This window comes from Meriones unguiculatus, chromosome 10 (assembly GCF_030254825.1).
Source record: "Meriones unguiculatus strain TT.TT164.6M chromosome 10, Bangor_MerUng_6.1, whole genome shotgun sequence".
NCBI classification, from domain to species: domain Eukaryota; kingdom Metazoa; phylum Chordata; class Mammalia; order Rodentia; family Muridae; genus Meriones; species Meriones unguiculatus.
The window spans coordinates 68,984,235-69,128,413 of NC_083358.1; the positions used below are offsets into that span (position 1 = coordinate 68,984,235).

At 39.4% G+C, this 144,179-nt stretch overlaps 1 protein-coding gene across 1 annotated transcript; it reads right to left on the reverse strand.

The window, feature by feature from the left end:
• Nucleotides 1-8,946: 8,946 nt before the first annotated feature.
• Emcn (endomucin) lies at nt 8,947-100,093 on the reverse strand. Its single transcript, XM_060392656.1, has 12 exons — nt 99,872-100,093; nt 64,675-64,800; nt 59,095-59,166; nt 49,033-49,143; nt 32,463-32,501; nt 25,691-25,780; nt 25,402-25,455; nt 23,900-23,995; nt 20,710-20,734; nt 19,506-19,567; nt 14,684-14,757; nt 8,947-9,467 (listed from the first exon to the last, which is right to left on the reverse strand). The coding sequence occupies exons 1-11, from the start codon at nt 99,942-99,944 to the stop codon at nt 14,723-14,725; spliced, it is 783 nt and encodes a 260-aa protein (XP_060248639.1). The 5' UTR covers nt 99,945-100,093; the 3' UTR covers nt 8,947-9,467; nt 14,684-14,722.
• Between the last annotated feature and the right edge of the window lie 44,086 nt (nt 100,094-144,179).

Genomic DNA, 144,179 nt, shown 5'->3' on the forward strand with positions numbered 1-144,179 from the left:
CTGTTGATACATTCCTGCATTGTTCTCTACTGGAGAGTTTGGTTAGCTTATCTGAAGGATGTCAACATTTTAGAAAGTTCATTTATATTAATCAGTGGTACTAGGAACAAGTTGTTTTCAGATCTAGATGGATTGGTTTTAGTAGTATAATAGAGGGGTTTGGTATATTGCCTTATTGGAAATATCAGGCTTGGAAAACAGACTTTTTTTTCTTGAATATAAACTTTTCTAGTCAATAAAAAAAAACTAGGAAAGAAAAATGTTGGAATTTAATTGTCTCTAGTGTTTACAATTTTATTTAATTATTTAAATAATAATTGAAATGTATATGAGATTTCTAGGTTTGACATTAGTAAAGAATAGGCCATTCAACAGATTAAATAATAGAAATCTATTCTTCCAAAAATCCAAAACAGTGGTATTAATAGGGATGGATTATTTAGATCCATGACTTCATATGGTTTTGGGTGCGTGTGTGTGTGTGTGTGTGTGTGTGTGTGTATTCCCGCCTGTTAGTTTCCTATCCATATGAAAACACCAGTACTATTGGATAGGTCTCATTCTAGAGACTTTATTTATTTTTAACTATCTTTTAAAAAAATCCTGTCTCCAAAGGCAGTCATCTTCTCAGGTACTGGGAGTTAAGACTTTTGTTTCTGAATTTTGAGAGATACAGCTTAGTCCATAGGGAAAGCTACTGACCTAACATCCTCTTTCAGTATTTACCATATTTTAAAGTCATCGGTATCTCCTTGAAGAAACCTCCTTGACCTTTATAGTGAGCAGCAGCATGGACCACAGCATCTGCATGGATTCAGGTAGCATCACAGGCCACAGACATCCACATGGTCCCAGAACTTCACATGTCAGCAGGACTGTGGACACCGACATGGCATCTTGTGGGAGCACAGACCACGCATGGATATGCACATGGTCCCAAGCTGTAGTTTGGACCACAAACACCATCACAGCCCTTGGTTACTCACAGTTGAGAGACACAGAAGGCTTCTGTGACAACCCCTTGTGCCCCCCCAAAAGAAAGAAACAGTCTAGATAGAAAGTCATCAACAAAAACTTCAAAATTGTGATGGGGCTTCTGAAGTGTAGCTCTTCACAGTTGATGGCTTCTGGCAGGGGTGGAGATGGGGAAGGACTCCGTTTTCTTTAAGGGGCTGCCCACTGAGAGTTTGACCATGCTCCAGGGAGTATATGATCAACACAAATTGGGCTTTGTAATTTTTCTTTTCTTTTTCTGTTTCTTCTTTTGTTTTGAGGACACTCATAAGTGTGGAGGGGTGGACCTAGGAGGACTGGGAAGTGAGTGTGGGGTGCACTATGTAAAATTTTCAAATAGTCAACAAAATATGTTAAAGTCAACTTTCAAAGATGTAAATACAGTCTTTTGACTTTTTTTCAAAGGTATCTATAAAGATGTATATTCATACAGCCAACACTGTCAACAAGCTATAGAGTATTATCATCCCCAAAGCTCCCCCGTGCCTTTCCCCGTTACTGATAATTCCCTTTCAATCTTGGCTCCAGGCAGCAACTGAAGTTATTTCTTTTTAAAATTTCATGTCATGGAGTCACAGAGCTTTCACTCTACTATATTTGCTTTCTTTGCTGCAGCTGGATGGGGACTACCTGGATACAAAATTTAGGGAATCAAATCCATGGACTGCCCCATTTTACTCCCTAATGGTATTCTATTGTGTGACTACAACCCACTCCTTGTTTATTGTTTATAGCTTTGGCCATAATGGGACAAAAATACTAATGAACAGTCAATTATAGGTCTTTGTATACCCAGGGCACATTTTCAGTATCTTGGGAAAATACATAAATACAGAAATGTTGGACCATATAAGATACCCGTGCTTAGTTAAAACAAAGCAAAATAAGTTTGAGTCATCCAAGAGACTTCCAAAACATCTCAAGCTATTGACATTGTCTTTGGTTTCCTCCCCCCCCCATAGATGGAACATAAGTCTCTGATGCTGAAGACACCATACACTTCAGGAGGCTTCAGGCCTACACAAAGAACCATAGACAAATAAGGAATGACAAGAGTGGGAGAAATAGTCTTCTCTAGGGAAGAGCACACCAATTGGTGTTTGATACCCAATAGTCAGCCCTGAAAACAAACATAGAAGTAACATTGTATGGAACAAGCAGGTTATATTTAGGAATGCTATGTACATATGTACATATATGCATGTAACAATTATTGATGAAAGATGTTCCTCTACTGAAGAATGGGTAGAGAGATTGTGTGAGTTTATACAATGGCATACTACTCAGCTGACAGAAACCAATGCAAGGTGCAGGCAAATGGATGGAATTAGAAAAGATCATCTTGAGTGAGGTAACTCAGACCCATAAAGACACACATGACAGGAACATAACATGACTGTCTTCTGAGAGGTTCCATGCAGGAGCAGAACAAAACAGACCCACAGCCAAATATAAGGTGGACCTAGGGGAAGCTTGTGGAGAAGTGTAAGGAAAGATAGAAGATCCCAGAGGGGACAAGAACCGCTCGAAGACCAACAGTGTCAACTCTCCTAGCCCATTGGGCCTTACAAAGACTGAAGCACCAATCAGAGCTTGCATGGACTGGATGTAGGCCCATGACACATATCTAACTGATGGGCAGCTTAGTCCTCATGTGGGTCCCCTAGCAACAAGGGAAGCATGGGTCCTGTATGACATGGACTCTGTTGCCTGCTTTTGGATCACTTTCCCCCAGCTGGGCTGCCTTTCCTTGCCTCAATAAAACAGGAGGTACTAAGTCTTGATGGACTTCGTGTGTCAGTGTGGGGCTGTAAGGGAGGGGTCTCCCCTTTTCTGAGGAGAAGTGCTTATTTCTGTTTGGAACCTCTGTTTCGCCTCATTGACTAAATTCTAGTGTTAAGTCAATACTATGCAGTTGTGATCACAGTGGCAACAGCGAGCCTATCAATCTCATGGAGCGAGTCCTTCCACTTTAAGCTTTAAAAAATGTTTTTGCCCTTCTACTTCCACTGCATTTTCAAGTAAACTTTAGCACAATCCTCTCAGTTTTCACAGAAGGGAGGCTGGATTTGGATTGGCCTTGTGAGAAAGCCACAGATCAGTGTCCAGCGAGTGACAGCTCAATGCTCCGTCTTCTCATTTCTCTCCTGGTGTCACTTGGTGTCTTGCAGAAGCTTGGTGCTTTCCAGAGAAATTTACTGATTATTTTTCTTAGTCTGGTTTAATATAATTCTCCATTTTCATAAATCCCCCGTTCCCACCCCCGAAAATCATGGGTTTAACTTCATGACTAACAAAATTATATTGGGCATATTTACAATATATTCTTTCTCCATTGTCATGAAGAAGGAATGAATGCAGGTAAAGGACACAATTTATAAAGCTAGTTGTTTCTTCTAGTTTAAAGCCTATCATGGGTTTTAAAAAATTTTCATTGATAAATGCTTAATAATGTAATTGATAGTGTCAGTGCTAGATCCAAAGTGAAACTCCTTGGCTTCAGGATCGATGTTCTAATGGTGTGAAAGTTCACTGAGATGTACAGGCTTTGGGTCTTGGAAAGTGCCTGTCAGAGCGGTTATATTAGATTGACTACACAATGCTTTTTGTTTGTAAGTTATTTACAATAAAGAGATTTTTAAAAATGGTATTATCTATCAGTAAGTATATCTGGTCCTGCTGTTTTCTTCATGGGGAGAATTTTTACTGCTACTTCAGTTTCATTTCTTTTATGGATCTGTTTAACTTGCTTATATAGTCTTGATTTAATTTAGTAGATCATACTTATCAAATAATTTCTTGACAATATATATTTTAAAGACTTTTTTATATCTCCCCTCCCAACAACAATGTTTGAAATAAGAGATAAGAGCATCATTTTTATTTTCTAATGAAGGGAAATAATTTAGATTTTTAAACATTTATGTAAGAGTTAGGTTTCTCATAATATGCTTTGTTCTTTTATAGTAATCCTTACTAACCTGATTTGATCAAATATTTTATCATAAATGAATATTAGTTTTTTCAGATGCCCTTTTTTGTCTGCTGAGATAAAGCACAGTGTTTCCTTCTTTACTTTGTTAATAGGCTGAATTAAAATGAGTGATTTTCAAAGAGTAGACATTTGGATCTCTGGGATTAATCTCATTGCCAGAAGTTTTTAAAATATGTTGGAGTTGATTTACTAATATTTAGTTAATAGCTTTGGCATTCACATTCATGAGGATTATTTATTCATTCCTTTTTCCCCCCTTTTCAAACAGCCTGACTGGTTGTTATTAAGTTAACACTGATCTCATCAAATTAGTTGTGAAATGTTAATCCTTTTATTTGATTGTTAATCTAGTTTATTGACTACTCTTAACAATAATTAGTTTATTTATTACCTTGGGAGCACATATATGTATGGTATGTATGTGCACATATACATATATATATACACACATAAATTTAGGCATGATGCTATCTGAAATTTACATTGTTGAATATTTTATGTTGTATTTTAAGCGGATTGGCTTAATTCTTGAAAGCCTTGTAATCTGTGTTAGGGTTTATCTAGATACGGTATTCTAACACCTCCATCAGGTATGAATATCTGGGGTCATTAAGCAAGGTGACCCACAAAGGTTTTCAGGCATCCTCTGTCAGATCTTGATGGTTTCCAGACTGTACGTGAGGTCTATGAACACACATTCTGCAGCTCCCATTTCCTTCTTGGTAGATCTTCTCCTGGTCTTGCTGAGTTGAAATGTTGCTATTCTATTATTAACAGATATAGTTTCCTGCATGTAGATTTTGGAAGGCTTTCTCTGTGGATTCTTATCTAATTCCATTCTTATCGCATTCCACCAATGTGAGTCACTTTAGCTCCCTTCCAGCTCATGTATTTCTGCTCAACTCAGAATGATGAGTACACTTTGGTCAAGGATTCTCCTGTGTGCTGCTGGTTTGGACCAAGCTACTGTCAAACACTCAAGGTGCCTCTTAAACATTTATCCCTGTGCTTACATATTCTAGGTGAGTGCTACCTGTAGTGTGTTCCTGGGATGATTGCTTGGGTTTTTAAGTGTTAGTAGAGGAATGCTGTGTTCTTCCCATTTTTGAAGATTGTGACCCCATAGCGTCATGATTTCACTGCTTTGTGTGATGAAGAAAACCAAGGCCTATAACTGTAGAGGAGAGGAACAAAGAACAGTGCTGGCCGTAGGCAGAAATGTAAATTTTCCTGTCTACTAGTTTTGCAGTCTTCAGTGTAGTTTACTTAACTGTGTGAGCTGCCTTGTGCATCTGTGGGTGAAGATGCTTCTAACATGCTATCAGCTGGGGCACTTTAGCACAGCGGAAGATTGACCCACAGCGCTGGACATAGTGATAACTCTCAGTAGTTATCATCATTGCTTTAGTAGGAATTCATTTAACAAATGAACAAACAAACAAACAGTGATTTAAAATATCTATGTCCTCTTGCTCATTTCTAAATGTTAAACATGTCCTTGGTAACTTTCAAATTATTAGTGGTGACCTTCATTTTAGTGTGATTTTTGTTTTTTATTTAAAGTCCAAGAATGTATTTTTTATTTTTTCCATGGCCTATCAAAATACCTTTTTCCTTTCAAACTGTATGCCAGAGCAGAAATTAGTATGTTCAAGCCCATAGGACCCCAATGTGTACTCTGTAAAAGAGATGGGAAATGTTTATTTTTCTGGGGAAAGTTTTTCTTTTCAATTCTCTTTTGTACTCCATTTTCTTTCCTTCATCCTTTTTTTTTCTCTCTTTCTTGTCTTCCTTCTCCTCTTTGTCTTCTTCCTCTTCTTCTTCACCAGGATTTTGCTCTGTAGCCCAGGCTGTCCTGGGACTCACTATTTAGCCCACACTAACCTTGAACCTTCAGTGATCTTCCTGCCTTAGTGTCCCAAGTGCTATGATCCCAGGCAGGCAGGAGCCACCACGCCCTGCCCTTGGGGAAGTTCTAAGGAATAATGCTGTGGCGACCTCATCCCAGATTCTCAGTTCAGCACACATATCAAAGGTTTAATCCGTTATTGAGTGAATAATAATTCACTCTGTGTTAATCCTGGTACACTGCGTGCTGTGAATAGTCCACAGTCATTCCTGGGTTACAAGCTTGGTCCCCGATTTGCTGTTTTGGGAGGTGGTGGGCTCTTTAAGAGGCCAGGCCTAAGGGGAGGTACTGGGGCCACTGGGCTGTGCTCTTGAAGGTAGCTCTGAGTTCTCTCTTTCTTTATCCTCTGACCAGAAGAGCTGTGGTATTATTTCCTCACGCCTTTCAATCATGACATGCTGTTTTGCCACAAGCATATCCAAGCAGTCATGGACTGGAGCCTCCTCAACTGTCAACTTTTCTCTTTAGAGGTTGCCTCATCTCAGCTATTAGTTGTACAGGAGTGAAGATAACACAATCACTGACTGAGACCATGGCAAACCCTTGATATAATACACACAGATAATTGCTTTTATAATCTCCTAGGGTATCCCAGAAGAGAAATATCTGTGCATATTCAGGTTTCTTATATAAAATGATGAGATGTTTGCAGATAAACAATGCATATTTCCCATGTACTTTAAATTATTACCGGATACTAACACTAAAATATTTAACGTAATATAAATGTCTAAACAGATGCCACAATGTGTGTTTAGGGAACAAAGACAACACAAAAGACAAGTACGTGTTCTGCATAGACACAAGTCTTTTTCTACTCTTTTTCCACCTGGGGTTGGTAGAGAATGGGAGCTGGTAATACAGAAAACTCCATGACCACTCAAAATACAACTTTGTATGTGCATGTATATATATATGTGTGTGTGTGTGTGTGTGTGTGTGTGTGTGTGTGTGTATTCAGTGTTTTGTCATAGCCTGGGGCATCACCATTCTAAACCCTGGCATTCAGTGCACAATCATAGGTGGCACTTAAGTTATAACTTTAAAAACATATTTTTTTTTCATTGTAGAGAATCATGATATTCATCCTATCTATCTATCTATCTATCTATCTATCTATCTATCTATCTATCTATCATTTAACTCTATTCTCAGTATTAAACTCAGGGTTTCGTGCATGCTAGGCAAGCGCTCTGCTACTGAGCTGTATCCAGAGCTCATCACCTATAAAATCTTAGTGACAAGTAGAAAAGTGACAGAGAAAAGTCAGAAAGACATGAACATGTACATCACTGAAGGTTAGATGATGTCATAAGCTGATCCTCACAGGCTTAAGTATAGATGATAGAAAGGTAACAGATGCATCAGCCATATCTAATGCCATATTTTGGCTTAACAAAGGGGCATTTAGGAGTTGTCCTTTGCCAGCAATAGTAGCTAGTATGGCAGCCACTGGCACCCACTTGTTCTTAGATAGCACCACCAGTTAATTAGCTCTTGCTGATGTTTGGATCGTTGATAGACACATTCATATTGTCATGTAGTGCAAGCACATGGAAGGTCTTGCTTTCGATCTAAATGACATCTGAACTGTATATTATTATTCAAACCTCATGTCAGACATTAAAGTAAATCATTCAATAGATCATCTATTTCTGAAAAAAAAATCAGTAGTATTATTGGCTTGAAACAAAACGGTTTATCCTTTTAAACATTTAAGTTGGTTTATAAAATACAGAGTTGAGATTACTTTGCAGTTGATCCTACAAAATTACCTGAGTATGGCAAGAAACTTTCTGTTATCAGTTTGACATTTAATACAGATTTGACATTTTGGTTGGTAGTTTGGAGCAATTCCCTTAGGATCAGTTCTTAATCTGGAATGATCAAGTTAGTATGGGCAATGTTTATGAAAGTTAGAGAAAAATCATTTAAGCTAAAGCAAAATAGTTTGTTTCTTTGGAATACAACTACTTAAACAGACTTTTGCTGAGGAGCTTATTGGAATAATCTAGACTAAAGACAAATGCCCCGTGCTGGGTATACGGCAACCACTGTCTCAAAATTTTAGAGTCTTTTAACCTGAAAATTAGCTCAAGGTGAAAGCAAATGTAATGCACATCTTTATCCTCCTCTTTTAATTTTTCTTTTTTTAACTTATTTCTCCACCCTTCTCACAGAAAAATAAAGAGAAATCCATGAGAATTGCATATGTGCTTGCTTGATATCGTTGATATAGCTCAAGCATCAGAAAGGCAAAAATCAAATTGATTATGTAACCCTAAAGTTGAAAGGTTTCATATACATTGCAGTAAAAGAAAATCATGATGGCACTATAAAATATGTCTTTCCATTTTTACCCATACATCCCACAGGGATCACCAAGATAAGCTTTTGTTGCATTCAGCTAAAGAAATCGTAGGCGTTAAAAACAACTATCAAGTGTAGTTTGTTAATTTTGGAACTTTCCTCAGAGCTTCAGCTAACTTGACAGTTTGATCTTTTGTGTCAAGGAAGTGGTCAAGATTGATCAAGTTTTCAACAGCAGAATCAGCTCTTGATGGGAGCAGTACTATATTTTCATGGAATTTTTAGGAAGGGGACTCATTGAAAAATAATATCCCAATTATAGGATGATAGGATGCTGATTTTGTAGGCACTGGAGTTTTAGTAACGATTGCTTGTCCCACATGTGACACTCTAAAAAATAAATAAATAAAAATACTACACAGATGGTATCAGCCAAACGGATCAAAGAAATCTAACTCTGATACCTTCTTGGTATCACAAACCCCCAGGCTTTCTTGTCACATGGTGAGAATTACAAGTAAAAGAAAACAAAGAAATAGCTATTTTTTCCTCTGCTCCTAGCTTATCCTTGAGCCATTTTGTGCTTTGTACAGATGCTTTTCTCATATTCTGATGCATCCTCAAATATGAGGATGCATCAGAATATGATGTAAGAATCAACCCCAAACTAGGCAAAATTATGAGAGTTGAATGCCAGAGACACACCACCGTCATGACGTAATGTTTAGCATGCTGAGTACAGCCATTATTTATTAAAAGTAACAGTGTAAAACATGAATGGCATACCTGCCTCTACAGAGAAACATGGTATGATTTCTACTTAACATTTAATAACACACTTGCAAAATCTCCCTTCATTAACATAGTGGGAAACAATAAATACTAACACTAACTAACATAAGAACACAAAGAAAACAGGCAAGTCTCCACGGATCAGGCTGTGGACCCTACCTGGAAACTCTAAACTCAGCTATAGAATGTCTTCTGGGAGCCCACCTGTCTGGGCTGAGGGGTCACAGTTCCTCATAGAAATGGCCCTGAAAACTGGAGTCATTTGACTTTCTGCATCTCAGACAGGGTATCTCCAGAACTCTGCATGATTCTATCAGGTTATGGTATGTCATTTCTTTGCTGGGACAGGCAGCTGGTGTAGCCTGGTGAGGAGATTGGAAGTTGGGATTGGTTCCTCGGGACTTTTTCTCCTTTCCACCCTTGGAATTCAGAAGCTGAAGATTAAGCCTGTGAACAACAAAAACGACAGAAGCTCAGATCTAAGGAAGTGAAGACCCCAGAGATAGTGGTGAGTACCAGGTCTTTTTTTTTTTTTTTTTTTTTTTTTTTTTCAATGCAGTTTATTCAGGAACATTGAACAATCCTCGGACCCCGGGGAAAGCCAGCCCACAGCTTATATATCCTCTGGGTAGCCAACCCAGGCGTGCCACGGGGGCAATGCAGATAGGTCCACATACATGGAAGCAAGCCAGATCCTCGGCCTTAGCCAAATGTGGAGTTGTTCGTGACAGAGAGCACTCACCATCGGGAAGGTGGAAGGCGGAAACCAGCTCCATCTTTAAGGCATAGCATTCCGCAGCTCTCTACAGTTCCCCCTTTTTGTTTTAGACGCATCAGGCAAGAGTAAGTACCAGGTCTTGGCAAGACATATTAGAACTTCCTCAAGTTTTTGTCATGTACAGTAGTCACATGAATGTCTTACGCACCTCAAAGTGAACGCTCTGAGTAGCGAATGCTATCTTCCCCAAACTGCCCCTCACTCTGCAGTCCCAATCTCTGCTGTTACTTCCTTGATTCTTACAAGTACACAGGCTGGGATATGGGTGGCATCAGCAGTACTGTTTCCATTCTTTTCCTGCCCACATCCAATTAATCTGCACATCTTGATTTTCTTTTGAAGTGTGCTAGGTGCTGAAACCTCAGCCTTGCACAAGGGGATCAATACATTAAGTGAAATAAGCTAGAAACAGAAAAACACAGTATGCACCTGTTCTTGTGTGTGTGTGTGTGAGAGAGAGAGAGAGAGAGAGAGAGACAGAGACAGAGAGACAGAGAGAGTCCTGGTTTTGCCATAGATAGATAGATAAATAGATAGATAGATAGACAGACAGATACATACATACATACATACATACATGAGAAAAAAGCAAGGCTCTACAGAGGAAGGAAGGAGGAGAGGAGGATAAATAGATGGGTATAGAGAGATGTATATGATCAAAGTATTGCTTCAATAAAAATATCTATGAAACCACCACTATGCAAGGACTTTGGCCTTAACAGGACCTCTATGTGACAACAAATTATACCTTGCAGTCATGCCACCTTTGCTAATCCATATATGAGAATAGACACAGTGAACAATAACAGGATACATTTTTACCTGCCAGGGAGTACTACCATGTAAAGAAAAAAATGTATACACTAGTATCTCATGCAGCTTCGGTTCTTTGATTATACTGACATTCAAACCTCAGTAAAAGATTTTTAAATCTACAAAAAAGGAAACAGCTATTTTTGAGGATGGAGCCATCTATTTTGAGGGTAAAAACTACTCTTTTCTCACACCTGGGATCAAAGTGAACTATAGATGGTAAGTAGAAGCTAAAAATAAGTATTATGGCCCCTGTGTTGGTTATCTTGATTGTCAACTAGACTGAATCTGGTATCAGGTAACTAAGAGATGAGGCAGAAGGCACACCTGTAAAGGATTTTCTCACATTGAAATGGAAAGAGCCACTCCAAATCAGGGTTCCACATTGTAGCAGCCGTACAAATACAACGAAAGCTGAAAAACAAAGCTGTGCTCTTAGCCTGCTTGCCTGGATTTTGCTGCTGCTGCTTCTGATGCCTCCCCCAGTGATCAACCAGAGCCCTGCTTCCTGCTTCTTTAGGCATCCAGTGTGGTACTCAAGAACAGTAGCTCTCCAGGAACCCTCCAGGCTTTCAGTGCCAGACTGGGACTGCAGAGGCCTTCACCCTCCCAGAGTGAGCAACTGCCAGTTCTCAGTCTGTCCAGAGTGAAGGCAGCCATTGACTACCACATCCTCCAGTGTGACACTCAGTTAATAGTGTAAGGGCACTATTACTGGAGCCCTGTCAACATTCTTATTGTTACAAATGTAGCAGATGGTAGGATGGATTTGAACTGATGAGACAGCATTTTTCTACAATTGTTTTCTTATTTCTTATGTAAAATGTTATTCTTCTAGTGGAATTCAAGGGTGAAAAGTCATTTAGAGTTTCTGACTGCCCTGCCAATTCACAGTACATCTAAATACCTGCAAAAAATTTAGACGATCAGTAGATGAGACAAAGCACTGAATATATCTAGAACATTCATTTGAGGTAAAAAAAATTGAATGTAAGTGATTGTTTGCACATTATTGTTGCACATTGATTCAGAAAGTTCTCAGCTCCTTCCATAATTCTGATGAACTCCTTCCAACTCATTCTGAATCTCTGCACTGATATCTGATTTCTAGTTGACAACCTGGAAATTACTCACTGGTTATTAAATTCTAAGCACAGTGACAGAAATATGTATGTTGAAGAGAAAGTAACACAAATAGATGGTACAATTGGCAGATGTCAGACTTGTTTCTTCCCACTCCTTTCTGATCTGTTCAGAATATGGTTATGCAATCCCAAAAGTAGTCAGAAGTAAGTGCAACAAGAGTTATGTAGCTTTGCAAATCAAAAGACAAGAAATCCTAGCTCAAGAATATATTTTCGAGTGTGTATGATATGTGTATGTTATATACGGTGTGGCTGTATATGTTTAGGTGTGTTTACACATACACAGGCACACGTGGAGGCCAGAGGTTGATGGTGGCTGCCTCAATCACTCTATTCGTATTGAGGGAGGCTGCCTCACTTGAAGTCAACTCACCACTTTGGCTAGTTCGGGCTATTTAGCTTGCTTGCTTCTAGGACAGCCTGTTTCGACCTCCGAGAGCAAGGATTACAAGGGTTTGCCACCCTTATCACACATTTACATGGCTTCAGGGAATCCATGATGAAATCTTGACACTAGTTCAGGAAGCAGTTTACCATGGAGCCATCTCCACAGACTAGAATGCTAAAACAATTCCAAAGCCTCCCATATACACCCCTCCTTCCTCTGCTTCAAGCCCATGGCCTCTTCATTCATTGTTGTTAAAGGTATATATGTATATGAGTATTAATGTATCACTGAATCTGTAAGTACAACTGGCTCAGTCTAGATAATGTTACTTATATGCACATTCTCCAGAGATGACAGTTTGATATTGGATAACCAACTGGTGTGCTCTTCCCTGGAAAAGACTTTCTCAGGCTCTCAGCATTCCTTAGTTACCTGTAGCTTTTTGGGTAGAGTTGAGGCCTACTGTTAAATGGGAGTTGAATAATTCTCTCTCTCTTTCTCATTCTTTCTCTCCCTCTCTCTCCCTCCCTACCTTAGCCCACCCCACCTGTCTAAGGAATGACACAGTTCACTTTTCCTTCCTATGGGTCATGCTTCGTCATGAACACAGTCATACAGTCCTCCTTGCCCGGATTAAGCAAGGTCTCATAGTGTAATGACAACCTCCAAGAAACAGGGACAAGGCTGATAGAGCTCTCTCTGTCTGTCTGTCTGTCTCTCCTCTCTGTCTGTCTCTGTCTTTGTCTCTGTCTCCAACCTCATGCCAAGCAAGCAGGCCTCCACCTTACTATATGTCATGTGTCTGAATATGACCTTGAACTTCAGATCTTCCTGTCCCTACGTCCGCAGTGCTGTGTGACCATGTCTGGTTTTATAGGGCTTTGTGCATGGTAAGGAAAGCACTTTATTGAGTTTGATGGTATCCCCAGCTTGGACAATATTTTCTTTTACTAAATTTACCTGGACCAGACAACTTTTCCTTTCTTGTCCCACCCATCTGAATAGAAGAGAGTTTGTTTTTATCCAAGCTAGACGATTGGCTTCCACATTTTGAGTACTTTGTAAGTAAGAAAATATCCCTTTAGTAGGTCATGGGTTGAAAGGAAACTACAGCTACTAAAGAAAGCCTTCTCTACATGAATTGATTCTCACGTATTCATCACATGGTACCACTCCAGGCCTATCCAACTGAGCTCCCAAAAGTGACCATTAAAAAAGGAAGGAGAAAGGATAACTCCTTTCACTGCAATATACCTCTAGTAACATGCTAGAGGACAATGGGATGATGATGATGATAATGATGATGATGATGTCTGACCCTAGATGGGCATCTCTGCTGCTGTCTTCTGTTCCTGATGAAAAAAAAAAGCTTGTGTACCACTATGTACTCAGTAGACAACAGAGACACCATAATAAGAGCTGGGCAGTAGACACAAGCAGTGCACTGAACAGTGACACTCCTACCCAGACATGTTACTCAGAGTGATGACCAGCTTGGTCAGGCCAGTACTGGACATTTAAGTGTTTATTGGTTCATTTGCTTTTTATTGTTTACTAGGAAAGATAATTTTCATATGTTTTATAAAATACCAAACATTAATTGTGACAGAATTTAATCAGTGCTTCTCATAAGAACCAAATCAACATCAGAAAGTCTTCTAATCTGCTTCTAGGAAAGCCAAAGGCAGTTTGCTATGAAGCGAGTCCAGGGCAGCCTTGAAGGGAAATAAGACAGGAATCTGCATTGCACTGGCTCCTGATCCAGATGAGGAATATGTTGATTAAAAGTTGCATGTAATTAATGCTTCTGTGTATTTTCATTGTTTTTGGATTAACAATTATTGCAGCATGAAATTTATCATTTCTATCTGGTCTCCTTGAGTTAGTAGAAGGATTGCATTCCTCAGCTGATCATGGAGCAAAAACAAATCTTCTTGATTAGTTGAATTAAGAAACCTTAACTGAGACTGCATTTTCATCACTTGGTTCAAATGGTTTTGTGCACATATATATGGTTCCTCGATCCAGAGAGAAAGTGCCTCTTGTTGGTGTGGTCCCTATAGCAGGAGAATGGGTGGCTCTTCAATGGAGCTGGACCACCAGTTCTGAGCCAGTGTATGGCAGGGAGGAGCATCTTTATCCCCATGCAGTTTCTGTATGGTGCCCCTGCAATAAACTACAGGTCTGTCAGCACTGTTCCTGTGTCTCCTAAGTTGTCATTACTCTACGGAACCTTGCCTTGCCCAGGCACAGAGAACTGGACTCACAAGGAAGCCTCATCCATAGGAAGGAAGACTAAACTGTTTCATCCCTTTTACGCAGGTAGGGAGGGCCACGGGAAGAATGTTCTACAATCAAGACAGCAGTCATTTTTCTGGCAGCTTTTCTTAGAGGTTGTTTTTAGACAGTCAATGATGCTCTCATTGACACCAACCATTGAATGTTCAGGGTTTGAACATCTATAAGATAATCTGTGGTAGAGCAGGATGAGGAAACAGATATAAATGAGTATCTCCGTGAATGGAATTAGCATACTTACATATTTATTGCTCAGGTGTAGGGAGGGTCCATCACACTGTCAGTTCTTGGTTTTCCCCTGTGCCAAGTGCTCGCCTGAGAACAGAAGATAGGTTTGATCTATGCAGTCAGAGATACAACGTATGAAAATAAAGTTTCCTCTATTTTCTTTTACTCAGGAAGAGCTCAACTTTTCTCCAAGATTGTCATTAAAGCCACAGCTCACTTTTTGGTTTTGCCTGGAAATTATTTACTAAGATTTATGAGCTTTCTTTGGCCGCCACCTATTTTCACTCTATAAAGGCCTTGCTAACTAACTCCATGGAGGTGAGAGTGTGGAATTGGGGAACACAACAACAGAGGCACCAGGAGGTTCACTATTGACCCTTCTGTTACATGAGGGAAGTGGTTTTCCCTTGTATACCCACACTATATACTTAAAGTGCCATTTCATCAAGAAGGTACTCTTGGTCTTCCCAATTAAATAATTCAGTGGACACTTTGGAGGAATAGTTTATAAGCCAACAGGACCATTTTTGTGACACCCAGGGAGGCATATAGGTGATATCCATCAATAGCTCAGTGATATTATAGTATTAAGTATATTAAGGTAAAAGGATGAACCTGGGCAGTGGGAGGATAAGAGTTCCAGAGAAGTTTTTACATGGTACCAAGTTCACAACTAGTGTGTTTCATCTGACCTGCATCCTTCAAGGAGTGTCAAGGTTTAGCATCATCACTTTCTACAGGAGCAATAGGGGTAAAAGTCCCCAGCAGTGAGGATACATGTCATCATTTTACTCTAGTGTTATCTGCCAGGGGGTAACACACCTGTCTTCTGGTGACAACACATACGGCATCAGCTACTTTCACAGGTGTGGCAGTAATAAATTGTATCAGAGGGCTACAAGACTGACTTGGGACCCTTCCCAGTTGGGTTCCATGCTGGAAGAGCTGCTCGCACAATGTGACAGCCCTTGCAGCCCAATACAACCTTCTCTTTGCACCTGTGCAGTTTGCCAAAGGCACATACTTACCTGAAGCCCATGACTGTGAAGTAGAAGAGTAGGAAATAAATCCAATATGTTTTTATTTACATAAGAATTCAGTACAATTCTTAATACTGACCTTAAGTTCTGTCCAGTCAGAAGTGGACAATGTGAGAACAACTCAACAGTAGCATGATTTGGCTAATAGTTATTATAATAACGATATCTGTGTGGAATGATTTGAATGAGAAATGTCCCTTACAGGCTCATGTGTTTGAACACTTGGTCTTTACTTGGTGGGTACTATTTCACAAGTTTATGGAGTTGGAGAAGGAGCCTTGCTGGGAAAATATTTTACTGAAATGGGTTTTGAGGGTTTATAACCTTGCCAATACTTTCTGTTTTTTGTTTTTGTTTTTTTTCTTTCTATGCATAAAAATTTGGTCAGCTTCCTGCTGCTATTGCCATGCCTTCTCCACCATAGGAACTCTCTCCCTCTGGAACCATAAGCTAAAATAACTTCTTCCTTAAGTTGATTTGGTTGTGGAATTTTATCACAACAGAAAATAACTAACATGCTGTGACAAAAACAAAGAATGCATTTGCGTACCTAAAGAATAAGAAGCAGTTGGAAGGCAATAGGATACCAAAAGCCAACAGTGGTTGCATCAGCTTGTACTTCATATGTAATTTAAAACTTACCTTATGCTATCTACTTTTATGTTTGATATTATACACAATGCGATCTTTAAGTTTCTTTAAGTTTCTTATACCCTTCCTTGTATGCTAAAAGTGAAGAGAAGTATATGGTCTTTGAGTTAAAGTCTGAGAATCCCACTAAACCAATCATTTTGGACAGATATTCTGCACTTAGACACAGTGGTGTTTAACTTGGCTAGATTTCCTACAAAAGCCAAACACATTGTTCTGAAAGCACAGGTCTCTTACACAGGAGCACATTTTTTTCTTTTATGTGAAGATAAGCTCTACCTTCAAACATGTATGAACTACCTTTTCAGCAGCAGACTGTTTGACAAAGAGCAGATCTAATGGAATCATCCAGAGGAAGAAGATTTATGGATAAGAAAGTGTTAACGTTGGAAAAAAATGCAAAAAAAAAATTAACCAGGATTCCTGAAGCATCTAGAAACTAAAAATATCGAAAAGTAATTTAGCATGCACTGTAATTTTTCTTGAAAGTATGAGGCTTTAGAGGTTTTTGTTTTGTTTTGTTTTTCTTGGAAACATTTGTTGGCTTCTATCCTAACAAAATTCCTTTTGAGATAACAGTCCTGAGATTTTATAGTGAAACAATGACGTTTATGCTGCTGAAACTCCAATTTCATTGTCCTCCCGCTTAAGCATGTTAACTAACACTGTATGCTTTAGACTTTGAAATAAATAATGTATGCTGTAGAAGTCTTTAACGATGGTTTGCGAGTGGCCTAATGTCTCCCTTAGCAGATGACATTTTAATGTAAATATTTTGAGATGATTATACGGGTGATGGTAGAAAAGTTGAGCTAAACTTGTGAAATTGTATTAAACTCAGTCATTCCACATTCTAGTTAAATTTTAGAAAAGATTTCAACATTGCTCCTGAGACAAATGCAAAATAATTTTAAAATTGAAGCTTCTTTTAAGTGGTGGGAATGATTTTTATAAAGAAGATATATCTGAATAAGTTTGAAAGGCAATGGGAAGACATTTGATTGGGGACATTAAAGAAGCCACCAAGTCCTGATAACAATAGACTTTAATCAAAACTCAGACATTTTTGAGGTCATTATGCTTAGCTTCTTAATTCTAGGCTGTTAAAATCTTTTCAGAATTACAAATTTCTGTCTCATTGAGGCATTTTCCAATGGTAATCAACTGGATGACCTTTGGGGTAATTTTGAAAGCAATGTGGTTCCCAAATCCAACTGGGAAGAAAAAGAAGTACTAAGACTACTTAATATTCCCAAGATAATAGTTCTGCTTTCAACCTGGGTTCTGACCATGCCTGAAGGAAGCAAAAGGAAACTTGTCAGGTTGAGGGTCATCTATCCACCATGATCAAGTTCAGTTACTGTTTCAGGTACAATCCGAGTGTGAGAGAACCAAATCTGTTGTTTAGTTTGCAAAACAGAACTCTAGAAGGTTTCATTTTGGGGGGCCAAGTCATGTTCTCTTGAGAAACCCGAGAGCCTAGTGCGAGGTGTCATTTTCCTAGAAATGAGTGGGGGATAACCTCAGGTGGTCTTTATCACAGCCTGCTCCTTGTAGATATCATTAGTTCCTGAACAACAAACACCTCAGCCCCAGCTCTAGAGCCAGGGAAACTGTAGTGCATTTGTTCAAACTCCTAAGGGAGGGCGGGACAACACATGCAATCATTGTGATGTCTTGTGGCCAGACACAGACAGACTCTTGAGAATTTCTCATGATTGGTGGTGTTACCGTACTTGGAGTTCCTCACGTACTGACTAAAGCACATTTAGGTTGCTTATTCAATTTTTTACTCCTTTCTTTTACTCAGAAGAACAAACTGGGCTACATAATTGTAGCTGCTGAGTGGCCGTGGAAATCCTGGGCATGGATTCACACCACTCTATGGAGGAGCTTTTGCTGTTATGCCCCGTAATAGGTGGGGTTACTCCTGAGAGAGAAAACAGCAGACATAACATGAACACATGCACAAAGATGCAAGAACAAAAACCAGATCTCTCTTTTAAAAAAGGGTGAGCTGAGACTATTACTCAAAGGGAGAGTGCTTGCTTAGCATGGCTCTGGGCTCTCTCTCCAGTAAGGATGGAGGGAGGAGGGGGAGGGGAGAGAAGATTAAAGCATATCTGTGCTGTGTTGGGGGCTCTGGCTCCTCCAGCCCTCTGCTTTTCTATGATACTTTATTCTGCTTTGAGGATCCCCCATGACATTGAAACAACATTAATCTCCTGATACCTGCATTTAGTTTGGGACACTACTTAGAGCCTTTTGCTTTGCAATATTTTTTAAGCTACTAAAAATGTTTATCACTTAGCTCTTCACACTAGCACTCATTGGACATAACACTTACATCCCAGAACCATTTTTTTTTAAGTCAGGTTTTGGAGACTGAATGTGATGGGTATATCATGCAACTTGATCTTTAAGTTAGAGCTATATGTATTACTTTGTAAAACTTAGAAGTTGTTTCTGATTTCTCTGTCTGGTGATACTGATGCTTTACATACTGGGAAAATTACCATTCAATTTTTTTAAAACAAGCTTCCATATCATTCATTATCGATCTTGATGCAAACACATCTGAAGAAAGTCACATCTGTATTTTTCAAGTATTTCATATTCAAATTTAGTAAAATATAGAAGAAAAGGTAGGGAATTAGAAGTACAAATGTAGATTTTATCGATAGGAAAATTTATTTTATGCTTCTTGGGAAGGTTAGTTAAAATTATGTGAAATGATATAGACCATTATTTACATCTTAATTGACAAATCATGACTCCAAATGGCCACACACACACACATTGTTAAAAATGAAACAAAACATCAATAATAACTTTTAAAATCCTATTAAACGTTACGATCTTTCTGCAGAACGGGAAGTGTCCAGTCACCACTCATTCATTAGAACACATCTACACATCTACCAAAAGCAATTTCAATAACGCAAGGCCCAAGACCCTCCAATTTATGAAAATGGCATTTTAAGATCATTTCCTCTTCACAGCAGGACCTTGTATGTCTTGAGAGCTACAGCTGAACTATTTCTCAAGAAGTTCTGCTTTGCGTTGGCTTTCATGTGACCCAAACCCATTGTTGTAGTTGGATTTCCATCTACCCATTTATCTCCGAACCGAGTAGGAACTTACCAGACTCATGAGAGATGGTTTTAACAGTGAGCAGCTTCACACTCTCTTTATCAGACTGAGGCCTGTTGGATGCAGAAACACTCAAGTTAGCACTCTAGCCATGCGCAAGGAAGCAGATGTAGCACAGAAGGAAGACAAGGCACAGGCAAAGTTGCTTTTCTAAGTTTTTATGGCAAATTCTGTGTCTCTTCATTCCAAATACATATGCACCGTGCAACCTTTTCCAGTACTTTTTGACAAAAGGTGGCAGTTTCCGTCACTGTCACAGTGGCAGCCATCCGTTTTAGTTAAACATCTCTGGTCTTATGGAGATGAATGGGACCAGGTCTAAATTGCCTTTATCTCCAGTGCTGAGTTATGAGGTAGAAGACACAGAAACATCTGTGAACTTCCTGATCAGATAGTGAGTTCCAGGGATATTCATTTCTTATTAGATCTCAAGATTGCAGTGTCTGAACCAACTGTTTTAAAGAGAGTTTCCTAGATTGCCTCTCAGATTCTAATTCCTAAAACAGAGCTCCTCTCCTTAGACATCTTGAGAGCCTCCATTTGTAAGTAAGATGCATGGGTAATCAAGAGCTTTTATTTCTATAATGGCAACAATGTAATGAAAAAAAAAAACACTTCTATAAATACTGGGTGCACGTTCAGGTGAAAAAAAGAGAACATGATGGCTTTCTTGCTCTTTAGCATGAACACACTGCAATCTTGCCTTACCAACCCCTCGCTTGCAATAGCTGCTTGTTTTGCAACCAGCTCCTCTGCTTGCTTTGACAGTCAAAGCAGAGAAGTGCTGCTGCTCAGTCAAAGCTACTCAGAGGCTGTAAGAACAGGTCCAGTTCTGAGCTGTGGTGAACATGTTGAGCATTTCACCAGAAAAACTATCTTAAGATGCTGGGTGTGGCTTGTATATTTTGCTTTGCTGTATCCATCCTTCACCCCTCCACCTAATCTTTTCTTCATCTTTTTGCTGCTGTTGTTTCTGTCTCATAGTTTATCCATGCCTAAAAGTAATCTCTTTTTGTTGTCTTTAAATTGCTCTGACACGTAGCCAAATCTCGTGTATGGTAATCTCTATTTTTTTAAAGATAAAAAAAATACATAAAAATACATAAAGTGTAAGCGTGAGTTCAAACATTTTTTCTCTATGCAAATGACAGGATTAGAAGTTCTGAGGGGAATGGTGTTAGGTGGCTTGACTTACTGATCATTTCCGTTTTCCTGTGTGCCTAGAAAAGAAGATGGTGTTAGTGAACCTGAGAGCGGAGCTTTCTTCCTGAATTTGTTACCCACAGGCATTCTCTCAGGCATAGTTAACACTCATTCTGACACAGGGCAGTCCTTGTTAGATAAATGACAAGTGACTTAATTACAATTTAATTTTTAACGTAGAGCATCACATTGCTTTGAGAATGTGCCATCTGGATTTGTCTATCACACATACGCTAGGACACTCCCAAATATTTGATATCTCTGAGAAACTTCTCAATCTACTGAGTTGCTTTTTTCAACTGGAGAATAGACTTTTATATTTTTCTCTTATGCAATCCTCTTTATTGGGAGACAAATCACTGTGCTTGTGGTGAGGGAGAACGGAGATGGCCTTTCTGTTGGATTGTACCCCAGTGATTTCAGCCTCTTAAGAATGGCCTTTGAAGTGCCACTGAGGCAGCTAATCTTTCTCATGCTCAGTAGAAACCCCTTGGGTTCATTCTGAAAATGGTTCATACAGAAGTGTCATGGCCTCCGTGAAGCAGATGGAATGTTGTTTAACTCTTGTTTTGTCCCTGACTCCATTCCATTTGGCTCCTGTGTCAGTTTCTTTTCATATCTAATCTAGCTCATCGTTGGGATAGGCCTCTTGAGTATATCTCTTTTGCCTTTGAGTGTTATTATTTTTTAATAAAGATTTTGGATAACATTAATATTTAGGCTACTTCTCTTTCTGTTGCCCAACTCAAGACATCCAACTAGAACTCTAATTACCTAAATTAGACCATCATACTGTATTGCTCATTAATGATGTCTAACCATCTTTTTCCCCATCAGTAGGCTCCAGCAACATTTTTTATTACCATAAACATCAAATGAACTACCACCTGTGATATTAGCCTCTCTTCAGAGTGAGCTGATAAATATTTGAATGCCTATTTTAGCATTTTTTCCCTTTACGGTGTGGTAAGTGGGTTAATTAACAGATAGATACCTTCCAACAAACTTTCTGCATGTATACCATGCTTGTGTTAAAACTCAATTTACAGTCAACATTATTCAAATAAGCTTCATTTCCAATTTCTGATTCATGTTGTCTTCCAGAGAGCAGAGTGGGCTTATTAATTTTCTGAATGTAATGAAGTCTCCTCCACATACTTTAAGAGTGATTAACTGCAGGTGTTTAATGGTGCTAATTTAATGATAACAATGCTTGAAATTCTGTGTGGAAACAAAGCTGAAAGTAACCAAATAGATTTAGCTGATTATATAATTTCCACACTTGGTTTTTAGAACACCATACATGTCCAGAATAACCGTAGAATGATAGGGATTTATTCCTTTAGAATAACTCTAAAGGAATTTTAATTTTCTGCTTTAATAGAAAATTAACGTCTTTTAGCCTCATGCATTTTCAAAGTTTTCCAGTTAAAAAAATTCCTTTGCAGTACTGGTATTTTTATACGTGGATCTAGTATATTAGTTTTTATCCATTCCATAAACTCAGCACCCACAGGCTTCAACTGTGATGCCTGTATTCCCGTAGAAGTAGGATTGGCAGCTTAAAAATGGGGGCGGGGAGAGAGCTAGTTTATGCAAGTACTGTTTTCTCTTTGGAAACTGGGTAAGAAAATATCTTTCTGACATTAGGAGGTTCGTGCACTCATTTCTACAGGAAAGTACACTGTTTTTTGTTTGTTTGCTTGCTTGTTTTTCTTATTTCCCACCCAGAGCTTGAATGAATGCCACTGCTCTGGTCTGCTAACTTCTTTTTTGGCTGCCATGATCTGCTCCAGCTTCCTGTGAGACTCACAGTCAACAGTTGACCCAAACCACATTCATTAGTGTCCTGGGGGAGGAAAGTAACTGTGCAGCTTATAAGCCGTATAAAAATAAGCGCCTTTTACCTTCTTAGTAACTTAAGAGGCTTAGGTAGAATTTTTTACTGAAATAGTTAGAATGAAAACAAAGGGAAGATCTATTTCACTGGACATTTTAAAAATACAAGAAAGTCTACTAGATATATCCAGCATAATGCAACGTGAACTGTATGTGGTTTATGATAAGACAATTATTACTGGGCTTTCAGGGCCATGCAGGCACAGAGCAAAGTAAAAAAAATTATTTATCAAATCATGAAGCTGTCATCCAATTTTGCAAAAATTAAAAATTAAAGGTATGGTGTGTTATGCTTAAGGAAATGGTATGCTATCAAAAGGTACAATAGATTATTGTTTGTTGAATCCTCTAGGTTAAGTTGCAAGTGTGTTTTAAAAGGCAAGTGGTGGGTAAGTTTGATGTTCAAGGAAAATGGCATGTGTAGACAAGTATCCGAAAACCTGGACTTCATAGCAAGTCCAGAGCAGAGGTGTGGAATGGGCAGATGAGTTGGAGTTAGTACAGCAGAAGGAATAGCTGTGCTAAGCAAGCAGAGGAAGGTGTGTGGCCAAAGAATTAAGGTCAAAAGATAGCATCGTTGGTATGCTAGGAAAACAACAGGATAAAGAAAGCAGGAGCATAAACAAAGTAGAGATTTTTGTTTAGAGCAATTTATTAACATTGGCTCATTAGCTGAGACAAATATACTGTTCTAAGCGAAGCTGATTACGACAACAGATGATTGTTGATGGCAGTGATTATGAACTCTAGGTGGGGGAATTTCTTATCTTTACAAATTACCTACTTTGAGATATTAATCTACTCTAAAACAGCAAGTTTATCTAAAGAAAAGATAAACTATATACCACCACAGAAGATACCTATGTTGGAAGAGGCTGAGCTTCCAAGGGGAGAAATAATCCCAGAGGTTGATTCTTGAGATCATGGGCTTCTACACTGTTTCCACAGGCCCCTGCTTACTCTGTGCTCCAGATCACGTGTCCTGTTACACACCATCTTTGGAGCAGATCTCCCTGACTACTGTCCTCACAGCTGAAGCTATTTCATTAAAAAGAATTGATGCATATTTACTCTATGAACAGATCTTAACCATCACTCCTTTGAACAGCAGCAGAGAATTTTTCCACCTCTTCCCTCTGTTCTCTGTGATACTCCGTCTCCCACACGGTACCTTCACGAGAATTCTTCTCCTTTTGACAGTTTAAGTTTAAGGTTGCATTGAGCAACCACCCAGTCTACTTTTGGGAAAACAAAATGAAACAATACAAAAGGCCGCTACTTACCTGGATCTCTCTTCCAGCACAGTCGATACAAACCCACCAGAGTGAACACCAAGAGTGTCATAACAATCAGGGCAATAACCACGGGCAAAATAATACCTGAAAAGTATAGAGGACACCATCAGCTGGAGTGCTGCTGATTCCATACAAACAGATGACACTAGGTAAAATACGCATGCTTTCTTTTCAAAACAACATTCTATCAAAACACTAGTACATCTCAAGCAATAATTACATGATTTATAGGTTTGCTCTGCTTGTCATTTCTGACATATCCACTTGATGTCACTCTTGTAGCCTTTCTTAAACTTCCAAAGCTCAAAAGGATGGTTTCCCATCTTCCTGGAGGCTGGTGGAGTAAGGAAAGAGGAGAGTAGAGGCAGCGTGTTCTCTAGATTAGAGTTGACATAACACTCATTCATTATGTTCTTTTGTATTTTATAATGAAATTACTTGAAAAAAGGATGCAGCTCACTGGGTGGTTCCGGTCCTAAGGCTGAAACTTTTATCTTTGCAACATGTTGCCTTAAAGATGGAAAATGTGTTAAAAAAAAAAGAGCATAAGTAGATTGATTGGACAGCATTTTAGAAAGTCTTAAATTACAGCTGGAAATCGTTAGGTCTGCACATGTGTGCATGTGTCTTAAGGGTGTGTTGCTGCTGTGAATGAGAGGAAGGTTCCCCTGCCCTCCCATCTACTTGTATCTATGCTTCTCATCTATTTATCCAGGGGTAATAATATTTCAACTCATCAATAGGGTATTTTACACTTCATTATCAGGAATCAATGTTTCAACACACTTTAAAATAGATTTTGAATGACATTATTACTTCTTCAAAATGAATATGCCATTAATCAATGGGTCAGTTTTTCTTGTGGTATCTTATTTAATGAGATGATCTTTACTGAAACCAAAGATAATTCTTTGTAACTCCAGCTTGACATGCATTCATCTTACTGTTAATTGCTAAGAGAACTATTGAACATTCTTCATTCAGACACAGCACATTTTATAGTGCCTATATATGTTTAAGCTAAAATAAAATTAATTGCCATTGCCATGATAAAATTCCATCAAGGTAGAAAAACATTGTTTTTATAACTTAATCACTTTAATAATATTTTAATTGACAGATGAAGATGAATATGTTGAAGGCATACAGCATTATGATTTGGATAAAATTTGTTAGTGTGGAGATTTTGCCTTAGCTGAGTACAGTTCCATAGAGCTATTATTTATCTTTTCTGGCAATTGCTTATCACTTGGACAAGGGTAAAAAAGAAAAACAAGAAGGTTAAAAAAGAAAGAAAGAAAATGGCCATGATGTGGTAATTAAGATCAGATTCATGAGGAATTTTTAAAGCGGGCTGTAGTTTGGATTATAATGAAACTACATGCTGAATAAAGTTAGGAAAAGGGTATCTACGACCCAGTCCCTTCATTGTTGTCATTTACATGTGTGGCATGTCTGTTTCCATGAGCAGAGCTACACAGATTACTCACTGGAATAAGAGGGGGTGGTTGATGGAGTAGCTGTAATCTTCCCATCATCAGTGTCTGTTATTTTGAGAAAGAAAACAAATAAGTCAACCTTGAAAAATATGTTAATCCACATAACCTTCCCTCTGCTCCTATTTAAGGAAATAGCCATGATTTATAGTTGTGACGTTGCCAATGCAAGATGGTCCCTCACCCTGCAAGAGTATGCTTCAAAAATCAAGATGGATAGTGTTTATTTCCTAAAAGACAGTAAAGTAGAAAAGATTTCCATTCAGATTCACAAAAATCATACCTTGAGGCTGTGAGAAGATTATTGCAGTTGTTGGTGATGCGGAGAGTGACACAGTGGTTTTTGGCAAGGCATCTGGCAGCTGAGTGATGACTATAGGAAAATCACAAACCCAGACTCAGTTTAGGTATTGAGTCCTCATATTAGATTTCTTTGTAGATTTAAATAGTCCTCTTAAGCAAAACAAACAAACAAACAAACAAAAAAAAAACCCCGGGGAAACACTTTTATTTCTGTCTTAAAGAATATATGAAATGGTAATACTGAACCTGGCTTCACATTTTTCTCCTGGGAAGATGACTGACTTTGGCATCAAATGAACTGGATATCAGTATTGTGTCATCCAGACAAAAACTGGCCCAGGAAATCTGAGCATGTCTCATACTCTAGCACACAGCGCACAGAACCAAAAGCACGAGGGTCCTGTGAGATGCACATCTCCTTAAACACTAATCACATTTCACGTACTTTACATCTTGGGAAATGGTGTTTTATCCATCGCACATGCTTAAGATAAATATAAATGCAGAGAGCTTCAGATTTTATATTTCCCAATGGCTGAAGATAAAAGGTTGCTGTTAAGCTTTGAGGAGACGTGGGGGAGAGCCAATGGAGACTCTGTGGTCTCCCTCTATGAGGCTCTGCACTTTTATGGAATTCTTCCATAGAATAATGGCTGCTTGATTTGTATTTCCTCCAGTGACCATGATCTTTCTTCCTTCAAGGAAAATGTTCTTTCCATATTCAACCAGAGCATATTATTATTATGAATAGAAATAATTAAAACTTTAAATATAAGACAGCATAGCTTAATATATGTAACACAATACATGGCATCTCACCAAATACAAGAAAGTACAAACACTGAATGCTTTATAAACTCATCATACTGTAAAATGACAGCAAAACTGCAATCTGGAATTTCTGGAAGTGATTTCTTTGTCTCTTGTGGCACCAAGTTCTCATTTGTATCACGGCTTCTGCCTCATCTCCCTGTGAAGCTCCCGAGCGCAAAAGTCCTAACTCTCACCATAAGTCCCACGAGTGCCTGTCTCAGCCAGTGTGCACTAAAGCAAGACTGCCCATTTCCCTACACTGAGACACCCACTCTGCTTAAGCCTCCTTAGGAGCGTTGAGGCCATGCATGACTGCACCAGAGAGGTTGATATTTTTAGGGCTGCCGTGGCTCTTTTCTCCTTTGCCACCCACAGCATAGCACACTCTGCATGCTCTGTGGGGGAAAGAATCATGTTGAGTGTCTACTCCAGGCTTGCCAGGCAAGAGATCTGTGGGAGGGAGCTAGATACATGCCCATAAGAACAAAGAGAAATGTCAGGCTAGTGCACAAAGCAGGCAAAAAAAAAAAAAAAAAAAAGGAATATTAAGTGAAAGAGTGGGAGCCAGCTGAAAGCTCCACACCATTAGCTGGGTTTTTCTGTGTCAAGGGCCATATAAGGATGGATAGTCTTTTAGGTGTTTAGGTAGAGGACAAGATGTCTGACTGAGTAATCAATGGTCTTGGGATTTACCAACAGCTAGTTTTCAAGACTCCGTACCCACCCTCATTACCTCCTCATGTTCAGGCCAAAGGCTGATTTAGGACCGATTGTTTGTGATTCAATCAACACCACCCCAAGCTTTCCAAGCTGAAGTGAGTTGACTGTCCAGGGCCAGTGGTTACTGCTGTGACCCCGGAGAAGATTGTCATGGTAACCCTTCTTTAGCGAATGGTCAGTGCTGTTGAAACAGAAGCTTCCACGTTGCGGTTTTTGTTTTTCTTGTAAGTGGAACTCTTAAGAAATCTTTTCTGGATTCAACACGCACGCATTTACCTGTGATGGATGTAATACTATTTGGTATCTACATTTCTGTTATTTTTTTCAGATTAAAAATATTGGTTATGACTTATATTGGCACCTGACAATTCGAGAACCCCTGACTTTAGCATGATCATATATTGCTGATTTATGGTACTTAGATGAACTCACAGATTGTGAGCCTAATAATACCCTTTCTGTGACTCTAACAGAAGGATTCCTATTGTTCTTATTGTTATTGTTCTGATTCATATTCTTTGTTCATTGTGTGGAAAATGCGCTACCCTGGATTCTACCAAAATAACACTGTCAGGGAAGGTACAAGTAAAGAATAATGCAGTAGATAAGAACAGGATTCTGAAAGCCAAGTAGCAGAGCTGAAATCTGACTGCAAAACTTATTTCCTGTGGAGGCTTGGCAAGTCGTTTAACCTCTTTTTGTCTGATTTTTCTTTTTTACATGTAAGTGGGCTAATATCACTTTACATTGTGTTATCACTCTAAAGATTAAGTAATGGTAAATTTAAATTGTCTGGGAGAATAGATGGTCCTAGTATAATTCTTTTAAATTATGTAATATTTTGTAATATATGTTGTATGATGTAGCTATATTGCATGATTATCCCTTTTAGAAAGATGAACTTTCCTACTAAAAACAGTTTACTATTCTCTCAAAAGTACAAAGTATAAGCATGTAAGTGGATTTTTTTCAGACATTTTTATGTTTTTAGGTATTTTTTTTTCTCTCCAGTCAGGAGTGGGGGAAGCTGGAAAACACGTCAGTCTTAGATCATACAGGTTGGTCCTCCACCCTGATTTTTGTGACTGTTATGGTTGTTGAACTATCGAGGCACTGTGTCACAATTTAAATGCGGTTTATAAATTTCACGCCAAAACTCAGAGGAAGCTATGTGAAGCAAGCTCTCTTAAAGCCTTGCTTATTGAAATACATTCACGTTTTCCTCATAGGTGCTGATACAGAATTTTTTTTTTACAAGGTTTCACTGTGTAGCTCTGCCTGCCTCTGCCTCCAGAGTGCTGGGATCAGCACCATTGCACGTTTTTTTTCTGTGATGTTCATAAGTCGTTGGGATCTTTACTAACAGGAGACCTTACTGATGTCCTAAGAAATCTGAGCTTTAGTTGAAGAATGGTCTTCAAAGGATTGAAGTTATGGAAATACAGGTGGTTTTGATTCCCCAAGCCTGCAGAAAGCCTGGCAGGGACAATAATGCCCACCACTTCCTGAGAGCCGTGAACACCTAAGACAATTTTGGGCTGGAGGATCCCTTGACTTCCTTTCTAAAACTTCCTAAGCATGAATGTCAATCAAAGAGGCTTTCACCCAGCTGTCCTCTCCTGCCTGCTCTTGCTGTCTGATGGCATCTCTCCCCTTTCTCTGCAGCTGCTTTTATATATTTTCATTCATATGTATAAACATAGAAATACAACCTTTTGAGTCTATTTAGTGTTTCTTATATGTAATTATTTTTTTTACTGTTGACCACTTGGTATTAGATAGCAAATTAGAGGTCTTGTCCTCGGCGAAGACTAATTCTCTCCCTCTCAGAATTTGTGGCTCTTTATCTGAGACTGAGACTTTGTGAGATCTTCCCCATCCATGCTGACATGCTAAATTGTTTCTTTTTGTATCCATTCAATAATAACCACAAATAGCGGTAAATACTGAAGGGAGCATAGCAGAGTGTAAGATGCAGCAAAGACAGGTGGTGAGGTGCACAGCTCAAACACATCCGTGTGAAACTAGGGAGAAAGAACAAGCATAAATGTATTCCAAGGGTCATAATGAGAGAGTCTATGCTGCCTCTTATGAAATCTTATGAATAAGCCACTCTTTACAACAAAGGAAATATTTGAGAAGCTTCAGTAATTATATATATTTATTATATATTATATGTTAATCAGGATCAAGATATGAGAACCAAGGCAAAAGGAGGAAGTAAATAGACTACAAGAACTTCCACAAGTATAGGTGGCATAAGGATGGGTGCTGAACATTCAGACATCCAAGAAAAGGATGGAGTCTATGCTGGGCTTTCCTCATCAGACATGAAATGATTTATTATAACAGGAACTAGAACATCCACAGTTCAGATAATGAATGCTATTCATGTGGCTGGCACAGCTGTGTTTTCACATGGGCATGTGATGAGAGGATCCTTAGGATTTTACATGTTCCTCTAGCTCTAAGATCTTAGATTCTTGTCCCATGATTCTTTGCTTTGCCTTAGCTCTTATGTGCTTATGTTCATGGTGAAACTCTCTGTCTAGTTAATAGATATAATATCAGATGAAAGTTTTTCTTCTTTTTTATGGTTGACATTGATGTCTGTTCTCAGAGCTTACCTTTCTGAAGTGGGCTAACTCCTACAGCAATGTCAAAGTTTTATCTAAAACGTCCTTCATTTTGCTTTGAGGCATCAATGTGATTTTCCTGAGATAGTAACACATTCTCACCTGGAAATAACTGTGACCTGATATCTATTTACTTTAGATAACTCTAGAGAATTTGATACTGAGGTAGGATTTCCCCTCCCTGATCTAGTTTAAATAGCTATTAAATTTCAGGAACTTGTTCATGAGATACAAGAAGAAACAAAGCAGGATACTATTACTTCCGTATGTGCTAGGTAATTTTATCCCTAAGAAAGTATGTTTAATCTTGTGTCTTAAGGATGCAAAGTACAGTGACTCAGGAAGGTGAAGTAATATGTCTGACCGTAAGTAAAGAGAGGCAAAGTGTAAATTAAATATGTTCTAAAACTATTTCCATGTTCTATCTCCTCTGCCACAGGATCAATAGATTTTTAAGTAAGACTATTACATTTGCTTGTAAATAGTTACCCACCCATAAGGTCATCTTGCTTTGCTGCTGTGTGTCTCAGACTGTCTGGCCAGCGAGCTTCTAAGGATCATTCTGTGTCAAACTCCCATTACGCCATAAGCACACTGGGATTAGACCTGCGCTGTTGCATCTGTTCTTATGTGGCTTCTGGGAAACTGAACTCAGATGCTTAACACTTGTGAAGCAAATGCCTTGCTCGCCGACCCATCTCCTCAAGCCTGCTTCTGTGTTGACCGAAGCCACACCATCAGCTTCCCTGGTTTCTATGTCTTTGAGCTGAGGCTGGCACACTGTCAGCTTGCCCGAGACTCCAGCTTGCTCACTGTAGGGTCACATAAACTTTCAGGCCCTCAAATCCTTCTAACATAGCTTTATATACACATGTCTTATTAGCTATATTTAACCAGAGAACTGACACTAATGTAGTTGTATTTTACAAAATATTAAGAGCAAACGACATGTATTTTCCCCTGTATAATGAGACACACTGTATTATGCTTTTACTCAGGGTTCTTTTTAACAACTACTAAGATTTATCAGTTCATATAATGTAGTCTGATAATATTTACTCCTTCACACAATTCCTTCCAGATACAACCCCACCTCCTCATCCCGCCCCACCCCAACTTTGTGTTCTTTTTCTTTTCTTTTCTTTTTTAAATAATCCATTGAGTCCAATTTGTGCTGCCAATAATCGGGCGTAGGGCCATTCACTGGAGTGTGGTCTATCTACCACAGGCCCTCGGAATGAGTTCTCTTAACAAAGGACTAGAAGGTTCAGTTTTAAGAATAAGGCAGAGAAAAGGCAAATTCCAGCATTGCTTAAAATTGCGCTGTTATGTGATGGTGTCTGTACCTCCGGGGAATCAATAGCTCACATGAGTTTTTAATGGTTCCCTCTGTGCCTCCATCAGATCTGAACTCCTCTGAATGGGTAGAATAATCTGGTAGTTAGAAGGTCATTTCTTTGGTGAACTCTTTTTTTTTCTCTTTATTCAGAAAGTATGTTTGCCTCATTCAAAAAGCTGCCTGGAGCTCACTGGGAATGAACCACTTTAAAATATCTGCCTGACTGCTAGGTTATTATAGCTATTTATAATATTGACCGATCGCCCTAAGTGGCCTTTTAATGGTAGGTTCCAAATTTCTCTTAGTGTTATACCTAATGGATATAAAACAAATGCTTATTGTCTTTGTTGGAGGTAGTTGATTGAATATACTTTTCTGCATATTTGTTATGACATCATATTCAGTTTGAATCCTTTAAAGATATAATTTGTCAGCTAAAGTTTGACTTTCTCCTGCTCTACAATACACAAATCCCTCGTGTTGCACATGCATGAAGCAGACACCCCCTACACAACACCTTATTCTAATGAGTAGAAAGTCCAAACCTGTCTTCTGACCATATAATTATTTCCATTAACAATAACCACACTCATGTTCTCATCTTATACAGAAATATCTCACTGAGCCATCTCAGTTCCGTCTTCTAACTTTGTATAAGCAAGGAATGAGAACCTTCAAGACTTATCTCTATTAGTAAGAGGAAGAAAGAGTGAAGGTTCCAATCCTCTACAGATGCAGAGGGTCAAATAGCACTCAGCCTTACCATCTTCTTCACCCCAAGGATCTCTTTGCAATTCCTGTTCCTCTCCTATTAGCTGTTTATTCAGAATAAAAGTCAGGTGTCTAGACATGGGAACTTCTTGGCATTACCATTTTAGGTTTTAACTGTTATTTGCAACATGATTTTGGATGTCAGAACCAGATTTTGTGCAAAAGTAGGTGAAGACACTGTACTCCTTTGAGAGGACACACTGACCAATATAGCCAGAACTGTGCAGAGATATTTGCGGTTGCTTTCCCGGGAATGGCTCTACTTACCTCTATCACAGTCCTGAGGCATACCTTGGGTATTTCTAGTTTCAGCTTCTTAAACTCAAAACCTCCTAACATTTAGCTGTCTTGTATCATTTTCTATTTTACTGTGCTTTCAAACTCACGTATGCATGTACATATATGTCCACTTATCTGGTCTCATTTTTGGCATATTTCTGATGAATACTCTTAGAAGAGAAAAATGGACTTACCTGATGTTTTTGTTGTTTTGATTGAACTCTGATTCTCAGCTTTCGAGAAAAAAAACAAAAACACTGAAATTAAATGTTGAATATAGTATCTGATTTTCACCTCTGGTTTCAGAGGTAAGTTTTATAGACGTCAACTTCTTTTGGATTCATTTGTCACACAGAAAATAGAACCATGGATGTTTGTAACTGCAGAAAACCACTGAGCAAGAATCAATTAACTTTTTGGTCTCTTCCCCTTTTCTTATTTTTTAAACAACAGTTTCATCATGGCATTGCCACAGGTGAAATCATTGTACTTATAACTTCCTCCTAAAGGAACAAATTTCTTGGGTTTTGTGTACTACAAAGTGTTTGTTGCAGCTTCTCAGCTCTGCTTTTCAGTGTGAACTCAGTCATACACAATACCAAAGAAAGACTACCATTGTATTTTTACAAAACTTTATTTAAAGACATACACAGGGGGTCCTATGTTGCTTCTCTAGCTTACTAAGACTCTACCCAGGTCATTTTTTTTTAAATTTATGGGATACCTAAGTATAACCCAATGAACCATAAGTACTTTAATTCCCGTGTGGAGGGGGCTATCTTGTGCTACTGTCCTACTAAGACCCTATACATCATTTGGGAAAGATGCAAGAAGAGGCAGACATATATACTAAAAACTGATGGGATTCCTGGATGGTGACTACTGTCCAGGAAAGATGTTAGTAAAGATAGTCACTTTAAAGAGTCATCATAAAAAGTCCCTTCAGTGACTTTGAAGACATGGGCCACAAAGAGTACTTGCTTTGTGAAAAATATAGAAATATACTTCCGAGACAAATAGAAGTCTAGTAACAACATTCACAAATGATTTGCCTCCTGTGTATACACAACTCAACAGCCAGCCTTACTAATTCAAATTCAACACATCTCAGACAACACCCTTGAGTGGTGTTTTCCAATCCACTTCTTCCCCTGCTTTTTTTGGATCAATGCAAGCGACCATTATCTTTCAGTTACTTAAGGCCATAAAATAGTGGCCCTTCTGGAATCTCCCTTTTTAAATTTTTGAATTTTTAATTATTCCTGTATATTCTGAAGCACTAAGGTTAAAAGTTTATTCCAAACTCCAATCTGTTCCAACACCTGCTAGCTCCCAATAGCTCCCAGGAAAATCTCTTAAAAGCTAACCTTGACTTACCAGGACCTCCAGTTCCTTACTGCGACGGGCCGGTCTTCAGAGAAAATCAGGAACCCTACCTCGTTCTTCAGGTCTCTGACCCATCGGCTTTCTCTTTAACTCTACTCCACCTTGTTTTGGTGGATCAGAGGCTCAAAGACACAGCCTTCTTCCAGACCTGGGCTTCTCTTGTTCTTCCCTGTGGTTTGGGGCTCTCTCAAGCCACCTCACTGAACTGTCTCTGCATACCCTTCCCACTTCGGTTTTATTAGTACAGTAACATATTTTCTGATGGATTGCACCCGTCTAAGAATAGATTTTTTTCCATATATAGAGCTGTGATTCTCGTACCCGTTCCTAGGTTGTGCCATACTATGTCTCTAGTAAATGGAAAAGAACGACAAATTTTAAATTTGATGTTTATGAGAAATAGGTCTCCCATTTTGCAGATCTGCAGGTATTAGCTGAGAGAAATCAAATTGCTTCCTTAAAGGTGGAACCATAGTGACAATCCAGGGCTTTGGTTCTAAACCCATCTACTCTCACTAAAGTGGGTAGTTTCTCTCCTCTTAAACATTTTAGGTCTGAGTCTGATATAATTAATTCCTTCTTTTGATAACTAATTAAAATACTTTTGAAAGTGGCATAATGCTGCATTTGGAAGATGCAGTTAAAATATTTATTAGCAGCTAGGATTGGAATACAAAGAAAATCAAAACCCTTTGTTCCTTTTATTAATATCAGGTCACAACCTTTTCTGCTATAGACTTATTTGAAAATGAAAAATTTTAAGCTTGCATCAGACAAAACCTTCAGACTCTCCTTTATTTGAATTTCCTTTAGCCTCCAAGATGCATAATAATTTTATGTGGCTGTAGAGTAGGTAAGAAGTCTAACTGTGCCCTGAAACTCTGCTTAAATGCAAAGAAACACATCAGTTCATCTCATTATGTTGGACAGCCTGAGGTCCAGGCCCCTACTTATATGCATACAAGGAGGAATAAAACGCTGAGGACAAAATTCTACAGATGTCAGAATTTTAGCCAAGAACAGAATATGGCCGGGCACAGTGGCACAAGCCTATATAATTCCAGCACTTGAAATGCTGAAGCTGGAGGATCACAAGTTTGAGATTAGTCTGAGCTCCATAGTGAGACTTTCTCTCAGTAAATCAGAAGTTGGAGCCTGACGCCCTCAATGCCTGGATCTGATCTCCAGCATTTTCTGGAAAAAAAACAAAAAGCAAAAAGGAATGTGTGCTCCCTTCTTCTTAAAATAGTGGGAAGAGTCTGAAGACAAGAAACTGTTTTTAAATGAACACAACGTTCAAACCTAGGCTTAATTTGGAGAATATAAAAATCTCAGTAAAAATAAATAGTATGGCATATGGCTAAATGTTGGTATCTCTAGTTTTTATTTATAACTGTAAGGACACATATGTGCTATCAGAAGGCCACACTCAGATCTGTAGAGGAAGTGAGGGAAATCAAACCTCAGATGCACGTGGGATGCTTTTGCTAATATCCTCACCATTGGATGATCAGTCAAAGACAGAACTGTTAAAGTCTGTTGTTGAATTTGATCCGGTAGTATGAAACTGTGGTCTGAAAAACTGCAAATATATTTCTAAAGCTAAGTTTAAACATTATCATTTGAATCAGAAAGCTTTACCAGCAATGCAGCAAGTGACGTTGCATATTTCATAGAAAGGATGGCATTTCCAGATAAGAAACTACAGTGGCAAATAAAATGTGATACTAAATGCTGGAGAACGATGTATAGAGCTATTTTTAGATATGATTGTCTATTTCTACTGTAAAATAAATTATCACCAATTTGCATTGTATTACTCTATCATCTGACATTAAGTCAGTGGACACAGACATGAGAGTATTTTTGGTTTGTCTAAACTGGGGCATATGACTAAAACTATTATTCTGCAGATCCCTCCTGTTTGTACCCACAAAGCAAATTATGTCAATAGCTAGCCAGCAGAGGAAGAAAGTTATGGTTAAATCCTCAAGGGAATGACATAGATGAATGATGCAGTTTATAAACTAACATTGACTCTGTATTGACAATGAGAAAAATTAATGTTTTCTGAACTGTGGAACAATAGCATTGCATGAGATAGAGTTTCTATGATGGTTGGAAGGGAACTGTCAATAAGCATGTTATTTCCTTTCAGTTTAATGTTCATGGGGGAGACTATGAGGAATGCAGTGTGTGTGTGTGTGTGTGTGTGTGTGTTCCAGTGTGTGACAGTGTCCTTGTCCTTGCATGTGTCTGTCCAGAGTCCAGAGGCTGATGTTGGGAGTCTAGAATGACGGTGAGGAAGTGCAGGGGGTCACCTCGCCATTGCTTGCCAGCCCCGGGTTAGAATGTATACAGCCATACTTGGATTTTTAGGGTGGCGCTGGAGATCTGTTCATAGGTCTTCATGCTTACACAGCAAGTATTTTACTCAGTGAGCAATTTTCCCATCCCAGATTTAATCTTTTAACTTCTCTCTAGATGAAAACCCTAAGGCTCAGAGGAGATTCAGAGCTGACCAAAGGCCACAACACAAATGAATGTTTGTATTTAAATTATTTTTATTAAAAGGCATTTTGAATTGAGAATCATTACTCATAACCACTAACTCAGCCTTCTCTTGGCATGATCAGAGACACCACTGTTTGCTTTAAGACAGGTGTGGAGCCTTGAAGAACAAAGACTTTGGTGTAGCCCATTATCATGGTCAGATAGTAGCACTTCTAACAACTGAGTCTACTCAGTTAGATCAGCTTCTTTTTGTTTAAAGGTAAACTACACAATAAATTGTAACTAATCATGTGATAAGGAAATTTATTTGGTAATCTATTTATTGTGTATAAATGTTATCATTATAAAGTAGAAAAGCATAACAGTTATAGTATAGATTATTAATGATTTATATATAATATAGAAATATGTTACATATAATTAAGAATATGAAGGCATATTTATGCTATTGAGATGGACTTTCCTGTTTATTTTTACGTAAAGAGTTACATCTTTAGTACTGAATGACGAAGAGTATCTTCAGCATTCTTCAGCTGACTGATGCTTGGTTTGATAACTGTCAATGCTAAGTCTGTCATTGCATATAAGTATGTAGTACAAAATGGCAGAATTATACACATGGCAACTTCTGAACTTGCTTAATCTCTGTCCTAATCTCAGGGCAATATTCATTCAAAATTTTTTTAATAATTAACTGAAGTCAGTAACTCAAAGAGGAACTTTAAAAATCAACATCCCAACACAATACAACCTAAAGATATACCAATTTGATACTTGTATGTTAAGAAATCTTGGAAGAAAATATCAAGTCTTTTCTCCATAGTTAGATTATTATGATTCTGTAAGAATTTTGTGTAGTACATACAGCACTGCCACCACAGCCCTCAGAAAACTAACTGTGTTTAATGTAAAGTTTCCCAACCCCTTTTTGGGGTTGAATGAATTTTTCACAGGGTTTTCTAAGACCATCAGAAAACTCAGATATTTATATTATGATTCATAACAGTAACATAATTACAGTTATAAAGTAGCAAAGAAAAAAATTTTATGGTTGAGGGTTACCACAACACGAGGAACTGTATTAAGGGGTCACAGCATTAGGAAGGTTGAGAACCACTGTTCCAGTGGTTCACCATATCCAAGTTATGAAATATGAATCATGAAATATTTCACTGGATCTAAAAACAAAAGCTTTCTTTAGTGAGATATTCATACTAGAATTGCTTTTAAGCCTTGTGAAGGAAGGAAACCAGAAATTTTCTACCTTCATTCAAGGGACCCAGGGACCACAGACTGTTCACACACAGATGCAAGCCATGGTGGATGGCTTTATTCGTCAGAGAGGAGTGTCCATGGCAACCTACTGAAAGCACTGGAGTTCATTTAGACTTGGGAAAGACCTCAATAATGGCATCCATTAGCTATCCACTAGCTAGTACAGTATTCTCATTTGTAGGGTGCAGCACATTCTGTGTGCCATGATTCACGTGCTAAAACATCTCTGAATGTAAATTGATCAATGCTAATTTCTCAAAGCTAGGATAGCCATTCATCCATATTTTCTGGTTTCTATACCGAGGATTTACTTTTTGTAGATAGTTTGCACTTAATTTTGTTTTACTGAAATGTAAAGGGCATTTGCGGGTTAGGAAATCTTTTCTTTACTGAAGAGATGCACACACGTATCCTCCTACTTTGCAAGAGCCTAGGACTAATATGCATCATGGAGCTTCTTGTCTAAGCAATCTGTCATTAACGATGTTAAAGTTTAGAGCTTTTCATAAAGTACTGGCAGAATGTTCAGCGTGCTGCAGTGGTTTGGGTTGAAATGACCCTATTTAACCCTAATAAGTTATAAATCCTAAAGCCATTTTCATCTTATGTTAGCACAACTTTTTGCAATGTTGGGATGTCTTTTTCCATTTTTAAACTATCCGTCAATTTATATTTAAAGAGTTTTAAATTCTGCATGTAGTTCAGCCACACTTTGGTTCAGTTTAAGACTTTTATAAGAGAAATGTTTAAGCCATTTTATTTCATGTGATATCATTTCTGTCACTATTGTACTTGATTTAAAGCTGAAGAGTCTGACATTTGTATTTACTTCCCTGTTTATTCTTTATTTTCTTCTTTTATTGCCTTATTTTGGATAGAGAATTTAATAAAAAAAAACATTTTTAATTGTGTGTATGTGCACACATGTGCAGGTGGTGCAGGGAGCCAGCGGAGGGCGCCAGAAACCTCTGCAGCTGTAGAGTTGCGAGCAGGCTGATGTGGGTGCTGGGGATGAAAGTGGGCTCCTTGGTACTCTGGGCTGAGGCATATCTTTAGACCCAGACTGAGCTTTATTTTCTGATTACAATTATTCTGTTATTGATCTTATAACTGTGTAGTCATTTCTCTCATCTCGAAAATTATGTTGTTGTTTTCATAGATTTATGTTGTTCCATATATTAAGTCTATTTCATGCTGCAAATGCTCTTGTTATGTTTTAACCAAACTATTAGATCTCTATTGAAGAGACTAAAACAGGGTTAAAAAGAACCAAGTTTTTTTTTTTTTTTTTTTACAAATTGTAATTAACAGATATTAAAATGAGCTTTTTGTATCTACCCATGAGCTTGTCACTCTCAGCACTCTTTTCCTTTATTTAGATCTAAATTTCTGTTGGGTGATATTTCTCTTTTGCTGAATGTCTTCTCTCATAATGAAGTTTCTCAGCTCGGAAGGTCTGCGAAAGTCTCCGCAGAGCAGGAGGGTGACGTCCCTCGCCAGTAGAGAAAATGTTCCTGGTTGTTTTCTGGCAGGCATTGTTCCTGAAGAAGCTGTCATTTCCCGTGCTCCTTTTACTTAATGTGCCATTTTTTTCCAACAGCTTATTTTAAGATTTTCTTTTATCTTTGGTGTGTTTTTTTTTCCTGCTTTTTTTTAAAATTTTAATATTATGCTTATCATGCTTCCTGACTCTCTTGGTTAATTGTTTTTAATTACATTGTCAAAATATTTTTCTGTCCTCCTTTTCTCACTCTTTCTTCCATGAGTTCTATTATATATATCTGTGTCACTGGAGCCCCAAACTTACTATTTTTTATTAATTAATTCAATTTAAATTTAGGTCATAGGCCCCTCACTCTTCTCCCAGTCCCACCCTTCTTCCTGCCTTCCCTCTTACCTATCCCACAGAATAGGGGAGGACCTGGACACCCCAGATCCTCTATTTACTGAGTCCATCTTCGCCCCTTGTGGCCAGGTAGGGAAGTCTCATCAGGGGGACATGATCAAAAAGCCGGCAACATAGTCTTTGTCAGAGATATCCCCCACACCCTTAATAGTGGGTCGACATGAAGCCTAAGATGGCCATTGGACTCTATCCTGTACTATATGACTAAAATCTGCTTATAAGTGAGTATATACCATATGTTTCTGTCTGGGTCTGTATTACCGCACTCAGGATGACCTTTTCCAGTTATATACATTTGCCTACAAATTTCATGATTTCCTTGTTTTAAATGTCTGAGTAGTATTCTGTTGTGGAAATGTACCACAGTTTCTTTATTCATTCTTCAGTTGAGGGATATCTAGGTTGTTTCCAGTTTCTGGCTATTACGAACAAATCTGCTAGGAACTCAAGAAATTAAACACCAAAAAACCCAAATAAACCAATTAAAACATGGGCTACATGGTTGAGAAAATGTCCTTGTTGTATACTTGAGCATCTTTTGGGTATATGCCTAGGAGTGGTATAGCTGGATCTTGAGGTAGCACTATCCCTAATTGTTCAACCATGTTTGTAGCAGCTTTATTTGTAATAGCCAGAATCTGAAAACAAACCAGATGTCCCTCAGTTGAGGAATGGATACAGAAATTGTGGTACATCTACACAATGGAATACTACTCAGCAAATAAAAGTAAGGAAACGAAATTTGCAGGCAAATGGTGGGATCTAGAAAAGATCATCCTGAATTAAGTATCTCAGAAGCAGAAAGACACACATAGTATATACTCAATTACAAGTGGATATTAGACATATACTATAGGATAATCATACTAAAATCTGTACACCTAACAAAGCTAATCAAGAAGGAGAACCCTGGGTAAGATGCTCAATCTTCATTCAGAAAGGCAAACAGGACGGACATTGGAAGAGGGAGAGAACACAGAACAGGACAGGAGCCTACCACAGAAAGACTCTGAAAAACTCTACCCAACAAGTATCAAAACATTTGCTGAGACTCATAACCAAACTTTGGGCAGAGTGCAGGGAATCTTATGAAAGAACGGGGAGATAGAAAGACCTGGAGTGGACAGGAGCTCCACAAGGAGAGCAACAGAATAAAAAAATTCTGGGCCCAGGGGTCTTTTGTGAGACTGATACTCCAACCAAGGACAGTGCATGGAAATAACTTAGAATCTCAACACAGATGTAGCCCATGACAGCTGAGTGTCCAAGAGGGCTATACAGTCCCAGTAATAGGAACAGGGACTGTCTCTGGCATGAACTCATGGGCTGACTCTTTGATCACCTTCACCTGAGGGGAGAAGCAGACTTACCAGTCCACAGAGGAAGACAGTCCTAAATGAGACCTTATAGGCTAGGGTCAGATGGAAGGAGAGGAGGACCTCACCTATCAGTGGACTGGAGGAGGGGCATAGAATAAGAAGAGGGAGAGAGGGTGGGACCGTGAGGGGTTGGAGGAGGAGGCTACAGCTGGGAAACAAAGTGAATAAACTGTAATTAATTAAAATAAAAATTAAAAATGGGATACAGAGCTAAACAGAAAATTCTCAACAGAGGAATCTCGAATAGTAGAGAAGCACTTAAAGAAATCCTTAACATCCTTAGTCATCAGTGAAATGCAAACTAAAAGTAGTCTGAGGTTCCATCTTACACCTGTCAGAAAGGCTAATATCAAAATCTCAAGTGACAACACATGCTGGCAAGGAAGCAGAGAAAGGGGAACCCTTCTCCATTGCTCGTGGGAGTACAAACTTGTACAACCACTTTGGAAATCAACCTGGTGCTTTCTCAGAAAACTGATGGTAGCCATATCTCAAGATCCAGCTATGCCACTCCTGAGCATACACCTGAAAGATGTTCCACTGTATGACAAGGACATTTACTCAACCCAAAACTTACAAAATTATTGTATGTTTTCCGAGGCTTTCTTTGTAGCATTTCTCTTCTAGCCTCTATTGTTATATTCAAATCCACAGCTTTATATTTTATCGATATACTTTGTTGTTGTTTTGTGTTAATTCATTAATTTCACACTGGTTTTTATTAGTTTCTACCTTCCATTTTCTTTTTTGTACTCCAGCTTCTTGAGATTGCTTGCTTAGACAATCAAATCTGGACCACCGTTTTCCTCCCATGCATTTTGGAATTACAGGTTTCACTATAGTGCTGGCTTAAATGCAATACTGGATAAGTTTTGATAAGTTATGTAACATGTGGAGACTTTTTTAACCTTGGCCATGTTATATTATAGTAAAGAGCCCTTGTTTATACGGAGATCATTTGCTTTCTGGAGTTGAGATGAAATGTTTCTTGTTTATCCACCAGATTAATTTCTTTCAGCAGTGTTTACAGGTTTGAGTAGCAGACTTCAATATTGCTTCAATCAAAACTTTATTAAAAATACTTGCAAATAAAAAATCATGCACTGAAATTAAATAGATTCAAAGTCTAAATATTTCAATGAACAGTTGAGAATAGTAAAAACTTTCTTGGTTAAGTTTATTCCTATGTATTTTGTTATTGTGGATATACTAAAATTATTGTCTTATTTTCCTCTAGAGGTCGTTAGTCATCAGTGCAAAATATAATTATTATTTGTTGATTTATACATCCACTAAACTCATTTATTCATCCTAGCTTTTGTTTCAGTTCGTTCTTTTTTGTGGGATATTTAGGATTATTTAATATATAGACACAAGCCTCTCAAATTGAATCTGGGTTTTCTTCTCTTTCTTATTAGCATATATTTTTTTTTATTTCTCTCCATGTCTGCTTGCTCTGGACTTGAGCGCTCTGTTGAAGTCGTGAGACTCATTACATTAACATCCTTAATTCCTGATTTTAGACAGGGCAAGAGCTGGAGGCAGGAACCTGGAGAACTGAAGCAAAACCCTTGGTTCTCGCTTCCCTTGGCTTGCTCACCTTTTCTTATAAAGCCTAGATGCACCTTTGCAGAGATGGTTCTGCCCACCATGCACTGGACCCTTCCATTTCAATCAGAAAATTGTTCCCCAGAGATGCCCATAGGCCAGTTAAATGGAGACAAGGCCTCAACTGAAATTCTATTTTCCCAGGTGACTCTGGTTTGTATCAATTAAAAAAATAGATTGGAGATGGACTTAAGTCATTTTGTCCTGGTGATCCAGGGGCAGAATGCTATATTCTGAACACGCATATTCCAAATATAACGCCTCCCCTCGAAAGCTTATATATTAAATAAACACTGGGTGACCAGCTGGCACTATTTTGGGCAATGATAGAAGTCAGACAGAGCCTTGCTTAAGAAAGTTGGTCACTGATCTCATGCCAACTTCTGATTTCAGTCTTTCCCTGCTGTGGGACGGGGAGTCGTCTTTTCCCCATATTTCCACTGCTATGTTCTTGCCCTCATGACACTCATCAAAACGCCCACATCCCTTAATACAGGACCTGTGAAAGCCAGAGAGTGATGCATGCTCCCAAGCATTACGCCATGCAACGATGTTGACATATGTATGCAGCATAGAAAGGCTATTTCACAGATTTACTCCTTGGATTGTGATGACAGTTGGTAAAGTCTAGTCTCAGTTTCCAACCACACACCTTCAACAATGGTGGCGTAGTGTAAGAGCAAGCCCTAGGAGTGATTTTCGCTATCTAGCCAGAACATGGTCATATCTTCTCCATACTGCTGCCACCTCCAGTCCCTTAAGCTGTGAGTTCATCTTAAAACAAACCAAACAAACAAAACATTGAGACAGAGTCCTGCTAAGTTTCTCAGACTGGCCTTGAATTAATGATGCAACCCTGGCAACTCTAAAGGTGAGGTGCTCTTGTTTCACCCTCTTGGTAGCTAGGATTTCAGGCCTGTACTGCCAAGCTCTTAAGATTCCACACATAAGCAAGGTTATGAAACGTCCGTATTTCTATCCCAAGCCTATTTCACATAGCTCAGTGACCTTCAAGTTCTTCCACACTGTCTCATGTGGTATGTTTTTCTTCCTTGTAAAGTCTCAGTACGCTTCGATTTTAGACACATTTCACCATGTTCTCTTTCTTTATCTATCATCTGGTGATGGGGGCTGATGGTTGTTCCCCACTTTTGCTATTTTTAGTGTGGCTCCAATAAACACAGATATAAGTATATGTCTCCCAGGTATACATATGCATAAACACACACACACACACATATGGAGAGAGAGCAAAAGAGAGGTGGAATTACCGGATCATATGTTAGGTCTGTTTTTAATTTTCTGAGAAACATCCATATGGTTTTCTACTGTTTTTACTAATTTATATTCCCACCAACAACTTACCAAGGTTTCTTTTCTTCCATATTATCATCAACATTTTCATCATTTTAATAAAAGATATTCTAAAATATGAGGTCATATGTCATTATGATTTAAAATGAGTATAGATTTTCAGCCATTATTATTTTCTTATTGAGAAATGACTGAGTATTTTGCTCATTTTCTCAGTGTTTTCTTGCTATTGAGGTGTCTGAATTCTTATTTATTTAGGATCTTAACTTCTTAAATGCATGGTCATTTCAAGTTAGAAGGTTTTTAGTTTCATAAAATATAACAGCTTTGTCCTTTTTTTGTGATTTATTTTGTTATCTGTGATTTTATGGTCATATGCAAGAAACCATTGCCCAGACAAATTTTATGAACTTTAGCACGATGATTTCTTCTTGTACATTCATAGTTTCGTGTCTTTTGAAGATATAAACAAGATCACACTGTTGCTTTTTTCCTTACCATGTACTGTTATTCATTAGATATCACTGTGGTCATTTGGCCTTGTATAGACAAGAGCTTGATTCCTACTCTAAGGCCACCTAAGTCCCTTTCATTTCTATCACCAGGCATACTCTTTGCTAGTCAACATAAACTCTATATGTTTGTTTTCAGCTTCTCTTCTGTGGGCATCATATGCTCATTTTCCCTTAATTCAGCTCTCCCTGCTAAATGACACTAAGAGGGTATTGTTGACCTCAGGGAAACTGGCCACATCACCACTTACTTCTTTCTCTGTCTTTTTATAAATAATACACCGACTTGTTATTACCCGGTTAATGTTTGTCTACTATGCTGTCTTTTTCATCTGCTACTAGGCTGCTCCTTTGCAGTTATTGTCCAACACACAGGTGCTCATCCGAAAAAGTGTTAGTGAAAAAATTCATTCAACAATCCCATGTGCCTTTAACCGTTATTTCAGAGGAATGAATTGATGATGCTTTCTGTTTTTAAAATTCTATAATTTTAGGAGCTTATCTCATACAGACAGAATAAAAGAATAGCATGAGAGAAATAAATGTGATTCAAAGAGAATGCTAAAAAATGGAGATTTTGTTCTTCTGTAGAGGAAGTTAAGTAACAGGCTTCATTAGCTCTTATCTCCTAAATAATACCTGCCTTTCTCTGGATTTTAGGATTGCTTTAGACACACATACTTCCAGCCCATAATAATGACTTGAGAAACATAAGGCTTCTTTCTTATGATTTCACAATAATTTTATTCTATTTTTTAAATATTTTTATTTTTTAAAAATTTATTTTTATTTTTTTATTTATTACAATTTATTCACTTGGTATCACATCTGTAGCTCCCTCCCTCTTCCCCTCCCATTTCCGCCCTCCCTCCCTCATCTGCTCCCATGCCCCTCCCCAAGTCCACTGATAGGGGAGGTCCTCCTTCCCTTCCCTCTGACCCTAACCTATCAGGTCTTATCAAGACTGGCTGCATTATCTTCCTCTGTGGCCTGGTAAGGCTGTTCCACCATCAGGGGAGGTGATCAAAGAGCCAGCCACTGAGTTCATGTCAGAGACAGTCCTTGTTTCCTTTACTAGGGAACTCATTTGGACACTGAACTGCCATGGGCTAAACCTGTGCAGGGATTCTAGGTTATCTCTATGCATGGTCCTTGGCTGGAGTATCAGTCTCAGAAATCAGCCCAGATTTTTTGATTCTGTTGCTCTCCATGTGGAGCTTCTGTCTCCTCTAGGTCTTTTTTATAAGATTCCTTCTTTCATAACATTCCCTGTACTTTGCCCAGCCTTTGGCTATGATTCTCAACCTCTGCTTTGATACCTTGCTAGGTAGAGTCTTTCAGAGGACCTCTGTGGTAGATTCCTGTCCCGTGCCTTGTATCCCTGATCTCCTCCAAGACTTTATATATTAATGGGTGTTGGATTTTGTCAAATGCTTTTTCAGCATCTAAGGAGATGATCATGTGGTTTTTCTCTTCAGTTTGTTTATATGGTGGATTACTTTGATGGATTTCTGTATATTGAACCACCCCACGTTCCTGGGATGAAGCCTACTTGGTCATGGAGGATGATATCTTTTATGTGCTCTTGGATTCGGTTTGCAAGTATTTTATTGAGTATTTTTGCAACAATGTTCCTAAGAGAGATAGGTCTGAAGTTCTCTCTCTCTCTCTCTCTCTCTCTCTCTCTCTCTCTTTTGGTTGAGTCTTTACGTGGTATAGGTATCAAGGTGACTGCAGCTTCACAGAATGAGTTTAGTTATTCTTCTTCTGTTTCTATCTTGTAGAATAGTTGGAAGAGAATTGAAGTTAGCTCTTCTTTAAGGTCTGGTAGACTTCTGCACTGAAAGCATCTGGCTCTGGGCTTTTTTTGGGAGGGAGACTTGATGACTGCTTCTATTTCCTTGGAGATATAGGACTATTTAATCTATTTACCTTATTTTTATCTTGATTTAACTTTGATAAATAGAATCTATCAATAAAATTGTCAATTTCTTTTAGATTTTTAAAATTTTGTGGCATATAGGCTTTTGTAGTAAGACCTAATGATTGTTTGGATTTCCTCAGTGTTTGTTGTTATGTCCCCCTTTTGTTTCTGATTTTGTTGATTTGGATAGTTTCTCTCTGCCTTTTAATTAGTTTGGCTAAGGGTTTGTCTATCTTGTTGATTTTCTCAAAGAACCAGCTCTTGGTCTCATTGATTCTTTGAATTGTTTTCTCTGTTTCTAATTCATTGATTTCAGCTCAGAGTTTGGTTATTTCCAGTTGTTTATTCCTCTTGGATGTGTCTGCTTCCTTTTTGCTAGGGCTTTCAGGTGTGCTGATAAGTTGCTTGTATGAGATATCTCAAACTTCTTTGGGGAGAATTTTAGTGCTATGAACTTCCCCCTTAGCACTGCTTTTATTGTATCCCAGAAATTTGGGTAAGTTGTGCCTTCATTTTCATTGAAATTTGGGAAGTCTCAGGTTTCTTAAGTTCTTTTTGTTTGTTTGTTTTTTATATATATTTTAATTTTTTATTAATTATACTTCATTCACTTTGTATCCCCTCTGTAGCTCCCTTCCTCCTCCACTCCAATCTTTCCCTTTCTCCTCCTTCTCCACCCATGCCCCTCCCCAAGTCCACTGATAAGGGAGGTCTTCTTTTCCTTCCTTCTGAGCCTACTCTATTAGGTCTCATCAGAAGTGTCTGCATTGTCTTCATCTGTGGCCTGGTAAGGCTGCTCCCCCCTCAGGGGGAGGTGATCAAAGAGCAGGCCAATCAGTTGATGTCAGAGACAGTCCCTGTTCCCATTACTATGGAACCTACTTGGACACTGAACTGCCATGAGCTACATCTGTGCAGGGGTTTTAGGTTATCTCCACGCATGGTACTTGGTTGGATTATCAGTCTCAGGAAAGACTCCTTTGATGCTGGGAATGTAAACTTGTACAACCACTCTGGAAATCAATCTGGCATTTTCTCAGACAGCTAGGAATAGCGCTTCCTCAAGATCCAGTTATACCACTCCTAGGCATATATCCAAAAGAGGCTCAAGTACACATTAAGGACATTTGCTCAACCATGTTTATAGCAGTTTTATTTGTAATAGCCAGAAGCTAGAAACAACCCAGATGCCCCTCAACTGAAGAATGGATACAGAAATTGTGGCACATCTACACAATGGAATATTACTCAGCAATAAAAAACAAAGAAATCATGAAATTTGCAGGTAAATGGTGGGAACTGGAAAAGATCATCCTGAGTGTGCTATCCCAGAAGAAGAAAGACATACATGGTATATACTCACTCATATAGACACGTAATATAGGATAAACCTACTAAAATGTGTACATCTAAAGAAACTAATCAAGAGGGAGGAATCTGACTAAAATGCTCAATCCCCATCCTGAAAGGTAAAGAGGATGGACATCAGAAGAAGAAAACAGGAAACAAGTTAGGAGCCTGACACAGAGGGCCTCTGAAAGGCTCTGCCCTGCAGACTATGAAAGCAGATGCTGAGACTTATGGCCAACCGTTGGGCATAGTACAGGGAATCTTATGAAAGAAGTGGGAAATAGTAAGATCTGGAGAGGACAGGAGCTCCACAAGGAGAGCAAAAGAACCAAATACTCTTTTACGTTCTTAACATCAGCCACAAACTTAAAATGAGAGAACTGTCAGAGCTTTGCCAACCAGCAATCAGGGGACAGGGTTGCTGAGGATAATACTTTCTTATATTTTGTGTATAATTCATTCAGTAAGCAAAATAGCCCTGATGTTCAAATTTGATTATTGGAGCTGTAGAATAAAGGTAGAAATTGAGTTATACAAATCCATTCACTTTATTCTTTGTCAAAAGCATTTTGCTAAGTCTATGTTCTCATTTCAACTCTAATTTTGGATATTTATAAATTTTTAAGAAATATTTCTGTCATTCTGTTGACACTCTGAATTATCAATGAATTGTTTATCAGTTTGGGAAGAACTCTTCAAAACACTGCCTTTTAGTCCATGAATATGTAATGTCCACTTATTTAGATATTGACTTAATAGAGTAATGACTGCTTTAGGGGAGAGGCACTGCATTTGCATCATTGAAATTATTCCTAAATATTTTGTACTTTTTGGCATTATTTTATATGGAATAATTTTTAATTTTTTGGATGGACATTACTAAAATATAAAATAAGATTTTAATGTCTTGCATTTTGTGTTAAAATTGTGATTATTATAATTTTATTGTTAGTTTTATTTTCTATCTAGATAACTTTTCCATATGCTAATAAATATTAATTTTTCTTTTATACCTGAATAGTGCTCTTTGTCTATTTGTCAGTCCTTTAGAGCCTTTAGCTATAGTGTTTAGCAGAAACAATGAGAAGGAATGTCTTTGCCATGTTTTAGATCTTAAAGAGGAAACATTAAATCTTTCAATCTTTCCTGAGTTTGGAAAATTTGATTTACTTTATTTTCACAATATATTGAAGACATTCTCTGTTTCTGTTTTCTTCATGTGAATATTTTCAGTTTCTTCCAATGTTATGTCTTTTCACATTATAGCTTCATGAATAATTTTCAGTGAGTTGTTTTCTGAGAGAATGTTAAAATTTTATCAGAGCTGTGTATCTTGCTCAGTGACTGTCCTCATGAAGACAAATGACTTAGCAAATGACTACTCAACCGTATCTTAATTTCTACTGGCATCCATACCATTGTGGCTGTGAGTAGACTGTATGTTAAAAATGCAATCAAGACAAAGTGTTGTCTTATTTGATGGTGAGTAGAAGGAAGCACGGGTGGAGTGTGGATCTTTTGAAACTGGGATAGAGAACATTCTGAGGCTAGCCCTACCCAATAGGACAGTCGAGGAGCACTAATCGTCATACTCACTTTTGTGCTGAGAAGTTGGTACTGTTAAAGTAGCATTTGAAACTGGAAGGTTTGGCACTGTTGCGTTCGTATTGAGGACATTGTTCTTCATGGCAACTTGAGTTGTTATTCCTGTTAGGTGAAGAAAAAGAACATCTATCAGGAATACAGTAGCTAGTTTCATTAAAATTTATGCTCACATCCACTTACAAGTTCAAGGTCCATTACCAAAAATATTTGGACCAATATCAAGAAATCTACCATTCTAATGGTCACCATCAGAAAGATGAAGGTAGTTACTTAAGATAATGTAGAGCGACATTAAAATAGCTTATTTTTGCTACATCTGCTCTCATATGTTATACTATTAATTATATAAAAATCAATTAAAAATTTTGTATGTTTGAGACCCAGAGAGCTCAGTAATTTCTCCAACCAAAAAACTTTCATGTGAAGAGAATCATGTCTGGAATCTACCCATGATCATCACTACTAGAAAGAGGAGGGCATGGATATAGCAGCAGTTAAAGAAGGCACTATAGTTCTCTTATTGCCTAGGAGTAAATTTAATGCACATAAAAGAGCCAGAGAAGAGGGGGCATGAAAAACAATAAAATCTATTCTAAATTATATTTAGTCAGTGTTAAAGGAAAATTAACAACAAAGGTAAACCAATAGGTTTTAAAAATAATACTGGAATAAGTTGACTTGAAAAAAACCTATATTTGTATAATTATTTTTGAAATGACCAGTGCTCAATGTTTTCAAAGTTCAACATAGGGACATTAGGCAATAAAGAAATTAATAATTTCCCATTAGTGAACAATGTGTGCTATAGATATGAAGATAGCTGAAACTAGGCAGGAAAGCAGTTTAGACAATTCCTATTACAGAATGGGATGGAGCAGAGTTTTCTGATGACCGCTAGTGTAGTAAGTCTTGAAATTATGACAACAAGCAAGATTCTATAAAGCAAATTATTAGTGCTACTGAGGTATTATGTTAGAGAAACCAATAGTTTCAAAGGGTTCTTGAATAGTGGATAAATGCATCCTCAGGTAAAAACACTTCAGAATTTAATGTGCAAATGAAACTGAAATAAAATCAAACCAAACAAAGCAATCTACATTGTTTGTTATGTATACGGGGAAAAATGTAGAAACAAGTTTATACTCAGAGGCTTCACCAAATGTAAAACTGAGGAAGTACTTGAAAAAGTAGTCTTGGATCTTATTACAGAAGAACAGACAATTGATGTTGTTGATACCTCCAAAATAGGAAGGATGTGCCCCTCAAGCCCCAAGAGCAGACTAAATGAGATACGTAGGAATATGCCTAAGTGATTAAATAAAGATTTTTAATAAAAGTTGAAAAGTACTGCTAAAAATCTAAAAACACACATCACACATACAAAACGAGAAGTCCTTTTAAGTTCATGAATTTTAAAAGTATCCATATTACATGCAAAAGTATTCACATTACCCAAAGCAAACCATAATTAATGACTGTCCATCAAAGTATCAATCACATTCTTTATAAAACCATTTTAAAAATCCTAAAAGCTCATATGGCAGTGCAAGAAACTATGATGATCAAAAGTAAGCCATGAGCAGAAGACAGGCCCTCTTACTACCTCACGTTAGAATACACCACAAAGCTACAGCAGTCACACAACAGGGTACTGGTATAAAAACAAACAGAGCAAGAATAAAGCAGAGATCCTTGAGAACATTCTCCACACCTACAACCAACTGATTCTCAACCAAGTTACCAAAAATATTCATTGAATAAAGAACAATAAACGATTCTGGAAAACTAGATATTCTTAAATGGAAGACTGAAATGAACCTTACCTTATTCTCTATTCAAAAAGCAACTTAAAATATATCAAACAATTAAATGTAAAACTTGAAATTCTTAAACTAACTGGAAGAAAACTGGCAGCAAATCACTTCATAACATTTTTTTCCTAACAATGACTGTCTGGGTTGGACCCATAACACAGGAAGAGAAGCAGAAATTGATGAGTAAGATTATATCACTTGCCAATTATTTGTGTTCAAAGAAATGATGCACAGCCAGGAGCTATGTAGAAGTTTTCTAGATCAGAAGCTAAAAACAGGAATGAGATAAATAGAAAAACCAGGGATCCAAGACATGACCAGGAATCATCACTTTAACGCAGAACTCTGTAGATGAGAGTGGCACAAAAGGGAACCCTCAGGTCAGGGCTCATTACTCATGGAGGGAGGATTGAGGGAGTCTTGGATGTTGTGAAGATTATATATTTTGAAATGTATATAGCAGACCTGGAGTGAGCAGAGTGAAGGTGCAGAGCAGGAGACTAGCACAGAGGGAAAGGTTTGGCATTTCTGGTACCACATGCAGAAATGCTCCAGCATGGGCTTGAGGAAAGAAAGATGGACGATTATTAACACATGAGCACTGCTGCACTGATTTGCCGATGGACTATTTTGGTTTGCACACATATACTGGAGGCTGTAGCTAAGGAGTTCTGCTACCCCAGAGGAAAAGGAGATGCATCTTGAGGCATGCCTTGAAACTTGCACATTTCATTCAGACCGGTTTTCTAATTTCCTCAGATTACAGAGTGTGCCTCCCTTGGACTGAATGTAACTTGTAACTTCAGAAGATGCTATATACATTAAGTTCAATAAGCAAAATTTAATATTTTAATTAAATTCAGAGGATGCTATGTACTTTAAACTCAATAAGCAAAATTTAATATTTTAATTAAATTCCTTTAAAAATTTAAATCTTATAGACTATACATTTTAAATGGGATCACATGCTCTTTTGATACTTATCTATACTATGTAATGTTGAGATCAAGGTAAACATGTTTCCCCAAATATGGTAATTTCTTTATGATTAGAAGCATTTTAAAAACCTTTTTAGAACCTTTTTTATGACAGTATATTTTTATCTATACTCACCATATTGTATACCAGAATAGCAGACCAGAAATTTTTACTCTGACCTTAGCTTTTGTCTAATTCTTCCCCTCTCCTAATCTTCTTAGCTTCTAGTAGCTAGCTACCTTAGAATCTCAGCTTCTATGACAATTATTTTAGATTATACATGTAATTTAGATTGGTGCGATGTGTCTTCCTATGTCTGGCTTAGTAAACTTAACATAGTGTCCATCTCTATCTCTTTTGTCCGGATTTCATTATTTTTCTGGTTAAATATTATTCCACTGTGTGTCTGACCACAGTCTTAGAAGTCCGTTATTAGTTCCTGGTCTTTGGATGGGTTCTATTCTTGACAATTGCAAATGGTAATATCATGAGCATGGGTACATGAGATGGTCATTTCATTTCCCCTGGATGTCTACCCAGCAGTGAGGTTTCTGGATCATATAGCTGTTTAAGTCTTAATTATCTTGAGAAATGTTTATATGATATTACACAATAATGTCAACATTAAGTGCATATATATATATATATATATTACCAGCACCATGTTTATTTCTTTCTGATAACAGCCTTTCTTAGTGGGGCAAAGGGGCTCCTCATTTTGCTTTTGGCTTGCGTTTTAATTTATAGGAGAATAGTAACACCAAGATAATAATGATTTTACTGTTCAAACCCATGGTTTTGAAATTCATGTCTTTTGAAATCTCAGATCTTGGTGTCTGTAGCACATGCAAGAGAGAAAGTGCAAAGCACTTTTATCTGTATAGGAGTTGGAATAAAGTGAATTTAGTATGGAGCATGCTTGAAGTAGTCCTATCAGTACCATATTAACAGTAAGAGGAACTGACTTTAGTCAACCATTGTTTAGTGTTGCGCAGGATAAAAGTGGAAGATTAATTTCATTGTTCTGAAAATTTCAATGTGAGACTAGTTGGGAACTGAATTTATTATGAGGAAAAATGAGTAGGGGTGTGGATTATATTAGTAATTTACTGTGAACTACAAGAGACTGACTTAAGGGAAAAGGCTTATTATTTTTAATTGTATAGAAGGATGGTAACCTGCTTTATACATTTAGAACTCTGTGATGGAGAGTGCTATTTTATCTAATACCCACAGTGAAATCATCCTTCTTGAATAAATTTGACACATGAAAATGATAGCACTGACTAAGGCCTATGCTGCTGAATGTTACAGTTGGAAAATGATATTTTCCTTAACTTTATTTTTAAAAGATGTTCCTACTTACTTATGGATAAATTAATTCTAAAAGGTGATGGTTCTGAATATTAAGAATTATAAGACAACTGTAGAAGAAATAGAATATAAGAAAAACAGATATATCCCGCTCATGGATCAGAAAATTAATATGGTTAAAAAAATCTCTGTAATTCACAGAACAATGTATAAATTTGATGCAAAAACCCAATCACATTCTTCATACAAACAAAGAAAAATCCTAAAATACAAATGGGACCACAAAAAAAATCCAATAAACCAAAGAAATTTTGAGAAAGAATAGAAACTAGAAACCATCATGCTTTCTGATTTTAGACTGTATTACAAAGCAACAGTAATCAAAATGACATGTTATTTGTATAAATCATATACATACAGTAAAAAAATAAAATAAAATAGAGATCCAGGAAATAAAACCAAAAGTGCATAGTCAAATAATAGTTGACATGACAATTAGAGGTGAGACTAGAGAAAGAATAAGCTCTTCAATAAATGTTGCTGAGGAAACAGATTATCATAATTAAAAAATGAAACTGGATTTTCATCTAATACGACAAACAAAAATAAACACAATGTTGATAAAAGGCCTAAATGTGTTATGACATTATAAAAATTCTACAAGAGAATATTCCAGAGATTCTGAAAAACAGACCTTGTTGTAGAACACAAAGCAAATATCAACAAATATAAGGAAACTGAATTTATTTCTTATATTTTACCCAAACACAGTAGATAGAAACTAGAAATCATCATCAAATGATCTATAGAAAATAAAGTGTAAATATTGAACAGCATACTACTTGAATGACGCAGGATCATCAAGGAAACTAGGAGCAAAATTTAAAATTCCTAGAACTGAATGATAATGAAAACATGACTTATCAGAAACCTTGGGACACAATGATATCCTTAAGAGAGAAGCTTACAGCTACAAGTGTTTGCAGTTAAAAAATTAGAGAGAGAGAAAAAAAGATACATCTGAAGGTCACAGAAAACAACAGGCCAAATGCCAACCAATAGAAATTAGAAAGATCAGGAGAAATGACTGAAGCAGAAAAGGGGAGAACAGTACACAAATTGAATGAGGTAGTTGATTCTTTGAAAGGACAAATGAAATTACAAAAGCGAAGCTGAACTAACAAAACAAAACAAAATGAAGGCTAAAATTGCTACACTGGAAATGAAAAGGGAGACATCATGACAGACACCAGTGAACTTCAGAAGACCTTTAGGACATATTTAGAATCCTATATTCAAACAAACTAAAAAAATGTATATGAAGCAGATAATTTTCTAGAGACATGATCTAACAAAATGTAATTAAGAAGATATAAGCAATTTAGGTTAGTGTGTAACAATGAGATTGAAACACTAGTTAGACAGTGTCTCAACAAAGAAAAGACCAGAACTGGATAAACTCACCTCCAAAATTCTAGCAAATTGTTATAAAAAGAGCTAATACGATATTGCTCAACCTCTTCTTAAGATAGAACGGGAAGGAGTGCTACCTGACAGCTAATAGTCAGGGACAGATTTCACTACTGTCTGGATTCACTCCATACCTTCTAGGATAATGTTAAAGAGCTTACAGTAAGATCATGGGTTGTCTGAATGTCTGCACTAAATGTCCTAGGAAGATGTTTCCGAGAACTGCCAGAGACGGAAGCCCTTTATGTAGGTGTTACTACCTAGATACCAATAGCAGGTAAAATCACAAGCACAAAAGAAGCCACAGAAAACCCTCACTGATGAATATGCATGTAAATATTCCCAATCAAACACTGGCAAAGCAGATTCCTGGGGTGTGTATTTTCTTAAAAGCTGTATGATAAAATTAACTCAGAGCTACCATAGATTTAAGACATTTACACACTCTTTGTTAGGACTGCCATTATTTTAAAGTTTGCTATTGTTCTTACAAACTCCCAGGAGAACAGGATGCCTTTAGAACAGCAATAGCTGGCAGAGATTCACATTCAAGGACGATTTGAAGTCAGTACTTTACAGAAATTCTGTTTCTGTAACAAGATAATCGTCAGGGTCAGATTTAATTAACGTCTGTATTCCCTCAACACCTTCTGGGACAACATTAAAGAGCTTATGGTAAGATTGTACGTTGTCCTGATGTCTACAGTAAATATCCTAGGGAGATATTTCCAAGCATTAGCAGAGGCTGAAGCAGCAGATTCTTTTGGCCTGTCTCTTTGGGGTGAAAAGAAGTTAGTGTACTTTGTCACTTAATTCCGGGATTGCGCCAGAGGGAAAGAAACTATACGTGAAGGAATATAGGCCAAACTAAGATTCATTTCTGTCCAGAATTCTTTCCTTGGAACAAGGGCTCAAGACACTCAAACCTACCTACAGGGGTCCCAAGGATGCTGAAGAGAAGAGAGTAATAGCCACAGGTGAGTAGTGTTTGACAATTTAAAAAATACTTGTGTGTGTGTGTGTGTGTGTGTGTGTGTGTGTGTGTGTGTGAGCGTGGTCATGCACACATACCAGAGATGTGGCATTTGAGAGCTGCCTATGTGAGGGTTGGGAACTAAACCGGGGTCCTCTGCAAGAGCATCATATACTCTTACCCACTAAGCAATCTCTCCAGACCCCGGGTTTGAACTTTTAAGAAGACAAAAAATGGGAGAGACTTTTTTATGTGCCGTTGGACAAAATAGGTTCTTTGGACTTGGACACACAGCAAAGTTCTCACTCTTACAGAGTGTAAAAGGACCCTTGGTGAGCTGTGGTTGGGGACCAGAGCACATTGTTCCTTAGACCTTAGCTGGGTGACTGAATCACCAGACATTTTTATTTTCTAACCCCATTTACAAAGATGAAATACAAAGATGGGGTAGACCTAGGGCCAGGGATGAAGTATCACTTTAAGTAAAGGGCCATTCCAGTTCTTTTTGACGTGGTCTTGTGTATAATGAAATTTTTAGACATCAAATAAGTTGCAGTAGTTTGGAATCATCAAAGGGATTCAAAATCGGAAATTTAAAAAAATGCCTTCCTTCAGGCTGGAGAGATGGCTCAGCAGTTAAAAGCACTAGTTGCTTTTACACAGGACCTAGGTTCAATCCCCAGTATGTATGGGGTGGCTCACAGTCATTTGTAATTCCTGGTCAGGGCATCAGTTACTCTCTTCAGGCTTCTGTGGTACCTGGTACATATACAGAACACAGACATATATGCAGACAAAATACTCATGCACATAAAATAACAATACATAAATATAAAAATAATAGAGTCCCCTGTTTTTTTCCATGATGATTTTGGATAGCAAATATTAGTAGTTTTTTTTTTCTTTCTCTCTTGTATTTATTATTTTTGGGGAGGTCTTGCATATCTCAGAGCCATTAGCAACAACTTCTATGGGTTAACCTTGAAAGCTTTTGGTGCATTTGAACTGCCCTAGTGGAGACTGAAGTTTATAGAAACTGAATACCAAGCAGACAAAATAGATTTAATTGGGAATAGTGCTACCACAAGACCCAGCTATACCCCTCCTGGACATATACCCAAAAGATGCTCTACCACACAACAAGGACACTTGTTCAACTATGTTCATAGCAACATTACTTGTAATAGCCAGAATCTGGAAACAACCTAGATGTACTTCAACTGAAGAATGGATAAAGAAACTGTGGCATATTTACACAATGAAATTCTACTCAGCTAAGAAAAACAAAGAGATCGTGAAATTTGCAAGCAAATGGATAGAATTAGAAGAGATCATCCTGAGTGATGGAATCAGACTTAGAAAGACACACATGGTATGTACTCACTTATACATGTATTTTAGCCATATAGTACAGGAACAACCATATTACAATTGACAGACCCAAACAAGATAAGTAACTAGGAGGACCCAAGGGAGAATGTTTAACTCCCACTCAGAAATAGAAATAGAATAGACAACAGAAGTAGTTGAAGAGAGGGAACAGTGTAAGAAAGGAAGCCTGGAGAGGAATGAGGGTCTATATCAAACCTGGGGAGAGCAGGGTTGAGAAGACAGAGGACTTGCAGAGAGAAGAGAAACCTTGGGCAGGGACTTCTCTGTGACAAACTGGAGACCTACAACAGGGTAGGCTCCTGGGAGGATATGGGGGTGACTGCAGCTAAGACTCCTAGTAACAAGGGTCATAGAGTCTGAAGAGGCTACCCTCTAACTAGACAGGACTCCTAGTGGAGGGAGTGAAACACCAACCACCCACAAAAAATTCAACCCAAAATTTACCCTGCCTGAAAGATGTGCAGGGACAGAAATAGAGCAGAGATTGAGGGAATGTCCAACCATGACTGGCCCAGCCTGAGCCTCGCCCCATGGCAACTCCTGACATGATTAACGATACTCTGCTGTGCTCAAAGACGGGAGCCTAGAATAATTGTCTTCTGAATCGATGCACCCAGCAGCTGATGGAAACAGATGCAGAGACCCACTGCGAATCATTGGTTGGAGCACAGCAAACCTTGTGGAAAAGTCGGGGGAAAGATAGAAAGACCCAGAAGGGTCAGGAGCTTCACAAGAAGGCCAACAGAGCCAACTAATCAGGGCCTAGCGTGCCTGTGCAGACTGAAGCATCAACCAAGGACCACGCATAGACTGGACCTAGTCTCCCTATACTGGTGTAGCCGACGGGCAGCTCGTTCCTCATGTAGGTTCCTTAGTAAGGGGAATGGGGGCTGACTCTGACGTGGACCCAGTTGCCTACTTTTCCCTGGCAGGGCTACCTCGACAGGCCAGAGGGGAAAAGGCTGCCCTCAGTCCTGATGCAACTTGATAGGATGGAGTGGCTGGGGGCAGGGCTCATTTTCTCTGAGGAGTAGGGGAGGGGCAACAGGGGAAACGAGGAGGGAGGGTGGTAATGGGAGGAGAGGAGGGAAGGGGCTCTAAGAGGGACGTAAAAAGAATATATAAAATTTTAAAAAGAAGTTTTTAAAGGTGTCACAGTTAGTTTCAAGTTCACATAAAACTGTACGACGCTTGGTACAGAAGTCTTAAGGATTGCGTCTGGTGGTAAAAGAAAAAAAAATGTATCTAAGTCCATCTTCTTCCACGCTTACCCTTCGCTCTCCAAGTAGCGATTCGACTCCTACTTGTCTGCCGTGTTGGCATGGGGTGTTCTTCATAAGATCTTAAGTAGAATGTTTTCTTATGAAAAAGAGGTTAGACAAGGGCAGCCTCATTTAATAGTGGGTTTCTTAAATCAGTAACTTGCCGTTGTAATACAAAGAAATCCCCAAATCTTTAAAAAAAATGCAGAGAAAGGAACACATCCCAACTTAATCTAATGAGCATTACTGTGATAATAAAAGAAGAGAGAGGTCTCAGGAAAACTATAAGCTTAATATTATATCTCTTAAGAAAATTTTCAGCAAAATAATATAAATAAAACTGGCCTCATGAAAAGTATTCCACAGTGTGATCAAGAAGGAAGTTTGCCAACTGAGCAAAGTTAATTCAACATGCAGCAGTCAAAGTTCCATGCCATGTTTATAAAATAAACGATGAAAACATGACAGCTTCAATGTATTTAGAAAACACATTTTTGAAAACTCAAAATTCTTGCATGATAAAAGCGTCTTTAAAATCTAGTAGGAAGGGTTTAATAGCACACTAAATGGTGAGATCCTGGTAACTTTTTCTTGTAGTTAAGAAGAAAGCAATGATGTTTCCCACCACCGTTCAGCATTATTCCAATAGCTCTACCAAAGGATAATGACAAACAATAAACCTAAGTAGGTCAAAGGCGTTGACTTCAGAAATGAAGACCTAACCCTTTCTTCTTATTCAGATGACATCAGATTGTCTATAGAAAATCTCATCGGTTACACACACACGCACACGCACACACACACACACGTATAAATTCAGCAAGAACAACAAAAACAAATCAATACTCACCTTCATGTTTTGCTGTTGTCGGTGAAGTAAGTGCTGGCACCAAAGACGTGGATAATTCACTGTTAGTTGTTCCTAGTTTGATAAGATAGATGATATTATTATCAACCACAATCTCATCTCATCTGCCAAGGAATGAATAAAAGTCAGGTTTAGAAATGGTCTGCAATCAGTCTTCAGACTACTAAGTGACCCTTGTCTTTTGCTGTTTTCCAGCTTATTTTTTTTCTAAAGAGGAATGCAAGGATTGAATTATTGAATGAGTGATTTAAACTCACATGCACTTGTACACGTGTGCACGCACACGCGCGCAGACACACGCACCACTTTTAGAATGAATGAACCAAACAGCAAGTTTATATTGCATATTATTACCTGGGTATCATCAAAAGTGAGAAAAAGTATTGCAAGAATTAAATTTCAGTGATTTAAAAATTGTTTTACTTTTCTCTGTGGGGAAAAAAAAAAGATCCAGGCAAAAAAATCATGAACTGTGATTTTTTATTTCTGAATTATATTTCATTTCCTTAATTTAGTCATTCATGGTAATGAAAATTCTATATAAGCCAAACATAGAAGAACTTGGAAACTTGTGTAATTAATCTCCTTATTCATTAGATGGTCTTTGGATTCCTGTAATTCAAACATCAGAGGCCCAAATAGCTCTTCCTTCTAGTGTGACATGCAAGTGTGAGGCAAGATTATAATGCGTTTCACAGTAAACATGGTTTATTCCTGAGTACTGGAGGGCATTGAAAAGTATGTTGAGGAAGAAGCAAATGATACGAAAGAGCAACTGTCAAGATCACGGGCTGTGTCAACTGCATAAGCCACACCCCTGTCCTTTGCTGATCTTCACACGCTTGGCACTTTTTTTTATTTAAAAGGATATTTATTAAAGGCCAGGAATTATTCTTGAACTTGCTCAGAGTGAAAAGTTGCTAGAAGTGGACATTGCCTGGGAAATCCTGGAGGAAGCCCTGCTCAGACAAGTCTCATATTCATAGGGTGTCTGTGTGCATGAATGAGTGTGTGTGTGTGTGTGTCCGTCTGTCTGTGTGTGTACATATATGTGTACACTTGTGTCCCTGGGGTAAGAACAGTAACACCTTTGGTCTGTTGCTAATTCATAAGTAACCACTTACAAACCTGTGTAGCACTGTACTTATGGTAGGCTGAACTTCTCTTTATGTGCTGGGAACGCATTAAAATTTTTAGGAATAAATGCAAATCATCATTACGAAGAACTAACGGTCACAAGTGGAAGCTGCGATTTGTGTCAATTTCAATTTCATAAACAAGCAGTTTCAAAAAATTGTCCAGAGAAACAGACAAGCTGGCATAAACATAAGCGGATACTGCAGGAATGTATAAAGGATGACGTCTCACGACTCCATTACTGTTTAGCGAACTCATATTTATAACATTTTCCACAGATGGCTCATTTTCAACCCAGACTTGCAGATAGAAAGACAAGCGAGAAGAGGAGAGACACTGCGGAGAAAGATGAGGTACACAATCCTGTTGAGGTTCCACCTAAGCATACGGGGAAGTTTGTGAGACTACTTTAAAAACAATCTATTCTTTACATATGTCTGTATTCATTTTCTACACATCAGACATGCCACTTAACCAGCAGCGTAGCAGGGCCTCATCCGAAACAGCTGGCCGGAAATACCTCTCCGACTGTACTTGAAATTTGATGCCCGTTGTGTGCTTGCGGTTTTAATATTGGTTCTGAAAACTTTCTATTCTTTCGGTGAATTTGTCTCATTCACACCACTTCACTGCCAACTGTCCTCTTTTACACAAAGGGAGCGCAGAGTCAGAGAGGTACCCACTGAGTAACGGCTGGCACCTACTGCCACGTGGCTGACGGAGTTCAATCCCCAAATCCATACAGGAGAAGGAGTGTGTGTGTGTACAAAAGGGATAAATATAGTGTAATAAAAGTTATAAAATTAAAAGAGGAAGCGAATCTACATCTTTGGGTGTCTATTCCCACTACCTTTTCTAAATAGAAAGAGAAAGAAGCTGTCTTTGATGGTCATCCAACCCTATCCAGCGGTGAAATGAGAAGAGAAAATTCACATTCAAATGAGCTTGTTTGAATCCTTTAATCTTAAAATCTTTCAATTGCGTATTCCGGTAGCTGAGTTGATGTATAGCGGAGAACCTATACGGGGCTTTTGTTTGAATTTTTTGCCAATTATATCATGTTGATAATACTACACCTGAACTCCAAAGTGAAGGCATTGACTTGCAAATGTTTCTGAAGCAAGCTGAATAACAATCACCTTTAAAAGCAAAATTCCAGATCTAGTTTTGTGTACTGAAAGTTCATTTTCTGATGGTGACATGCGTTACCTGCCCGATGGTACCTCTTAGCTCTCACTGTTTGACCTTCACACAACATGCACAGGTTACCTGATGGACATCAGAGAAGAGGTCAAGTCCAGTCTGTAATTGGGCAAGTCCCTGAAAGCAAGCCCTGCTCCAGGGCCAACCTGTCAATCATTTCTGCCATGATGGCTATGTTGCTACAAAGAATTCTCTTCTCAGTTGCACACATTTATTTTTTAACTTTTCCTGTGATGAAATTAATGCCATTGCCAACAGAAAGGCAGTTATATGCTCTGTGGAACCAAGTCTCTCTTGACTTTTAAGCAAAGAAAACCTTATTAGGAAAGCTGAAAATCGGAAAACAAAACAAAACAAAACAAAACAAAACAAAACAAAACAAAACAGGTTTTTTGTAAAAACCCTTACTGTGGGTAAAAGCACTGGGTTGGCCTTAAGAAAGAATGAGGAGTGGCGTGTGTGTGTGTGTGTGTGTGTGTGTGTGTGTGTGTGTGTGTGAAATATTGTAGTTTAACTATGTCATGGTTGTTCAGGGGGTGGATACGCATATAAACCTGCCTGGCATTGAAGCTGTTTACATGGCTGGCATTAAGAAGCCAAATACGCTGACATGCTACGAGAACACGAAGATTTAAGGCAGGTTTTCGCCCCTGTTCATTACTGTGTGTAAGAGTGTTGCCTTTAGAAGCACCTTCTACAGCTGCCTGCTCATTCTCTGGGCTGTTTCCTCCCTACCAGACTGCTTCTCGCAGTGCAGGTGAGCCTGTCTTTCTCACTTTGTCGCCTCTCTACCACACACATTGTCACTTGGCCTCACAATATAGGCCCCGGAATGAACTCACTTCCCCCATCATCCCTCTCTCATGGCTACTAGATTATACTGCTTAAAAGTTCTCTAAATTGATATTAAGTGAGGCTAAGTTTATAACAACTTGAGGGGTGAGTTTGAGAATGGCATTGTGGCTTTGCAGTAAACTGTTCCCAAATTGGAGACACATTTTTAGTGTGGCTTCCATAACACTTTAGTGATTAAATAAATAAATTGAAATGAGAAGAAAGAAGGACATTAAAAAGCAAGTTGGAACAAATGGATTAAATCTGTAAAATCTGATTTAGGAAGGTGGATATGGGGAGAATAATTAAAATACCCTTTCCTTTACAGTGCGTCTGAGTGTTTTATGAGGTAAATTTTAGATGATTTCCTTACAATTTTACACGTGAGAGTAAGGGATTTATATTCAGCAGGAGAACTTTTGAGAACACACACCAGAGTGTACCTTTTATGAGGTGGGTAGTGTAAATCGTCAGCAACATTTACAGGAACGATTCTGTGTACATTTGTGTGTGCTACATTTTGTTCAAGTGTGGTACACGCTTGCTTCAGAGAAGGGTGCTTCATGCTCAACTATGGGACACATCATTGCAAAAAGGATAAAAACCTTGTGCTTTCTCTGTCTCAACATGAACATGGTTGAAAAAAAAAACATCTGAACTCAGCAAAATAAGTCTCATTTCTGGCATCACAAGTTACAGTTCTGTCAGATTCTTTCAAGGAACCCTTACCTCTACAGTTCAGGTAACTAGACGTTGCTCCAGGTTTTGTGTTATTATCAGGATAGCGCTTTTGAGCATAGAATCTTGTAGAGACGGGAGGCTGGCTGTAACATCGCCACCTACATTTTCTGTGCTGGCTCTTCCTCGAATATAACATAATGCCCCCTGCCAACATAGAGCCAACTTCCTACTGAAGAGGCAGTTGAGGCAAATAGCCACACTTTGTGAAGATCTGGGGTGCCTATCTGTATGTACTCAGAGAAGACGCAATCTTTAAAAATGAGAAGCAATGAGACATCCTAAGCTTTGACTTTTGTCCTTTGCAGCTTTTCTTTGGTGGAAGTAAGATTCTCCAATATCCTGGGACTAAAATCCCCGGTGATGCCCTTGTCGTGTGCGCTTGCTCCTGATTTGGTCAGGGTGTCTGTGAGGATGGATTTGTTTTCATTGTAGAATTGTGTAGACATACATTCTGCTCAAGATACTGTTTGCTACGTTACCACCATCTTCAAGTCCAGATCAGTGTTTTTAAATTTTTTTTGATGATTCCTTTTTATTTTTTTATGTGTGTTGGTCTTTTCCTTGCATGTATGTCTGTGTGAGGATGTCAGCTTGCCTGGAACTGAAGTTGCAGACCCTTGTGAGCTGTCATGTGGGTGCTGGGAACTGAATTCTGGTTCTCTGGAAAGCAGTCAATGCTCTTAATCTCTGAGCCATCTCTCCAGCCCCTTAAGTCCATATTATTCATGTGCATGGGTGTGAGCCTGATGTCAGAGGGAAAATTAAGGAAGGTATACAAAGTTGAGGAATATAATGGCAGGATTTAAGCCATCCGTATAGTCTAAATATTCAATTTGCTGGTAATTAACAAATTTAATTTTGTTCCTTTTGAATACTGAACTGGAATGAGATGCCTCATTTTTTTTTCCTGCGTCACAAAATAAACAACGTAGCAAGCATTGGCTTAAAAATCCTTGGAGTTTTTGAGAGATTGTAATGACTTTTCATTTTCCTTTTTTATTTCTTTTAGAGTAAAGGTCTCCCTGTATAGCCCTGGCTTCTCTGGAATTCGGCATGAAGAATAGGCTGGCTCAAACTCACAGGGATCTAACTTGCCTCTGCTCTCCGAGTGGTGGATTAAATGTGTGCACCATGAGTCCCAGGGGCATTTCAAAATTTTAAAGACGGTTAAGTATTCTCTTTTAATGATTTTCTTGGCAGGTTGTGACTCCATCCAGTAACAGTCACAAGGAGACTTCCACAGAAACCCACAGATTAAATCTATTATTAGCACATAATAACCAACAAAATCTGGTTTTTGTTTCCAGGCATTGGCTGTGCTATGTTAAGTGAAGGACTGGGATATTTACAGTGATATTTTTCTGACTTAGGTATGATATTTGTTTTCTTCCCTAAAAATAAACTTTGTTTATGTAACAATCACAATAAGATCTTTCCCAAACAGGAAGTGATCTAAAAGAATATAGTTAAGGAAACTCAGTGAGGTCTCCAGATTCTGCATTCAGCTTAAAAAATTCAGAAGAATTTGTAAATAGTACAGTATTACTGAGTTTTATAATAACTATTTCCCCATAATACATTATATAGCATCTACTTACTAATTTTGCTTTTAAAAGGGAAAGTACATTCAACATAGAAAGGCCTTACCTTTAGGAGGTGTCCCAGCTGTTGGTTTGGTAACAAGATTTAATACTGGAACGGTGCCTGGTGTTGTGACAGATGCTTTTATTGTAGAAGATTTTGGCGGTGATGGAGTAGAATTATTTTCAACAGCTGAAAAAAAAAACATGTTTAAGTAATTTCGTTATTATTTACTTTTTTCAGTCTACAGACCAATAGACCTAAATATAGTAAATTAACAAAACCGAGCGTGGATGTAACATCTATCTATTTATCATGTGTCTATTTATGTATCTATCACATATCTACGTGACACATATTGCGATGTTATATACATATATACACTTTTAACCCATTCAGTAGAACATGGATTTGGGACTAATTTCCAAGTTATAATCACTTGATCTCAGCCTCCAGGTCCATCTGCTTCTCCTAGAGCTGTGGATTCTCCCAGATGAGTGTGGCAGGGTAGTGTATATTTCAGTAGCTGTGTTACAGCTGAAAAGACTAATGAGGAATGCACAACGTTTCATTTGAAATTTAGCACTATTTTTACTACAACTGACCCCACCAGAGAAAGTAATTAAATGTGTGATCAAAGAGCAGGCAGCCGGGTTAGCTACATGTTTTCATAGTATGCTAAAGTCAGTCATTCATTATTAAAATGCCAATATTTGTATATATGTCCTTGATAACTCTTTTCTCTCTCTCTCTCTCTAATTTTGGCTCTATATATGCATACATTTATTGTATATTTTATACACACATGTCCTATATTTGTTAAAGTCTATGCTTTATTTTTTTAAACATGCACTTTGTCATATACGTATGAATATGCAAGAGAACGAGCGAGATCTTACCAGGGAAGACAGTAAACTGTAAGAAAACCAAACAATTGGAATAGTTGAAGTGATGGGGTCACCATAATCCATATTTTTAAATGGTTTAATTTTCTAAATTGTTCTTATGCTTAGGCAACTGAAATTATGGAAATGCAGTGATGAATTCTAGCATGCGTTATATATTTTTTGTAATAATAATCCCTGCAGCTTTCTTTAAGACATATGAGGGAACCAGTCTATAATGGGCAGAGAAGAAGTCACCGCTGTGTTATCATGTTTCCAAAAGGAAATGTGTGAGGCTCAACTCCTAATAGTCTTTGAAGAGATTAGTTTCTAACACTGTTATAATTTACTAGCACGCATATAAGGCTTTGACCCTATATTTTGTGGGTAGCCATTCTTCTCTCTCTTGCTCTCTCTCTCTTTTCATGTGTGTGCATGTGCATGTATGTGTATGTATTTCTTCCCCCAGAAGTAGAATTGTTAAGTTGTTCTTCCATCAGAACAATTTCAGGATCACAGCCTCACCACAGAAGTGAGACTGTGGACACATGGCATAAATGTGGTCAGTAAGTGTCTTCAGGGAGCGAAATCAATCCCCTGAAGAAGGCGTTACTCACTCTGCCTTGGTTTTTACAGTACAGAGAGCAGAGTGTGTCAAGCGGATAGATGTAGAGCAATGAGGACTTAGGTTCATATCCTGAACTAGGTATGACCTAACAGTAAATGTGAAATCAGTATGGAATCTCAAATTTACTTTGTATTTGAAACTTTCTTTGAGTCTGAGCCAAAGTAATATTTGGCATGTCAGGGAAGTGCAGAGTCTGTGTTGCCCTGAGGTGGGTGCATTTGCTGTTCATTTCATAGCCCCGAGAAGCTCGGAGGTGTTAGCTCCTAGCGCTGACTTTGTTTATGGACGCAGTAAATGGAAATTGCTTGAAGCATCCAGCACAGGGAGATGTGTTTAGCACATACAGGAGAGAGAGCTGCGTTTTCACAGGCTTTATGGAAATCAAGTGAAAAGCTTTTTTCTCTCCAGAAGTAGGTCTCACACCTTTTGTTTGGCCTTTCCACCCCTAGCTGGCACATAGGCAGGTGCAGTTATCACCTGTCTCTCGGCCATTTTGTTGCAGCTGTCTTTTAGTCTTTCATTTCATCATCTAACACTAACTTCTAAGTTTAATCTGAAGTGGATAAAGTATTTCAAGACAAACAAGTATATAATACTACTTAGACTATTAAATTTACTAGTCAGTAGCTCGCATGGACCCTGTTCATAGACTTTCTAAATGGAAACAATCTTAATTTCTGAGCACCACCACCATCTCCAGAGATATTTGTTCCCTCCCTTCCTTCTTTACCCACAAACAGAATGACTACGTTTATGAAAATCATGACCCGATGCAGGAAAAGGTTCTGCTATATCCCTCATGGCAGCAGCAACATTCAACAAATAGCACAAGATATCACTGTGGGTTATAAGGTTGTGTACTGCAAATAAAGGGATTTGTTTGTTTGTTGAGAAAGGGTTACCCGATAAGGGTGATTTCTTCTAAAAGTCCTTTGTAGAACAGTTAGTCCTTTGTAGAACATTTGTCAAATCAAATGGAAAAAGACAAGCTGAGGGTATAAGTAGAATCTTAAGTGACTGCTTGCCCAAGATTCCAGGATGGAATCTTTTTAGTATCCTAAGGTAGCACAGCTTTGAATTTCCTTGCTTAGAAAATGAATTTGTGAAAGGCTGTTTCCAAAGATCATAATACCAACCGGTAGAGAATCTAGCATTTCCATAATCTTTATCGTCAGACATTAAGTTTTTGTATAGCCATTTCCTCTCAGCTGAAACATTTTCTCCAGGATCAGGAGGAGCTTAAGAGAAACAAAAAAGTCAGAAGGCTGGAAAAGTGCAATCCTGAAGACTCCTGAAGACCCCTCCCCAGCCTTGTGGAAAGAGCAAACTGCAGGGTGAGGCTACTGAGCAACCCTGCTGCAGAGAGTGGGTTCTCTAACTGTGGAACCGCTGCATCTTCTGCAGACACCTCCAAGCTTCCGGGTTCCAGAGCCATCACCATGATGAGGTGGTCTTTTCAGAGGGGCAGCCTCTCTCTAAATCTCTCTCTCCCTCTTGTCATCCTTGTTCCTATAAGTAACTCCTTATCAGCATTTCTGTTAGTAACTCAGTAAAAATGCACATTAGTTGGACTTTGTTCTATCATGGGTTCCCTTTCTGGTGTGTGTGTGTGTGTGTGTTTGTTTGTGTGTGTGTGTTGGTGAGTGTGTGCTGTGTACGCGAATGTATGAATGTGTGTGAGTGTTGTGTGTGTGTATTGTGAGTGTGTGTGTGTGTGTGTGGTGTGGTGTTGTGTGACTCTCTAGGAAAAGTCTGTAATCCAACATCTTTGTCTTTGTTCTAAGCTCCACTGTGATATTTAAGTGTATGTAGTAACTCCGTCTCTCAATTCTAAGAAAGTATCCACTTCTCTATCTTTTTCTACAAGCAAAGATTTACACTCTTGAAGGAAGATGAACTTTTTTGAGGTGCACAATTGCGGATTATCAGTTTCATTGTAGCCCATTTTAAAGTAATCATACCCTTATCTTTTGACATAAGACAAATCCCTGGTTCACTGCCAACTGAATTAGATGCGAGCAATTTTATAAAAAAAAAACAAAAAACCAAAAAAAACAAAAAGCAAAAAAAATTTAATGTACAAAGATGCATGCAAAGATATCTTTACATTGTTCTTAAATTTTATTTCTAAAAAGGAATTAAGACGTTTACTTTACTAGCTAAAGAGCCATTTAACTTGATAAACATTTCTTACGCATCTATTTCAACAAGTGCTAAGCAAAACAAAAATAAATGAATTGTATCGAGAGAAACTGAGCGTTCATTCTGCCATATAAATTGATGCTGCGTAATTAGTACTATGCAGAGATGGCTAAACACAATTTAAGTTGCACAACGTGCCTACAGCAACCAATAACTTTTTGAGGGAGAAATTTTGAGAGGAATTGAATTATTAAACATAACAACAAAATTTGTATTTCATATGCAAATTGGAGAGGAAATCAAAAGTGGCACATAAAGTTGAGGCCACAGAGGACCTGGAAGGGTTCCTCTTGATTGTGCTTGACAACTTTAAATCTTTGGGAACTAAGGACAGGAAAATCCCATTTTAACATGGAACTTCAAAGCTATTGAAAACTTGAAAAACAGGCTTTTGATTTACAGCTCACTCTCAATTAAAGCTAAAAATACCGAAGGAACAGACCTTGTAAAAGGGCTTTGATTTCTTATGTGGAAGGAGTGGGGTGGAGAGATAACTAACAGGAAAATCTCATCCCTCTCTGGGAAGTACTCAGATAAGTGGAGAAATTCTGCACCCGAGGAAGAGCCATCTCCTCCGGTCTCCAGCCATCTGTGCAGTGGGAGGGAGTGCCAAGCCTGGAGGGCTACAGGCACTGACAGGTGTCTCAGCCACCTGGCCCCTCTGGGGAGTACAGGACTCAGTGCTGAGTTGGTGAGTTTGTTAAACACAAAACATTATCTGCAAATGGACCTGAGGATCTGAGGCATTCTGGCTAATAAGTAGCGAGGTCTGGGGGAAGAGGACAGAGGCTGTTACAGGGCCAATTCTCTCCACCCACCCAGTATCCCATTCCATATGATGGAGCGATGCCAGCGATTTTCCATTTGCAAGTGAGATTCTTTGAAGATTATGCTCAATAATGAGATATGTTTAGACTTGGAGATTTATTCTGAGACTTTTTATACCATATGCTGAGTTAAATTGATGAGTATCCGCCCCTTAGGCACACACTGGCAACAGTTATGTTTAATATTCATATGGCTAAGAGTGAGAGGGACAAGGAGCAACCCTCGAGTCCTCTTGGATTTTCAGACAGCTGTGGTAGGATCCTTTTCCCCAACTAATTCTGAGTCTGGAGAGAAACTGCTTCTGTCGAGCTGTGTTGACATCTGCTTTGTAACAAGATACTGGGATTCAGCATCTCCTATCAAATTCTATCAAATGTCACAGGCAGGGCCCTCGGCTCATCTCAGGGACCAGTCTGGGTGGGGTGCCTGCCTGTTCTGTGGGAGCCCCTGCCTTGCGCCTCCCTGGAACCCACCAACCAGAGGCGGTGGTCAGCCAAGCTCTATGCCTGTTTGTATCAACCGACATCTTCAGCTTAGCTCTGATTGAGTTCCTGTGTCCATCAACTTTTCCCAAAAGTTTGCCCAGAAACATACAAGCCCCAATGAGAGACTTGTGATGTGCAGATCACATACTCTGGAATAGGGACGTTCACACATGGGAATGGCTCCCGTGGGGAACCAGGGCATGGTATTTAGCTGAGTTGGGGTATTTTATGACTCACCTGCCCTTATTTCCATTCTATTCACGTCCTAGCTGAATTTAAATGATCGTTTTAGCAGCCAAAAGGCTACTTGCAGTGACAGAAGGGTGAGATTGAAAAAGAAAGAAGTCTTTTTCTACTCATTTTCTGAAAAAAATTAAAGATAACCTTTTCTTGGCCTGGTTGTACAAAGATAATTTATAGTTGGATGTATTCACAGGGTGCAAAACTGTTTTAATAATTTCTAAGTAGAATGTGGACTAATTAGATAAGGCTAATGAGCCTAAAAACCACCTCAAATACTTATTTTTGTTGTTGAACCTTTAAATTTTACTCACAGGGATGTTAAAGTATATAATACATATTTTTCAATATCCGTCTCTCAAAACTTTTAATTTATATTTTCTAGTCTAGTGGAGACCCCACCTTCTTTAGCCAGGACAGCCACATTTGTTCCATCTCCCAGGCACCGTGCTTCCCTTGTCTTCTTTTGGTAGGATTATTTTACATGGAAGTGGAAGGGTATGACATGCCTCTGAGGTAATCTAGATTGCTTTACTGATCAAAACTGATCTCCAGCTCCAGGCCTAAAATGTCTTCCTTTTTACAAATTAAAAAAAAAAAATTGTGTTCCTACGTGCTTCCTATACTCCTGACTGTGTTCATTTCTATGTCGATGGACACTCAGGTTGATTCTCTATCCTAGTCACTGCAAACAGTTCTGGAATAGACGCGTGTAGCAGACGTCTCTCCGACCTACTGCTTTCTCTGTTCAGATGCCCTGTAGAGGCATCACTGCATCAAGACAGCACCATTGCAGCCTCAAAGCCTTAATGACTCATTTGTGTTATGTTATGCGTGTGGGTATTGTGACTACCTGTGTGTCTGTGTGCCATGTGCATGCCTGGTACCCATGGAAGCCAGAAGAGGGCATCGGATCCCCCTGAAACTAATATTACAGATGATGATCATAAGATTCCATCTGGGTGCTGGGAATTCAACTTGTTCCTCTACATCAGCAGCGAGTACTCTGATTCACTGAATCATCTCCTCAGCCCCGCTGCTCGTGTTTTGTGTTTGTTTGTTTATTTGTTTGTTTGTTTTTATGCATTTTGGGTAACTTCTATACTGTTTTTCTATACCTTGAACTCGTACCAACACGGCACAATCATTCTTGTGCTCATTTTAAATGAGGGTCTTTCTCTCCCCGTAGCTGTTTGAGTTTTTCGGGTCTTTTGGAGGCTAACCCTTGCCAGATGTGTGCTGTGCAGTGATTTTTTCTGGCACCACTGATCTTCTCATTCTGCCGGTTTCCATGTTGTCCAGATGCTTGTATTTTGATGTGATCTCACTCAGTTATGTTTTATTTAGCTCATACTTGTTTGAAGCTGTAACTACCTAGACTGTGACCCAGAGCTTTCTCTGCATGTTTTCCTCTCTTTGTTACACAGTTTCAGTTCTTATGTATAAGTCTTTAATCTATTTTAGGTTGATTTTTTTCTTTATGACAAGGCTTATGATATGGCTTCTGACAATGGTCCAATTTAGTTGGGTATCTTGCCCCCCAGTTCCGTTTATAGAGGAAGTAGCTCTTGCCCCCCAGTTCCGTTTATAGAGGAAGTAGCTCTGTTCTAGATGTGTGTACTTGGTGCCTTTGCACTATAGACAGGAATTTATTAGTGTTTCCTATGACTCCAGAGCTCATCCCAAGACCCCATAGAGAAGAGAGGTCATGGCCATAGCTATGTTTATAAACAACACATAAACAAAATGAGGTTTGGTAGGGAAACAAAACAATAACAAAAGAAGTGAAATTCTAAAGATGAGTAACATTGTGATTGGGCTGAAAGAAGCAGTAGAAAGTTCAGCAGGCACAAGCTGCTGAAGTGAGCAGAGAGCTTGAGGAACACACACACACACACACACACACAGTAATCATTCCAGGGTTATACACCTTTAATGAACATATCTGTGTACAATATTAATTTAAGAAGGAGGAGAAAGAGAAAAAGGTGAAAGAAATTGTGGAAATAATGGCTGAAAATTCTGTAGTCTGTGGAAAGATGCCATCCTCCAGATACAGGAGGCACAAGGGTCTTCAAACTGTTTTGCCCTAAAGAGAAGTTCACAGAGACCTGTAAAGCAGACTGTCAGAACTCAAAGAACGAAGTGATAGCATGGACATGAGAAATTGCTAAGTAGTCGGCAAGGCTTCTTTACTCTTTTTACTTGGTGGATACAGCTACAGTCATACAGGAAAGTTTCAAGTTACAAAAGAGCTAGGAGTGAATTTCTTAGCCTATTATTCATACATACACACACTATATACATATATAGTATACACACGTGTTTATGCACAGTGACCTTTATAGACAGAAGGTAATTAATTAAAATAATTTATTAGACACAAAGAAGCAAGGAACGAGGCTAGTGTTGGTAGTAGCTCCAGGCCTGTTGCCAGCTTTGAGTCCAGGCTCTATCACTTACCAGCTATGTAACTTTATGTAAGTTGCTTAACATTTTAAATGTCTGCTGAGTTGGATGCTGAGGAGCCTCAGAAGGCTCAGATATTAAAAGTGTGTTTTTTCGATGGTGCTGTTGGGGAAATGGTGGACCAAGTGGAAGGTCCTTAGGCCTTTGGACATGTGCACTTAGAAGGAAGGTGGTTCTCACGGGATTCCACAATGGCTTGTAGACGAGAGTCTGCTGTAAAAGCTGGCCTCTGTCTCTCTGCTTCTAGTCTCAGGTGTAAACAGTCTACTGAATAGTGTTTTACAATGCAACAACATATAATGCAGACCACACCCAAGCAGATGCTGGTTCTATGCCCTTGATCCTTAAAAATGGAGTGAAAGACCTTTTCTCTTTAAAAGTTTGTTGCCTCTGCTATTTCATTATAGTGATGAAAAGCTGACTTATGCAATGTCAGGTTTCAGTCTTATGGAAACAAATATCATAGATTAATGTATGTTTAAGATTGTGACATTTAAATATAAATGAGAAAGTTAACAAGTTTGTTAGACTTGGGTTTATTCCTATTAGAAACATCAATGACATGAAGGGAATTTTAAAGTTCTTCCACAAGGACAGGTCACTTTATGCTGCTTGCTAATATTGCTGTGATACATTTGGCTAAACCAAATCTTCAGTTCCATCAGTTGGTTCAAGTCATATAAAGCTGTTTTTGAGGAAAACTTAATTTCTTCCATAAGTTATAATTGGGTTCATCTAATCACGCCTTTTCTTTGGTGACTACTTGACTGAATTTTATGTTATTTTTATTGTTCCCTTTTACTACTGTACTGGTAACATTTGTTCCCAAAAACTGTGATTAAAGTAATTGGAAAGAAAGAATGCTGAATAGAAGAAGGTAAACTTGAAAGCTGACCTCAACAGATGAAAGAGATACTGTGTGTTACATTTCTGTCAGAACATACAGATGCTTTTCCCAATGTGAGCATATGACTACTGTGACTCAAAGTTTCAGCCAGGGACCTGTGGGTCCATTCTCACACTACATAATGTCTATATGTTAATACAATGACTCAAAAGTGTGCTGTTTTTATTTATCAATGAGCCCCATTAATACAATCATAATTAAAATTGCTAAGCAATCTGTAGTGTTTAATTTCTCTTTCCTCACTCAGGGGGTTTACCTATGATGTCACTAGGTGTCTCAGGTATTTTGAATGTAGATGAGGTATTGCTCTTCCCAAAGTTGAGAGAGCTGTTGCCACAGGTATTCGGATAGTATGTCTTTAGTGACGATGTTGGTGTGGCTACTCCAGGCTTTAAATAGCACCATAACACAGAGCCAGAGAGTGTACCTTTTCTTAGTCATTCTCTTCAAGTGGAGAATCACTTTAAACACTCATGACTCATACTACATAGTTAAAAATAAATAAGCAAATACCCATGTCCTGGGAGCCACAGGCCTTTGGCTGCAGCATACAGCAGCTCTGAGTGGCAGCGGAGAATCCTGCCTTTTCTCTCTGCGTGTGTTCTCTCAGTGTCCCCAGAGGACAGATAGAAAACAGTCTCAACGGAGAACATCGGGTACTAATCTGAGAACAGAGACAAATTTATGGTTTTTTTTTTCTGCTTTCTGATTTTAGAGATTAGCTTTGTAATGGCATGTTAAAAATATTTTAAGTGTTTTCTTAAGAAGGCATCAAAGGAGTCACTTTTGGGTTAATTACATCTCACACATTGAAAAATAACTCTACAGGTTGAGGGACAGATGCAGCTGTCATTAGCACATATTTTATTTTATTTAACTTAGTAGTAGGTGATCGACATGTTTCCAGGATAAGCTCTCAGCTCCAGGCTGGGGAGCGTACATCCTGATATTCTTCTGAGAATATGGGACTGGAAGCCTACATTCACTAGCAAGGAAAACAAGAGATAAACTGCATACCTTTCCTTCTAATTGACTCAAACACACCTCATTACTTATAGATGGGAACTCATTCCATGATATTGCCTTACATTTTTCACTAGAAAAGCAAAACACTCAAAGATTCCTTTCTAAATTTCAAGGCAAAGACTGGGAGGAAAATGGTATTTATTGAGGAACATAAATTCAGATTCACCCTTACAAAAGATGATCTTACATATTTAAAATGATGCCTGGGGACCAGATGTAAAATGAAGAATTGGAGAACTGAATTTCCTGAAAACTAGAAGCTCCTCTTTGTTCCTGAGGATGAAGGAGAAAAGAAATTTCCAGGGTTGAGATGGAGTGTTACAATGAAACAGTAGCAGAGGTATCTAAAATGTACCCTTCACTTTGCCCCTCTCTGGTGGGAATCTCCTGCCTTCACCTATGACTGGAAATATATACCAAACTTTAGTTAAGTGGTTTTTGTCTGCTATGAGGAAGAAAAGGAGAAACACGTATTGGTTTCTGCTAAAGCAAAGTTAAAGGACATGTCCTAAGGAACTAATAGACAGACAAGATTTGATGGATGCAGAAAGCTGGAAATAAAGGTAAGTGCGAAAATATTTCCCACCCTGTGCCACGCTTTCTGACATTTCCCAAGGGCTCAGGGTACATTTGCACTCTCCTCATGGTATTGTATTAAATAATGAACAAAGATAGGTCACACTGATGTTATCTAAAATCCCTTTTTAAATTCAATTAAATATCATCCACTAAATCAGACCCAGGTTTGCTGTGTCATAACCATGTGTTCATGAAGCAGAGGCTAACTGGAAGCTGTGTCTATAGCTTTTGTACATGTTGCTGGTTGTAAATCGTTCTACATACTATGAGAGGATCATCTGAAACAATGGGCTCCAGAGCTGATAGATCAGCACTTCATTACAGCAACGGTTCCCCGATCTGGGGAGCTCCAGCACTGAGGACAGTGTTTTGCTGGGCTTTGGTCTGGTGCTGCTAATGTACTTAATTGTCAATTACTGGTCCCCTAAGATCTGGTTACATCGCAGACCAGCACCAGTGATATATATCCCATATATCATATGTATATGATACCATATTTCCTATACACCAAGGGATGCTGTGTGACTTTGCTCCTTGGTTGTTCTGGATTGGCTAGGAAAGTTGTTGACCACCTGGACTGTGCAGAAGAGAGGTAGGCAGGGTTCAGGTTCTTGGGTTTGGGGTCAAAGAGACTGTGAGGCAGGAGAAAGAGAAGGGAAGTAGGAGATGTGTCAGGAGAAGAGAAAGCTGGAGAGAAGGAAGTCACCGTGGGGCAGGATGGACCATGAGCGTGTGGCCATGAGGACAGGGTGATGGAGCAGTCCAGACCAGACAGGACGACTTACTGGCAAGCAACTTAAGATGCGTAACTAGGGATAGCAAAATAGCTCAGAGGGTGGATATCTGCCCAGATCTAGTGCTTAAGTTTATAAAATAAATTATGGTCTTTCTATGGCAGTTATTTGGGAACTAGCCAAGGTGGAGAAACCTTCAAGAGTCTAATATCAATTAATACAACAGTGTTTTATAATATCTTTCAAGTCCGAAGGCCGGAAGTGTATCATAGGAAAGATTTATACATTGATTTTGTTAATTCTGAAGGCAAATTCACTTCATAGAAATTAAATTTACTTCAGTGACATAGTAACAGAGACATACATAAAAGAAAAAAAATCAATAGATATAAACTCACTTATTTCATTAATTCAGACCTCTGGAATATGTTTGATAAAATTAAACATTTAGAAGTTTAGAGTTATGAAAAAACTGTGAGAATTTAGAATTTTCAGACAATCTTAATAGCATTAACAGACATCTGTGTATCTTTGGCTACTAGTGGAGTAATTGGCACTAGGTCCTTAATGTTTATTAAATGCTAGATGTGAGTAAGTTTTGAACTGAACTGAATATATATATATATATACACACATATATATAACATAATTATTCTATCCTTTAAAGTAGAATTAGCAGGTGCTAAAAATTGAAGAATAAAGGATTGCGTTGAATTTATAATGAACATGCGAAATACTGAAAGAAAGTCTCTGGATTTATGTTTATCTTCAGAGCTCATTTCATATATTTATTACTATGTGTAAGGAAACCTCAACTCTTCAGTGAAGCATACAGTATGGCATACTGCTGTATTTTGTAGATAGAGTGTTCAAGATCTTATTCATTAGTTTACTTGTTTATTTATTTATTTGAAACAGGGTTTTTCTGTGTAACAGAGCCCTTGCTGTCCTGGACTCATTCTGCAGACCACGCTGGCCTTGAACTCATAGAGATTTGCCTGCTTCTGCCTCTCAAGTGCTGGGATTAAAGGCATTGTGTCACCACACCCGGCTAAATATTTATTTAATGTCTTTGAATGTGCATCTTGTGTGTGTAATCTATTTTTTCATAGGTCAATTCATTTTTAAATGTCAACATTATTTTTTTTAAGTCACAGAAAAACACAACTATTTCTTGGATGACCTTTTAAATGTAATTTACATGTGCTATTTTTCTCTTTATTAAGATAGCAAATTTAGTGTCACTTTTAAAGTACCTGTAGTCTCATTTACGTGTTTTGCTAAATTCTGGAGATATAGCACAATGGTTAAAAGCACATAATGATCTTACAGACTACCTTATTTCAGTTCCCAGCATCCACACTGAGTGGGGACATTCACCTATAATGCCAGCTCTGGGAGATTCAGTGCCCTTTTCTGGACTCAGCGGCACCTACACTCATAGGCAAACACATATATGAATAGTAAAAGCATGAAAACAAATCTTTAAAAGAATAATGTAAAAGTTTATTGTAAGTTTAAAATAATCTACACATTTTTGCCTGGCTTTTAGGAGTTTGTAGAGATAACATACATAATTTTTTTTTTTTTTTTAATTCCCAGTGGATACTCGAGTGCTCTACTTCTGTTACTAAGTTTCAGTCTGATATGCTTTGGTAATGCAGAGCTCCACTCGGAGACAAGGTACACTGCGTTGTTCAGGAGTGCTTTTGCTAAATGTTTCATCACTTTGCAAATAGTTTTAAAGTACTCCCATCCTGAGTTAGATGGAGTTCTGGTGAAAGTTTAAATTTACAAGGAATTGAAAGTCTGGGAGACAGTTGAAAACGTTCCAGATGATGACTTCTTGTCTCCAGCAACAAGAATCACAGCAAACAAAGTGTAATATGAACTTATGAAGATGCTACTTAGCCTCACCATCAGTACTCCTGGGAGAATCATCAGTGGTCCAGCTAGCCCTAAGTCTGCAGCATCAATCTTCAGTTTGGTGAGATGATAGACACAGGCCTCTAGGTGTTACAATTATTTTTTATAAAATTGTGTCTGTTTTTCAGTTTCTCTCTTAAGCCAGCTATCACCCAAATAAATAAGACTCATCATTTTAACAAGCTTCACAGCACAACACATAAGCAGTTGTTTGATTTTAACATCTAAGCTAATCTGGATCCTCCCAGCTTACATCCCAGATATAGTTGCCCTTTGTGGCTATCCTTCTCCAGCTCTTTTCTCCTGCTGTCTCCTGGATCTCTGCTCATAGCTGAATCCCCTACTTGCTCCTCTAATTCTTCCTCCCTGGATGGCAGGATGCTCTCCCCGCTCAGCAACCGGCTGTAAGCTGCTTTATTAGCATATTAGGGGACAATAGAGGAGCAAAGTTTATACAACGTTGAGACAGTAGATTCTCAGAGCAAGAGTTAGAACCACATATGGGGATACAAAAATCAGTATTTGAATTACACAATAACATTATGCCTACAACTATCATCACCAGATTCATCAGCTAATTAAGGACAATGAATACTTCTTCTGAAATAATTGGAGGCAGTTAGATCTTGCAGAAATTTACCTCACTGCAGGGAGGAATCTTGAGCAGAGGTGGGTGTTACACTGCAGGTTTCTAAAGTCAAATAAACAATGTTTAATGAGAATCTAAAATTCAAGAGACCAAAAGTGGATTGAGAGGAAATTAATAGCATGATTCAAGTTCACAAGTATACAAAATTTCTGTACTAATAGATATTATCCTAGCAATGTGGAGAAAGAGTATTCACAAATTGTTTAAGGATGGTGATAATGGAGCTTTATCTGGCAAGAGAATCTATTCTTGTAACAAACATTTGAGAAGGCTACAGACATTTTCCTCTAAGGCTTTCTTTTCTAACATTTTTTAAGGTTTTCTGATTAAACACATTCAACCTCAGATAAGTGTTAATCACTCTTAAAGACCTTGAAGACTCTTTGCTTCCAAATAAGATTGCTTATTTTCATTTTAATAAATTGCAACTTAATTGTTAAATTCCTAAGCTCAAAATCTACATTCTATTCTAAGCTCGGGCTCTCTGCCTGCATGAAGCCTCATTTATTTTCTTATTCACAGTCCTCAACTTTCCTATAAGATAATGCGTAAGCCTCACAAATGAAGACTCATTCTTTTTCAGCACAGTTGCTAAGTGAAAGCTATGTAGTAGAAGGATGTTAGCTACATTTTTTCAGGAATTTCTTAATGTCTTCAGGAGGTTTGTTTTTCTTATATAAGGCAAGAGACAGAAGTGAAAGAAAAGTGAATGCACATAAAACAAATAAAATCTTAGTGCAAACCCGGGGTAACAGTGATCTGAAAGCAATTTGAGAAGGTGATTTTATGAATGACCTACCTCCCACCTTTACACAAGTAACCGCTATCTGACATTGTAATAATTCTCACTCTTGCCTTACAGATTCCATATTCATGTAAGTGTAATAGGGTTTAGATTTCACATTTTTATTTCATGTAATTGGAAACAAGTATATGTATTTTTGTGTGTTTTGGTCCGTGTAAGATTTTTCATCTTATTAGTGGCAGCTAAAGTACATTTGTCATTATTTTTGCATGTAGGTCAGTAAATGGATGGACAGTATCTTACTTACTTTGTATATGTTGCTATCATCAAATATGTTAAACAAAACAACTTAAGGAGAAAGGGTTTATTTGATGTATGGTTCCAAGTTTGAATCTAATGACAAAGAAGGCATGGCAGCAGGTGGTAGGAATTTGAAGCTGGCCAATCATGTTTTATACACACACACACACACACACACACACACACACACACAAGGCTATAGGCCTTGAAAGGCTGCCTCCAGCCGTGTCATTTCTCTGACCAAGACTCCCACTTCTCAGGGTCATTTTGATTTGCATCTCCCTGATGGCTAAAGACTTTGAGCATTTCTTTAAGTGTTTCTCTGCCATTCTATACTCCTCTATTGAGAATTCTCTGTTTAGTTCTGTATCCCATTGTTTAATTGGATTACTTGATTTGTTGCTTTTTAACTTCTTTAGTTTTTTATACATTCTGGATATTAGCCCTCTGTCAGATATAGGGTTGGTGAAGATCCATTCTCTGTCTGTAGGCTGTTGTTTTGTTCTGATGACTGTCTTTTGCTTTACTTTCAGTTTCATGAGGTCCCATTTATTGACTGTTGCTCTTAGAGCCTGTGCTGTTGGTGTTCTGTTCAGAAAGTAGTCTCCTGTGCCAATGAATTCTAGGCTCTTTCCCACTTTTTCTTCTAACTGATTTAGTGTGCCTGGTTTTATGTTGAGGTCTTTGATCAAAACGACCCTGAGATTTCACCTTATACAATCAGAATGGCCAAGATAAAAAACTCAGTTGACATCACATACTGGAGAGAATGTGAACAAAGGGGAACCCTCCTCCATTGCTGGTGGGAATGTAAACTTGTACAACCACTTTGGAAATCAATCTGGTGCTTTCTCAGACAATTAGGAATAGCGCTTCCTCAAGATCCAGCTATACCACTCCTAGGCATATACCCAAAAGATGCTCAAGTACACAGCAAGGACATTTGCTCAACTATGTTTGTAGCAGGTTTATTTGTAACAGCCAGAACCTGGAAGCAACCCAGATGTCCCTCAACAGAGGAATGAATACAGAAATTGTGGTGCATTTACACAATGAAATACTACTCAGCAATTAAAAACAAGGAAATCATGAAAATTTCAGGCAAATGGTGGGATCTAGAAAAGATTATCCTGAGTGAGGAATCCCAGAAATGGACACACATGGTATATACTCCCTTGTAAGTGGATACTAGACCTATAAGATAGGATAATTATACTAAAATCTGTACACCTAAAGAAGCTAAGCAAGAAGGAGGACCCAGGCTAAGATGACCAATCCTCACTTAGAAAGACAAATGGGATGGACATTGGAAGTAGGAGAAAACAAGAAACAGGACAGAAGCCTACCACAGAGGGCCTCTAAAAGACTCTACCTAGCCGTGTATCAAAGCAGAGGCTGAGACTCATAACCAAACCTTGAGCAGAGTGCAGGGAAACATATGAAAGAAGGGGAGTTAATATGACCTGGAGAGGACAGGAGCTCCACAAGGACCAAATATATCTGGGCCCAGGGGTCTTTTCTGAGACTGATACTCCAACCAAGGACCATGCATGGATATAACCTAGAACCCCTGCTTGGATGTGGCCCATGGTAGCTCAGTATCGAAGTGGGTACCCTAGTAATGGGAATAGGGACTATCTGACTTGAACTCATGGGCTGGCTCTTTGACGTTCCTCCCTCCCCCCCTCCCAGGGAGGAGCAGCCACAGAGGAAGACAATGCACCCAGTCCTGATGAGACCTGGTAAGCTAGATGGAAGGGGAGGAGGACCTCCCCTATCAGTGGACTTAGAGAGAGGTAGAGAGGGGGATGAGGGAGGGGCTACAGCTGGGATACAAAGTAAATAAACTGTAATTAATATAAAAAATGAAAATTTAATTTAAAAAAGACTCTCACTTCTAAAAGTTCCATAACTTTCCCCAAACAGTGCCATCTACTGGGGACTAAGCCAAATACATTGCCCTGTGGAGGAAGACATTTCTCCCTCAAGTAACATCAAGGAGTACATTTCATTCAGTGCTGTAACTCCTGCCTAACTCTTCCCCCAACACGGAATGGTCAGGAAGGAACCTGAACAGGGACAGGGAAACAGACACTATGTTGGACTTAGTGGATAAAGGCATGTGCTTTCAAGCTTGATGACCTGAGTTCAATTCCCGGGACCCACACAGGAGAGAACCAGCTCCTATGGGTTGCTCTCTAACCTCCAAATGCATGCCACAGCATGGATGCAGCCCTACTCCACACTTTCAAAGTGAATAAATAAATATGAAAGAAAATTAAAAAAAAATCATGCTGTAGAATATTATCACAGACTGTCATGACTTACGAAATTGAAATTTCAAACGTTATTTTTTATTATGTTTTAACTTTACATTCACATAGTCTTCAAATTTAGTTTTCTATAGAAATAAGACCATAAGACTTATTGTAAAGCTGAGGAGAGGAAAGAGTGGGTCTCTAATAGTTTTGATAGGTCCCTACCTGCTGCAGGGCTTGGCTGGCATATCCTGCTGTCTGCCTCGGGGCAGGGCTTTCCCAGAGGCCCTTCACTATATAATCCAGACATTTTTGGTGCATCTCTCCTTTCTCTGACCTTCCTCTGCTTCATTCTCTGCTCTCCTCTCTCTCTTTCTTCTTTCTACACGTGCATCTCTCTCTCTCTCTCTTTGTGCCTCCCGTTCTGCTCCCAATAAACCTGCATTTATATAATTTAACTTCATCTCACCATTAGCTCATTCCGTTTTAATCAATACGTTTCATCAAGGACAGAAAATTTAGGGTCAACAACCAGTAAAAAGGAGATAACTGGAAACAAAACAAGTTTGATCTCATATTATGATTTGTGTTCTCTGTAATTTAAATCATTTTTTTCCAGTGCTCTGGTTTCATAAGCCTATGAAATAATACTGTAAATTAGTGCTACTAATTAATTACAGCAATGATTTAGGACGTATATTCTTCATCTTGAGAAACAGAAAAATATTGATCCAAGAAGCCTAGTTACTTGTACAAATAATGCCTTAACAATAGCTCTTTATTATTCACTAAGGTATCAAAAACAGGGTAACAGTTTTGCACACTCTATGCTGGTTGCTTAGATCCAGCACAGCCACTACACAGTGAGCACTGTGGTTAAACCCAGATGACACAGGCAGCCAGGCCATGGGAGGAGCAGGCAGGGCAGAAGAGCACACAGGTTTAGGAAGGAGAGCAGGTCTCCACAGGGCACATGTAACTCCGTTATGACTGATGCAAGTCCCAGCGTTAAGAGGAAAATACAGAAAAACACTCTCCTCTTTCCTGTTGTTCTTTTCTTTTTGCTTTGTGGTTATTCTGTTTATTAAATTTTCTTTTAAAATATCTTCCTGAAATTATTGAGTGCTTTGTGGACAAACAGCACAGCTCTCTCATTTCATGTCAAGGATGTCTAGTTTCTGATCTCTGGGAGACATTCCTAAGCCCTCTCTATATCTGATGGTAATTTACTGAGTGTTATCAGGATAGTGAACCAACTGCCCCAAACCACTGTGCCACCTTCCATTTTGGTGCACGTGTAGCCTGGATTTGCAATAACACAAAATCTCACTTTCTCTCTGTAGTCTCAGTCTCTGTGTTAGTGCCAGTCACTTAATCTTCCACACATCCTCTAAGTTTTTTTTTTTTTTTTTTTTTAATAATTTCATGGGAACCAGCTTTGTCTTTGGATCCTCAAACACACCCCCACTCCGCATGAGGCTCTGAGGAGAATGTGGTGGTTTCTTCCTTAATTAACTTATTAGTAAAAGTGGATAATTTTCTTGCGTAGTCTGCAGGGTGTTCCCAGGTTAATAGGGTGGAAAGAAAGAGTAGAATCGAGAGTGAACAACAGCTCATGAGTAAGTGCCGAAGGGGACATCTTTAAAAGAGAGGGCCAGGAAAAAAGTAGGAATTTAAATTGTGGTACTTAGGAGAATTTCAGGAGTTCAAATAATATTTTTCTTGGCCAGGTCTACTTTCCTATTATCCTAAACTAGTACAAGCAAAAAAAAATGATACTGATGAATTCACACCAAAACTTTCCGTTCAATTAGAGTATGACACTTCCCTCAAAAGTCGTTTTCCCAGTACATGCTGTGAGGAGGGAGAGTATATGCAGTGCTGCAAAGACAAGAGAGCCTTGATGGTAAGGAGAGATGCTCTGGCTGCCAGAAGAGCAGCTAGAGGCCGAGGGCACTCTTCTCCCAATCGGGCAAAACTTTTAGGACATCTTCTTCCATGGCCCCCATCTGCCCCATCCCCCCAGTTCTCTCTCGTGGGGCCTCTCCTCTGGGCCTCCTCAGTTTTCCAGAGCTTTTTCTTAGCTTCTTTTTCCCTCTCAGGAACTTGTCTTGGATGTTAGTGAGTGTCATTAAAGCAAATTGTGTCACTAAAACAAATGGAAGCACAGAGCAGGCAGGCCTTTGACATGCCGAGGCCACCTCCACCACCAAAGCAACCCGGAATCCCTAGAGCTAAGCCCTGCTCCTGAACAGATGGATGGGCCTGGTAGTATCAGGGTGAGGGAGGGGCAAGGCAACCTGGAGCAAAATGTAAAAAGCTGTTGGTTACAGGAAGAACATAACACTGTAGATCTGGAAGGAGCCTCATCAGCATTCAGCCTGACGTCATTCGCTTTATAGACACGGAAGATCCAGCCTGGAGAATATGACAACTCTGCTTGCCTCAGTTACAAGATAAACTGAAGCCCCTGGCCACTGAGACGAACCTTCCTTGACTTGGGGGTGGCAGTGCATTCTCCACATTGCTCAGTCCTGGCTGTGAGACCAGCCAGTGCTCAAGCAGGAAAAATAGAACAACTCTGGGATGGTGTGAACAAATATGTTCAGTCTTTTTAAGGTAATAATTTCTTATTAAGACAATACTTAGATGAGTGTGTTATGAGGGACTGGGTCTTTATCTTACAGCAAAGAAAACTGAACATCTATTATCAACCAGATAAATAGCATCTGGACTGACTGCTGACCTGCGGAAATCTAAAACTTGAGAATGACTTACTGATCTGATTTCCCCACTTTTGCTGGATTAGACAGAAGTTAGCTTGAGCAGTGCCGGATATGAACAACAGAATGGACGTGCTTTCATTTGAACTGTAACAGTTCAGAGCGTCCTGACAGATGGTGCAGAGAATTATGGGACCTTTCGTTTTGTTTTGTAAGAAAGTCTGAGTCAGCATTTGCAGGCCACCCTGGTGTGATTTGGGCAGATGCTATGCTCCAAAGGCAGGCACAACCTACATTAGGCAAACTAGGGTGACATGCCAGCTCTACAGAGCCTGCCGAGTAAACTCAAACAACCAAGAACATACCTCAAAAAGAAAGACCTCACAGATTCTCTGTAGCCAAGCGTCATAGTTGGTTCTTGTTAACACAAACCCAGATGTACCACAGAAAAGGGAATGCCAAATTTCTTAATTGCTAATTGATGTACGAGTTCTTGGCCTGCTATGGGCGGTGCCAGCCATGGGCGAGTCACTCTGGTCTGTGTGAGAACGGTAACTGAACTTGAGATTGGGAGCAAAGCAGTAAGCAGCATTCCTCCATGGTCTCTGCTTCATTTCCTGCCTTGGTACCCCCAGTGATGATGGACTGTAACCTATAAGCCAAGTACCCACCCAAGCAAAATTGCTTTTGGTCATGGTGTGTTATCACAGCATCAGAGAAACAAACCAGGACATTAGGACAAAAAGAAATACACCCCAAATAACAAAACCAATCTGGGATGCCCTGTGTCTTTCTCAACTCTGATGACATCCAGTGAAATACAGTTTTCCACATTAAAGCAAGGACAGTTACTAACTGTCTATCATGTATCCACATACAGAGCCTGCGACATTGTCCTTGATGCCAGAAAACTCATATACTATTAAGTAGTGGACTGATCTTACTAACAGGTGGATTGACAACACTGTGTTTTATTATTGTTATTTTATTTTGTTATATTTTCAAGTTTTAGAATCTGGCAATTCTAATTAGATCAAGTAAACAAAGCTGTCAAAAAGATCAAAAATGAAAAAAAAAGAAAGAAAAGAATTACTGATTAACACAGCTTAATCACCAAATAGTGTAATCTTGTTGCTGTCAATAAATCCTAATTAGATAATTCTATGTATTGAAAAGTAACTCATATCATTTCTGGAATCGTACTTGCAGAGAAACATAATCAGGAGCTGTGCCACAGTTGGATAGAGGAGTTGGAGCCCAGGAGCGCTACAGTGGCCTCTCCACCCCCGGGGAGAGAATCCAGGAGCCACGCTTCTGTGTCCTCACACTTGCTCAACACTCTAGGAGGGCAATTTCACACTTCCTACCACAAAAACACATTTCTTTTCCCACTTCAGCTAAAAATAAAGTCAATGTGTGATACAAATGGTTTTCTGTGTTTTGTGTGTGATTTTTATAACTCAAGCATTATTTTAAAACCATGGCCATTGGAATGTGAACAGCCACAAAATAATAGCCTAGAAGTAAGTGGCTAAAGGAGAAGTGATGGAACGACAGGGTCCCAGTTATTAAAGAGAGAATCTTAAAGTCTATACATCTTTCTACCTATTGACTCTGTGATTTCAATACCAGTTGCCATAAGCATAAACAGCCCAATGGGAATTTACAGTTTATATGGCATTTAGAAGACAGATTTCTCACTGATATACAGCACGATTGCTTATCTGTACAAATCCTTCTCTTAGCGTCTAATGAGGAAACCGATGCTAACATAGGTTGACCATGGTGGCCAAGACTGTCGCACAGAAACAAGACTAAGTTTTCTTCCTTGTCATATCATGACTGCTTGCCACCAGCTCGTGCCACCTCTCACACCCACTAATGCTTAAGATTATTTTATAAAAGATTAAGAGCAGTTTGGGGGCTGCTGCATGTGGTAGCACATGCTTTGGATCCCTGTGCCCCAGAGGCAGAGCCAGCAGACTTCCATCAGTTTATGAGGAAAACCTTGTCTACACAGCAAGTTTCAGGCCAGCCAGGGCTGCCCAGTGATACCCTGCCTTAAAAAAAAAGTTAAAAAGTAATTATGGACTTAAAAAACATTATTTAATTAAACACACACTTAAAAATAAAAGTAGTGTTTTATTAATTATTTGAGAATTTCTTTTGTGCATGTCTTTTGATGACATTTATCCCCACCTCTGCCACCTCCAAGAGCCACTCCTACTCTCCTGCCCATCTAACTCTGTGTTCCTTCTTTTAAAACCCACCACATCCTGTTTGTGCTGCCCAGTTACTCTTGGGAGTGGTATCTGTCCTAAAGGAAGGTCAACCTATCATTAACAGAGTCACACCACTAAAGAAATCTGACACTTAGCATTACCAGGCCACAGAAGAAGACAGTGCAGCCACTCCTGATGAGACCTAATTGACTAGGATCAGAAGGAAGGAAAAGAAGACCTCCCCTATCAGTGGACTTGGGGAGGGGCATGCATCCAGAAGGTGGAGGAAGGGAGGGATTGGGACGGGAGGAGGGAGAGAACCACAGCCGGGATACAAAGTGAATAAAGTGTAATTAATAGAGAATTAAAAAAAATAGAAATCTGACTCTCCTTGTATGCCTATCGACCTATGTGACTAATTAATGAAACAAGTTAAATAACTTACAAATTTAAAAAACATTGGAGACATCACACAAATTCACATATACAACTTTTGCTTGCATATATCGCGACTACAACGTAGCTCAGTATCCATCTTTCTAGAACACGATTCTACTTGTGAATTTTTTTCATGAACTGATGCTTTACCGTGTGACAGTGAACAATATCTGTTCATTGATTTTAACCGGAATCAACTTGGAATAAAAGAATTTTATCCAAATGATGGGCTATATGTGGTATTTCAGTTCCAACGTTCAAACTTTAAGTTCCAAAGCTGTGTGAACTTTGTACAGTGCTTGCCACCCACTCTACACCTTTCTGTGAGCTTCGCCTTGCATCCTTCTTCAGTGTCCCTACGAGGGGAGAATTGCACTTATCCCCATGTAATTACTCTGCATACTGGATACTCTGAATCCACTATTCTTTCTTTCTCTCTCTCTTATTTTTTTATTAAGTCACTTTACATCTCCGTCATAGGCCCCTTCCTCCTGTCCTCTCAGTCCTCCGGCACCCTCCCCCCTCCTATTCCTCAGAATACGGGAGCCTCCCCCCACCCAGACACCCAATTCATTTATTCACATGAGGACTGAGTTTATCTTTCCTGCCTGTGGCTTGGCAGGGCAGTCCCATCAGGAGAAAGTGACCAGAAAGCAGGTAAGTTAGTCCTTGGCAGAGATATACCCTACTTCCCTAACTCCACATGAAGCCTAAGATGCCCATCAGCTACTTATAAGTAGAGGACCTAGATCCAGACTATGACTTGTCCTTGGTTGGTGCTTCAGACTCCATAGTCACCTTTGGGCCCTGGCTGATTGGCTCTGAAGGTCTTTTTGTAGAGCTTTTTTCACCTTATTTACCATTCTCCCCTCTTTTCCGGTAGACTCCCTATGCTTTGTCCAGTGTTTGGCTGTGAGTCTCAGTATCTGTGTTGAGCAGTTTCTGGGTGAAGGCTCTAAGGGGACAACTCTGGTAGGCTCCTGTCTGTAAGCATATCATAGTATTGTTAATGGTGATAGGGGTTGGCTTTCTTCCATGGGGTGGGTCTTTAGGGTTGGGCCCGGCATTGGTTGGACATTCCCTCAATCTCTGCTCTATCTGTTCTATCTTTTTCCCTGCAGGTCTTGTAGGTAGAATAAATTTTGGATTGGATTGAGGTTTTTGTAGGTTGGTTGATGATCTCCTCTGTCTGTTAGGAGTCTTGTTCAGTCTCCATGACCCCTACAATTAGAAGTCTTAGCTAGAGTCCCCCTCATATCTTCCCAGAGGCCTATTCTGATTTAGGTTCACAGCTTGTCACAGAAATGCCCGCACCCACCATTTCTCTTTTCTCTGAAGGCCTCATGCCCTCCTGCCTCTACTCTTCCCAGGTCTGATTGCCACCCTTATTTCTCTCTGTGCTCCCTCTTCTACCTTGTTCCAACTCTTCAATCACTACCTCTGTTCATTCTATTTCCCATTATGAGTGAGATTTATGAAGCCTCCTTGGGTCCTCCTCATTACTTATCTACTTTGGGTCTGTGCACTGTAGTATGTCTGTCTATCCTGTACTATATTACTAAAATCAGTTTATAAATGAGTACATACTATGTGTGTCTTTCTAGGTCTGGGTTCCCCCATTCAGGATGGAACTCACCAGTTCTATCCATTTGCCTGCAAATTTCATGATCTCCTTGCTTTTAATAGCTGACTAGTATTCCATTGTGTAAATATACCACATTTTCTGTATCCATTCTTCAGTTGAGGGACACCTACATTGTTTCTAGTTTCTGGCTATTACAAATAAGGCTGCTGTGAACACAGTTGAACAAATACTCTTGTTGTCAGGTGGAGCATCTTTCAGGGTATATACCACTTCTGAATCTACACCTCTTTGACATTAAGTGATTAATTCAATGTTTCCTTTTCTTTATTTCCTTCTGCTCCTATAAATCCCATACCTGTTTCTCTGATATTTAAAGGCAATTCCATTTTATTTCAGCCAGCATGACAAAAGGCTGATTGTCTTTGGACAATGACTACAGTTCCTTCTAGCCCATTACATGAGAAGCATTTGAACCTGGGATATTAAAGATTTTTATTTCTGAGCAGAAGTTCTGTAGATGCCATGAGAGACAGTAGTGGTTTCTTAACTGATCAACTGGTAGGTCTCTAATTTTTTTTTTCAATCAGAAAACTCAACCTATTGTCACCACACTTCAGGCAGCAACTACGTGGGAAGTTCTGAAGAGCTTCTGCCCTTGTTTAATGGCATGCCACACGATCCCACTAGTCATACTATTTTTGAGCCTCTGCCACTATTGCTTCATGCTATTTCTGAGTAGGTAAACAGATATGGTACAGATGGCCATGAAAAGCTGTGACAGAAGAAATGAGTACAGTTCTCACACCACCAGTGGAGGATGCCCACAGATGTTGTGTAGATACTGCTTGGGGCTAACTTGGACCAGATCCAGTGATGATCAGCATTTTTTAGTCCTTAACGCAGTTAACAAAAGTTTCACTTAGAAGGTGACTGTTTGGAGAGATTAATAAGCAGTGCACATTTCAGTAAAATCAATGGTATTGACTTTTTAGACATAGAACTCATTACTGAATCTATGCAAACACAACTGATTTCTTTAGAGAAGGTTCTCATTAGAATATTGTTTAGCTTATCAACAAGAGAAGGATCAACACTTTACAGTTATTTAAGTAATGACGAGATGTGAGTAATCTAGATCAAGGCGTATATCATCATCCAAATCTAAATGTTTTCACTAAGAAAAATGAGTTCCCTGGGAAGCAGAGTGTGAAATCAGGATGAGTGTGCCCTCCGTTTATAAAGCACTGTGATTGCAAAGGAAAGAGTGGAGGGCTAAAGCAGTGAACCTGAAGAATACATGAAGTACTGTTTTCATAAACAAAAGAAGAAGAATAGGCTAGAAAGATAGCTCAGTTAGCAAAGTTCTTGAGGACCTGAGTTCAAAGGGAAAAAAAAGAGAGATAGAGAGAGAGACATGGTGATGCACAGCTGTAATTCCAGTATGAGCAATGCAGAGACATGAAGATCCTTGGACTCACTGACCAAATCATTGAGCTCTATGTTCAGTGAACGATTCTGACTCCAAAAATTAGGTGGACAGCCTTGCCTTGTTCCTGATTTCAGGGGGATTGATTTAAGTTTCTCTCCGTTTAGTTTGATGTTGGCTATAGGCTTGCTGTATATTGTTTTTACTCTGTTTAGGTGTGTGTCTTGTATCCCTGATCTCTCCAAGACTTTAAACATGAATGGGGGTTGGATTTTGTCATATGCTTTTTTTTTTTTTTTTTTTTTGCATCTAACTGATCATGCAGTTTTGCTCCTTCAGTTTGTTTATATGGTGGATCACATTGATGGATTTCCATGTATTGAACCACCCTTACATGCCTGGGATGAAGCCTACATGGTCATGGTGGATGATATCTTTGATGTGTTCTTGTATTCAGTTTGTGAGTATTTTATTGAGTATTTTTGCATTAATGTTCATAAGAGAGATAAGTCTGAAGTTCTCTTTTTTTGTTGGGTCTTTGTATGCTTTAGGTATCAAGGTGACTGTGGCCTTATAGAATGAGTTTGATAATGTAACTTCTGTTTCTATTTTGTGGAATAGTTTGAAGAGAATTGGAGCTAGCTCTTCTTTGAAGGTCTGGTAGAATTCTGCTCTGAAACCATCTGGCCCTGGGCTTTTTTTTGGAAAGGAGACTTTTGAAGACTGTTTTTATTTCTTTAGTATCTCTTCAATATAGTGCTTGAAGTCCTAGCTAGAACAATGAGAAGACTAAAGGAGATGAAGGGGATAAAAATTGGAAAGGAAGAAGTCAAAGTATTACCATTTGTAGAAGATATGATAGTATACAAGAATGACCCCAAAAATTCAACCAGTAAACTCCTTCAGCTGATAAACACCTTCAGCAAAGTGGTTGTATATAAAATTAAATCAAAGAAATCAGTAGCCTTCCTGTATATGAAAGACAAAAGGGCTGAGAAAGAAATTAGGGAAACAACACCCTTTACAATAGCCGCAAATAACATGAAGTACCTTGTTGTTATTCTAACCAAGCAAGTGAAAGATCTGTTTGAAAAAACCTTCAAGTGTCTGAAGAAAGAAATTGAAGAAGATATCAGAAGATGGAAAGATCTCCCATGCTCATAGATCAGTAGGATCAACACAGTGAAAATGGTCTTCCTGCCAAAACAGATCTACAGATTTAATGCAGTTTCCATCAAAATACCAACACTATTCTTTACAGAACTTGAGAGAACAATTCTCAATTTCATATAGAAAAACAAAAATAAAAACCAGAATTACTAAAACAATCCTGTACAACAACAGATCATCTGGAGGTATCTCCATTCCTGATCTCAAGCTGTGCTATAGAGCAAAACTAATGAAAAAAACTGCATGGTACTGGCATAGAAACAGAATAGTGGATCAACGGAATCGAACAGAAGATCCAAAAATGAACCCATACATCTACAGATAGTTTATTTTTGAAAAGAAACCAAAACCATAAAATGGAAAAAAGACAGCATTTCAACAAATGGTGCTGGTCTAACTGGATGTCTACATATAAAGAATGCAAATAGATCTATATCTATCACCCTGCATGAAACTAAAGTCCAAGTGGATCAAAGACCTCAATATAAAACCAGGCACACTAAATCTGCTAAAACAAAAAGTGTGGAAGAGCCTTGAACTCATTGGCACAGGAGACAACTTCCTGAACAGAACACCAACAGCACAAGCTCTAAGATCAACAATCAATAAATGGGACCTCATGTAACTGAAAAACTTCTATAAAGCAAAAGACACTGTCATCAGAACAAAATGACAGCCTACAGACTGAGAAAGGATATTCACCAACCCTGTATTTGACAGAGGGCTAATATTCACAATATATATAGAACTCAAGAAGGTAAACACCAAAAAAATCAAGTAATCCAATTTTAAAAAATGGGGTATAGAACTAAACAGAGAATTTTCAATAGAGGAATATCAAATGGAAGAGAAACACTTAAAGAAATGTTCAAAGTCCTTAGTCATCAGGGAAATGCAAATCAAAATGACTCTAAGATTTCACCTTACACTAATGGCTAAGATCAAAAACTCAATGACCTAGAAAAGATCATTCTGAGTGAGGTTTCCCAGAAAGAGAAAGACACACATGGTATATACTCATTTATATATACCTATAAGATATGCTAAACATAATGAAATCTATAAACCTAAAGATGATAAACAAGAAAGAAGACCCAGGGTAAGATGATCAATCCTCACTTAGAAAGACAAATGGGATGGGCATTGGAACTACGAGAAAACAAGTAACAGGACAGGAGCCTACTGCAGAGGGCCTCTGAAAGACTCTACCTAGCAGTGTATCAAAGCAGATACTAAGACTCATAACCAAAACTTCTGTAGAGTGCAGGGAATCATATGAAAGAAGGGGGAGTTAGTATGACGTGGAGAGGATAGGAGCTCCACAAGGACCAAAAATATATGGGCACATGGGTCTTTTCTGAGACTAATTCTCCATCAAGGACCATGTATGACTATAACCTAGAACCTCTGCTCAGATGTAGCCCGTGGTAGCTCAGTAATCAACTGGTTTTCCCTAGTAAGGGGAACAGGGACTATTTCTGACATGAACTCAATGGCAGGCTCTTTGACCTCTCTACCCACCAAGGGAGGAGCAGTCCTGCTAGGCCACAGAGGAGGACTTTGCAGCCAGTCCTGAAGATACCTGCTAAAACAGGGTCAGATGAAATGGGAGGAGGTCCTCCCCAATCAGTGGACTTGGACAGGGGCAGGGAGGAGATGAGGGAGGAAGGGTGGGATTGGGAGGGAATGAGGGAGCGGGATACAACTGGGGTACAGAGTTAAAAAAATGTAACTAATAACAAAAAAAAAAAACCTCAATGACAATACATGCTGGAGACAATATAGACAAAGGGGAACCCTTCTGCATTGCTGGTGGGAATGTAAACTTGTATAATCACTTTGGAAATCAATCTGGTACTTTCTCAGACAATTAGGAATAGTGCTACCTCAAGATCTAGCTATACCACTCCTAGGCATATATCCAAAAGATGCTCAAGTATACAACAAGGACATTTGTTCAACCATGTTTGTAGCAGCTTTATTCATAACAGCCAGAATCTGGAAGCAATCAGATGTCCCTCCACTGAGGAATGGATACGGAAGTTGTGGTACATTTACACAATGGAATACAAGCAATTAAAAACAAGGAAATCATGAAATTTGCAGGCAAATGGTGGTAACTAGAAATGATCATCCTGCATGAGGTATCCCAGAAGCAGAAAGACACACATGGTATATACCCACTTATAAGTGGATATTAGACATATAATATAGGATAAACATACTAAAATCTGTACACCTAAAGAAGCTAAGCAAGAAAGATGACCCTGGGTAAGATGATCAGTCCTCACTCAGAAAGGCAAGCGGGATGGATATCGGAAGAGTGATAAAACAGGGAACAGGACAGGAGCCTACCACAGAGGGCCTCTGAAAGACTACCCAGCAATGTATCAAAGCAGATTCTGAGACTCATAGCTAAACTTTGGGCAGAGTGCAGGGAATCTTATGAAAGAAGGGGAAGATTAGAAAGATCTGGAGGGGACAGGAGCTCCACAAGGAAAGCAACAGAACCAAAAAATCTGGGCCCAAGGGTCATTTCTGAGACTGATACAAGGACTATGCATGAATGGTTCTAGAAACCCTGCACAGATAGAGCCCATGGCAGCTAGGTCTCCAAGTGGGTTCCTTGCTGATGGGAGCAGGGACTGCTTCTGACATGATCTCAGTGGCTGGCTCTTTGATTACCTCCCCCTGAGGGGGAAGCAGCCTTACCAGGCCACAGAGGAGGACAATGCAGCTAGTCCTGATGAAACCTGATAAGCTAGGATCAGATGGAAGGGGAGAAAGACTTCCTCTATCAGTGGACTGGGGGAGGGCCATGGGAGGAGAAGAGGGAGGTAGGGTGTGATTGGGAGAAAATGAGGGAGGGGCTATAGCTGGGATACAAAGTGAATAAATTGTAATACATAAAAAAATTAATTAAAAAATATGTGGAAAGCCATTGAGAAAGGCACAGGAGATCAACTGCTCTCCTATACATACGTACATGGACAGGAATTTCCGGCCCCCCCATACCAATAAACAAACAAACATGGAAAAAAGGGAAAGAATTCTCATTGTTTTTTTTTTTCCTTTTTTATCAAATGAGTCTTGTGGAATGCTAATGCTACTGTACTAAATTTCAAATATTTTTTTAAAAAAATTAAGTAGAATTTTGAAACGTATGTTAGCATGAGAATAGCACCAGACAGAAAGCAAAATATAACCCCTGAAGTGAAGCAAAATATCATCTGTTTATACCTGTGTACAGATGGCTGCCCCAGCAATGGCTGGAGTTCACATGGTCAGGAAACACTCAGGGAACAGCCAAGCAGGTGTCTAATTCTCACATGGTGCCTGCTTCTCTTTAGGGAACAGCTCTTATCTCACTGATATACATCTACAAAACCAAACCAAACCAAAAAGCCTCTGTTTAACTTCAGAAGAGTTTTTATTGGCCTTTGTAGATGTTATGGGGACCATGAATATTTCTTGTGTGTATTCTTCTATCATGGGCTACAGTGCATAAAGGGATCCCTCTGCCAACTGAACCTCTTCCAAGTTTCTCTTCTGAGAGATCTCACACCGAGAGACCGTGGAAACTGGTTACTAGTGAAAAAAAGGATATTAGTAACTTTATCAGATAATGATTCATAAGTTAAAATATGTACCTAAGCTTGAGATAGAAAAGGAAATGACCAGTATCTAACAGATTAATTTTTGAAACCATCAAATATTTATACTTTCTCAGTTTTCTGAATGATTATGATCTCTAAAGTAAAATTAGAAGAGAATTTGTTGAGGGAAATGTTATGAATGTCCAGAAAGTATTCCATACATCGACAATATATGATCCCTTTTAAAATGAGTTGCTGGGGAAAGAATGCTAGACAAATGACTTGAGGGTCAAATACTGTTCCCACTGGATTGGCTCCTCATTGAATTAATCCTTACTCTAACAGATTGCTTATTCCAGTAAGAAATATGGATGAAAATTAAGCTCAATACAAAGACTAAGGAAATTCATATAACTTTGTCATATTGTCTGTTATTTTATTTATGTCATTTGTATTATATATTTATTTATATTATTTGATTATAATATTATTTATTTGCCGTAGTTACTGGCAAACTGTAAGGTGCCTGAAGTGTGGAAAAAGAAATAAGATGCTCCAGTGAATAACTGTCATGGAAAGTAAGTGCCACGCAGAGTGCAAAGTATAGGCGCCTGGAAGACAGTGAAACAGTATCCACGTTAATATCACATTGTCACCGGATGAAGGCTTGTTAACCTTTGAGCCAAGAACTAAATAACACTTAACCTCTCAGCATCGCCTTCAGCTCCTGGGACACCCAAGCCCCGCTACACATCTCAGCTTACATGCCTCACCAGAGTTGGAAACTCACCATCTTAGTGCGCGTTTTTCTCCTATCTATCTCTTCGTACCTTTCCTCATCTCTGCTCTAAAAGCATGTTCCCAAATCAGGTATTCACACAACCCCATCATGGCTTGTCTTTCGTCAGCAGTAAAAACAATATGACAAGCTGCGTGTACTCAACATCCTTGAAGCTTTTCCTAGACCCTTCTTTACACCTCAGTGGTATACTTTCAGACATAGGGTGACTGTAAACTGGTCTCTTTGTCTTTATCTCTTGTGACCTCAGTAGTCTGTCTAATCCATATTCTACTGACAGATTGGTCCTCCTTGTTTATAACTCTGATGATTAAAACCCATCCTTAAGCACTTCTACAAATTCTAATTGTCAACTATGAGTCAATATTTCTTTTCTATTTATTTGGAGACATGAGACTTGAACCCGGGGTTGCATACAAGTTAAGACTCTGTTTTACCCGATTAATCTGTATTTCCACATCTTGCTATTTAACATCCTTATACTATTCTTTGTACTCTGCTTTCTAGTACGCTGCCATGCTCAAAAATAACTTTCTTATATTTCTAGACTAGAATACACTGATGCTTGAACAATGTCCCTATTAAAAAAAAATCCACATACACCTTGAACCTCCTGATTTCAAATTGCAGAAATTATCACACTCTTATGAGAACTTGTATGATTTCCCAACACACCAAACTATGCAACTTGTGAATTTTCTATGCATTCTTTATTTATTCCTTAAGACCTACAACAACACCAAATTCTTTTTTTCTTTAAGTTTAATTTAATTAATTAATTTATTACAATTTATTCACTTTGTATCCCTGCTGCATCTCCTCCCAGTCCCACCCACCCCACCTCTTATCTCCCTATGCCCTTTCCCTAGTCCCCTGATAGGGGAGGAGCTCCTCCTCTATTATCTGACCTTACCTCATCAAGTCTCATCAAAGCTAGTTGCATCATCTTCCTCTGTGACCTGGTAAGGCTGCACCCTGCAGGCGGAGATGATGAAAGTGCCAGCCACTGAGTTCATGTCAGAGACAGTCCCTGTTCCCTTTAATAGGTAACCCACTTGGAAACTGAGCAGTCTATAGGCTTCCTTTGAACAGTGGTTCTAGGTCCTCTCCATGCATGATTGTTGGTTGGAATATTGGTCTCTGCAGATCCCCCTTCACCCAGGAATTTTGGCTCTGTTGTTCTCTCTCATTGGCTTACAACTTGCCAAGTACTCTAGGCTCTCTGGCTTGATTAACCTGCATGTTTTACCAAATTCTTATTACCTGGCTCTTCCGCTTCTCATTGTATTGAATACAAGGAATGAGTCCTATTAGTTTTTATAAAGCTACAGGATTTAGCACAGTGTTTTCTTATACTATGGTTAATCAATTTTCGCTTTATAAAATTGAACATTATTACTGACAAATGAATTCCTACTAGAAATTGAATCCTCCTTCTAGAAATAATTATCCTGGGGTCTGTTTCTGCCTAAACATTTTAATCTCTCCTAAATTAATGTAGGTTCAAAAATAAAATGTTAGAGGGAGTAAATATATTTCTATAGCTTCCAGGCTTTTATTTTCTTGGAATCTTCATTTTAACAACGTTGAGTTTCAGCAGTCAAAAGCTCACCCTTCAACTGTGTCTGACATGAACTGATTGGCCTGCTCTTTAATTACCTCCCCCTGAGGGAGAAGCAGCATTACCAGGCCACAGAAGAAGACAATGCAGCGACTCCTGATGAGACCTAATTGACTAGGATCAGAAGGAAGGAAAAGAAGACCTCCCCTATCAGTGGACTTGGGGAGGGGCATGCATTCAGAGGGTAGAGGAAGGGAGGGACTGGGCCAACAGGAGGGAGGGAACCACAGGGGGCATACAAAGTGAATAAAGTGTAATTAATAAAGAAAAATTTGAATATTAAAAAAAAAAGCTCACCTTCTAAACACGAAAGCCCCTGGAGTGTCGGTTTAGCTTTCTCTACAGCACAGAAGACTGGAGGAAAGAGTGCAGGCCCCTTCAGGAACCTCTGGCACGTATTTCCAAAGAGCAACTTTCGAGCTGGACATGGCTGGTCTCAGACCAGCATCCTAGCGACAAAAGGTACCTGCTGCCATGCAGATGAGTCTCTGGATTTCAACAAAAGTCTCTCTGCCTAGATCATACTTACTTAAATCTGAGATTGACATAAACACCAGAAAGAGAAGTACTCAATTTATCAGAAAACAAAATGTATTTAGAAGTCAATTTCAGAGCAACAAAAGTACACATTTGCTTGACAATCTGAATTTTAGAGTGGAAATGTTTCCCTCCAGATCCCAATTTCTGACTCAGCTGATAAGTTTGTTTATCTTCTGAAGGGTAAGGAGCCTGTGCAGCACTCAAAGTCCTCTTGGTACAGAGAGTTAAGGAAAGACCTGACTAGACGAACTTAGGAAATGCTTCATTCCTGTGTTGCAATCTGCTAAGGAAACATAAACTGGCAGAGCCAGGTGCATCAAAGCCATCCATGTAGCCAGGAAGATCATTTAGACCCACCCAGGCCGCTCTCAAGGGTCAATCTCTGGTGCCAAGATACAACTTCCTTTTCTAAGATCAGTCAGTTCCCCTCCCTCGGGCCTCCCTCCCCTCACTCCTCTTTCCCTCCTTCTTTCCTCCTTCCTCCCTCCTTCCTCCCCCCCCACTCCTGATACAGGTCTCACGTTATCAAATAGGTTTGTAGCAGATGTGAGGTGTGAAGGAAATACTGTCTAAATATTTTTCACAGCCCAAGTAAGAAATCATCCAGCACGGGCTAATAATTCATTAGAAGGTTGGCCCTGTTAAAGCAACGGTGGACACTTGGCCATCCAGCTGGAGGAGGCTGGTATTTTCCCCTAAACAACCACAATAAAAAAATTGCCTCGGCAGTTCTGTGCTATCCTCCATGGTAGTATCTTTCTTACAATCACAGTATGGAGGCCAGTTCCACCGATCCGCTTCCTCTTTGTGTTCAGGAGACGCAGCCCATTCAGAATTAAAAAAAAAAATGCTGGCATCTTGCTGTACACTCTAAGGTGTGCAGACCTAAAATAATGAAGAGCCTTAGCTCAGGCTTTCAGGCACACCGTTTTGAGCTAGAGTTGAAATTCTCATCAATTGTTCTAAAACGTACTGAAGAGTTACTTAGAATCAAGCCCTTGCTCTCTGATACCTCAGGATGCTTTTTAAAAAAAAATACCAAATTCTCAATACCTCTTATCACTTTCTGTCCAGATGCACTATAAGCAAATGTGTGGGGTAGAAAAACTTCCAGATTTACCCTAAATTTATAAAAATATTTTTTAAATTGCTAACAAAATGTAACTCAAGTTGGACCATTGATTCTTTTTTTTCTACTCTATATAGTTTTTAGAAATTAAAATTTTGTAGGCAGTAAACTTTGGAAAAGGGCACAAGCAAGCAAAATTAGAACTGAGCTTTCAGGATCAATCTCCCATCCTCCTCTCACCCACATACACCCTCCCACAATGCATCCCCCCTCTCAGAGTCAGATCCAATCTCTCCCAACTGTGTCTTCCTTCGGTAGCTCGCATTTTAGCTCTCATACCTACTAAGTATGTCTAATACTGGACTCACTCACTTATTTCTCTCAATAGCACATTTACCACTGTGGACAAATAAATCAGCTGGTTCATCTTTATGTTCTTTGCATTGCCCAGCACAGGATAGGAACCTACTAAATTCCTGATTAAGGCAAACTTACACTTTTACTAACTTAAGAATGGTTAGAAATAAAAAGTCATCCTTGCCACTGCTCATTGATGTGGCATAATGGACATCTGATTGTCTTTACCTGCAGACAGTTGTAGGCTTGGCCTGTCTACCTGGAGAGCTCCGAAAGCTACACAACCTATGTCCACATGGGCAAATATTTCTGTAACAACAGTCTAGAAATTTCAGTCTCCACATGCCCAGTCCCCTAAGGTGGTAATATTCTTCTAATTGTGAATCACCGTTCAGTTGTCCAGGTATCTTTACCCTACCGAGCTGGAAGACATCTGGAACTGTTGCTGGGGGCATTGGCAAAGCCCTCTTTCCAAACGATAGCCTTTCACTCATATAGAATCCTCTTATTCTGGACCAATGACTAAAAAAAACGTCTTTTTTTTTAAACTAACACATTTTTAGCCAAAATTCTATTTTCAGTCTCTAAAAAGTAAACACATTTCCCCAAATGTTTTACGAATCCATTAAACACACTTTGAGGCCATCACACCAGCAAGCCTTTCTCTTCAGTGGAAACAAACGCCGTTTGTGACACCGCGTCTGTGGCCTCTTGGAAACCTAACTCCAGGTACTCCATTCAGCAAATCAACCAACACGTCAGAACGGCAGGAGAAGCCTTCCCAAGGGCAGCTGAGCCTAGGAGCTCTCTACCCGCGATTCCTCATCCACAGCATTCGAAAGGTAGGAAGAAATTACCTGGGCCATCCTCACTGCCGCAGACACTGTTGGACAGAAGGAAGAGAAGAGCAGTCGCTGGAAGCAGCCGCATGGTGCCCAGGGATGGTGTCGGTGGCTTCTCTCTCCAGGGTAAGGCGGGGTGTGATTCCTCCCAGCCTGGCCAGGCCTGATTAGCAAATGGAAAAGGTGTGCTGAATGCAAGCAGACGCTGCCCGTTCCTACTTATTTTGGGGATTCTGATAAGGAACTAGAGGAAATACACACACTCCCTTTGGGAGGTCAGCAGAGAGGAGATTTATTGTTTCAGCCCCTTACAGGAACTCTTTTTCCCCCCCTCTCTCTTCCTTTGGCAGCCACTTGTGTTTTTGTTACTGCGTTATTTTGCTCTTCTTCAACAAAAAGGTCAGGACGGGATTTGAACAGGAAGAGACCCTTCTTGAGAAAGGGCCAGGGAGCTTTCTAACTTTTGTTTTGAAAGTGCGTTTTAGAGGAGCTGTAGAGACACCTCATTAAGCAGCTCCTCAGTTTGTCTAAGAAGGCTATAAGCTCCCAAGGGCTGGATTTGTACACAAAATCCACCAGGAATCGTCTTTCTTCTCTCTTCTCAACTCAAAAGCCAAGTCAGAGCTCCACCTTCTAGAGACAAATGCAATTATTAATTAGATTGTGCTGTGCTCTTGAGAAAGGGTACTGGCCTCTTACAAATGTCCAGAGAGGGTTTTAAAGACATTCCTAAGAGATCTAAGACTACCCCCTGCTCATTTCTTATCCTGAGATCCCTCTCCACCCCTTATGTCACTGCAGACCAAACTCACCCTAGGCGAGTGCCCTAGCCCCGAGCTACATCCCCAAGCCTACCTTTCTGGTTTTTATTAGTGGGTTTTGATGAAGAATAAGAAAAAGTTACGACATTGTGGGTTTAACGAATCTGCGTGGGTAGAAGAAGGCATCACAGGGCATGAATTAGGTGTTCTGTAGGACCAAAGTACCAACCAGTAGTCTCTTTGCCCTTAGTGAGGACTGCCACCTGACAGTCACACAGCCAGGTCCCTAAACACAGCACTTGTGTGGACAGAAGAGTCAGAAGATTCCCAGGTCACAGACTTCACATCTCAACGCAGCCAACTGCTCTCTAACATACCTTTATGTACAGGCTTCCTCGAAGAGGGTAATGATGGCTTCTCTGAGACTAACGTACAAAATTACACCGTAACCCATGTCTAAAGAGAACACCCATTTCCCTCAACACCATCCAGAAAAGGACTCCATTTAAAGTGTCTAGAGCAGATCTTTGGCTCAAGCCACTTGAAGACATTGCTGATTTCATCCTGACCACCGTCCAGTCTCAGATGAGCTCGTTTTCAATTTTAATTTTGTACATAGCTAAGAATAATTTTGGCCTCTTAATTGACTTTTCCAAAACAGAATGCTTTTGGGTGTCCCCTTTATTAGGCATACCCCAGAGGGTGCAGAGAGGAGTGCATCTGGAGAGATGGCACATGCATTTCCCGGCAGTAGGCTGGGCTGCGGCCTGTGAGAGCAAGGTGAGACACAGCCTCACTTCCTGCTTGCCTCTGTTCTTGCGGAAGTTGTTCTTTTTGGGAGCTTTCCTGAAGCCCAATTTCCACGGGGCCTGAATGTTTGGGGGCTCTCAGCATGATTGCCCTGCGTTGTCATGGAGGACACTAGACGTCTATTCCAGGAGGATTCAGTCCTCACAGATGTTCAAGCTACATTTCTTTATTTTGTTACCTGATTTTGTGAGGTAGAAGATACATGTGTTACGTGTGTGTACACACACCAGTGGATGTACGTGTGCTCACTCATATGGATGTGAGGGGAGAGCAGAGGTTGATGTCCCCCCGCCCCTTTTTTCTTCTGAAACATCTGTCACCCAATGTAGGTCTCATTGTTTCAGCCAGTCTGTGGTCAGTGAGTCTCTGGATTTGCCTGTCTTCAAGTCCCTGCACTAGAGTTACACACACACACACACACACACACACGGTCACACTGGCACCTCTGACTCAAACTCAGTTCCTCATGCTTTTGCAACAAACACTTTACCTACTGAGTTACCATGCCAGCCCCATAAGCAAGTTATTCAAAAGACAAGGGGCCACTTGCTGAAAAAGAACAAACAAACAAACACAATATAAAAATGCCTGGGCCACCGAGGAAAATGGATATAGCGAAGAAGGCCGCCTTTGCCTCAGTAGGCCAGACACTGAAACTAGTCAATTAAAACAGTACTGACCCAGAAGAGAGGTTGATGCCACAGAAGAGCAAGTAACAGCACACATGCAACATGTCTTAATGTTTACACACACACAGAAACACTTTCACACTTGTGTGAGTCCACGTGGGTGTGTGCACAAAGGAAGATTAGTGATAGGTGAACCTAAAAAGCAAATAAGCAGATTGGGATGTGTATATAATCAGTGACTTTAAAAAAAAAAGATCACTGACCACTTAAAATGGTTAACTTTAAATATCTTACCTCAAAAGCAAAAGCAGATGGTGGGTAGCTGACTTGAAGCTCTTAGTGAGTTAAAGTGTGATTTTAATCTTATATTCATTTATTTTCCTTAAAAAAAAAAAAGCTTTTCTAAGGCCAGCAGGATGGCGTGGTAGGTGGAGGTCTTTGCCACCAATTGTCATGACCTGTGTTCAGTCTCTGGGATGGTGAAAGAGAGGTTCGACTCTTACAGATGTGCCATGGTCTGCTGTGGCACACAGGTATGTGAGCACACATACCTAAGCAAATGGTGACACAAGCGATTTTTAAACGTGTTTCTGGAACTAACACGTGCTATTCCTGCCATTTAACCACAACAGAGTGTCCCCTGCCCTTCAATTTTTGTTCGAGTAAATACTTCAAAATTTAATATTTGTGATATGTATGTACACAAGCGTTAGCAAATATTTGGTGTTCTTAACAGCTTGAATGTTTTAATCATTGTGCAGTGCGAGTTAAGAAGAGTTTAATAAAAGAGAATAGGCGACAAGCACAAAATCGCTCTAGCTGGGAAGAAGAAATTGTGTTTGTATTTGTTATCCTCACAAAGTGATCTTCATCCTGAGTGTAAAGGAAATGGATGCTGCTGTAACATGCAAGAACTATCTCAGAGTTCTTCCCAAGCACACATCAAGGGCTCCCTGTGACGTCATTGATGCTGAGGACACCGGATGCCAAGACTGTAAGCATGGAGACTTCTCTGAACCTGTGTTGCCACTGAGAAGATTTATTTAGGTGGCACCATTGTTAAGGTACAAATTAAAGCCTTCTCCATACTTGTCTGCTTCCTCTCTGCCAGCTCATCAGGCTAAATAAAATAATCATCTAAGGTGGTTGGAAAAGCGAGAGATGATCTCACAAACTGGCAGACTTCAAATCCTCATTTCCTTCTTTACTGCTGTGTTCACTGGATGAAATATTTGTCCTCTAAGTGCCTAGATTCCCTGTGGGAAACTGATGGTGAACATCATGCCTATCTCCAATAGTGTGTGGAGGAAAAAGTGAGATTCTGGGGGGTCATTTCATTGTGCCTATGGAAATTAGTAAAACAAAAGGAACCCGGCTTGGGTTTCTAGAATCATTTGGATGAAGTAAGTTGTTTTAGTTCAGTGGTGTGTCTTCATGTACTATTCATCTACAGGTGACATTATTTCAGAATGATAAAGCTGATTTCCAAAGAAGTGGATGATGAACGTCACAAAGATCTGAGAAGAGAAGACACAGAGCCCCAACTGCTTTTTTTCAAAACTTTGCTCCATGCTCTGTGTTCTGAATGTCACACGTTCTCAGTGGAGATGGAGCCTGGCAGCTCATCATTGTCACTTGTTATTGGAGATGAGAATTGGCTAGTTCCTTGTAGACACTGGGAACAGAACTACATGAAACATTTACAACTCATGATAGAAAAGATATTGATTCTCCCTCCTACAGAACCATCCATGGTAAAGGAGTTAACCATTTGGGCAAACCTATGCCACCAATGGAAGCATCTTCTGCACTTATGCTCTATTATTTGGGTTCAGGGCACCCAGGCTAGTGCCTGTGATAGGTCTCTTATCACTCAAGTGAGATTTAGGCATTGTGGCAAGCTGTCTTGGGATTCCAAAGCCATCCTCTGTCAGTCTCTAACCATCCATCCTGGTTTCTTCAACACGTGAAGAGAGTCTTTTCCACTCACACGGATTCCCTAAGCTTACCTGAGTCTCTTGGTCTAGAGGCATGAGTATGCGGCATCATAAAAACAATAGCTCAGGGATGAGATATATGTTTATTTCAGTGCAAATATACAAATTCTGATAGAAACCTGGACCATCTGTGGGCAGATGAAAGGATTGGAACATGCTTCTCTGTGACACAACCCAATCTCCTGTTTCAAAAGGTTCAGGGACCACCCCTGCACCCTTACCCATGTTTATGACCGTGGAAAAGCTCTGCCACAAATTGAATCTTCCCATACAAAACTGAGCCATAACAGTATTTTCCACTGATTATGCGTAGCACACTAACATAAAGAGTGATATTTTTCCTAAGTAATAATACTTTCTGGTGTATACATTTGCAAAATTTGATTCTGAATCATTTACCTGGGTGCCCAGAATTGATATGACATTAATGTTTTATTTCGTCCCAGGCAAAATGGTTACAACAAAAGTGAGTTTAAAAACAACTTTATTCAACCAACATGGCAGCCCCTGTCTGATATTTCTGCCCATATGTCTTATTTTTTTTATATGCAAGAAATAACATTTTAGGGAAAACTTTTTCATGTCAGGTGACAGCTTTTAAAATTTGTCCTTATAGAAGTGTGAGACTTAGGGCCGGAAATATGGCTGAGGGATTAAGAGCCCTTGCTGCTCTTGCAGAGGACCTGGGTTCATTCCCAGCACTCAAATCATTTGCGTAACTCCAGTTGCAGGGGGAATGTGATGCCCTCTTCTGACTGCCATAGGCATTGCGTCCATGTTACACACACACACACACACACACACACACACACACTAAATAGTAAACCAATCTTTTTTTTAAGTGTGAGATTTAGGTGGATTACGGTTATGTGTCATTCCTTTTTAAAACTTGGTATGATCCACCTATCTCTGCTAACTTGTCTCTGGCTATATACACTCTCTCCTTTTCCCACTTATGTTAGTTATTCTTAGCTTCTGAAATATTCCCATTGAATTTTCTTTCTTCTTTAGCCGTTTTGTAATAATCGAAGGAAAAGCTCAGCTCAGCCAGTTTAAAGTCATGATGAGGTGATTTGCTTTCCCTCTTTCAAGTTCCAGATCAATTGAAGTTGAAGTTAGTTCTAAAAAAAAAAAAAGGATCAGTTTTCCCTTTTTTCATTCTTCATAAAGGAAGCAAACTGCAAGCATAACTTTTTGGTGTGACAAGCAGTGATTCAAGATGTGGTTGTTTTCTCACGGTTGTGACTATTGAATAGTCTATGCCTGCTGATAGTCTAGTTTGGCTTTTATTCTCAGGTGTTATATTTTGGATTGTTGCTCTATGGAAAGATTTCTCAGATGATAAGGTTCTCTACTCCCTGCCCAGATCTCCTTCGTTTGTAGAACCGTGCAAAGAAGAAGAAGTGTGAGTTCTTCATGCTTTCCTTTCGTCTTCCTTGATGTTCTCGGAAGTCGTCTATCTCTGTTCATTCAGACTGGGTTCCTGAGTGACGCTGTGGAACAGAACTCTCCATTTCAGCAGCACTTAGCATCAGCATAAGTAATATGCAAACATTGTGTCTTATGAAGCCCCTGGTATCTCAAGCTTATTTTTGCATTAATCCTTGACTAGTGGAGAATCTTATTATCTTCTCTAGATGAAGCTTAATTTGATGAAGTTGTCACTGAATTATGGTAGATAGTAAACTCATCAGCAGTAGGGCTTCTGTGTCAATCACATATCCTGGTAGTTCAGCACAGCATTGGTAGCAACATAATCTAACTCTCTATGTTAATTAGGCTCTTTTCTCAGCTCCCATCCTAACCTTTAGGGGATGTCTTCAGTTGGGCCTACCCCTACTCTATTTACCTGGTGTAATTTACCTCCAGCAATAAAAATACTATTGATCTCTCATGGACCCAAATGAGGATTCACCCGTCAGTTTTTGAGGCTTGATTTTGTTTTAGTCTATTACCTGATTCTCAAGTTGCCCATAGATTTTGTTTCTGCCAGTTCTGTGTCAGTTTCAATATTCCTTTAGATTTTCAGGACAGCTGCTGAGTTCTACCACGCATGACTCATGGTGATACATGAGCTGGGTCTAAGTCCAGACAGGTCTTCATGAGTCATGGAGATGCCTATGTTACTGACAGAAAATAGTGCTGCACAGGATAGAGCTCAGTGGAAACTAGGGCTGGTAATAAAGCCCTAATTCTTGTTTATTTGTTTTTCTCCTTCATGTTATGTTTATGTTTTTCCCTTTTATGTTTTCTTTTGTGCTATTCTAATGAAATAGCTGACACAGGCTCACAGTTGTTTAACGACAGCTTGGGAAGGTTGAGGGAATGGTGCTGTAGTCAGCTGAGTTTTCTGGGGTGCCATGCGGTGGTGGACAGCAATGGCAGGGACAGAGGGAAAGAGCATGGGGAGGGGCAACAGGGATGGGAGAGGTGGCAGGGGCAGGAAAGGCAGCGGGACAGCAGGGGCTGACTAGCTCTTTTTCACATTACCCTTTGAGGATTGCATGTTCTCTCAGGAACTATAAAGGTTTCTGTCTCGTGCTCTCAAAGACTTAAGGTATCCCACTAGACACACCATAGCATCTTCCAAAACCAATACACTGCAGACCAAACCTCCAACCTCAAGGCACCTATAGTGGAATGGTGCCCATAGACTCGAATATTTGAATGCTTATGGAGGTATGGCCTTGTTGGAATAGGTGTACCCTTCTGAAGGAAGTCTGTGTGTGTGTGTGAGGGAGAGAGAGAGAGCTTTGAGGTTTCAAATGCTCAAGCCAAGCCCAGTCTCTCTCTGTCTCTGTCTCTCTCTGTGTGTCTCTACCCCTCTGTCTCTGTCTCTCTTTCCCTCTGTCTGCTGTCTGTAGATCTGGACGTAGGACTCTCAACTACTCTCCAGCACCATGTCTGCCTGCCTGACTGCCATCATGCTTTCCAACACAAATACAATGGACTAAAACTCAGAACTGTAACTCAGCCCCAGTGAAATAGTTTTCTATAAAGAGTTGCCACAGTCTAAGTGTCTCTCCACAGCAATAGAACACTGATTGAGACAGAATGCTAATGGGAACTCAGCACACATGAACCCTAGTGGAGCTTTCGGAAAAGAACGTGAGAGTGACAGAGCAATTACCTCAAACAACAGACACTCATCACATTCCTGTTTGGCCATATGACATAAGAATAGAAAGCAAAATGCTTTTTCCGAGTTGAGTTTTGGTTTATTTGCCTGAAAAATAACAATCCTTGGTTCTGAAACTATAAAGCACGTACTACTATTGAAAACATTTGAATGGAAATATTTCATGATTCATTTCTAAGTAAAAACCAGACAATGCTTTGTACATTTTCTCAAAATTATGTAAATCTTCTACAAGTTAATACAATTAGTCTTAGCAACAGGTGTTAATAATTATGGGCATGGCCAATGTAAAATCCTTTCACTTATCGGAGTAGAACATTTTAACAAAATGCAAATTGTTTTCTTTCTCAACAAGCTTCTCAAAATAAATAATTTCCATTTCATCACCAACTAGAATTGTTTACAAATGCTTTCAACTTCATTAAACATGTACTGCATATATATATATGTATATATATAAATAAAACTAAGCATAAAAATATCATAGATAAACAATAAAGCTGGAACACTCTGTGACCCATCCTTCCAAACAGTCCCTTTACTCAGAGGAAATGACACAGCAAGGGCTTTAGCAAGTAGCCCAGAGCCACACCTGAATGTGTTTCCAGCCATAAAATCCAAACTTCCTGTCCCGGGAGGCCTGGGGTGTTGATAGCATAGAGGAGCCTGTGGCTACACCATTGGTTTGTTGTGCTTAATTTTGTTTATGGTTAGCCTCAGTCTCGGCACTACCTTCACCCCGTGGAGATTTTCAAAAATATCATATTTAGTGTTTGCTACAGAGCATAGGAAGCAAAAGGAAGGATCCAGGCACACATATGGGGAAAGCGTCCTTTTGTGAATCCCATGGCAATTCTGAGTTAAAAATCACTGGCATGGGTCATTAGGAAATATATTTTTTAATGTTTGCTTGGCACTAAAAGGAAACATCTGCATTTCCTGGTCCTCATTGTCAGACTCACCAAGAAAGCCCTTACTTTAAGATCCAGTAAACATTCTTAACTGACTCCTATCAAGACTTCTTAGCACAAAATCCAACCCAAATTTTAAAACCAGCAACAGAAATATTTTAAAAACTCTACTTATGTAATATTTTATCTCATTAAACTAAAAATATCTTTTATATAGCAAAATGCACAGCTGATTAATACTGGTTTGATCTTTCTCAAGAGCAAGGAGGAGAGTCCCTCATGCAAATAAAGACACAGTTAGAGGTCTGTGATTTTGAGACCTTATGCTTCAAATGTTCTAAATACCATTTAATATTCATCCATGTGAATTGCCTATCAGATCACATTGTATTGGCATGCTGGTTTACAGCACAGGAAAAATTACTCCAGTTTTAATAGAAATGGTTGTAAAGGTGTGTTTTTAGAAGACTTTTCTTCCTGCTTGACCAAGGAGTCTTATAATCCCTCCAGTTTGACGTGGAGATTGAGGTGTGATCCCACTGGAATAGTGCTGTCTCTAATTTCTTAGTCATTCCGTGTTTTATTCCATGCCAAGGAAGTCTCCCTCTATGTTCAAACCCAGTGGAATTTTCCTCTTGGGAGAACACCGTGTTGAGCCGTCAAGAGCATGTCTTTGCTCTGGGGCAGGAATTACACTCTGATCAAACTAATGTGTGAACACGTGTTGCTAGAAAATTAGCCTCTTTTGAATCTGACACGTTTAATTACTCAGATCTGAGAAACCTGAGTTTCTTCGCCTATTAAATGAAAAGCCAGACTTCGATTTATTGGGACTTGATTAAGCTATGCTTCTATGAGGTTCTACCCCTAAGGGTCGCTGGATGGATGCACTATTTTACTGTCATTGTTCTTGTCACAGTAAGAAAACAAATTTCCAGATTTCGTTATTCATTGCTCTATATAGATTATACTGCTTTCCTTTCTTCACTTTTCCAAAATAACTCTTTAAGCTTCTAAAGTTTCTTAGCCTGAGGTTCTAAATATAAGGAAAAGGTTTGTATATTTCTTTAATACTGCTTTCCTGACTTTATGAACAATCTCCCAGTGATGAATTCTCAGTTTATTTGGGGTTTTCAAAGTGCAAATCCTTTAGTTGCACGATTTACTAAATCTTCTGTTCCCGAAAACCGCAGGGTTTTGAGGCAGGCAAGCATAGGGAATGGCTCAGGAACCTGGGAGTCCGTTTAGTTTGGGGTATGCACACCTCCCTGTTCTCAATACTTGGTTCCCTGGGAGCTTTACCTGCTTGTAATATGGGCATACACTCCCTTCCTCAAACAATGCACCCAGCAACCTGCTAGCAGTCTAGAACCCACACCTGCCTTGCACTTCCATGTTTGCTTCAAACTATGGGAATAGTTCTTTTCCTTAGCACCCCTGATAATGCCATGTTTCTATTCAAACACACACTGGGACAGGCCCAGTGGACTATGGGCAAAGGGCCGCTCTTGCCTGAAGCAGGTTTAGGTGCATGTGCACTCAACCACAAACTATTCCCCAAACACACTCTTAGGGAGAATACCCTGTTTACCATCCTATGCCTATACATAATTCGGCATGAATATCTTGAAATCAGATGCATCAAGCCTGCCAATCAAAATAAAGGACCTCCACCCCCAACAAAACCTCTTAGCAACCAAATCCTTCTCTCTTGAACTGCATAAAAGGAAACCCCCAGCATACTTGTGAGGCTTACTAGACTCTTGACAGTATTTTCTTCTCACGCTGTACAATTTCTTTGCTTTGAGTACAGTTTCCTTGCTACCTTTCAAATCTGTGTGCTCATCTCAGTTTTGTTGGGACAAATTTCTATTGTATTGGGCATGGAAAAAAAAAGAGTGAAATGGAGTCATTTATAAAATCAACAGCATGTGAAAACAACAAAATTTATCCAAACCAATCTCTTATCGCAACATCGACATTAGTTTCGAGGTTCGAAACATTGTTTTGGGGTAGAATGTTCACAGGATGGGTTTGTGTTGATTAAGCATCACTATGTGACTAAATTAGAATGGTCCCAGATATGAGGCACATCACTGGATGTATCTGCAAGTGCATTTCAGAGAGAGGAGTAACTGAGAAAGAAGACCCATCCAGAATATGCTGGCACTGGCCACGTCAAGGTTACAGTGAATGAAAAAGAAATAGAGAATCCCCCTTATTGCTGCTTCCTGGTCAGTCATAAGTAAGGAACCCTCTTTGCCACATGCTCTTGTGTGGTGATGCTCTTCTCACCTTGCAAAGTGTGCGGAGTCATGGAGTGAACACCCTCAATTAAACCATTCTCTCTCTCTCTCTTTGGAGGGGGATACATTTATTAAATGATATGTAAAACAAGTAATAATAATAGTAACATTAATAGTAGGTGGTGTCCATCATACATACTGATCCTCTCCTTGCTTGTGGGAGCACTCACCATTCATTTAACTAAAATACATTGAGCTCCAATTGTGAAGCAAGTGTAGCTATGGGACAGGAAGCCAGAAGGAGTTCTTGTGTTGAACCCTTGGCCTTTCAGTTGCTCTTTTCAGGTATTTGTTTATGATGATGCAAAGTTAAGTAACATGCTTGTCTGGAAAGCATCTTAATTTAGCAATTAAAAGGTAAATTATGATTCCAAAAATAGAATAAAAGCATGAAGAACTTTTAGATTTGGAAAGACAAAAAGGTAAACATGCTAGTACTTTAGGACTAGTTGTTGACTCAAATTTAATTGGATACTGAGCTGATTCACAGGCCTTAAAAGAATTTAAGTTTGTTGACATGAGCTTGGGAATGATATGTTTGTATTTGTCTTGAAAATGGTAATGAATCAGGACCATAAAATCACTAGGAGTGTTTGTTAGGAACAAGGAGGAGGAGAAAAAGGAAGAGGAAGAGGGGAGGGAGAAGAGGAGAAGAGGAATTGGCTTTAAGGCAAGAACTCTAAGAATCTGATCAAAAGAGTTTTGAGAGATTCACACAGGTAATCTTATGTGTATTAAATTCTTAGAAGCACCACTCTGAGTTTCTTGGGTCTGTGGTGTGTATCAGGTCGTTGTTGTTCGCCCTAAGGTTTCTTGCATGTAAACTTTAGGTGGAACCTGAATCTTGTCAGTCAACAACTAAGAGAATGAAACCCCTTCACCTGAAGAGAACTGGCATAATTTTTTCAAAGGCATTTTAACATGCAGAGGTCATTTCAGATCTCCTTCAAAATAAAGAGCTCTATCAGTATCCCAGATGCCAGCCTTGTCCCACTTCCATGCTTTCTAGCATGTATGTAAACATGGGAAAGTCAGTGAGGAATGAAGCAAAAGGAGTGATGTTTTTACTTACAATTTCCCACTCACCACACTGTCAACTATTTTGCTATGCCATCCACCACAGTGCGGTACAATACAATGTGTTCATTGCTAATCTGCCACTAGATGACCAGTTGTCTCCAGGGATGAAGTTATTCAGCTGATGCTTGCAATGATCAGAGATTTTCTGAGGTTAAGGTTGATGTACAGTGCCGAAACACAAGGCTGGCAAGGTGCCATCACTGGAATGTAAGAACTCACAACCCACCCAAATGTGTTAATTTCATATTTGAGAAATGTTCTTATAATGGTAACCATTTTGTAGATAGAAAACACAGCCTCCCAATAAGAACATTGCACACTGTCCCTTTGGTTGATTCTTTGCCTGATGAACATCGTGAAAAATAGAAGCACTTGCTATGCCAAGTATAAATTTATTTTCTCCTTGACATTCTAAGAGACAGAAAGTCTCAAGAACAAAGTGTGAGGCTCAGATCTCAGGGCCTTAAGAGGCTATACTGAGTGTTCAGTCTGCCAGAGGCCAGATTTCCTGTCTAACTTGGTGGCCTTTCCCAGTCTGATTCTACAATAAAATAACTCAAGCTGATGGACAAGACCTCACCAGGGACAAAACCGTGGACAGTGACAGAATTACCACAAAGTTAATGACATTTAGCATTTAGTGTCTTTTATTTACAGTCCCTCCAAGGTCCTACGGATGGAACTCAAGAGACGTATTCACTCAGTCGGGTTTCTGCTGTAGCTTTTGGGCTTCAGCTGAGGTCAGTCATGGTTACTCTTGCTCCATTGTCCTGCTTTATCTGCTGAAGAGCACTGGAAATAGGTATCCTGGAGACATAGGCAGGGAGAATAGGGATGGTGAGTGTTTTTAGGATTTGATGGCATATTTCCAGTGTTCACGGTCAAGTTTAGATGTCAAGATTTGAGTGGTTACTTCTGTGTCTTACTGTTCACCGCACTGACTGCCCTTCATCTGAACATGATTATAGTATGAATGAGCTTTATGGCTCTCCGTACTGGAATTTTGTGGGTTGTGGAAACAAAACAATGTTTCAAATGTATGGAGCGACAGGCTAGTTGGGGGGAAAATTCTCATAATCATCGGACGTATCGGGTTATAAGCGGAGTATGTGGTTTCTTGTTCTCTTCTGTGAGGGACACTTAATAAATTCCACACACTCTATACATCATGCAATGCAACTGTTTTGTTTCGATAAAGTCATAACAAATAGAACTGATCATGTTGCCTTCAAGTGTGTGTGCATGTGTGCATTCTGACATGGTTAGATAATACAGCTGAATGGATGTAACGTAACACAAAGGTTAGTCAGTCCATGCTGATTATCTTTCTCTTCTCTCTGGAGAAAGTGGGTTTTATCGGAATTTTACCTTATAAAAAGGTGACCAAATATTACAAAAGCAAAATATGTAGAAATAATTATTTCTTTTGACGTTTATGTTATTAGTGGGAATTTTTTTTTTTTTTTTTTTTTTTGCATGGCAGGGTTTTTATTTGGAGTTTGAGCAAGAACCCAGAATTTCCAGCTTAGCAGTTACAGGATTGGATGACATTCATCAAGGGCAAGCTTGTTACAAAGTGATTGGCTAACTAACATAATTAACATAATTAACTTTGAGCGAGCTATCTGTAGACCTCAGGAATGTTAAGTCAGTGGGCTGCCCAGCACAGATCTCCTATGTTGAGATAAGATACCTTCCCATTCTGGTTATCCTCAGGCTATTCCTTGGGTAGGGAATTTTACTTTTTTTTTAATTACACTTTATTTACTTTGTATCCCCCCTAGTTCCCTCCCTCCTCCCCTCCCAATTCCACTCTTTCTCCCCCTTCTCCATGCATTCCCCTCCCCAAGTCCACTGGTAGGGGAGGGTTTCTTTTTCTTCCTTCTGATCCTAGTCAGTTGGGTCTCTTCAGGAGTGGCTGCATTGTCTTCCTCTGTGGCCTGGTAAGGCTGCTCCCCCCTCAGGGGGAGGTGATCAAGAGCAGGCCAATCAGTTCATGTCAGAGGCAGTCCCTGTTCCCATTACTATGGAACCTACTTGGACACTGAACTGCCATGGGCTACATCTGTGCAGGGGTTCTAGGTTATCTCCATGCATGGTACTTGGTTGAAGTATGAGTCTCAGGAAAGGCCCCTGTGCTCAAATTTTTTGGTTCTGTTGCTCTCCTTGTGGACCTCCTGTCCTGTTCAGATCTAACTATTATTTCCCACTTCTAAAATATACAGTTTGTTGTGATTTTTCCTTTCATTGTAGAGAAATACTGACTTTGGTACTTTACATTTTCTTGTAAAAGTGACCATGACATTTTATAAGCTTCGGAACTGTTTATGTCCTCCCTAGGGGAGATAAATGGTTTATATTAAACTGTCTAATGTGTCAAGTAAACCGACTAAATAATGTGACTCTGAAAACTCCCTAGAACTGTGTAGCAAACCTGAAACTCTGTATAGTCTCCATCTCCATCTCTCTTTCTCGGTGTCTCCTCTTCTTTCCTGCACACACACACACACACACACACACACACACACACACACACACACACTGTCTCCTCTCCCTTCTTACACATGCACACACACATACAGAGACATATACACAGACACACACATGAACACACACACACACCAATGCAGACACGCAGACACACACACACACAGGCTGTCTAGACCTTCCATACTTAGAGACTAAAACAGACCTACTCCAGATTCAATGTAGTGATTTACATGAGAGATCAGTCACCCTCAGCCAGAGAACTCTACAACAGGCAAAAGCCCTGATAACACTTGTCCTCTGTTGACTCCAAATCATTTTGCAAAGGTCATTCTTCTTAAGCTTATATCTCTGAACAGAGCTCATCTGTGCTTATAGTCAATCTTAGTCTCTACCTACATGCCTGAGCATTTGTCCTTGATCATGCTACAAATGTCAACCCCAAACCACACAGAAAAAAGTCTAATTCTCTTTGGGAAAACCCAGAGTAGACAACTTAGTTACATGAACAGATAATATAACGAGCTCATAAAAAACAAAACAAAACAAAATAAAAAAAATGAACGACTAGAGTTTTTACAACAAATTAAAACAAAAATCCATTCATCTGAACACCTTTTCACTAAAAGAAATAAAAATACCTATTTAATCCAGATGCACAGGAAAGTCCCAGAAGCTAGGTGAATCAGTTCCATCCTCTCACACACGGTCCCCGCCCTCAGCCCATCTCTTTGTAGTTACTGCCTCATCTCTTGTCCCATACCTGGTTGAAAAACAGCAGGACTGTGGTGCCAATATATTCAATTTCAGCATCTCAAAGTTGAGTTTGAGCCCCAGCTTTCTAGATACGTGGGGAGTGGGGCCAAGGAAAACAGTGTCTCAGAGCAATGTACAATATGCTGTGCACAGTGAATCACTCATTCAGAAGATGCAAATTATAAAGCTGTTCTTGGTCTAGACCCTAAGTATACACACATATTTATTCTTATAATTCTTATACACACATATATTTCATTCTATAACATATACTATATCCAACTTGATCGTATGCATGGCTTGAAAACAAGACTTAACTTAAAAAATTACATAATGATAGTTATTGTTTCAAAATCTAGAAATATAATCATAAGGATTTAATAGTAACAGTTACTATTTTATTCAGATGTGAATGGGTTTATAGAAGAATGAAGATGTGCAGTGACAGAGCTTAATTCTAATAATAGCATTCATTGAGGAAGTTGCCCTGATCTATATCCAATGAGTGAAAATTTGACAAATAGAGTTTGGAGATCTTATACACTAAAATTTAAAAAAAAATCTGTTGATTCAAGGCAGAGTAAAATAAGGCATTGCGATTGCAGAAACATGAACGAGAGGGATGTGGCGCAATACCAGATCTGAAATTTGAACAATAGTGAGGGCGTTTAAAAGGCTTGAGCTTAACTTTGCTTAAGGACCAAGAGACTTCACAGAAGTATCCGACACAGGAGTGCATTGCTGGTGTCATGGGAGAGAAAACGCTGCTTTAATTCTAATTCGCAAAGCGAAGAGGCAGGCAACACTATGAGGCTTGCTCTCTAGAAGGGAGGCTGATGGAGAAAGACTGGACAGCAAATCCCATGGATCTCTGTAAGGGGAAAAGTCACGGGTTAGACCAGAGTAAAAGCAATCGCGTGTAGAGTCAGCCAGCACACAGAGGAAGTGGGCCTCATGCCAGTTCCCATGAAAATGAGCATCTTCTGAATTACCACAAACGCCTGTAACAACGCTGTACGGCCTGTTTGTCTGTAAAAAGGTGTCGGAGGCTGTGTTTTGTTCCAGGCTCACGGTGGAGATGGAATCTCAACGCCCTGCGAGGATCCATGAGCCGAAAGGGAAGGAAGCGAGGGTCATAAGGTCAGGAGTCACAATAACCACTTGTAACAGCAGCGGTCTATGTGTCAGGCTGTGCTGAGCGCGGTGCTCTCCCGGGAATCGCGTGCTGTAGTATAATTATTATCCCCATCTGTCAGAAATCAGGGCTCAGCGAGGACAAACAACTTACAGAGGTCGCAGGTGCGTTAGGTGGCAGAAACAGCTTTGAACACCAGGAACACTGCCACGGAGTCAGCTTTTGACTGCCACGACGCAAATACAGTGAATCCTGAGGCGGCATCGGAGGGGCTCAAATGCTCAAGTTGTCAGTCATATCCAAATCCCTGGGAGGAGAGAGGCTCTGAGCACTCTGCCGGTGTGCTTAATTTCTCAGCACACTGGATGCTCGTATGGTCAGGGCTGTCCTAACCTCTAGGGACAAAATGGCCAACACATTGAGAGTCCCCACGCTCACAATTTAGTGGGTAAGATCATAGCGAGGAGCAAACATTTAATCACGCAGTATACATCGGACATCTTACACCGTGTGCTTTGAGAATGTACTTGCAAATTTTGTTTAGTGAAATCTGTATACCCCTAGAAGAAATTGCAACTCTGTCGGAACAGTCAAACAGACAAAAGGAAAGACAATCACTTAAGTCTCTTGAAGGCCTTTTATGAAGAGGAAGTACAAAAGGGGACAGAGGGAGGTCACTGTGTCTGACTGGAACCCAGTTGACAGACATGTTGGTATTGCTCAGTGTAGAGTGATTTATTTTGTGTGCTGGTCCTTTAAAGGACCCTGTGTCCTTCAGTGTTGGTTGCCTCTTCGACTTCTGGGAACAGGAGAGGATATAAAAAGCCAGCAGAGGCTGAGGAAGATTGGGTAAGATTGAGCAGGCAGGAGGAGGGTCCAGCTGGAAGAAACACGGGGTCAGAGAAGACAGTTGGTGCAGGAAGAAAGAAGAGAGAGTGGGGCTAAGGAGAAGAGAAGAGGTTGAGCAGAGTAGAAACAGGAGACAGTTGAAAGTGAACTGGGCTAGCATAGTGAGAAGACAGTTGGTGACAGCTAAGCCAGGAGAAGCTGAGCTGAGCCAGGGAAGCTATTGTTAGGAGACAGCAGAAGAATGCACAAACAAGGCAGCTAAAGAAAAAGGAAAGACAAAAGGCCACAGCCACGAGCTATTGGTGTGTATGACGGGAGGGTTAGTCTTTTATCCCAAGACTGTTCATGTGGATGTACGTTTTGACATGACTGCCTATCACTTCGTTGCAATGGAGCTGGCAGATGGCCCAGCAAGTGGTCAGAGGTCTTGTCAGAGGTCTTCTCAAAGCCTGTGGTGATGTGGATATGTTGAAGGGAAGGTTCTTGAGGCTCAGCCGTGAAGTAATACGAAGCGTAAACTAGGGTGGAGGTAGTGGATTCAAAGAAAAAGGAATGGAGTCGACCTGTCTAAAAGGTGATTTTGCGAGCACTTGAAGGACTGAATTAAGAGCCAAGGGAGAGTGTACTGCTGGAAAGTTTCTGACTCCCCCAGTTTAAAGAAATATGGTTTTAGTCACAGCGCTGATAATAAAAATAGGTAGTTTTCAGGAGGGTGTTTCTAAGTTCCGTTTTGCAGATGTTGAGTTTTAATGAGACAAAAAGTCACCAGCATCTTTCCATCTGAAAGCAAGAAAAACCACAAGAGGGGAAGGTGGATTTGATGTATCTTGGGTACACTGTCATTTAATTAACAGCAGTGGCTAGAACTGTGCACAGAGAAGCGGCCTGAAGCCATCCCAACATTTAATTGCTTAGCGAAGGATGAGGGGTTCACAGGGACACAATGAACTTCCAGAGAGATAAGACTGAATTTCTTGACAGAGGAAAAGGGAGGCAATGAAGTGACCCTCTCCTCTCTCCTGCCACTGCAAGGTTAAGTGAAATAAGACCTTCAGAACGCTGCTCAGGGTCAGCAAGCTGCCTGCTTAGGGAAATGCAGCAAGCTCTGTAGAGAATAGAAGGCGCTGAGTACAGGGTGTCGGCCACAGACACGTGATCTTCTTCTCTAGCTCCCCATTACTGGGGTTCAGGGATGAGTATAGGGTGCTTTTCTCGGACCACCATTTGTTTCAGAGGGAACTTCTCTTTCTCGGGATTTGCCACAGAGAAAATTTTCCTTTCATGCTTTAAGAATATTTAGAACAACGAAAACTAGTGCCAAGCCAGTTTCAGAGGACTCTACAATTCAGATAAATTTGTGATACACAGTTTGAAGAAAAAAATGTATATCATCATCATATTAACAAGGTGAGATGAAGTTTAGACCTTAAGTTATACAATTTTTTTAGTATTTTTTTTCCGTTTTGGAAGAGTTTGTATTTGTTGGCAGACAGGTGAGTATGTTCCTCACATTCCCAATCCAGGCAGCGATTATCATGCTTGGAATCCTTGTTATGGGAGGGAGTACATTTCCATCTAATTTTCCAGTTCCAAGAAATAGGAGCAATTGAGTCATTATGATAAGAAGCTTCCCAAATGAGGCAAATACATCTCCCTAGCACAGGAAGTTAGAGCTCACCACAGCGGTGGAGCTGGATTGTAGAAGCTGCATCTTAAGGAGCATTTAAATTAGGTACCTCTGAGGTCTTGGTCTTCAAATGCAAGCAGCCAAGTGGCACTCCCAGAGAGACAGGATTGTTTTCTCTGCAGCTGTGCCTGGAATGCCAAATGTTAATTGGCACAACCAGCTCTGTTGTACACTGTTGAAACATCAAGCATCCACAAGTGTTGTGCAGGGTGTCTCAGAAAAACCGTGACGCTGGCCTCGAAGTTATCAAACTGGTGAAAGGAAACAAAGCCCTCACGTGTTCTTAAAAGAGGAAGGTTTGGAGATCGCGCAGGCTTTTGACTTTTCTTTTAAATCAACTCACAGTGTAAATGATTGTGTGCATTTTAAATATTTGTAATTCTATTGGAACGGCAGTTAGTAGAAGGGATGGTGCCTCGTGAGCTAGGCAAGCCGAATATGAGGAATGGAAATTTAACAGTTGAGTTTGTCAGGAATCAGAAAAAAAACCATGAAGTCTTTCCAAAGGCTCTGGGAGACGGCAGTGCAAACCCTCCTCAGCTGGCAGCAAGCAAACCCCAGGAGCTCCAGAGGGCAGCCCCACAATACACACTCATACTATCCCCCAGTTTTAAAGGATCTGGTCATTTTCAGTATGTGTTCAGGACTCTCGGGAAGTACACCAAGTCTCACAAAGAGGTACTAAACTATACACCCAGTGTGGATTAAAGTTGACATTAGTGGTTTAGGAAGCAGTCTGAAGAGAAAACAAGACTTGTGTCTTGCGAGGACTTTGGGCTTCTCCTAGGACTGGCCTGCACGGGTCTTCACGGGGCTCACCTGAAATGCTTTAGCATGAGGCTTCCGCTTCCCTCCTCCAGTCAGACAGCCATGTGGTGTTAGCTGCTGCCTTGGCTTAGTTGCTTTTGGTAGATCGCTCTATGCTTGTCATGTCAGTTCTTGGCATCCCATCACCACCTGCCTAAATTTCTGCAGCTCTCTTTCTCTCTCTCTTTGGAGCACACTCTCTTTTTTTCATACTCTGATACTTCTGTTTCACTGGGCTACATGAATCAGCTTCTAGTCCATAACTTTATCTGAAAGTCATTTTCATAAATCAATAATTTTTAAATTCTTTTTAAAAAGATTTATTTATTATTTATACAGCATTCTGTCTGCATTTGTGCCTGTAGGCAAGAAGAGGGTCTCAGATCTCATTATAGATGGTTATGAGCCACCATGTGGTTGCTGGGAATTGAACTCAGGACCTTTGGAAGAACAGCCAGTGCTCTTAACCTCTGAACCATCTCTCCAGCCCCATAAATCAATATTTTATGTAACCCCTTCCATTGAAGTTTGGCTCTGTAATTTCTGACCAATCCAATATGGCAGAAAAGCATCAAGCTGGCTTCTGAGACTAGACCTTAATATCTGCAGTTTTGACTTTTAATTCTTCCTGAAATGTTTACTTTTGAAGCTCAACTGTCCCACTCTGAGGAAGCCAGGCAACCCCATGAATAGACCATTTATATTATTATAGACAGAAGTGACTGAGGAGGGTAGAGTCTGAGTCCATAAATGCCAGGCATACAAATGAGCAAATCTCCAGAAGATATCCATTCCCAGGGACTAAGCCAACCTTCACCTTTATGTCACCCATGCTGGTGCCACCTTAGGCAGATAAATACTGTCCCCCTTTGAGTCCTTCTCATTTTTGTGGATTTCTACCAAAAAGAAATAATAGTCTTTATGTTGTCACTGTTGGATGTTTAATTACTTAGTGACCAGCCATGAAAATAAGGACTTTTGCTGTTTAAAAAATGAGTTTGGTTATCTTTTTCTTTTTAATATAAAGTTGTTCTTAGATACAAGATGAAGACTTTGTCAGATATAAGTGTTGAGAATTTTTTTTCCAGAGCATGACTAATAATTTCTTTTTCTAAGCAAGTAATCTGCCTACCAGAAAATTTTAACTTCATGTAGTACAAGTTAGTATTTTTTTTAATAGTTAGTGCTTTCTGTACCATTCTGAACAAGCCTTGTATACTCAGATGTCTGAATATCCTTGTTTCAAACCAACTAATTCTATCTTATTTTCCATGGATTTTATTTTTTTGGCAGATTCTTTTTTAACATGACTGACATGAGAACCTTAAAAGAAGGCAGGTAAGCCCTTCCTAAGCAGTTATTTTTCAAACCATATCAGTGATTTAAAATCTTTTCATTAAAAAAAAAAGAAATTTAAATTGAGTAACCATATACAATAGGGGAGAGAATGCCCCCACTAAGCATCTTCTGCCACCAAGTGAAACCTTCAGAGCAGGAATGCGTTACATCTTGTGAGTTGTTGGCCAAAAACACCCCACAACCACCACCACCCTCTGAAAAAAAAATCACAGGCTATTGTCAAGGCTACTTTTTTCTCTGTTACCTGATGGTAAGGCCCTATTGCTGAAGACACAACTAACTTAGGCTAAAGATGGAGACGCTGAGCTGATGCCCAATTAGAACTTTACCCCTCTTGTCTAGTACTCATGTGTCAGTCCCGAGCCTGGGGTCAGCTTTTCCCTTCGGAGCATCCAGGCACTAGAGCCCAAGGAATGAAACTTGGCGGACCGGTCCGGTTCAGGATCCCAGTCTGGCGGTGAGAGTCCAGGGGAGAAAGCCTTCTCTGAAAGAACCCTTTAAGTGTTACAGCCCTTTTAGCTTTTAAGCTCTCCCAGTGGTGCAGCAACAGCTGCTCTTAGGCGCTATTCAGTGAAACAGCTTCCGCTCTTTATTGGGGTAAACAAGAGCTGTATGAGTTTGGGGAATGGGAAGGGGCTTTCAGGGTGGGTGTATATCATTAGCTGGGGCTGAGGTGCTGCGGTGCTTTATTTGCATGGAGAGGAATTCCAGGTGCTGGGATACATGACTACCTCGAGGGTGAGGGGCTGCAGGAGAGGCAGGCACAGAACAGGGAGAGAGCCATCCTTACTCCTGCCCACATCCATGGTGCTAGAAGATACTTTGCATGCTACCAGAGGAGAAAATTAACCAATTTCACCAGGCTACAAAACGTGTGCCCTATAACAGAGACCTGCCTGGAAGATATTCTGATGCAGTAGTGACGCAAATATTATGGGAGTAATCAACTAATTTTTAAAAATTGGATGTAATGTCTACTCCAGGAGATGGAAGCCACAATTGGCACTTCCAAAGTGATCAAGAACCTGAGATTAGATAGCTCATGGACCTATGGGAAAATATTATTTTGCTAAAAGAACATAGTAATATTGTTGACATATTGCTGTACCCAGGGAAGAGAGCGCTGCTTCTTTCTGATCAGAGAAGCTTCTTCTTGTGGTTGGAGGTAATTGACAAAGAGGTTCACAGCTGTGTAGAAAGCGAGACTTGGAGCACTCAGTCTTCTCTTTGTTCAGAAGAAGCCCGCTTTTCTGACAGCCCCAGGCAGTGAGGGAAGGCCATCCCAAGTATCTCAGGCTTTGCCTGACATTCTTTCCTTTTTCTGACCACATACATATTTATAGAGATGGCTCTGGAAATTTCTCTAGTATTTTTCATTATTAATAATGGGTTAAAACACTGAAATATTGACTAAGCTCTGCACACAAAGCCTGCGAATCCAAGTAGAAGTAAACATACACTGAAAACCATAATTAGCATAGAAGTTTTATTTAAAAACAACTGGAGAAGAAAATGTTAATGGAGGATATAATTGATATTGATACTATTGATATAATATTAAGGGAGAATTGTATTTATATGTTTCCCTTTCCCTTCTTCAAACATCCTTAGAAATTCAAATTTTAAATTTAAATTTAATTGGAATGAATAGGAGTTTGAATAAGACAAGTTTTTTAAAGCAACCTCCTCATTAGAAGAGCTATTAGTACGATGTCCATGCTCCTCTAAATGTGTGTGTGCATTTGTGTGTATGTGTATATGTGTGTGTGTGTGTGTGTGTATGTATGTGTGCATTTGTATATGTAATAATAGGACATGAATTTGAGAGTGAGTAGGTTGGAAAGGAGTGAGAAGGAGGGGTGGAAAGGGTGGAAATGCATAACACTCATGTATGAAATTCTCAGAAATAAAAAGAAAGAATTTCTATTTTTTCCCAAGTTATGTATTTTAAAATGTTTTTTTTTATCAGCATATCACCATAAAAATATTTGAAGAAGCAGCTCTTTGTATTAATTTGCATCTAGGCAGATTCAACTGACTAGGATATAACATTTTAATATGTACATGCATCTTTTCTTCTTGTTGTTCCCTAACAATACGGTGTAATAGTTTCCTACAGAGCATTTACGCGGTGTTAGAAATCGCGAGGAACCTTGCGAGGAGGTGAGCCGAAGGAGAGGTTATGTACAGGTTGTATGTAGCCTGCATATGGCGGTATGTACCACCACCTCAAGAAGGGCCTCGAGTCTCCCAAGGGTCTGGTATCTGTGGGAAGAGAGGCTGTTTCTTCTAGACAGGCGCCCCAAGATACTGAGGGAAAATTACCTTTATTCGATACGCTTTACATTTGTTAGTGGAGGAGGTCAGGGTGTGGAGCTACATGGATTTTATTGTTTCCAAAGGCACACCTTTAAAATATTAAAATCTCTAAGCACACCGCCCTGACTACACCACATGCCAGAAGGTACCAACGCAGCAGCTACTTGTAGCTATTTGTTTTCGCTTCTCTTCGATGTTGTAAATAATTTTTAATATCTCTAAATATAACAAATTATTATAGAGAAAAACGAATCCTATTTATCTTCTGTCTGAGACAGAGACTAGCATAAAGTAGGCTCTCAGCAATACTTTAATAAATGAATATTTAGAAACTTTCATGAAGAAGAAATCTGACAAAACTTATATATAAATATATAATACATTATATATATTTATATATTTATATATTTTACATTTCTATTTATATATTTTACATTTATATTTATATATTTTACATTAAATATAATGTATTATATATTTATATATTTATAAAACTTATATATAAATATATAATATATTATATGAATGTTGTAAGATTATTAAAGGAGGGGTTATAAAGATGTCATGGCAGATAAGAGCACTTACTGCTCTTGCAGAGGGCCTGAGTTCAGCTACTAGCACACATGTTGAGTGTTTTAAAACGCCTATTATTTTATTTCCAGGGCTATCTGATGTTTGTATCCTCTATGGGTACCGATTCATATATACACATACTCTCAGACACATACCCATATACATAATTAAAAAAAAATAAATCTCTAATAAATTATTATTAAAGGAGAATACATTTCTCTTGGTGGTTTATTTTAAGATACGACCCACTGAGTTAATAGACGAAGTAGCGCACAGGGGCTTGGGAACAAAAGCAGATCCATGCAAAGAACCTCATTAAGTGTGTAATCAAAATTTCATGATGTGTTTAGAGAATTGAATAATTTTATGACTCTGAGAAGTCATAAAATTAATTTGGGATGGAATTAAAAGTGGGTTTACATATTGCTGTATAAAGATTCTGTGTCTCATAAGGTTCCCTAAACATGTGTCTGAGCATCTCCTCAGACCTTGAAACAGGAAACAGCATCAGTCTTTAGCTCTTGGTGCTCACATACTTGGGATTATTATTTCCTCATACTCTTTGCTCTCTCAGAGGATAAAAATGTGTGTGTTTGGATCAGGCTTTAATTTTCCAGAAGACTGACAAATGAAATCGCAATGTGCCCAGAAGCAACCTGCATCCTTTTTCTTTTTGTTCAGAAGAAGTGTGCTTTTCTGGGCCTCATTGACAGCATCAGGCAGTGTGGGAAGATGCTACCCCAGGGATCTCAGCATTTGCTCCATAGTTATTCTCTCTTCTGGCCTCCTACATATGGAGATATTGGAAATTCCTTTAGCACTTTTTCATTCTTTATTAATAGTGGTTCAATATAATGCAATACTAACCAAGCTTTGTAAACCAAGCCCTTGACTCCCAATACTGGAAATATATATTGAAAGCTATCATTAACATAGAAGTTTTATTTTAAAAAATGCTGGAGAAGTAAATGTTAATGTAAGATGCTGTTGATATAATGTTGAAGTTATAGTATTTTAATGATTGAACTCTCACATTTCAAATTGATATTCATAAATCTAAAATAATTTATTGTATATATTGTTAATGCAACCAAGAGTTAAAACTTAATGTATTGATACTAAAGAAAATAAAGAAAGGCTTTTTATTTTAATTTATTTCTTATTTTCATATTTTGAGGTGCTGGGGTTCAAATCTTACACACGTCAGAAAAGTGTTCTACCAGTGCTACAAACCCACTTCAAGATAGGACTTTTAAAGTTTTTAAAGCAAAGAGAACAGTATCACATTTGCAGATGCCCAAGTCCCCGCTGATGAAACAGTTAATGACCCATGAATCTCTGAACACTGACAAGAGCTGACCTGAACACAGAACCAGTGGCTACAAATATACTTAGGCAAAGACTGGAGGACACTGGTGGAAGAACAGCCTGGCCTCTGAAAAGAGACTCTTCAAGGAAGAGGACAACCTCTTTAGAGTCTCAGAATCGGTAGCAAATACTTTACCTACTGGGATATCTCAGCAGCCCTAGCCAACAAATTTTTTTATAAAGACCTTAAAAATATTCAGTGGAAGAAAAAAAAAACCCAACCATCCTCTTCAACAAACAGTGCTGCAGTAATTGAATTCCCATGTGCAGGAGAATATAATTAGATTCATATCTCTTACCCTGCACCAAAAAAAAAAAAAAAATCAATCGAAAGTGGATCAAAGACTTTAATATAAAACCTGAAATGCTGAAACTATTAGAGGAAAACAGAGAACACATTTGAAGCAATAGGCATAGGTAAAAATCTCTCTGGTTGGGACCCCAGTTGCGCAGGAAATAATTAAGAATTGACAAATGGTATTATGTGAAATTAAAAAGCTTCTGCATCACAGAAAAACCCACATTCAGTATGATGACAAACAGTCTGCTGAGCGAGAGAATATTGCCAGGCACAGGTAAGACAGAGGGCTTATATAACACATAAAGACCTGCAACGTGGCGAGGCAGAGAGTTTGGGAGTAAAACACCGGTGGAGGAAGAGGCGTATTGAATGAGAAAAATGTGAAGTATTCCAACGAGACCTTCATAACAAAGTGCTAACAGTCAGAGGAGGTAGGGTTTAAAATATGTTTTAAAAATAAAGTTTCTGTTTTTCTAACGTTTACACAAAGAAGGCGTAAGGAAGGGTTAGTCTTGGACCACATGCTGTAAGGTTTAAAGGGAGATGGGGGGCGGAGGGGGAGTAAGTCGGTATTTCGGTATTTACTTTACTCTCACTTTCCACGTGAAAAGCAGATCTTTAAAATGTCCAGGGGTAGAACATCTGCCAAGAAGAAATTAGGTTCAAGGTGGCCGTGAGGAAAAACATCAACCCCGCGCTTACACACCCATCATGTGCTGTGAGTTCACTCAGCAGTGACTGGAAACACACTGCATGTACTCCTGCAGGCTCCGGGGAGATACCCATGAATAAGTTACATGAGTCATGGGTTCAAGGAGCTCTGGCACTGGTGAGGTTTGGTTCACACGTCTCGCGCATTCCAAAGAAGTTCAAGATATCATTACATTTCCAAAACAACAACAACAACAACAAACCGAAGTTGAGGTTCAGAGAGGGCCATGAGCTGCAGGAGGATAAGACAGACGTGATATGGGCTCTGTGATTGCCACCCAAGTCTGCTTCCTCTCCTAAGCAACCACCTCTCTTGTGTTTTGTGGTTCACTAAAACACGCAGAAAGCACAAGTTCGTATGAATTGCAACCTGAGACAAAAACTATTGTATAAGAAAAAATCTAGTGTAAATTTAAAAACTGATTTTTATTACTAAGAACATTTGCAATTAAGTGATAATTGCTAGCAAACCTTATAATTTTCTGATATCCAGGAACACTGATTTCACCTCAAAAAGAGTTTGAACACATAGTGCAAACATTTCCCACAAGCGTTTTGAGGTCTTCAGGTTCCTTGATACAAGAAAGTGTGTGTGGTGCCGATGGTTGAAAATTACCTAATAAGGCACTCTAAGAAAGTCGGTGGTGGCATTCCATAAAGTTCTGTTGATGGTTCATCTCTTCAGAACTCCATCTTGAATAAATACATACAACCCCATTTAGAAAAACAGCAGATGCTGAAATTTTAGTATATTTCATTTCTGAGTAGAAATGAAACATCATTCTGATAGGACAAATAAACAAGGAATCTAACAGGATAGATATAAATTTTCGAGAGGTGTTAAAAATTGAGCATTAGCTGGGAAAGGAGGATTTGTGGCTCAACATTTCAAGTAGAAAAATAATCTAAAGCCTAGGGTGATGACGGCTCAGTAAATGAGAGCTTGTGCAAGTGTAAGAGCCAGAGTTTGGCTTTCTAGCACAAAATGGAAGGCTGTGGGCATGGCAATGCACCTGTAATCCCTGCACTGGGAAAGTGAAGACAGGGCGTCTGCGGGACAAGCTGGCTGGATACGCTAAGTTGATGAGTGCTGCATTCAGTGAGAGACCCTGCTATAGTAAACAAACAGTGCAAGGCAACCAAAGAACACCCCAGACAGCAATCTCTGGCCTCCACATGCATGCACACTCATGGGCATCCACACATACATGTATGCCCCCACACTCAGAAACATATCACACACACACACACACACATACATGAAAGAAAAATAGTAACAGTATCCTTAATTTTTGTTATTATAAATCTAATTGCAGGGATAGTATGAAGTGATTTCTTCCTCAAAAAATGATGCAATCTCAGCCCGATTTCCATCCATTGAGACAACCACATATAATAAATACATATTTGAAATGAAACATTGGTGACACTGTGATGCCTCAAAGGATTCAAAAGTGTTTTCATCCCTCCCGTGTCTTCCTAGCCTGTCTGGAGCAAAGTTGGCATTCACCAAATACTTGTTGAACTAATAAGTGATGGGCTGCATGCAGTCCAATTAGAGGAGCTAAGAGGTTTCATCTAGAGAGAGGTTTGACAGGACAATAGCAGTGGCCATTAAGAAAAAGAAAGGGTGTAGGTAGAAAACAAGTGAGGTCCTTTTCCAGGAATTCCTGAGGAAGTAAAATATTATTTCTTCTTTTGGATTTGGATGACATCCTTAGAGTGGTTACAGTGATGAAAGCATTGCAAGCCTGAGGGCCCTGTTGTAGGGGATGAAGGTGCAGAAGCATCAGCAGGTAGGTGGCTGCTGCCAGCGCTTCTCACGAACAGTCTTTTGGATTCTGCATGTGTGTTTAATTTTCTTTATTCACCATGTTGCAAGATTCCTTGTTTTCCCAGCTCACAAGTCTTCGAAGGGTTTTAGTGACAGTTCTGGAATGTTCACTTAAAGAAAGTAGGTTTTGTCTGTTAAACCATCCAAAGTTCAGAATAGGCTACATTTTCTGTTGACAATTGAAACAGCAACAACAATAACAAAAGACGATTTCAGCAAAGATTGTCTTCACTTTCAGCCAAGAAATTCAAATGAGTTGTTGTCAGCTGGAAACTAAAAGCCACACGAAGTGCAGTGATGAGAGAAGTGAGTCATCATACCTGCCTGGCCTTGCGCCCTGGAGGGATACCCCACACTCCCTCAGGGTTCTCTGTCACAGTTCCATCACATTCTGTAGTTATTACTAACGTTGTCACAAGTTCCCTCTTCCCCGGAAAACTGTGAGCCCTGCGGAGCAGAGACAGTCTAAGCACGGTGTCCCTAACAGCAACAAGAGAACCCAACACATTGTGCTCAATAAATAAGTATTAACTATAATACTAGAATGACGTGGAGCCACTGGATTCAAATAACAGTTGCTGACAGGCACTGTACTAAGCGAATGGGATAGAAAAATGAATATCATCCTGCTCTTAAAACATGGGTAACAATTAGTGTCACAAATGTGTAAAGAAGTAACTAACTGCATAGTATGTGGAGTTGGCTGGCTTGAGGTATACACTGAGTAGGTGATAAGGCAAGATAGGTATATTGGGCAAATGCTAAAGAAATAAGTGCTGGGCAGAGGTCTGGAGCTTGAGAGGCTAAGGAATAAGAATTTGAGGCCACGTTGAGATAGAGTAAAAGTCACCCAGGACTATGTAGTGAAACTCTGTTGTGAGAAAAGGGGGAGATAGATACAAAGACAGAAAGAGAGAAACAGAGAGACAGACACATGGGAGAGAGAGACAGAGAGAATAAGTAATTTTCTTTGAATCCTAACCTTAATTCTCTGTATATTTCTCTGTATTATCCTATTTGCTGATACGTTTGATACTGAAATCCTTCCCTTACTGTCACACATAAATGTCTTATTTTATCTTAGAAGTTATGGTACGTTGTCATTGACCCATTAGCTGGCATTCTCTGAAATAATATCCACTTTTCATTTTCAGTTAATATAGTTGTGTACATATCATGTAGAATTGGCAGTTTGTAATCTTGACAACAGAGATTACGATATTAAAATAAATGTCTTCTGAATACACCTAGAGGCCTCCCTAAAAATTTTGAAATATTCTTTTTAATTAATCCAAATAATATTTAACAAACATCTTTCCTAACAGTTTAAAACTATCGGGGATGATTCTAACATTCCCTTTTCTTGTTGTTTCCTCATTATTGTTCTAGTGGATTCTTTTATTTAAGTTTGCATTTTTAAAATTATTATTATTTATTACAATTTATTCACTTTGTATCCTGGCTGTAGCCCCCTTCCTCATCTCCTCCCAGCCCCACACTCCCTCTCTCTTACCTCCCCCCATGTCCCTCCCCTAGTTCACTGATAGGGGAAGTCCTTCTCCCCTTCTCTCTGACCCTAGACTATCAAGTCTCATCAGGGCTGTCTGGATCTGATATCTCTGTGGCCTGGTAAGGCCATTTTACCAGGGGGAGGTGATAAAACAGTAGGCAACTGAGTTCATGCCAGAGACAGGTTCTGCTCCCTGTACTAAGGAACCCCCATGGAGTATGAGATGCCATGGGCTACATCTTTGCAGGGGTTCTTGGTTATCTCCATGCATGGTCCTTGGTTGATTCATCATTCTCTACAGGCCCCCTTGGGAGAATAAAGAAAATTTAAAAGAAAGGCTGTGGAGATGGCTGAGAAGTACAGAGTGCATACTGCTTTTGCAGGGGGCCAGAGTTGATGAACTTCTTACACACAAATAAAAAAAATGCCTTTAAAAGTAAAAGAAGAAACCAAAAGGAACAGGTTGTACAAGAAGCTCATGATTGAAGTAAGCATTTCTGATGAGACAAACTTTGGGACTTTGATCACGGATGGACTTGCAGGCTAAATGAAAACTGGAGCTACTGTCTTTGCATAGTGCTTTGTTTTCCACCATGCGGACAAAGCTCTCCAAAGCTGAGACAGGGCACAGAATCTGTCCTATGTCCTCAGCAGTAACTGATATAGCCTTTTGTACCAAGTGATTTTCACTCTTGTGAGGAAGACAGCCTTTGGAACTGTTGAACACACCGGGATGAGTATTCTGTTCACGCATTTTTTTTTTTTCTGTAAAATTACTTTGAGTTCAAGGATTTTATGCATGAACATACTGTCTAAATGTGGCAGAGATTTATATAACCACTTCAATTCAAGGCAGAGGAAGAGCCCTTTGTCTTCCCCACCCTTGTCTTTATCTCCTGTGAACTAACGAGGGGACACTGTTCTAGTTGGAAGCACCCAGGTTCTGCTAGCTGTAACTAGAAATCTTATCTGCAGACTCACAATCTCTTTTATTAAAATAAAAATAAAAATAAAAATAAAAACCACTCAAGGAGATGAATAGACTAGTTTCTTTTTTATCATACTGATGACATTCAGAATTGATGGCCACGGCAGACTTCTTCTTTACATTAAAAAAAAAATGACATTTTCTAGGTAAGTTGCTTTTGGGTTTGGAAAACACTATGAAGGGTGAGGTAGCTCTCGGGTTAAAAAGTAATGTGGGCTTCAGTGGGTCTGCGAGCACTAGACTTGACTTTCCTCTCATTTCAGTTCATACTATCTCTAGTTGCTATGTATTCACCAACACCAACAAGAAGATGGTTTTGCAAGTTATTTATTAATTGGAAGCAAAACAAAACAAGATACCAAAGCAGTTTTGATAGAGACATGGATAGGGAGTCAATAACAATTTTTATTGAGTACTATTATTTTGGTAAAAACAAAAACAAATGATGCATGAGTTAGGAACAGCATGCGTAGTACTAAGAGCGGCATTTCTTTCTTTTCTTTTTTTTATAGTGAACTGCAATGTTTGAAACTTCAGTTGAATATATATTTTGGTTCCTCTTATAACATTTACTTACCCAGATGAGTAATCTACTCACTCATATGCCTATCAGGCCAGCAAATTCCAGTAAATATTTAAATACTTCTCCACTATGAAAATTATCTTTTTAATAGTCACAAAATAAAATCATTAATGCCTATGATGCAAAAAGAAATACATATGTAAAATATTCTCTAGTTGAACTTGTGAACATGGCTGCTTATGTGAGCAAAAAAATATTAAATATAATGATTTCACTGAATTCTGAACCCAAGAATCTTCCAGGCCTTTATCCCTGATTGGAACTGCTAAAACATCCAGTCTTAAGGACTAAGTAGTAACTGCTTCTGAGCTTCTCTAAAAAAAACTATAGCCAAACTTTGTTTGCATAATATATATCAAAAATAGAAAAATAACACACACATGCTTATGAAGAGTCAGTTTGGCAAAGTTTCAGTGTCCACCTGCACATGAATAGTTAGCGAGTGGTTAAAGATGCCCTTCTTCCTTGCCATCTGACCCTAGCCTATCAAGTCTCATCAGGACTGCTTGCTGCTTGGGGAGATGAATAGGAGAAGAAGAGGGAGAGAGGGGAAGACAGAAGGAGGGTGGGACCAGGAGCAGGCTACAATCAGGATACAAAGTAAATAAATTATAAAAAAAAATTAAAATTAAAAAAAGAATAAAAATAAAGATGAACTTCAGGTTTCTGAGTGCCAGGTTCACGTCTCTTCAAGCATATTGCTCCACTGTAGGGATCACTGACGGGAGAGTCCATCCCAGTGTATGGTTAACCGTCACTGCTCTGTGTGGGTTCATTTAGGGCACAAGAGCTGCCTCTTTCCTGTTCTAACCCAGCAACATCATTTTCATAGCTCCAGACTAGTCTAAACAGACTACAATATCAAGGACACCAGCAAAGGCAAGAGTCTCAAGTGTTTCTTCAGTGAGACAATGGTTGGACTAATAAATTCACGACACAGCAGACACAGCAAACTGTCCTTGAAGTGAGCCCAAAACATTTCTAACAGTGGAGATGATGCTCTCAAAACAGTCACCTGTAAGAATACAAAATTGAAAGTCAAATGCTTTACCAGTACTCAGAACTGACCTTCACGCAGAACACACCAAAAATGCTGAATTTGTTCAGACATGGATGAAATTTCATTTGAATTCTCGCCTCATGATTGAAAAAAGCAGTTTTAGTTTTGTTTTTTGTTTTTGATATTTGCCCCACTGAAGAGCAACAATCCTTGAGCATATTAACAGTTTGGTGGATATTAACAGTTGTGTATGCTCTGACCCACCACCATCTTTAATAAACAGACAATTCTTACAACTTCCACTAGTTATGTTTTTCTCATTTGCAGGAGATACATCCCACAACCTCAGACCAAGTTGAGTAATATAGTTCATACCATTATGGAGTAATTTGCATTTTATAGTTTTAAATAAGTAGAATCATATACTATATATTCTTTCATGTTGAGGTTTTGTTTTTAGAAAATTATTTTAAGACTTATACACTGTCTTCCATTCGCATCAAGCGTCTTCTTTTCCTTGCTAAATATCCACCATTGAGTGTTTACGAGTTAGTTTTTCTCAAAATGGCACAAAATGGCACAGTTTTCTTGTTTCTAATTGGGGAGACTCATAAATAAAGGTTGTAATATCTCTATATACAATATTATGAGAACATGTGTGTGTGAGAGAAAGTGGGAGAGAAAGAAAGAAAGAGATGGGGGTAAATTGCTAAGTGTAGAATGTTTGGGCTGCATGGAATGGTGGTTAAAGTGGTTGAAAACTTGACTTGATCTGGAAATTAACTAACAGATTTGCATCTGGGTGGGCCTGCAGGGCATTTCCTGGAAAGATCAACCGAGGGCAAAGGCTATCCTGGAGAGTGAGCACATATGTGGTGTTGGTGGTGGGCTCCAGCTTTACTTCACTGTCACCAAAATTCAGTTGCAGGGCAGTTCTCTGTCTCCAGCATCCTTGATAAATGTCCCATGACCCTGATTGAAGCTGTCCCCGAACACAGCGTTTCCATTTCCTGGGGGCTCCAGACACGGGTCGACACCTCACCCATCCTGTGATTGAGATTTAGTCAGCTGCACTCTGAGCTATGTGCCGAGGAACAAGGAGGAAGATTAGGGCACTCTGAGACAAGAGTGAAAGCATTCCAAGAGGCTAAAGATCAACATACTTATGTTCAAAGTCTGCTGGAAATAAGTTGTTGTTGTTGTTTTTTTAACTTAGAAATGTACAATTAGAGGAAAAATCTGTTTTAGGTTGGAATGATAGTGAAATGGAACACAGCACTGACTAAACACATCCAGGAAGTTTCTCAAAAGGCTGGGGTACACGTAGGAAAGACATTTTAAGTCTGTTTTCTCTCTCTCCCTCTCTCTGAGAAATTCATGGATAGCCGCTGGTAGGGAGACTGTGCTTGCTGGGGCAGATGGCTTCTACTTGTTGATGGTGCTGCAGAAAGCTGCAGGTGGAGCAGATACCAGATGAGTTAGACAGGAGTGCGAGGATGATGCTAACCTGCAAGATCACTGGATTCGCAGAGCCAGAGCTTTGGGAGGGTTTGCTTGAGGTCTTATGGTCTAGAACCTTCGCACATCACTGTTCACATTTGTGCTCTGCGTGGTGGGGGAAATGCAGACACATTAGCCACAAGGTCCACTTTTGAGCTGTTCACCATGCTCTCATCAGCTTCCTTCACGGGCACAGAATCTGCAGCCAGGTAGCCCACTGTTCTTACAAGCCCTGTGTTTTTCACAGGAGTTGTTTATGAGCTCTGGTGAGGTAGTGGAGAGGGTATGCATACTTGCAGGCAAGCCCTCTGACCTGAGTGAAAAACCTTGAGCCTTGGGTAGGAGGAGGGAGTCAATGTCCAAAAGTCACCCTTTAACAGTCAGAGGTTTACCTCGGACAGTCAGAGCTATGCCTTGACCTATACCTTGAGATATACCTCACGTATACAGTCACCATGGAAATAATTAATAAATAAAGCAATGAAAATAAAAGTTGTTTGGAATAAACGGAAGGTAATTTTACTGAAATTATGCATTACATTCTTTACCCCTTTCTAGTCTTCTAACTACGTATCTACATTTAGTAATGTGTACATATAACTATTTATAGTATATGTACACATGTATACTAATTTAACTATTTGCATCTCTCTGTCCTCTCACTGAAGTGAATACTTTATGAAGGAATGATCCTCTAGTATGAAACAGGCACTTATCAAAATATTTATTGTGTGTTTGGGAATATGTTTTTTGACAGGTGTTATAAATTTTAAATGAGAGTAGGGGCATTGGCTGACTTCCTCAATGATGTCGTCTGAGTATTTAGAAGAATACCCAGAAATTAAGTAATTTTTACAGTGACCACTTATTGGCTGAATTAAAGATATTCACTCTGTGTTCTTTATTCCCTTGCGAAGGAAGTTGTCTAGTCAAAGCAGACCACGGCGATGCTGGCTTGACCCGTGTGGTAGAAGTTTTCCATTGTTACCATGGGAACTGTAGCATTAGCTAATCACAGGTACCCTCACCTGCTAAAGGGTTTCCCAGCTGCAGCAACCGTCAACAGTCATTCACACAACACAGTTATCTTAAGTCCCCATCTGCTCAGATACTAAGGACAAGGAGGTAGGCAGATCTATGGATTTAACAACATCTCCTGTTCCCCAAATTGAACTCCTGTCAAAATATAGTTACTGTGACACATCACACAGCATGGACTGTAAATGAATAGATTATTGCTGATGGGAGGGAAGACTGGGAAGAAAAGGCAGGGTACAAGGACCAGAAGACCAGAGACTCTCCGACAAAAGAATAGTGGAAATAGGGAGAGGCTGAAAGTATCTGAGTGTTTCTGTAGTAGAGGATGGGTTTTGGCAATTTATTATTCGGTACAATAGCTATTCTAGAGGATATGTTTTGGATAGAGGGGAAGGAAACATGTCAGCACACTACAGAATGGTCTTCTTAGAGGTATTTTGTAGGGTAGTACATGGGTATGTAAGGACGAGGACAAGCAACTGAGTTCAAGTTGCCTAGTGTTTGGTTGGGCATGGGGACTCCAAGCCATGTCCAGCCTCTCCTACGAAGCCACTAGCTGAGATTTGTTGGCCACGTACCTAAGATGGCAGTTACAGATATTTTTGGCCTAGATATTCTCACCTTTTGGGAAATACCAGTTGCTCAACTGTGTGGCAGTAGCCAGAATATTAAGAAGAAGAAGAAGAAGAAAAAAAAAACACTTAAAGAAAACAATCCTTCTTCCTACTTGCCCTGAAGCCCTTTAAGAAAAATACTCTGATATTTTTATTCTCTTTTATTTTGTGCCTCCCAAAGGGTTAAAACTTTCCATGACTTTAAAATATTTCTTCTTTAAAGGTCACAGGTAGGAAGAACATTTTAAAATTCTTTTTTAGTTAATCAATAGTCTAAAGCCTTGTGGTTATTATTGTCCTATGGAGGCCCACCAGCATGAAATGGTGACGGCCCATAACTGATGTTTTATAAATCAATTTTCTTTCACTGAAGGCCTTGCATTATCAGCCTTCCAGCTGTTGCACAGAGGCTGTGAAATCAGAGGACACTGCTGCACATTTTTGTCTTGTGGGCAAGAAAGGAAGGTGACAGCTGGATCTATCAGTGCAGAGCAGTGGCTTTCTGTGCTGGGAGGCAAAGAATAAGGAACCTAAACACAGAGAAACAGTAGGGGTATGAAAAAAAGTTAAGCCAGCATATTGATATTAAAAAGGTTTTGTTGTATTGGCAAACAACTATGACCCATTTTTACCTTCTGTACATTTGGAAACCAAGAGGAACACCTTGATTCAACTGAACATGCTTAACAGAATTTCAGAAGTCAGCGTAAGTGTATAGCCAATTCCCAACATGCCAGAATATAAATGATATTCCAGAGTGCCTGTCCCAGTCAATACCTCCGCTTCCTTAAATCAACAGGAAGACCCACCTGAAATATATATATATATGTGTGTGTGTGTGTGTGTATCTGTACATACATGTATACATACACACACACACACACACACACACACACACACACACATATATATATATATATATATATATATATATATATATATAAATGTCTGATATATGGGGAAATTCCAATAGGTCACAGATAGCATAGATGCTACCTAATGGAATAGAAATCACAACTCATAGGGACCTTCTCTGAGACATGCCTATGGCTGCTCTCAGGCTTCCTGTACAGGGGTGGCTTGATCTTCATATTGCGGAGAGACAGGAGATCATTGAGCACATAGTCCCTGGTTCCTAGACTGTCCTCCATGTCACATGAGCATTGGACTCCCAGCCGGGCTGAAAGATAGGAGTAAAACACAGTTGTTAAATGATTCCTGTTGTATCAGCACAGCACAGCCTTACAGGCAGGAGAATATTAGTTTTTTTTTTTTTTTTTTTTTTTTCTGGAGACTGGATCTTCAGTCTTTTAATTAAAAGAGATTTTTTTTTTAAATGCAAGTATTATTCAGGCCTTTACAGCCATTGAAGCAGGACATTCTCCCCAAGCATGGTTGGATACCATAAAAAGCAAAAATGTTACGCTCAGGATGCGAGGCTAAGCACTGCACTCAGGGTCAGCCGCTTTGGACCCAGAGAAGAGCATGTCTGGTTGTGTGCGGGTTGATGCCCCAGGTCCCGCCTCTGAGAAAAAGGTATTGGACGGGTCTGATGCTCTTTGGGTGGATGACACCTAAATGAACATTGGTACAAAGTCCCAATTTATTTCTAATATCAGAGACCAGACCTCTACTCTTGCCTGATGCATCTAAAACAAAAAGGGGGAACTGTAGAGAGCTGCGGAATGCTATGCCTTAAAGATGGAGCTGGTTTCCGCCTTCCACCTTCCCGATGGTGAGTGCTCTCTGTCATGAACAATTCCACATTTGGCTAAGGCTGAGGATCTGGCTTGCTTCCATGTATGTGGACCTATCTGCATTGCCCACGTGGCACGCCTGGGTTGGCTACCCAGAGGCTATTTATGCTGTGGGCTGGCTTTCCCCAGGGTCCGAGGATTGTTCAAGGTTCCTGAATAAACTGCATTGAAAAAAAATGCAAGTATTAGTAACTTAACTAGGTATGCACTGAAATGAATGTTTATGCCCCTCAAATTCACATGTTGAAACCTAATTTCAAGCAGGATGTATTCTCAGGAGTAAGTTTCCTTATTGAAGAGGCCCCGTCACTCCCTGAACGCTTCTGCTATATGGATACATAATGTGAAGATGAGCATCTAGGAATCAGGAAAGAGCCCCTATTTGAAACCAAATGTGTTGGCCCCTTAATATGGGACATCTTAGGCTCCCAAACTGTGAGAAATAAAATTTTTGTTACATGTATGCCAATCAGCCTCTGATATGTTTATCCCAGTAACCCTCTAAGTATAAAACAGGTGATGACAAGGGTAGAATAACTTGCAAGGCCATACAGGGACATTAAGGACTGCCTGCCTCATTAGTTTTAAAGAGAAAGCACTGTGTTGCTTCCAGCTCATGACCTCTGCCAGAGCCAAGGAGGATACCCTACAGAGACCTAGGAGAACAATGCTTGCTGAGCTATAGGAGCAGGTTCTCCACTGCAACGAAGGCAGGCACTCCTCTCATTGAAGCCCTGAAAACAGAGCATCCAACCAAAAACGATTGTGTTGCTCTTAGGCCTCAGGATCTAAAGAAATGTGTACTGTTGTCTTTGACCTCACCTTGGACCTGTTATTTCTTCTCTCTTCTCTCCCTTTTGGGACAAAAATGGTCTCTGATGTCTGTTCCACCCATTGTATTTTGTAAATATATATATACAAAATGCAATATTTACAACATATATCTATAGATATATATAGTGCTCTCATGCTCCTTCGGCCACATGCAGATACAGACAGGGCCTGTGTCTAAACCTGCTGCAACTCTGACTTCGGACTTTTAGCCTCTAGAGCTTTGAGAAACAAAATTTTGTTTTGCAAAATCCACACATTTTTATGATACCTGTTAGAGTAGCTAAGAACTAGTAAGAACAGGTTTAAAATAAATGACTCCAACCAAGGAACCGGAGCACAGCTTGGTGTAGAATGCCAGTCTTGATCAACGGAGGTTCACTGGTAAATTTGCCGGAAATGCCGCCTCGGCAAAGTGTGACTTTCCTTTCCCTCATAGAACATTGTAAGGGGGGTGGGGATAGTTTATAACAGTGAAGACTTACTAACACGCTGGTAAATTCATCTCTCTCCACAGAGACAGCATCACCTCAGGCTGTATGGCTGGCTGGCTGTGGCTCTGCTTCAGCTAGCCTTGGCTGGTCCTCATGATAATTTGTGCCCTCTAGTCTCTGCCACTGTCTTTACCTGTCGGAGCCTGAGGGACTTGACCCTCTTCAAGCTCATGTCCCAGCTCCTTGCCACTTCTGACACTTAAAACAGGCAGCAGCCATGGTTTGGGAGAGAGTGTCACTTCCTTAAATCCTCCTGTAGTGAAGGAACCTTTTCATAAAACGAGACTAAATAAACCACTTTAATGTAAATGTCAACAGATTCACAAAGGGTGTGTATATGCTTTGATGTAAGCTCTTCCAGTACTTCTGCAATGTTCTGATGATCATTCATACCTTGTTCCTGGTAATCCTAGAATTTGTTAGAATTGTCTGGTGAAGCGGCTGAAGAACAATGCTGTGAGAGCTGGGAAGGCAGGTGCCCCTTGTCACCTCCATTGGTTGACAGTGGCACTCTGCCTTCCTTTCGCTAGGATTCACCTGTCATGGCTTTCATCTTTGTTTGAGGATAGAGGTTTTTCTTTGTAATCCAAATGGAGAATTTTCCCAAGCCATGAACTTAGCCTGATTAGGTTTACTGGTAGGAGCGGTTGTTTCCTGTCTTGTTAGGTTGTATTCCTGTCATAACTTTGAAAGTTCTTTGCTTTATGCATCTCTGTGGTGTTTAAACATGCTCTTGTCTTCATTTTGATTTGTGGAAAAAAAAGAAATCAGAACATTTGTTCCTCTAACTTTGGCCAGTTGTATACCTCACTAAAGATTGCAGTGTTGATTCTTGGAATTGAACTCACAAAATTGACATTTGCACCAAACATTTTCTGTGGTAAAATAAATTTCAGACTCATCATAATTTTCCTCTGTGGATTTTCTAGATATTTTCCCCCTAAACGTTTATTTTTTGCCTTAATCAAGTGTATGTACATGTGTATCTAAGCCTGGGTATGTGCATGGTGTGTTCAGGTACCTAAGGAGGCCCCAAGCGGGTTCCAGAGTCCTTGGAGCTAGAGTTACAAGTGGCTGTGAGCTTCCTGGCACGGGTGCAGGGAACTGAGCTGAGCCGAGCTCTTTCTAGTCCTTCTCCTCACGTCTTGGTCAGCTAAGTCTCTGTTATCTTTTATACCATCAGATTTTTCAGAACAAATGAGAGTAACGTCCTTCAAATCTACACTTGGTATTCTCTTAAAGAGAATACATGTTGAAATTCTCTTAAAGAGAGTATGTGTTAAATTTTTTTTTTATTTCAAGGAACTCAAATAAAAATGACAGATCTAATATTTATCTTGTTTCTTTTTAATTTCATTTTATTCTTCTATGAGCTTCTGCTATGTTATCTAGGGCCTCCTTACTTATCTTACGTATCTGTGAAGATGTAATGAATATTCTTGGCTATTTATTAATGTTCTCATTCTTTGTCCGTGAAGAAGGGAAGCTAAAAAAGAACTTTGGTCATGAGATGCAAATAAATCTTCTTTCGGTATTAGTGACTAGACTGCAGTCAGGCTCCAGCGTGTGATTCGACTAACGGCCTTCCTCAGGTTGCAGATTTTAAACTGAGCCAGGAAAAGTGTGTGATCCTAGATGGCTAGGGGCAGCATAGGTTTCTTTTCTGTTGAAGCATGAAGCAGAGGCTTTGCTCGTAGCATCAAGTGTCAGCATGACTGACTGAAGGGAAACGTGAGACTGCTTTAGGCTATGATTCTCCCTACACAGAGAAATGCTTCATCTACAGGTTTTGAACTATAAATTAAAAAAAAAAAGCACAACTTTAATTGAATGTTTGTTTTCTATAAAATAGAGCCAACAAAAATTGAATATATTAATGTTACTTTCAAATCATTTTCAAATCATTTCTATTTATAAGGGTTTGGGGTATAAAATGTTAATTCTCTGTAACAGATATATGGCACTGGCAATGAGGAAGAGTGGACTGGACAGAAACGGGAACAGTTCTTTCAGCTTTAGTGTAGCCAATTCATTCCGGATGGGTATAGGCATTAAGTCAAAGAATAAAACCAGGTTGTCAAATAAATTCCCAGCCTTACCGGGCTTAGAGCACGCCTGCAGCTAAAGTGAGAGCAGCCCGGGCAGCACTGTGCCAGATCCCCACTTTGGGTTCTCTGAGTGACATTTGATTTTCAGTTCTTCCTCAGAGGAGCCTGGCCCTCTGCATCTTGTAAATCTCAGGCATGAGGACATGGAAGAGGCTCCAGGTCCAGGTTCTGCATGACAAGACTGAAAAGGAATCCAGAGGAAGTGAGTGGGGTCTGTGAGGAGTGCCAGGGGGACCTGCAATTTAAAATTCTTCAGCTGCTCCATGAATTACGCATCGGTTCTTCTGTGGATATCACACATATTTTCCTTTTTCTGGTGTTTCCTCTTTTCACTCTCCGCCAGAGATAGGAGATAACAAAGCATTTCTCCCGGCACACACTGAAATCAATTTTTGCCAGTAAGTACAGATCCTAAAATGAAACTGTCTTGACCCTCTCATAAAGGGAGGCATTTTCAATTGCTTGCTGATAGCTGGAAGTATAGATCATTTTTCATACTCATAGCCTTAGTAATCTGTCAGGTGTCTGGACATTTCATTACCCGCAATGTTTTACCATCTATCCATCTCTGCTCTTCCAAGTGCCTATTTTTAACATGGAGACAATAGATATTACCCAGTCAATAAAAGAGCATCCTGATATACGATGTTTAAGAGCAGGTGTCCTGGCACCAGAGAATGTGATTCAACAAGTGGGAGGAGTACTAAATTCTCTCTATGCATTGAAAATTGGTGTCACAAAAGTACCCACCCTATAGAATTACAGCGAGGAGTAAATTTATCCTTGTTTGATAGTATCTGTGTTACTGGGTAGTTTGATATTTTCTGTGATGTCAGTATAAAAAACTGAGACGCTTTGAAGAAAGAGAGTGTGATACTGGGACAGAATGACAAGGTGGTACTTTAGAAACAGTTGTTAGACACACTGCTCTGAGATTTTGCTTGGACTAGGATTTGAATGAACTGAGGAAACAAAACATAAGAACATACACACACACACACACACACACACAGAGGCTAGGGGAGAAGAAAAAGCAACTATAAGGATGCCAACTAGGGAACAGTATTATGTTGAAGAAGCTGGCTTAGTTTGTCTTATGTCCTTCTGTACTTGGTCCTTCTGTAAAAGCAGAGAGGACAAGAAGAGAGGGAGAGAAGGAGAGAGAGAGACAGACAGAGAGAAAGCTTGGTTTCACAAATAGAGAAGATAGAATGTAAATATTACACATTTTCCTGACAGGCTTAATATGTAAGCTCTCAGACCCCATTCACCATTGAATTCATCCATTACCTCACTAAGATGCAGATCCTCCATGATGCAAGGCATTAGTCCTCCAAGTATAGATTTGGTACAACATTTTTGGAATCTTGCAAAATAGTACTAATTATTGGGCTCCAGGCTAGACCTAGTGAATGGAAAATTCTAGAGGTATGGCCCAACATTTTGTTTTAATCAGACCCCATGGTGATCCTAATCTGCATCAAAATTAGACCATCATTGAAAGTGAAGTTTTTCTTCATGACAGTTGAATCCAGCCACTACTACTAATTAGACATGACCTTTCCAGCCACAGCCTCTGAGCTTCATGTATCTCCCTCTCTCTGTCTCTCTCTCCCTATATATACATATATAATTGTGTTTTCATATATATGAGTATATGTTTTCACTATATATGTGTATATATAGTGAATATATATACGCTATATGTATATATATTTGAAATTTGTAAAAAACAGAAGTGAACCAACATTATACAGTTTATAGACTAAGTGGTCTCATTTATATAAAAGCTTCTAGAAAAGGATCTTCAAGTACCTACTACAAACAAAAGCTAAATGAGAAGGTAAAGAAGACTAACATATGTGTGTGTGTGTGTGTGTGTGTGTGTGTGTGTGTGTGTGTAGCAAAATAAGACAGGGAGTTGGGTATGTACAGGCTTGATCTAGTAAATGTCAAATTTTTCATAATGAGATGAAGTTGGGGCCCAAGCAAGAGAGGGGGTAATTATGTTTGGTAAGAACAGAGAGAGACCACTTTCCTAGACAGTATATCTATAGAGAGCCAAAGCTATCCTTAGTCTAGGAATCATGGAAAGGCTGGGATTACTGAATTTCTAAGAAGAAATCATTTTATAGATAAATGCATGAGGCATGACAGTGACAGCCAATTTTCTATATCTTTACACCCAGTAAGGGCCAGATAGAATTCAAAGAGGAAACAGCAAGTTATTAAACACTGAGAACAAGAAAAATAAGGACAGAACTGAACTATATCTTGAAGGTCCTTTACATTTCTATTACCCAACCAATATCAGGTTCCCTACTTTTCCCTAATGTTTTCTCCTAAGGAAGTCTGGAGGAACAAGGGAAAGAAAAAAAAAAAAAAACACAAATGTATCTCAAAGTGAAGCCCAAATGGAAAGACAAGGAGACAACTTTTCATTTTGTTTCATTCCTTCCATCTCTAGCTGATACACAAACCGTCCTACTTCTTGAGAGACAATGGGATGGGAGGAGAAAAGATAGGAAAGGAAACAAAATGGAGGCAAGGGGTTGACAGCGTCAGGAAATCCCTTGGAGACTCACTGTTCTTAGGGCCCGGCAGCCTAGAGTAGAGTTTTTGACACTAAAGTAACCAAGTCTTGGGGTTTTGAATCCTTTGTGGCACATTATTTATGACTGAGTTCTTTGTAAGTAGTTATTTTTAATGACTTTGTTCCCACACTAAGCCCTTGGTACCACTGTGCTAGCACAGCCCTGTGAAAAATTGACCACTTTGTTCTGTTTATAAAGGATGACAGATTTACAGTGCTGAAAATAAAACCCACAGAGTCCATAAAGCCGACATTCTTGGTCCTGTGTCTTACCTTACTCCACTTTTAAACACGTTTTCCCAGCCACAATCATAGTCGTGGTTTACTGCCCTGCTCAAAGATGGAGGCTTCCAAACACTGACACTCTCTCCCAATTAAAGTCAAAAGTATGAGCTTCTCTCAGTTCCTGTTCTCAGGTTTCCTGGTAGGACAGGCCTTATATAAATGCCACCAGTGTGCATTATCTCTTAGTAGTTTGAGGTTTGAAATTTTCCACTCTTAACAGACACCACACTTCCAAAGAAAACAAAGAAACCTTACTTTAGCACCGTAATGTGTACTTTCAATATAATTAGATTGCATACACACAGTCACATTTAGGGAGAAATAGGATGTCAACTCCTAATTTGCTACCAAAAACGTTGTCTCCGGTTGTTTCCCAGAGATTAGAGTGGTAAGTTCAGTAATTGAAGAGGGGAATAAACAAAGTTAGTATCAAATTATAGTCTGACAATTTTGCATTTTAAGGTCTATATGAGCTCATCTGTCATGGAGCCAAAATAAGTAAGTGTCCAAGATGGAAATAATGGTGTAGTTAAAAATCATCTATGTAAATGAACAAATGAGTTAAATGCCCATAATGCCTTCTTCTAGGGGCAAAGCTAAATTATGAATAGGTGAATGTCCCACCGAATATCCCTTACAGACAGTAAGACTGCTGAACAACCACAGAAACACATGCTGGTGTTCTGTCTGTGACCCAATAAGAGTCATGTTGGCGACATGTGAAACTCTCGGAATTATTGATTCTGTGGGTTATGAGCCCTGATTAGAGATTCGCTAATGCTGGTGCTTTAGGCCTGAATAAGAGCTGACCAGATCAAGCCTGTGAAGATTCGAGCGTGGGTGGAGGAGCGGTGCACGTGGCCCCCACTCCTAGCTGAGGTGCTATTGACTATTGTGACCGTTGCTTGAGTGCGTGGCCCCTGGAAGGTTGTTCATTGTGCTTCAGTAGATGACTCTCCGCCTGCAAAAGATGCTTCTGCCTTAGGGCATTTCGACTTTCTGAAGCGATCCTCTCTTACAGATAGGAGATCTTCTTCCTCATAGAGACAAGTGTTTGGGCCAAAGTTTCACTAGAGTAAGTAAGGCATTTCATGACTTCCTTGTTTAAACTTAAATTTAAATTTAAATAAAATTAAGTTTATTTAAATTTTGTCATTCACTCTCAAGGTGCTCTGATCCCTTACATTCTCTACCTTTTACCTT

What these genes read in the sequence shown, in the direction of transcription:
- Emcn (XM_060392656.1), bottom strand. Translation starts at nt 99,944, where the DNA reads ATGCGGCTGCTTCCAGCGACTGCTCTTCTCTTCCTTCTGTCCAACAGT. An exon ending in AATCTTCTCACAGCCTCAAG is followed by an intron (nt 25,456 to 25,690) that starts GTATGATTTTTG and finishes TCAAAATAACAG; the next exon opens with ACACTGATGATGGGAAGATT. An exon ending in AACCATCTCTCATGAGTCTG is followed by an intron (nt 14,758 to 19,505) that starts GTAAGTTCCTAC and finishes TTCTGTTCTCAG; the next exon opens with GCGAGCACTTGGCACAGGGG.